Source organism: Symphodus melops, assembly GCF_947650265.1.
Source record: "Symphodus melops genome assembly, chromosome: 1".
NCBI lineage: Eukaryota > Metazoa > Chordata > Actinopteri > Labriformes > Labridae > Symphodus > Symphodus melops.
The window spans coordinates 21,062,257-21,206,435 of record NC_136691.1 but is presented as its reverse complement, the minus strand read 5'-3'; the positions used below and the strand labels follow the sequence as shown (position 1 = coordinate 21,206,435).

The window sequence follows — 144,179 nt, the reverse complement described above, 5'->3', positions numbered from 1 at the left end:
CTCAGACCTGCAGCATGCAGACCTGTTAATTGGCTGTCCTGCATGAATTTTCAGAGGGAATCAGAGTGTGAACTTGGCCCACGAAACAAAGTCTTCAAAATGACACAGCCTGTGTACACACTCTGACATGAATGAATCCTTCCTCTACCGCCTCGAGCATTGCTTTATTTTGGGAAAGCTCTCAAATCCCCACCGACAGAGCAGATTACATCCCTTTGCTGTCACACCGTGCTTATTTTAGCAGCACTTAGTGTTTACCTTGAGAAGACAATTAGCATGATTTGCAATTTTAGCTGCAGGGTTGTTGTTTTTTTTTTAGTCATATTTAATGAGGGAGTCTTTTCCCACTGTGTAGGTATATTTGTTGAAACAAAACTGCAGAGGGACAGCCAGAGCTGATCTATATTCTTAATGTTTGGATGCAGGGACTCGGGGAAACACAAACATATGCTTCCTCAGTCAGAGTCTGACATGTGTAAGTGAGGAGGGGACAGGCAGACAGGCAAAGGAATGGCGGAAATCACCTTCCACCAGATCAAGAGTATCGGGTGAGAAACATGCACACGGCTCTCAGCACAAACGGAGATTTTCGTGTTTCCTGTGGCCCGGACATGCGTGCACTCCCCCCCCCCCCTTCCAGACACGCTCAATCACAGAGCAACTCTTGAGAAAGCAGACAGAGAGTCGGCGGAGCGTGAACGATGCTGAAGTTTTCTCAATCCTCCAGTGAGAGGCTCGTGTTCGGGCTTCGGCATGCCCCACACGTCCCCAGGATGCCAGATAGACGTCGGCCTCGCTGACATGCCGCCGCACAGTTCCATCCTCTGAATATATACAAGCACCAGACGCCCGGCGAGATGTAACGTCAGAGTTCACAGACGCCAGCACGACAACACACACTCAACTTATTATCACTCAGTCAGTTTGTCCAACAATACCAGCCAACCTTAAACCCAGTCGGCCTCCGATCGCAATCATTCAGCACGCTGTCTGACTGCTGGTTACCATGGGATCCTGTTTGCAGCGTTCTGTTTGGTCTTTGCGACAGCTCGTGGGCCAGTGACCGACACGCCCGACTCTCTGCTACCAGGCTCGACTTGTCCATTAAATCCTCATCTGACCTGTCCTGCGCTTCATTATGCCAAACTATAGGAAAACACACGTCACACCAAGATGGCGCCAGCTCAGCTACACAGGGACTGGAGGCCAAGCAGTTTTTTTTTTTTTTAACAATCTACACTGTAATAATTGTTTGTGCTTTCACATCAATGTGGTGTGCAACGATAGTATAAGGACACGTGGCGTTTTTTAAATATATATATATATATATATATATATATATATATATATATATATATATGTACGATAGTTTTGAATAAGATCAGATCCATTTTAAAGGTGTTGTAGCATATTTCTGTCTTTTCCTTCTGGCAACACTCGCAGGTCTCACAGGTTTCAGGTAGTGATGGGAGCCTTAACGGGACCACCACATGTCACAGACAGAGGAAAGAACACAACACAGATTTTATCTGTACAAGAGGCAGGAGAGGACACTTCATAAAAACGTGTAGCTTCTAAAAAGCTACATCTTAACGCGGGTGCAGCCGCCACCAACTTGCTCGTAAAGTGACTAGATACAAAAATTCACCCCCATTCATTGTGTATTGCAAACTGATCTCAAGCTGTGCTGGGGTGCTTAAACATTTACCATTGTGTCTCCCTCCCTCATACATGGTGTCATATTGTTCTGTCAATAAAACATTTGGAGTTTTTTTGCTTTTGATAGAAAGACTTCAATCTTAAAGTTAACAAGTGACCAAAGGAGTCGTGTCAGTACTGTCTTAATTCTGCTTCACACTCTGTTATTGAGAGACATGCTTCATACACACAGAGTGGTGTCAGGCCACAGGAGGCAGCCCCTGAGCTGGTGGGGGTTTCGGTGCCTTGCTCAAGGGCACCTTGGCAGTGCTCGAGAAGTGGTCTGGCATCTCATACCTGACAAACGTCCATATTTTGTTCCGCATCGGGACCCAAGTCACTACGGACTGAGGTACTGTTGTGTGAGTGCACACTACAAACAGATGGTACACGAGCTGCACACGGTGGACTTTGCTATACACGATAAAAATTGTCACACAGGAAGACCTTCTTTTCCTTCTTGGGAAACCCCCCCAAAACAGGCAGCATCTTATATACTAGTGCGACTTATATTCCATATTTTATAGTGTCCATACGAAATGTTGCATCAGTGTGAGGCCTTAAAATCAAGAGTGTGTGCAGGTTTTCTCCCTGCAAACTTTGAGCACACGCTGCGTCTGTGGGTCGAATAAAGACAGTTTCAGCTGCAGTGAACATTTCCTCTCGATGTGTCTCAGTGTGCAGCTGGATGCTGCAGACCCTGCAGAGGTGACCTGCTGCCATGCTGCACAGCGTCGTGTTGGTGGGGAAGGCGAGTGCAGTGCCAGGGGCATCTCTCTGACAAACAGAGCAGATGCCTTACACTAACAAACAGCCCGGCGGGGCTCGGGCGGCCTCCCCGTCAATCCTCTGCTGCTACATCAACTCAGAGAGCTGGGACCTGCTGCTGCTGCTGCCGCCGCACCAAAGACGCCGCGTCCTTACCACAGCCGGCACGCCGACAGGTCACTTCCTTTAAGTTGGCAGTGCTGAGCGCTGCCTCCGTCACCTGCAGCTCTGGAGATACGTATGGTTTTATTCCTGGCTATAAGTGGAAGGCTGTTCAGAATATGCAGCTTGTATTTTTCCACACAAAGGGACTATTGTCAGGAGCTTATCCACACATTAAAGTTAAGCTGTTTATGCACTGTGGGCTGCGCTGGCTGTGATCTCATCTGGCTGCAGAAAACTGTGGAGAGATTGTGATGTCACTCGATGGTACTCAGTATTTCTTTCTCCTTCTATTAACATCTCTACAAACATCGACAACAAATAATGAAAGATTTTGGATCCTATAGTGAGAGACACACACACACACACACACACACAGAGATCGACATTGAACAGTATTTATACACACTCAGCAGCCAGGTGAGACCCCAATCAAAACAGAAGATGACGTCAAGGCAGGCCGGGGATCATGGGAGTCTCTCTGCTACTCCGCCCACCACGCCCATGACAACCAGCGCCACGTTGACCGTAGTCAAGACGACAGGGCGAAACCGACCTGAGGAAGAGATGAAAGAGAAGCGACCATGTAGCCAAGTGTAATTTACATGACTTTTTTTTTCATCATCATACAGAAGTTCACACTTTCCTAGGCAGTCGGTCTTTGATGCAACATCAGGTGTTACCACGGCAAAAATGGACACGTGTCTGTCATGTTACGCCGCTATCAAAGACACGTCCTGCTACAACTACAATGGAGGATTTTCTCCAAGCTTTGATAAATGTTGGAAATAATTGAGGCAATGTATGTAATCAACAAAATATATAACACTAAGGATTAGTTCATTTTTTATTTATTTAGATATTTAATTTGTTACATATTAGACTGTTAATATTTATTGTTCATTTATTAGTAAAGCCAGGCAACTCCAGCATCCTGACATGCAGATCTGAATGACACCTAAAGCTGGTCACACTTGATGATTTCAGGCCGTATTATTCTCCCCCTCCGTGTGGACGTGGTTTGTTCTATTAATTGTTGGGTCAAACCTAACTTCAAACAAGGACGCTCACCCACATATACTCACAACCCCCACACACATCCAGCGTATCAGCATCCACCCGCACAATATGGATGCCAATACAGCAGATTAAATGAAACCTCATTATGATGAATTTTGGGTTCGGCCAAAGTGCACGCGAGAGCCTTGGGCTTTAAATTAAGATACCAACAGACATTTAATTAATCCATCATGAATTTTTCACATGCAGCCCCCTCTCTAAAGTGGGATTATTATTATTATTTAGTATCTTGGGTTATGGATAAATTATGAGGAGAAACAGGCACAGCTAACATGCATATTAATTCATCTCTGACTGCAGGGGAAGTTTAAAAAAAAAAGGGCTTTTATCTGCTGCCAAGTGGTGGACCACCTACAGCAGAGGAGCGACGTCGACGCTGAGGATCGGCGCTCGAGCCAACACTGCAGATTGGATATGAACGCTTTCCAATGCAGCATCAGTATGACATTTTTCAAACGTGCAAATAACTCTCCTGATCGCTTCTAAATCCCCGGTTGTCACTTCTCACACTGAAACAGGTTATGAGCTGTAGTTGTAAGAGTACTGTAAGTACTCAAACGTGTGATTATATCAAACGTCAAAGTGCTGTCATCAGTGATGTCACTTAAAGTGAGCGATGTGCTATGACTGGAGGATATTTACTGTCATAAACTCTCGTGTTCTTCTAAAGGGCCAAAAGGATTTAATTCAGCACACGAGTCAGCAGCCATGACGGCAGGAACACTGCGTTGTTGGCTGTCTCTCTCAATACGTTTCACCTCAATGAAGCCGATAAACTGTATTTATGTTATTTAATATTTTTCTGGATATGCTGGTTTTATAAAGATTAACAGAATGTATTCTTAACAGGAAAGTGTAAAGAGCATAACCTTTAAACGTATCTGTTACTGCAGGGGGCTCATCAGCCTCCATGTTGGAAAGGAGAGAGCCGAGGCGGGTTTGAAGCCTCTTGACGAACCATGACATCACACCCGCCTGTCAATCATGTCAGCTATACGTCTAACTACAAGTGGGCTTCATCAATCAAAACAGAGCCGTTCATAAAATTTAAGAAAATGCCACCGTAAAGTTTTTGCCCATGATGACAAAACTAATCAGACCTATTTGTTGTTGTTTTTTGTACCAGGCTGTAAATATGTGTATTTATGCTGTAATAACAGCATGTGTATGTAACTTCCACTGTTCCTGGAGCCGATGTAAAGTGGGTCTCAGAACTGTGTTCAAAGTGTGCCTGGAAACAAAACGGCATCAGGGATTTTTAATGTTTGTTTCGTTCCATTTCATTGGTCAGTGTGTCGAGTATTTTTACATTCTGAGGACAAAACTGCCCAATTTGTCATTAAATAACTCCGGTTGGTTGAAATTTGGGTCGTGGTTGGTGGTCTGCTTTAAACCACACATTGGTCAGGCAGTCCAAACACACGTCATGATAAACCCACAGAACTCTCTTTAATAGAGAACAACACGTGCACAGAGCCAGCTCACCTCGCTGACCCGTCGACAAAAACAAAGAAGGTAAATCAGCCTCTTTTTAAAAAAAAAACTTTGTTCCTCAGGTCTGAAGAGGGAAAGCGCTGATGATCTACTGACGTGTTTGGCTGTGCTCGCAGCCGTATCATTACAGATTACACAGCAGAAGGATCATGACAGCTGCTCTGCAGAGGAATGCTTCCAGTATGTGACGGAGCTGAAGAAGCAGAATCCTCGCCTGGTGTCTCCTTTTGAGCCGTCTGCCCGTCGAAGACACGTCAAAACAAATCTGATCACACTCTGTAACTTTAGCTTAGCATAATGCTCTTCAGGTAATTTACCCTCTCTGGTGTTCAAACCGGTTAAACACTCTTGAGAAAATAGCTGACTGCAAGCATAATATAAGACAGGGAAGTGCACAAAGTTGCTTTTGTTATGCTAAGCTGCTCAAGCTGCAACAGCTCGCTTTCAGGGGATCATTTGTGTATTCTTATGCATATGAAACCTTGTAGTCCTCAGAAAATGGCTCCTTTTAAGCTTCCCTATACTTAACATTTTCCCTCCTTTCTGTCACTTTCTTTCAGGAAAGTCACGACCTACACATAAAGCAGGTCTTTGTCTTTTGAGTTTAGAAACAAGGAGAATACTTTTATTTCTCGACAAGTTATTGTAGATAGATAGATGATAGATAGATAGATACTTTATTAATCCCGAGGGAAATTCAGGGCATCCAGTAAGCAGTATACAGACAGGCAGGACACAAGACATTAGTTACAATACACACCCGCTGCCCCCCCCCATATACAATAATCCCCCAAACAAGATTTAGGAGCCCCTATGTGACTAAGAGTAAACATAATTACAAGTTAAGTATGTGCCCTTAGCATTAGACTTAAATTTATATAGTATAATGTACATAACCTGTGAAGGAGAGAAAAACATGTGTGCTGGTTAAAAGAGACTTGTAAACAGTTAAAGAGCGACAAAAAGTGCTGACCTTCTAGAAACTAGTTACATGTGCATGTACAGAGGTGTTTGGGGTGTAAAATGTGTTGAGGCTAGAACAGTTTTGTTCATAAAGTTTCTCTGCTCCGACTGTAAGTCAACATTTTCATCCAACAGTCCGACTCGTTCTATGCTTTCCAGCTTGACGCTTGCTCGCGTTCCTTCGAAAATGGTCACGCAGCGCGTTTGAAACGGAGCAGACGGATGGGGCGCTGCAAACGGAGGCGTAGTGCACGGCGTGGACAGATCACAAAATAGTTTTATGGTATAAAATAGAGAATTTTATACTATTTAAAAAAATGTGTCAAAAATATTGCACATTTGAGCTGTTTTAAAAGGTCTGATTGTGCAGCGTGTAAACTTCTTGAGCAGAGGACAATATAGATAGATAAATAGATGGCAGAGGGCCGGACAGATCAGTGAACTTCCAGGTATGGCTAATAATTAGGAAGAGACCCAAGCTGAACACAACTTATTGTTCATATTTGACTGTCCAAACCTCTGCATACCCAGTGACATCCTTTTTCCTTCTGAACCACGGATGAATACTTCCAGATACATGGTGTGTGCAAATGAATGACCAGGGGACAGAAAGCAGATCTGAAGGACCTTAGTGAAGAACGTCAAACATGACACAAAGGTGACGTTTCATGAAAGTGTTTTTGAAAAAATATAGACAAACACTGAAATTGTTCCTGACTCTTCAATAGGGATAAAATATAATTGACCATGTGTTATGAAAGCTTGTTTAACCGGAGGGTCGCCGGTTCAAGTCCCGGCACGGACCAAGTCCGGAAATTGGTTTGGTAACTGGAGAGGTACCAGTCCACTTCCTGAGCACTGCCAGGTGCCCCTGAGCAAGGCACCAAACCCCAAAACTGCTCTGGAGCGCTCGCTGTGGGCAGCCCCCTCACTCTGAGACCTCTCCATTAATGCATGTCACTAGAACCCTGTTTGTGCATGAGTGTGTATCTCTGCCTATGTGTGTGTTCATGTTCATTAGACAGAGTGTAAACTGAATTTCCCCTCGTGGGGTTAATAAAGTATAAATTATTATTTTCCCTGACCCGCTTTGCATTGATTCATTGGTTTTGCCACAAAAATAAACAAAACAATAATACTATTATTTGAACACAAACCACTGAAGGGCTCATTTTATGTATTTGTGATGTTCTGTTGCTAAAATAGGTCAAAGAGCCAACATGGACCCCCGTCCCCGTGCTGTTCGTCCAAAGGGTACTTGAGACTGGTTTTTATTTCTGCTTCAAATCTGCCTGCTTATCTCTGCAGTAAACCCCCCGAAAGGCTGATTTCTCTGCTTGTACAGGAAACCATGACAACTGAAACCAAGTGCATTTTAATGGGGTCTGAGATGATACATAATGAGCAGCTGTTGATTATCCTGGATTGTGCCGTCCTTCCTTCTGCACATTCTCTTAAAACAGTGGAGATTTGAAGAAAATTGAAGGAGGTGCACGTCAGGCTACACAAACATAACAAACTCCACAGTGAAGAGTCAACACAGAATCCTTGCTAGTGTTGTACTTACTCCTCAATATACATTAGTTTGGACAAAAGCATCTGCTGAAACTAATCCTACATATGTTGTAGGGGTGTGCAGACTCAGACACCTCATTCTCTGTATCTGTCTCGAGAAGTGGTTGTTGGTTATACAGGTTTCTTAAAGATCCTTATAGATGAGAACAGAAGGAATCAAATGACAAATAAACATTAGAATAAATGAATTCCTGCTAATACTGCCTACATTGATTTACTATCGTCATATAATAATTATGAAAGATGTTTCTGTCTGCTCATACTGTAATGTTTCTTTCTCTTGTGATCTTTATTTGAATTTAACACTTAAGTTTTAAGTTGACTTGCTGGATGCTTTGTCAAATTTCAGTGAAACAGCCATGGCATTTTAAATGGATGGAGATGGAATGAGATGTGAGATAAAACCATGGCTTGTATATAACTTGCTGTAACCAGTTGCCACACCATATCTAACAGCACCCGTCAACAGAAGATCCTTGTTGCCTCTTTCCTTCTCAATGTGCACGTACTCGCACTACTGTAGTTCTACCACGAGAGTCCCAGAGTGATAAAGACAAAGATTAAACTAAATGTTGGGTTTATTTATGAGGAGGAAATTAATGCAGTTAAAAAAAACTAAAGGCTCTAAATGTAAATATAATGTCAAGTTTTAAAGTTTTAACTCTACCTTCCAGACACCAGGCTTTCACGTTTGAACTCTCCGTTACGTGACAGAGAGAGAGAGACGGCCACAGTCAGACCAGGTCCACCATACCAACCACACAACCTCTGTAACGTGCACTAAATACAAAGTGGTCTTCATTTCGGGCTTTTTAAATGGAACAAAATCAACACATGAGGCTAAAATTAAAGTTTCTTAGCTGTATTTAACTCCATTATAGCTTTGTGTTGATGTATACGTTAAAAAGTCGCCTCAGTGAATGAATGAGCCAGAGTCAATGAAGCACATGTCATATTATGAATGAGCATATTCAAATGTTTAAAAACTCTTTATCCTCCTAATTTTCTGTGTAAAAACAATCAAATGTAGTACAGGAGACCTGTTCATATTTTAACTGACTGCAGGTTGATCTGAACGTGTTTTTTGTTTTTTGCACAGAAGTGTTCAGGCAACAGTACTTAAAGCTAAAGTCGTGATTTGAATGAGCAGAGACGGAGTAGTGGGAAAAAGTGTAGCTTCAGCCGATTCAGCCAGCAAACAAACTGCAGGCTGCGAGTTCAAATTGTTTGGTACTAATCTGTCCAAATGAACCCAGATGAGAAAAGGGATCCAGAGTGTGAACAAACCAAAGCTGCGGGCGAACTAACCGAGAAGATAACCAAACACCATTTGATACAGCCATTCTCTCATTTACACACTTTAGCTGTCAGCATTCCCACACGTCTGCATTACAACATGACAAAATAATCAAGTACCATGGGAACGGGGTGAGCCTGGGAGCCATCTGCAGCCGTACGGAGGGTGGGACGGAGCAAAGCTATTCTATTCTCTTCACCTCGTTCCGCCTCTAATAAGTCATCAAGTGCCGTCCTGCAGGCCTCCTGAGCTGTTAAGCTCTTGCTCAAACATGATCCTTGCCATGTTGGTGATTTGCAGGACAATTGGCTCACGAGGGATGTGAAAGGTCAGACTGAGGTGCTTGTCCAGTCCCTGACGTGAAAGCTCGTACACAAGCAGCCCTAATCTCCCCCTGACCTCGCTACTGCCCACCTTGCTGGAAAAAAAACAGAACTCTACCGCTCCACTCTTCAAGACAACGCTTTTCTCTTTGACAAAGCTGAGCTGCAAACCGGCTTTTTTACCCTGGTTTAACAGCTGAAGTCAGTCCATTCATTTAAGTCAGATCAAGTCATTTTGATTTAACCTGTGGCCTTTTGCACCAGCGAAGTGTAAGTTGTGCACAAACTAAAATCAAAGGTTGAAATTATTCAGTCATTTTTTGTTACCACAGTTAGCTAGGATCTGTAACAAACAAACTAAAATACTGTTAAAGATATGACGTCAAAGCACAACATTTTAATCACTGTTGTGGATATTATGAGTGCATTATTAACTTCCCTTTGTACAACAAGCGTACGAGCTGTTGAGAGAGTGAAGGGAACAATGGCTGTACTGCGTCACGAGCCGACAGTTCGGACACGCCAAAAGAAATTACAGAACGAGGCTGACACTCAATTCATTGCGTGCTGTCAAGACAGGCTGAGAGCTGGAAATGAACTGGGTCTTAAAAATGTTTGTTGTAAAAATGTTTATTTATGCTGTAAAAACTGCTTTTTTTCAAACATTGTATGTAAAGGACTTTAAGCCTCGACAAACTGAAGCATTTTGCTCTTCCACATTGGCTTCATTTTTAACACTGGTAGAAATCCACTGAGGGGTTATCACAAAACCTCACCTAAAGAGATGAAGTTTAACTGAGATAGAGAAAAAAAACCAATAAAAAGTAAAATATCAATACAGTAATCTTTCCAATTTAAATTACAAATAAGCTAATTAAAAAGAGTCAATGTAATTTACACTTACAGTTCTATAACCGTTTTTCACTTTTACAGTAACCACATTATATTGTAATGTGCAATACAGAACTGTTAAAAAACAATCTAGGTTTACAGTACACTTCTGTAAACCGATTTGAATAAATAAATAAAAAACTGAATGAATTAAAAAAAACAATGTTATTTAGAGAAAAAGACAAATATTACAAAATATCAAGTTATAGATTTTTTTTTGTACTTTTTGAATGCATAAAGAATGTAACATGGAAACGGGAATAAACATTTCATTTAACATTGAGAGAAATTAATTTATAATAACACACTGAGTAAAAAAAAAAATCTAAAATCATGTTATTCACAGAAATTCATTTATAAGACATTTAAGGAAAGTAATATCTGAAATTATGTTATTTACGGAGAAGTGTCTCACCAGGTTCTTTCACTCAAACTCGGAGCTGGCGAAGGAAGGATGACACTGCTGCCTTCCTTTTCACCACTCCACCAGCTTTACGGCTCATTCCTGTTCTGGCTGTGCATTTAGTGCCATCAGGATTGATTCACTATCTCAAGAAGAATCTTTGGTTGAAGAAAAAAATAACAGCACAGAGAAGGTGAAAAGGTTTTTTACTGAATCGGATAAACTAAAAATAAACTTTGAATTAACAAGCAGTTTCAGTATGTGGAGAAAAGTAGATTTACCGTTGTATGAGTTCAAGGGTGGCACATGCAGACTCCTGGTACTCTATGTGAAAAACATAGAAGCATCCAAAAAACAAAGAAAGGGCTTTCGCAAAAGCCAGGTGCTCATCCAAAATAAATGCCACCTTTTCCTCTATACTGACCATCCACTTTGTTGAAGAGAGAAATGTTTCGCCTGAAAGAACATATACAAAGTGCTAACTTAAAGCAGTATCCAGTGGGGACAAACAAACCTGTCTCAAAGTCCCTTGTCTTACCAAGCATTATCAATCATGGCGTGGCTGGCAAGGTCATCTCTTCCTCAATGGATGTCTTTGTGGCAGTTGGCTTTAAAACACAAAATAAGCCACAGATTAAAACATATTTAAAATACATACTGTATGTATGATGTAATTCACAATGCCTACATATAAATAATCACATCCTTGAACACTGCATTTGTGGTTACCAGTATGTTGACGTGCATCTTTTTGTGACACAGGAGATGTATGATTTCTGTGCATGTGGGACTTAAATGCAGAAAAAGTTCTGACACTGTCGGGACACTGTTCTATGCCACACGACAACCTGTAGTTATTCAGGTTTCTGACCATGGGCACGACAGTGTTTCAAACGTCCAGTGCGGTAGTTACAAACCTTACAGTGATACAGATTGAAAAGAGTTACTTCATAAGTAATAGTAAGAGAAAATGATGAGTGCATACGGCGTCAATAGATACCAGTCTATTCCTTTCTAACAGCCTGAGAGAGATAAAGCACGTAGCTGCGTGAAGCAGTGCGCCGAATTTGCCCCGACGCCCCGTTTACATTTTCCTCTCCCTCACGTAAAAAAACAAGGAGGGAGCTCTACAATGTATTGGCCCTCACTTACAACATACATAAATAATATCCACATCCATGACTAAATTGTTGAGCTGTGACAACACCGGAGAAAACCTTTTTTCAACTCACCGGCAGACGTTTGTGTTTACCTCTGCGTTGGATTGTAACCATTTACCAAATGACCTTACTGCTAAAACTATTCACTTAAGCAAATGAACCGCTGCTTCTAATAATAATCTAAACTCTGTAGCACTGAACTGACTGTGTACTGAACATCACGCCACTTCTGTTGAAAGTTCTGCTGACACAGCATACAATTATTCTAGAGGAGGTACCGAACTGATAACTAAATAATCGTGTGATTTCTAACATTCGTGGTCCATTCTCTGGTTTTCGGCGGCTCTGTATGTCAGCGAGGTGGACCTCTCAGCTGAGTATAACCCTTGGTATGTTCAATTTGACCCTGAGTGTCTTCTCTTCCTTTCTCCGAGAAAAAACAACACACACAAAGTGACTTAAAAACGACAGAACAGTTGTGATCAGTAGTTCCACAGTTGAAAGCACCACACATTCGAAAGTCCAGTGAAATTCAATTTAATTCACATAATTTCTGTCTACGTTAAAACTATCTCAGCTGGTGAAACACTTTAAATGTTCGGGATTTTACTTTATGAAACTCAATTAGGATTGTATTTTTTGAGACATTTACATTAAAAGCCTTGAATTTGCATGAGTAGCTATTAATGATCTTTTTCTTTCAATAAAGTAAAATAAAAGTTGATATCTGTGTACTATCCTGTATTTGGATTTATTTATTTTTTACAACGTTCTTGAAATTTCATGATGAGAAAAAGTTTTTCACTTTTCACTTGAAAAACGGATTGCAGGAACAAACAAAGAGATTTATAAAAAGTAAAAAAGGTTACTAAATAATAATCCAGACTGGAAAACATAAGACACTGAAAACACTGCGACTGACACATATAACATACAACAGGAACATATGCCAATTTACAATGAACTGACAGAGAGAGGACGAAAGACAGACTGAATACACACAGGAGTAATCAAACACAGGTTTGACCAACAAGACACAGGTGAGGACAATCAAGACAACATGGAGGACCAGAACTACAAAATAAAACAGGAAACACTTAAGATTGAACTGAGAAACATTTAAAGAAAGTCAAGGGAAACAAACAACACTGTGAAAGAGTGAGAACGAAACCAAAATACAAAATAACTGGAAAAACAACATAAACAATACAGAACTATGACAGTATTTCTTTAACAGTTTAGACTTCAGACTTAATGATTCAGCAAAAACATGGCATGGTTTAATATAATGATAGGCTAATTTTATTTTATTATCATTATTACTAATGGTCTTTTTTAACCCTGTTTGTTCAATTTAGAGTCACCAATTAACTTATGGCATGTATTTGGACAGAGGGGGTAACCGGGGCACCCGGAGAAAACCCCCTTATGCATGAGGAGATCATACAAACTCCACACAGAAAAAGGTCTGTGTCCTACTGAGGACTTTAACCAGCAACCTCCTTTCTGTAGATCAAACACTCGTACCAGAGGTTGACGGTGTTTCGTCGGCCCTGCGGAAGAAGAATCGCCAAGTGTCTGCAATCACTTTGACAACTTTTCCAAACCAGCCGACATCCTCAGTATTTCTCTCTGGCTGGATCTCAGTATCTTCAGAGTCTGCAGCCAGGGTTGCATTTCCTCTCTGAAGCCTCCTGTGGGGGATCGTGAGGAAGGATTGGAACGTCTTCTTAATCCATTCGATGGCTCCTCCGAACCAGCAGACGTTCTCTGATTTTGCAACTTGGGTTGTGTTTCCTCTCTGGACACTGCAGGTGGCTTCTTTAATGTCCGCCATATTAATGCAGACTTCAGAACAAGAGGGCTGCTGACTCTGCTCAGAAATATCCTCTTCAATGTCTGCCATGTCAATGCGGACTTCCTGACAGGCGGGCACCTGATTGGTCTCAGGGACCGCCTCTTGAGCATTGGTCAGATCGCCGCAGACGTCAACACTAGAGCTCTGAGGAAGGCTGCCAGTCAGGAATGGATGCTGCAGGACCTCCTGGGGTTTGATACGCTGGTCTGGGTCCAAATGCATCATCCTTTTGATCAGGTCTACTAACAGACCGTGATCACTGTTGGCTCCTCTTTTCTCTTCCATCAGCTTCTCAAGATCATCCAGACTACTAAGGCAAAGGTCCCTTGGGTCTGAATGTTGGATCCCTGTCTCATAACGGTACTGATCCTGAGACTTCAACCTCCAGCACTGTGAGTCATCGCGGAAATAATTAAAAAAATCTCGCGTGGCCGGTCCTTTCTCCAGCACATGGTGCGGAATCTGACCCTGAGTCGCTATGATGAAGCTCAGTACATCATAGTCCGTGTCGCCGGGGTAGAGAGGGTATCCCACAGCTATTTCTGCTGCTGTCAGACCCAGAGACCACATGTCAATGGCCTCATTAAACTGGCTGTTCAGACACACCTCTGGTGCCCTGTACCAGATGGTCTGCACACACATTTCTGGCTCAAAATCAGAGACATGATTTGCCAGACCAAAGTCAATCAGCTTCACTCTGATTGGCTTCTGGTGGCGGTCTACAACCATGATGTTGTCTGGTTTTAGGTCTGCATGAACAATCCCAATGGAGCTCAGGTGTGAAAGAGCGATGGACACCTGATACAGCACATCTTTCACCTCTGACATTGGGAGAGTCTTCTCTGGTCTGTCCATCATGTAATCAAACAGACTTTGATCCAGCAAGTCGAAGTTCAGGCAGATTCTCTGCTTATCAAAGAAAAAGCCGTTCCACTGAACAATGTTGCTTATTTCTGAATTAAGACAACGCAGCTTCTTCAAGACTCTAATTTCTTGTCTCGTCTGTTGACAAATATCAGGGCTGTTTTTATTGACCTTGATGGCCACACGCCTGTTATTGTTGATATTGCGACACTTGGCAACAACACCAAAACCGCCCTCCCCGAGGAAGGCCTCCACCCTGTCGTTCTTTCCGAGTCAGCTCCCTTTATATAGCTTAAGCTTTGAAATTCTGTCGGTGTCTATGTTGACTGATGATGGGTTATTCTGTTTGAAATCCTTTTCAAAGTAAACAAGAAAATGGTGACGGTACTTTACTTCGGTCAGGTCCAAGATCGGAAGGTCTGTGTCTGACTTCTGTCCCCTTATACATTTTAATTTGTGTGTGTTTCATCGTTGCTGTGCATGAACAAAATGGATCTACAAGACGTTGAGACTACTGATACTTGTTTGGAGGGTCAGATCCCTGTCTCTTACCGGTACTGATCCTGAGACTTCCAGCGTTGTGGGTCATTGCGGTGATGATTCTAAAAAATCTTCCATGGCCGGTCCTTTGTTCAGTGTATGGTCTCATGGCTATCCGACAGCTATTTCTGCAGCTGTCAGACCCAGAGACCACATGTCAATGGCCTCATTAAACTGGCTGTACCAGGTGGTCTGCACACACATTTCTGCCTCGAAATCAGAGACATGATTTGCCAGACCAAAGTCAATCAGCTTCACTCTGATTGGCTTCTGGTGGCGGTCTACAACCATGATGTTGTCTGGTTTTAGGTCTGCATGAACAATCCCAATGGAGCTCAGGTGTGAAAGAGCGATGGACACCTGATACAGCACATCTTTCACCTCTGACATTGGGAGAGTCTTCTCTGGTCTGTCCATCATGTAATCAACCAGACCCAGATCCAGCAGCTCAAAGTTCAGGCAGATTCTCTGCTTATCAAAGAAAAAGCCGTTCCACTGAACAATGTTGCTTGTGTCTGGATCGAGACAACGCAGCTGCCTCAGGATGTTAATCTCATGTCTTGCCTGCTTATAAATTCCAGGGCTGTTTTTATTGACCTTGATGGCCACACACTTTTTAGTGTTGATGTTGTAACACTTGGCGACAACACCAAAACCGCCCTCCCCGAGGACGGCCTCCACCATGTAGCAGTCTCCCAGCATGCTACCGCCATATAGTCGAAGCTCGGCTCTTCCTCTTGTGGTCATGTTGACAGATGATGTGGTATTCTGTTTTGAATCCTTTTCAAAGCAAACAGAATAGTTTGGTGCTGGTACTTCAGTCAGGTTGAAGATCCGAGATGATCCGTGTTTGACACCTGCCCCCCTATAAAGACTCTGACTGATACTAATACTCGTTTGGAGGGTTTGACCTTCGTCATATTGGGTCTGATGGGCTCAACCATATTTTGGATCTTTGCTTGGTTTTTATGGTCTGTGTTCACTTAACCGTCCACAGCACCTGTTTGTGTTACATTTGATATTTTATTGTTGGTGATATTGAAAACAGATGAAAAAAACTCACAATGATTTTAAAGTCCTTTATTACACTACTGTGCTGTATGGAAGTCCTTTCAGTGCTTGTCCTGTGGATGAAATCATTTCAAGTTGTTATTTAGAAGATGTTACGAGATGTGTTTGCAGATATATTTTAGATCCTCTCAGGTGACGTGAAGGGAGAAATTTTAATATGTTTTCACCCCTAGTTTTACAAATAGGATGGGGGACATTAGAAGTTACAGGCAGGACGACAGAAATAGACCTTTTTTTATTGCTCTCATCAGTAACTTTTTTAACTTTTACACAAAGCAAACACAAAATATGAGGCGTAGGAAATCTTACGTTTCCACTGTTTGAACTTAGGCATGGCTGGTGCAAGAAATTAAGTGTTGTATAATTCACATTCAGCAACACATAACATGTTTATTAGTACATGTCAATTCTACTTTTATCAACACATTCTTCTCCATTTATTCAGTCACATTGGTCCAGATTAAAATGTCGGTAAAGTTTGGATATCCAAACATTTCAGACCAGACATTCATGTTTCCAACACCACCCTGACTTTGTTTTTTCCAAGGCTGTGTTCAAGATCACTCAATCTACTGCCAGCTCCCAGCTCTTATGTTTCCTCTGTCATCGCTCCTCAGATCTTTCTTCTCGATCCTCTCTCCTCCTTTCAGCATAAGAGCTTTGGGATGAAACTTAACATGGCCAATCTGGAAGTACTTCCGGTTAGGCCGAGGAGAAAGGATTTGTATTTGCATTTGTAGTTTTACACATATTTAGGATTTTTTTTATTCACTTTTTGTCTCTCCTAAGATATTGTTCTTCTCTCCTACAGTGTTCATTCAAATTACATGCAAATTGTCAATTATTCAAATTTGGCGATGTCGTCATTTAGTACTTCCAGCGACTTTTAGGACAGCCAATAGTTACTTTCCTTACTGAGAAGTTGGCATCACTGGGTAAAACCTTCATGCTGACGGTGTCCTTGTCTATTCAGAGCAGGTTGCTGTGTAGCAACTCCATTCACGCTTCATATGTTTTCAGGATTGCCATGACTCTGACACTGATACTGACCATTTTGAAGGTGTATTTTGTTTCTCTGCTCTGCAGCAAGAACACTCAGCTGCTGTTATTGCAACCCTGCATGCCTCTGCAGCAGAAAACAGTGTGATCAGGCACCTGCAGAGCTACAGATGAGATTTCTGATATGAGGTTCCGGTTGTCCTCAAACTTCACCCGGGCACCACCCCGTGAGCCAGCTCCGGCCTCCTGTCCTGTTCTGCTATACATTTTAGCCAAAGGATTATGGGTTCATTTGGCTGGTCGTTTAGCCCCCTGACTGGAGAGGACTCCACAACATGAGCCCTGCTGCACGGGGTCTGCATGCTAACACTGAGTCTGGGATACAGGAAGCAGCCCCCCACCCCTTCTCTGTGACAGTCTCTGCCCCAGCACTTGACATGGTGTCAAGCCCAGGTGCGGCGGTGGCTCAGCTCCTCTCAGTGCTCCAGACAGGCCAGATCCAGGCTCTGACAGGCGGGGTCTGTGGGGAGAGGCTGAGTCCAGACGCTGCGCTGACCCCGCTGCCCTCCTGTATGTTGTTTACCTTCAGGTGTTGGCACCTGCTCAAAGAGAGGAAGGAGAGGAAAAAAATATTGGTGTCTGCTTCTTCCTCTCTCAGACAGGAATCAGAAATTGACAACGCCAGGGCTCAAAATACCTCAGCCAGACCTAGTGGGCCCTGAGGGGCTGCCAAGAACTGACTGGAGCTTGACCATGGCTTAAGCAGGCTCTCTAGGCCAAATGGACCTGGATTCTTGTTTTACCTCAAGAGGAAGAAATACAGTTTAATCACACGTCTGTCACTTGCTGCTTTAAGGAAAAAGACACTGAAACTTATAGTTGCATTTTTGAGTACAGTATACTTGAAGATCAAGTTTAACTCAAGGGAAAACTTTAATTAGTGGACAAATCATGGAATAAAAAACTAATTATTTAACTCTGTGTGTATCGCCAAACTGTATAGCCTCAGTCTGAGTAAAGTCTTTTTTTATCAACTTGATTTGATATCATTCACAGCATTGTGTCCAATAATGTGACATCTAAATGAGAAATTAAAGATACAATTCACATGTAAATACATTTGGCCTCCCAAGTTGGAGGTTAAAAAGACCGGACAGCAATTACAGCAAGAATACTGTCTCTCTGACACTTTACTGCACACTGCTCTATTCTTGCAGAGCATTAGTGCATGAGTAATTATGGAGAATTATTCAACAGGAGCATAATTATGCAGAGTCTTTCAAATGACGGACAAATCTGTCGCATTATATTCATTGTTTTGCAAATGTGGTTGATGGTTCTGTTATCTGTCTCAGGCTCTGCAACACCTGTTTGCTATAATTAAAACAAACTTTGACATGGGATTGTGACTGTGCCAATTAACAGCTGAATAAATGCTGTTCAAACTCAGGGAAAAGTCTGCAAATGGCCGGCGACAGGTGATGTTTTTATTTCACCAGATGGATTTCAATTTGTTTCTTTTTCGACTCCCACAAACCTACTACGCCAACTAAAGATATATTTCTCCTTAACCAGAACCTTTATATGCCATTTGTCCTGTTTTGGCTAAAAAACATTTATCATTTTATATGATGTGCCATTATTTACTCCGGAGGCTCATCGGCAGCAGCCGCCTTGCTGGATATGCTGTCTCATCCTAACTTTCAGTCAACCTAACTACAGGCTGAGAGCTGGAGCTGAGGCTGGTTCCAAGTTTGACAAATCGTTACACCAGCCCACACGGCAATCATGTCAGCTCGATGGCTAACGTATTGTTTATACAACATGATGACAATAACAAGAGCAATACAGTTTTTTGGACCGGGCTGTAAACTTGTTCATTTCTGCTGTAATGATGGGCTTTTCCTTATGTGCTGTGTGAGTGGCTTCCGGGGCTGTTGAAGCCAGCCTCTAGTGGACACTTAATGAACTGCAGGATTTAGCATTTTCCAACAAAAGATGTTCTGGGTTGAGTCCATTTGTGAGGCAAGAACGGTAAAAAAAAACCAAACAAAAACATTTGGAAATAAAGCTGTATGGAGAAATTAGCATCGTTGTGCAGGTATTCTGTATTATGAAAAGAATCAAACAAACACACTGTCTTCTCTTAGACTTAACAAATAGTTTTAGGTTATGCAATAAAAACATAACTCTAGGCCATTTCCATGAGTACATTTTGTTTACAAATTTAAAAAAAAACAACAACCTGAATTTATAAGAAAATCTTAGGTGAGTTGAAAACAAACCCTCTGCTTTGCATCAGTAGTTACAAACCTATGAATTGTTGTAAGTGGATACTATTCTGTAGAGAGAGGGTGGTGTATGTGCTTCATAGTCGAATCATTGACAGTGTATAAATGTAAAATACACTCAGCAGTTATTCAAACACTCAGCTGGTTATAGAGGCAGGAGTGATGGTTAAAATAGTTGTAGGCTGTATTTCCACCATTTAATGGGTACAAAAGACATGTAGTCCTCTCCAACAAATGGCTTATCTGCACTCGTGTCACAATCCTAAACGAATGAGAGTAAAGGTGAGAAAATAGAGGTGTAAATCCATCTGGATTGTTCTATCGCTCCAACTGTAGTGTAAGTAAAAAAGAGTCGTCCTATGTCTGCAAATATATTCCCCCTGGGGTCAAAGTCAATAACCCATTACATGGATTAAAAGAGCCTCTTCTGTCCTTCACCGCTCACTTGTGGACAGCAAATAGCTTCTGAATTTTATTCATTGGTTTCTATCACAAAGAAATAGTTGGTAAAGTATGTGTCAAAGCAATTTACTCTCTAACATATACTCCCACACGGAGCGAGAGTCATGCTGTTCGCCTAAGCTTTGGACTTCCTGATTCACAAAGACACAGAAAGCAGAGAAAAATCCAATCTTGACGGAAATCTTAAGCAGATGCATAGAGGCAGGAAAATCCCTGGATAAGCCGTTATGGTGTGAAAAACCTCTCTCTGGTTATGAGCTGACAACACACTGCCTTTATTAAACACCGGTTTCATCTGTGACAGATCTAGAAGGTATTTCAGAGATGCACCTCAGGTTGTGTCTAACCCGAGCACCGGATCTGCCGGTGCGGGCAATTCACACGCTTTAAAACCACTGCAGCAGAGAAATGGGACAAGATTCGTTCCTCCAATCCGTGCACTTTGATTTCCAGATTCAAGCCTGACATCCTATTTACCATTTGATATTTACTCAGTGCACACCTGGAATCTAACAGCTGTACTTTTGTTGCCATTGTTACGTCCTGGGGATCAAAGGACCCTTTCAGAGCTCAGCTGAGGTATAATCACATCAAGCGACAGTAATCCTCTGCATGTGCAACAGAAAGGGTGTGAACGCTGCTCCTTTACTAAGACCCTACTTAAAGGATCAGTCTAGTACAACCTCAGTCTTATTTGCATATGATCATTTCCATTCATAATAATTAGACTGTGTTCACCAGAAACAATGGTGGAGATCAAGGAACGTGGCAACGACAACATAAATACAACAAGGGCAAAAAACGGAAAACATAAAAGCAGGTCGATGATGAGACAGATTGTATACACCCAGGGAAGGTACATGTGTTTCAGGCTGGAGAAGAACATTAATTAACACCAGTAGCTTGGTGTACTTTTTTCCAGGGTGGGAACAATTTCACACAGCTATACACCGGACATAGCCTATTTAACCTAGTTTGTTAGCTTGGTGCTAACACATACTGGAAAATACCTTTTACTGGTGAACAACATTTGGATCATTTTAACTTGTGAAATGACATTCAATTTAACACACTGCACAAACAACACCATATGCACTCATACACACAGGCATGTTTTATAAATTATGTGGAGATTAATTTTAAAAAACTGCTGACTCATGCTAACTTGGTCTGCAGCTCTTAGCCATCTAAATCAACAGTCAAAGCTCTGATCCAGTGATCCTTTTTGAGTAATGGTGTGTAATGCGTTCTGGAACACATTTGTCCTGCACTCATCAATGCTCTTTTGAAAGAGGAGCAAATGTGCAACTTATAATGAGTCAGTGAAGGCCTATGAGCCTTGGAGTTCAGCACCCAAACCGTAAACATGTCACCAATGAGTACCTTAAGATAAGTAGAACTTTTTAAATCCACATTTATTGCAGATTACACATTTAACTCAGTAATGTTTCCGTTTTAGAGTAGTTCATGTATGTAGTCTATAAAACTAATTCAAAAAACCTTTTCTCGTGGGGCGCCAGGGGCCCTATATGAGCACAAGCTGTGGCCCTTGAAGCCATGTAGAAGCCTTTCATGGATCGCCAACCTCCGTTATCACCATGTTTTCCAACTTTATTCTGCCCAGTTGTGTTCTTTATATCTTCAGATCCAATTTACAATCACCCAGGTTATTCTCTAAAACCCTGTCACAGCACTATAAGTTCATTAGCAGCAGAGCAGAACTGGACTTCAGTGAAGGGAATTCTCCATTGGTCCAAACACCACCTCAGCACGCACTGATTTGGCTTTTTTGCAAGTTAGACAGGGACTCTGGGACTGGGGATTCATAGCTGTGGGACCTAAAAGGCAGAACTACAGTATACTAACCCAGCTAACCCCGCTGTTTCTCCAATTTGTCCACATGACCTCAAGATTCAATATCCTTATTTGCCTATTTAGTTCCAGACATGCACCCCACACCAAAGACGTTATGGCAAAGCAGTGATTTATTTAGCCAATTAAACTGGGAGATAATTAGGTGCAGACAATGAGGGAGCCGGGCGGGGAATTTGTCCAGTATGCAGAGGTTAATGATAATCCTCTTTGAGATAAGTGCCATGTGACCAATGGGAGTTCAGACTGGAGAGCCTTATCCAGCAGACATCACTGAGGCCTCTCAGGAGCATAAATTAGGAGCAGGCGAGCCCCCATCTGATTGACTATAACTCCCCAGTGTCACACTCTCTAATGTCATGTCTTCTCAACACTAAAAGACACTCTTCCACTTAATTGATCAGGTTTATTACATCCAGTCAAGAATTTCCCCGAACACAAAATGATGATTAATGGAAGATGAAAACAACAATTCTCAGAGTTAATTGATTGAAGTGAGGCCTTAGTGTTGTACAGTCAACTTTAAATATCACTGGATGTCTTTTGCTAATTTAAGCAATATTCAAATTATCATCGTATAATCAGACGGGTGAAGTGCTATTTTCCCTGATTTACTAATTTGATTGACATTTAAAACTGTAACACTTGAGGAGGGACAGATGTGTTGCTCTCCCTTTAATTTTGTGCATCAAAATCTGTGATAAATGATAGTAAATGTAAATAAGCAGGCATTTTCAGAGATTAGATCATCGTTTAACGTACGTTAAAATGTTCGAGATGAAAAAGCTAGTTATGTTGTTTAAATGGAAAGTTGTTTTTTTTCCTTTTTCTTTTCAATTAGGTTGTATGCCGTTAGACAAATTGGCAGTGTATTGACAGTTATCAATATACCGTTAGGTAGAGACCTATAATTCTACTACGTAAATACGTAGAAGTAAGCCGGAGAGAAAAAAAGAGCGAAGGTAATTCAACCTGACGATCGCCAATACACACAGTTTGTATTTCTTCGACTAAATGAAGCTTAGCGAAAGTTCAGTAAGGAAGACTTTAAGTGATCCACAATCAGGTTTCTCAGTCACCCTTTTTCACGCTATCTCATTTCCGCTGTCATTCTCGAGCTGTCAGTTTGGGCTGTCCGCAGGTTAATCAGCTGTCTGTCACCGGACCTCATCTAACCAATAGCGCAGCGTTCCTCCTTCGTTTTCGGCCTATCATCGTTCAGCTCTCCTTTTAAATATGATCCTTTTTCTTCCCTAGTTCTTTCAAGCTGGCTTCGTGCGCCCCTCCACCTCCCCATCACCGCCATCTTCAGGAGCAGAGGCAACTCCCATCAATCTTTCCCCATCCGGTCTCATCAAATCATCAGTCCTCCACCACCAGGGTCTGGACTCCATGGGGGGGATCTATCCTAATGACGAGCAGGACTTCATCACAAAAATCGCATCTCCACCCCATAGAGTCCAAGCGCCAAAACATTCTGTCAATCTTATTCTGTCAATCACTTTTTCATTGTAATAAATTCATTCTTAATATCACTTGTCTCTCCTGATTGAAATGGAGTTAGACATGTTTAAATACATGAATGAAAGCAAAGCGTATTTTCAAATGTATGAAATATAACCACGTTTGATGCTTGCTAACTTTTCAATTTTTAACTTTTCATTTCAGTTGTTCGATATGTGAAACAAGGTCTGTCAAAAGAGAGTCAATTTATCAGCAGAGTCGGACATACTTCTGTCATCAAATCAATTCTCTCTCTGGGCTCATTTTTTATCTGTTATCAATCACTCTGTCACAGGTTTCGGGCAGAAAACAGGGAGGAAGGACCCACTTGCAAGTAAAAGAGGATAGTTTGATTAAACAAAAGGCAACAAACAAAACTCACTCAAAATAAATCCAAAATGTCCAAAAACCAAGTGGAGCAAAAACAAAGTACATCCAAAGGAGCAGGGAACAAATGACGGGCTCAGACTGACAACAAACTGCACTTTATTTTCTCTGTTCAGCGCTTTGTGCATCTATATAAATGTAAAGCATTATTATTATTATTATTATTATTATTGAACCGACAAGTGGGTAAGAAAACAGAGACTAAAGTTGTAATCAGACACAGGTGAGACGAATGAGACAGGTGAGGACAATCAGGGTCATCAAGACAGGAGAGAAACGCAGAGAGGCAGGAAACCAGACAACACTGAAGACTAGAAGTTACTCATGGTTATGTTTGGCTAAGGGATGTCAAAGTATGTTGTGCTCAAGTGACAACCTCCTGTGTGGAAAGATGAAGCTGATGCTGGAGCGTAAAATCCTGCAGTTCCTCGGGTTTCCACTTGAGGTTGACTGCAGAACACAGGGACATAACACAGATTCAAAAAAAGCCTTTTTTTTTTTCAGCAGAAATGAACATGTTTACAGTGTGGATCACAAAATACAATCGGTCTGATTAGCTCATGCCTTTATCACGTGTCTGACCTGATTGACAGGCGGGTACGATGTAACGGTTTGTCAACAGGCTTAAAACCCGCCTTAGCTCCAGCCCTCAGCCTGTCATGAGAAGTCCCCCGCAGTATCAGATGGGTTACCTCACTCAGACTTCGTCCATTAATACTCCCAGCTTATTGTCAGCGTGTGATCCAAAAATGATCACATGAAGAAGACCTCTGGTCCAAACGTTGTGATGAATTCAAACTTTTTACGACATCTGAGCCAGTGTGCTGCCTACAGTGTCTTCTGCTCTGCTTTCTCACTTCCCTGCACCTACCTGATGTGTGTACTAAGAGACAGTCATTGGGTGTGCGAGACGTCCAGCAGAAATTGGCCTCTTGCTCTTGCCATCCAAAAATGAATCTTTAGTTAAATCTATTAGGTGTAGCCTATAGTATCATGACAAGACAACCAACCTGTAATCAACCTAATGTCCTTATTGTTAAACTGAAGTGTGCATGCAAATACACCGAGAGAAATTACATGTGGGCTTTTCAAAGTCTGTTTGGGGATCATCATCATTTAAATTTTCTGTTTTGGCAACGAAAAAAATAATCATTTGCTCATATCTCTGCAAACATGTGAATACTTGTTTTGATATGGAGCATGCCTCATCACAGCTGTTAGCGCATGTATTAGCATTGCATCAACACAACCAGTGAGTCACAGCCACAGCCAAATGAAGGGAACACACCTTACTTTTTCTCTTACACACTGTCATTCCCATGGCTTTCCAGCCACAGATGGGTTTGACTCAGAGCAGACATGTGAGTAATGAAAGGATCATACAGCAGAGACACATGTAGAGCAGGAGAATTAGCTACTGTGCAGTAACAATTGCAGGTCTAGACGGGAGTAAAAGAGCTGGATTTCACACATTGGGAAAGCTGAAATCACGTGCTTCGTGTTACTCAGATGAAGGGTGCCAACAGGGCGCAGCAGTGTGCTTGTGATGACAGGTTGTATGATGCACTACAGTTCTTAAAACACACACTCAACATGCAGAAAGCGCCTCACAAAGAGACAATGAATAAGTGGGGGAGGGGGTGAGAGCCACAGGTGGACAGAGCAGCACACTGGGCGGTTAGTGTATCCATTTGTACCTGCTGGGAGAACTGGGGAGGGGAGTCCTGTGAGTATTCAACCCCACCCCCCCACCTGGTGTGTTGCAGGCCTGTAGCCATGTTCAATACGCAGCTCTCGTCCTTCAGGCAGCCAGCTCGCTTCCATAGGTGAACCTGCAGCAGCTCAAACAAACAAAGGAAACGCCGTGGGAGGAGGGAGGCCTATTCTCAGACACATACAGCTGAGCTCAGTACTGTACCACATCCTGAACGCCTCGCAGCAACACCGGCACAGACTGAGAGCTTCAACAAGCAGAACGAGTCAGATTCCATTTTTTATCAAAGTGAAGAGTAATGATAAGTAATGCATTTGGAGGTGAATGAAGAGCATAGTGAATCGTGTGATTTTTCACATCCTGGTGCACTTTAGTGAAAAATGATCTGAAAGTGGTTACAGAAATGATTTGTTCTGCTGGCAGCAGTAATGGAAATGCAGGTTTTGCTAATGATTTATGCATTTTATTTTAATCTATGAATAAAACGGTAGAAGTTGTTATGAATACGGTACAGAATAATGAATATATTACCACAGGGAGTTCAGTCAGTGTTCGTACATGTACTTAAGTTAAGTATTGGATATGAATTCCTATGTGATAGATGTCCTTTTCTGCCAATCTGACGGTTTATCTGAGTTGGATGGTAGTGACTTACGAAAATGATTAATTAAGTCCGATTTGGTTGGAGGTCGGAGATGCAACCACAAATGAGCAGATAGAAGAAGAACAGCATACATCCTCATTCTGTTTAGCTCAAGACTACCCGCCAAGTCTGCCTTAGAACCTGGCTTGATTGATGGCCAACCTTTAAGGTTCACGTGACCTTGATTGCCCAGTTGTGTGGATTTGCCTTGTACAACATCAAGAAGACCAGACCCTCTCTCCAGGCTCTTTTAATACCAAGCAACTCCCAACAACTGCAACTCCCTACTGGCATTCAGCACGTTTACATGCAGTTAGATTATGTTAGCCTGACTAAAACTGGGCTTTTTAAATGTATGTAAACATGTTAGTCCGACTAAATTGGATTTCTCAAAGCCGGATTAACACAATGATGCTGAAGATCAGCATGGACACAATTAGACCCAAACTGGACTAACGGTTCCACTCATGCTCCCCACAAATGGTTTTGCCCCAAAAGTCAAACAGCATAATGTGGAAATAGCCAAAAGAAAAGCATATAGCATGTTGGTCATGTAAAGAGCTGTAAAGGTGTCCATGTTCTCACTGTTTGATACACAACCATTGCTAACAAGGTCAACCTGATAAAGGTCCAATAGTAATTAGCTGAAAGGGAGCATATTACATCTATCAACACACGTGCATCTGACACACGTGCATCAATACATTGATCCTCCCTCGGTGCATGTATACTGGGACAAGGACAGTATTCCAGTTAAATGGCCTAATTGAGCTGTAACTGTGGCTTGACTTCACTGTGCATGCAAACTGCTAAGTGATACTGCAAATCCTTACGGGCTCGTCTGCAGATGATCCAGAACCAAGCAGCAGACTGGTCTTAAACCCACATACCCAAAATAACACTCATGTATCCAGTGTTCATTTCTTTGTTGAGCCTGGTGTTCCCATTGGTGTAATGAATAATCAAAACTACATTTGATTCCATCTTTGAGAAAATGCCCAGGATCCTCTGTTATGAACACCTTTGCACTTTATGATGTGATAGAGAGGATGTAGACATCTTTGGTCAGTCTAAAAATACCAACCCTCAGCAAGAAATTGAATTATCAGTAGGTAATGATCCATCCATTCTAATGGTGCGTTCTTATTGCACAGCTTTATCCAATTTTGGGGCTTTCCCTCCATTTTCTCACAATATAGGAGGCTCAAAGTACAAGTAGTGTTAAGTCGCTGGTGTTGCCTGGGGGTTTCCAGTGATGGACCACCAAGGCTCCAACTCTGACACCAGACACTGCTTTGTCCCTCCAAAACAGTGTTTGTGCACCATCTTTCTTTAGCTTAACCAAATACTGGTCAGCAATACCTCTACAAAAAGCAGAAGCAATTCTAAAAAATCTAGTGCTTTCGGTACAGTCGGGCATCATCAATAAACTTCAGATACGGTAAAGTAGTTTTGAAATCAAAAACAAAGAATCAACTTCCTCGGCTTGAAGACTGAAACAGCCATGTGTGTCATTTTGAGTCAGCGGGTTTATATATTTTAGGTTAAACATTCAGAGTTCATTCTCCAGGGAGCATTAATGTGCCCAGTAATGTCATTTCGATCAACCTATTAGACTTTGAAACTTAAGCCTGATAGTTATGCTGTGGAGAAGGTCGCAGGGGGTCACCGCTGTCTTTGAGAATTGTCCTCTGGGGACCATTAAAACCCAGATCATCTTTCGGGGCAATCTGGCCTGGAGATTTTGAGATTTCTTGCTCATGAACAAAGTGTCAGATGGACAGGCTTTCTCTCCTCTGAGGGGGGCGTCACATCTCAATGACCTGCTCGGACTATTGGGGATTTGAAGGATAATTTAATCGCATTTTGACCTGAATGGACGATTCCTGTTGGTTGATTCATATAGGAAAATGGAAAGTCAGGAACCAACGTCTAAAGCTGAATTTGTTCTGGAGAAGTCACTTTACCTGCCTGAAACTTTACCAAGTGGAGTGTGGCTCCTGCTGCTTTTGAGTTTTTGTTTGCCAATACAGTAGGTGCCTCTTTTCTGGGTTGAACACTTGCTCAGCACGAGAGTGGGTTTTTGGTATTTGCCAACACAACATGACCTGGATTGAAACCCAAAGGGAGAGTAGGAAAGCTCCAGCGTCTATATCAGTGCATGTGCTCTAATTCTTGCCATGACAAACTGCAGGTAGAAATAAAGTTGACAGGAATCTGATGGGATGTCTGAGCTGCTTAGTACTGGCAGATATCACGAAGACAGATGATTGTGTGTGACAGACGTCAGTGTGGGATGTGTGGTATTCTAACACATTGATTATGAGTTTCAGTGAGAGACAAGTGGGGACAGAGGGATGATGGAAACTCATCTATGTGTGTAGATTCTGCGGTTTGGACACACAAAAAGCGGAGACACAGCCACTCCCACAGCTCACACTTTGAGTCACAGTGACAGGGCATGAATGGAAAGAATGCTGAGGGAGACATTTATCAGGATCAGAAAGATGAGGAACGATAACAACAATCAGGACAGGGTGAAAAGAAGAAGACGGTAACAACAGGTTTGGTTTCAGGGAAATTACTCTGAGGAAAGAAGACAATAACACCAGGAATTCATGAAACAAGAGAACAGGTTAAATTCATTCTTTTATAAGGCAACAGAAACACGCTTCGAGCACGATTACAACAGGTCAGGGAATTGTTGTCAAAAACTTAATTTGTGTTTTTGTTTACATTTACTTTGGTGCTTTATTAAAGAGATAGGACAGAAATCTGAGCGAGCGAGTGGGGAATGCATGCAGGAAAGCATCTACATGTCAGATTTGAACCCAGGCCGCCAGCCTGGACCACTAGACTACGAGTGCCCAAGGAGCCCAAGGTGTGCTCAAGCTCATCAAACGTTGTTGTGATCACATTCAAAGTCAGTGGAAATTCACAGATCTACATCGACGGGCTTAACTTGACAACATTTTGAGAAGCTGAGTTGTAAATACCAATCAGCATGTAGATTCTCCTGACGATGCATCAGCATTGATTGGTTCAACCTCGATGGAAATAAAATCCTTCCTATTTATAATTCCTTTTTTTTTTTCAGAGAGAAATCTGGGTCCTTATGGGCCAAGTACTTTTTGAACATGAAATCACATAATATGCAGATTAACTTTAACTATTTATTATCTTCATGCTTGAAACTCAATGGAAGAGGTTATTTAAGGTTAATGTATAACACCAGACCAGTTTAAGTATTTTTATGTGGACAATTTTTATCTGGACTGTGAGTGTATGCTGTGACAGTGTGTATGATCCCCTGTAATAAGGATAAATGAGGTAAGTATCTATCTGAAAGGCATGGTGAATGTTTTGTTTGCACTAGCCTCCTGGCTAACGTTAGCTCCCTCAGTCTTTGGAGCCGACTGAAATAAGTTTCATTAACAAATTCTCATTTGGGTCAACCCCCCGAGCCAGCTACCTCCATCTTCTTCTTCCTTCTTTCTTTTCTAGCGACCTAACTTTGAACAGCTATAAGCTACTCATTTTGACCTAATATCAGTAAAGTTCACTGTAGGCTTGCTTACGTCGCAAAAAAAATCCAAAATAAAAGCCTCATATCATTTTATGAGGAGGAGTGGGGTTATATTTTTTTTTAAATAGGCTCAAATTAAGTAACAGTGAATAAAATGTGTCATTGTTGCTTTGAGAAGTCCTGGTGAGTAAAATTAGATGTGGTCACGTTTATTTAGCTAACCTCTGTGGGCCCTCCCCCATGTGCCTGGGCCCCCGAAAGCTTTCCCCTTTAACACCCTTTGATCTTCAGCCTTGACCCATCGTAACTGGAACATGTTTTATTGCCTACATTTGCAGGAGATACTAAACCAAAATTAAAGACAGTTGAAATGTGTTTTTTTTTTTTCCTGTTTCAGCAAAATGAATTTAATGAAAGCCTTAACACGAAGCAATCAGTGTTACTATAAAGTCAAACATTCCCTCCAGCCGTGGTCAGTGCTGACCCTTGTGCTGCAGTAATAACAAACCTCAGCACTGTTTCCACTCGTACCTCAATTAGTCTGACTGTATACGAGGGCAACACATTTCCTCCACCATAAAGTGTATATAGGATAAAATCAGCCCCTCTGCTGTATACATGAGGCACAGTGGGCGGCTCTGTTCGACCGCTGAGAGCCATGTTGGAAAGATGTGACCTGCATACAGATATTTTGAAAACATGTCTCCACCACAGAGGGACGAGGAGGAGGAGGAGCGCTGCGATCAGCATGCCTGTACACGACTCGGATTCATGCTCACTCCACTGCTGCCTTAAGTCATCAGATCCAGAAAAAAAAAAAAAACAAGCTGTAATTTTCGGCGGATCACCAGGCCCTGACAAGAAACCAAAGAGGCAATCAACACATTTAAAAACACTTTTATTCCACTGTAACACATTCTGCATAAAAGTTTGGGGGCCGAGAGACTAATGGGATTATCATGAATATCATGTGGTGATGTGGCAGTTCCACTGATGACTAGCCCAAGGGTGTGGAAAAACAATTATTGTGCACAACCACCAAGGGGAAAAAGAGCGAGCCGTTTTTTAAAAAGCAATGCATTTTTCCGCTCCTTCATCTTCATAAACCTGCATGCAGAGCGATGCTTCAGAGTCCGTTGTGTTTGAATAGCTGTCGCAGGATGTCACTCATGTTTTGGCAGATATGACAGGTCCCCCCCCCCCCCCCCCCCCCCCCCCCCCCCCCCACAAAAAAAAAAAAAAAAAAAAAAAACGTCAGGCAGCTATGCACGCTGATGGCTACTGTAAAACTGATGAGCTGTTAAAGTGACTTATTATGATTTCAGGTGCCTACTCTATTATGTCTGGATTTCAATTTAACGGCAAATATAACTTTACAACAGCTCCGGTCCATAAAGTGCGTTTTTCACACTTCCTTTGTTATACGGCGTCTGTTATTAAGCAAAGCTCTTGAAATGAGAAATAAGTGCTCCTCTTGCTCTCTGTAATCCTCCGATGCTGCGATACGTCCAGAAATAAAGCGTCTGTGTCTCCTCTTTCCCCTTTTGTGTGTCAGAGTGGCAGTTTCCATTTCACATGTTGAATCCGACATGTACGAAGATGTGAGGCACAATTGTTTCCAGATTCAATTATCTGATAACATTGTATGAAGTATTGCTTCTCCAATTATTGTAAACTCGTGTGCTGACCTGTCTTGTCAATCGCAGCTTGGGGGGGGGGGGGGGGGGGGGGGGGTCAAGCTTTCTCTTCCTTCTCTGAGCATCTTCGGATCCTAAACTGATCCCTATCATTATCTCACCTCGCGTCTGTCGTCTCGTATTTATCCTCTCAGTCACAAATCAAACTGTCACTTTTTTATTGTTTTTTTTTTTCTTCTTCTTCTGATTCCTCATCCTCTGCTCCCCTCAGGTCATTCTTTGAAATAAGACAAACAGTATGATTTGTGATCTCAGAGGAACACACGGAGGATATTGTCGTGTAATTTAGACAGAAGCAAACTCTGACCCACTTTAGACACGGACAATAAGTTTTCTCTGAAAGCTACTGATCTGCTGTTTTTGTGTTTGCATGTCTTGCAAGCATTTTAAAAGTAGTTTTTTTTTTTGCGGCAAACCAGAGCCATTCTCGGCCACCAGCCTTTAAACGTTTAAGTCAAGATCAACAATAAACAGTGGAGAATAAACCGCCATTCCCTGCTTTGCACATTTATTTCCTACTAAACAACTACCATCTTACAGTTTGGGAATTATGCAGAAAACTAGAATATACCTGCTACATTATTCACATGATAGCATGACATACAGACGACATCGTTTGCAGGGCAGGTTTTTATGTTTGTTTTGTTGATGTTGTCCAAATGTGTACTTGATGTGAACCTACTGTGCTGCTTTCTTGGCCAGGACCCCCTTGCAAAAGAGATTCTGAATCTGAATGGGATTATTCCTGGTTAAATAAAGGTTAATAAATAAACAGCTTGAGCTCCTTTCACATATGCACAGCACTCCTGAAAATTCCCTGGCATTGTCGGTTGTAAATGTGTGAATGCAAATTATCAAATCTTTTCAGCCCAACTGGACGAAGCAGATATTTTCCTCCCAGCTGAGCTGATGAATGAAAAACAGAAAGTGGTGCATTCTTGGCGAGTGAGTAGGCGGGGCAATGACATTCACATTTACTGTCGTTTTCATGCTTTGAACTGTTCTGGCAGCTATGATCAATTTATCTTTATTTGTAGGGCGTAAATTCCCAACAACTCTTTTCTCAAGACACTTGACAAAGAAATCCGATAACAGACCTTCCTCTTTGTTATGTTACCTACAAAGACTCGACATTAATCCGTCATGAGCACCAAGAAACTGGAAACAAAGATCTCCATCAGGAGGATCAGTGTTAACAATTACAAGTTTGGGTCTAATAATTGAGAGTGATTTTTTTGGACTACCTACAATTTACCTACAACATGTTGGAAACTCTCGACCAACATAGATTTGATATACAGTAGGTTGATTAAAGAAAACACAAAATTGTGTTTCATCACACATCTGTTCCAGATGACTGTGTCATACTGAATGAAATGCTGAGTCACATGTGCATCACTATCGATGTGATGAACTAAAGATGTTGAAGAGTGGAAGCAGCAGGTTTGACGATAAAATCACTTCAGGCTAAAGCAGACTGATTGACTGATTGTAATTTTCCAACAAATCTGCAGTGAGTGAAATGGTCAGAAAACTAAAATATGCATCGTGGTCACAGAAACGAGTCCATGGGAGGGCAGTCGACAGATGAAGAATCCTATAAAACGAAGCAGAACTGTCATTGAAGCTTCTTGGTAGAAATAAAATGCCCCAAATGAGTTATTATTTTAATGTGTGTGTCCGAACCAAACAGATGTGTGTTTCACATGTTTCACATGAAGGCTGACTCCAAACACGCTGGGGGTGTTTAGCCTTGTTCACACACGCACAAAACTCCTGAATAAACTGCTGAAGTTTTCAGGGTGAGCTGCACGTGTGAACGCAAACAGCCTGATTTTCTCCCTTCCAGCCCCCGACTGCTTCCCCCCCTCCCGCCTGAAAAGGATAAACTCCTGCTGTTAGGAGCATGTGTGAACGACAAGCAGGAGTGCGAATGTGAAAAACAGCTTATGACAAAAAGTCGGCTCGTGACGAATGAATGTGTTGGATACTACAGGACGAGATCACCTCGATTATTTGTTGTTCAGATAATTTGAGTATAAATGTGTTTTTTTCTGTCTCTGTCATGAGATAAAGTTTTTTGATGTTTGTGATTAAGCAGCCACATATCTACTCTGGATTAAACAGTGAGATGCGATGTTGAGCGAGTGACTTTCATAAAGCACATTTCTCACTTTCGAAGTCAGAGTCTCAGTGGGATATATTTCCTACATTGCACTGTTGTTTCAAACTGTCTTTTCCTTTTCCACATCTCATAACAGCCTTTAATAAACCTATTACTGCCTCCTCTCAGAAAGCCTCATTGGCGTATAGTGGAGGGATTTATGCACGAAACATGGGGGGTTACAGGCTTCACACTATTTCACACTGGATATGTTTGGTGACAGCGAGCTGTAATGGATTGAAAGGTGTGAATCCGTATGGATTTACTGTAAGGAAGTAATAAAACATGCAGGCTGGCTCGTTCAGACGGGGGTGGAAGGGGGTGTGACCCAGCTGCAGACCCCCGAGGATGAACAGGCTTTCATAGCTTAGCAGGAACGCAGACAGATTTCTCATCATCACATATGTGCCGTTTCAATCCCTACCTTCTTTCAAAGGTTTGACACCTTCACTTCATTATTCATCAAAAAGTTACAACTGAGTCTTTTTTTCAACTGGCGTGAACTTTTTTGTCATTCAAAATGAATACATAATTAAGACTTTGTTGTTAATCTTTAATATCATTTTATTGATGGTTTAATCCAGCCTCCCCTTCCCTGTCGTATATTGCTTTTTCAATTATCTCTATCTCCGTTTAATCTCTCTGTAATCCTTAATTTGTGCTTTACTGCTTATTAAACTTTTCTCTCTTTGGTTTCTTGTCTTCACTCTTTTTATTTTGAGGTGAAACTTGAGCTACACATTTATATACATCTCTTTTAATTGGACAGTTTTTGCTCTACATGAAAACTGAAGAGAGAAAGGAAAGCTAGGAGTAGAGATTGGGACACGACACGCAGCAGAGGACAGAACCTAAGAACACGGCCATGATGATCACCTCCTCTATACATGATGTGTGCGACACAACCACCAAGGCTCATAGACCACTATCGCATCCAGAAACGTTTTCTAAACCGCTGTCGTGGTTTGTGTCTGTCACCCACACTGAGTTCAACACTTGTGACCAGGTCACTGGTCTTTAGTTTACTGCTGTTTGTCTGTCTGTGTGTCCTGGCTGTGTTCACCAGCAGGATCGGATGCACCTGGACCTGGTGCACCCTGGCCAAACAAAGATACACTGTTTTTCTCAATCATTCTCCTCTGATCTCTCAACATAAATAAAACATTAAAGTAGTTAAAAGGCAGAATTTGCCATATTAGATAGACAGATAGATAGATAGATAGATAGATACTTTATTGATCCCGAGGGAAATTCAAGTATTTTACACGTAAATAGCAGAAATCAAGTATATCCTGTAAATGTCCCTCTGAGTCGTGACTGTCTGCAATGACTGAGAAGCTCGAGTCCCCCCAGCTGTGCTGTTGACGGCACCTTGTTCACATCATGACAACATGGGCGATGAGCTAACCAAAGTGTGCTAACATTAGCTCCTCAGGCAACGCTCGAGCAGAGGACTATTTTGTTTGCCTGTTAATGGTGCTTAATTATGGTGCGTCTAATTCATGATTCCTCGTCGTGAACGTGAGTGGAAAGAGGAGACTTCGGACATGTAGTCGCAGCATGTCCAAAGTTTGTTTTGGTTTAGTGCTGGTGCTCAAGGGCGACATCTACTGGATCACAAAGTTTTTCAGAACAGCCTGGGGAATCGGATTACCCATCCCCCAAGGATGTCACATGAGGTCTCAAATTGTTTTTGCACCACATGACGTGACCTTTTTATTCTGGCACTGTACCTCTCTAAAAGACGCATCCATGTGGGCAAACAGAAAGAAAAAATATCAATGGAGTGGGCTTTTCTGACTCAAACCATTTTTACACTACATGTCACACCTACAGTACACACTGATGGCAGAGGCTGCTGTGCAAAGTGACCATTAGCATTAGCTCATTCCTTTCAAACGTAACTTGGTTTTAAGTGTCTTGCCCAAGGACACATGACTGCAGGAAATGGGAATCAAACCTCAGACCTTCCAGTTGAGAGACGACCAACTCAACCACAGATCCTCAGCCGCCCTCAGACTAATGAGGAAGCATCTGGCTGAGTTCTGCTGGTACATGAGCAGTGAGCTTCTCGCAGTCAACACTAAACATGCAGCTGATTGAAAATCACTCAGGTTCTGATAGTTTAGATTGTAGATAAACTGAAACAGCATCATGCAAACAATGACCTCTTGTAAGGTGCTTTCATGTCAGCAGAGGACACGGTTTTCTTTCTATTCTCACATCTTTGCTTGTGTTGTTCAATATTTGAACAACATCGTGAACTTTCTGAACTTTTCTGAAAGCAAACAGATTTTCAGACGATGTGAACATCCCCCTCACATGCCCCCAGCCTCTTCTTCTCCCATCTTTATCTGCATTACAGTACAACAAACAGAGTCTTGCTTCTGTGGTTGTGACAGCAGCGTGAAACCCAAAGTCACACAAGTTAACAAGCGGCATATTTCCACATGCTAATTCAAGCCGCTCTGGGAAGTGGGCACGCTACAGTGACCTCTCTGAGTCGAAGAACGCCGCCGGCATATTAATGTCAATGTAAACATAGACAAGGGCCAAATTACTACTGCATCCCGTACATTTTAAAGCAAATGATACACTGTTAGTACTTGATATTTGTTTTCAGAGGAGCGCTGTCTTAATCTCAAAGGTCAGCGTGGTCAATCCACACTATAATTGAGCAAGACACTTAAGGGCACATCTCACATAGCTGACAAAAGAGAGAACCTCAACTGAATCTCAACGTGATCAACACCGTCAAAACAGGACCCATTCGAATTATTCAATCAAGAAACATAAAGAACAATAAGAGACGCATTGATTTAAATGTGATGGTCGTGTTCAAGTGAGATCCAGACACGCTGCAATCTAACAGAGCTCCCAACAACTCCACAGCACATGCAGCATTTATAAAACACACTCAATGCAACTCTCAGGACCACCACTCACATTGCCCCAACAAGTTTGAGAACCACTGGCCTCACTACTGTCAGAGTGCTGTGAGGATCCACAGACTAAGGCTGGTTTCACATTAGGTACCCGGATCCAATACACTCGACCACGAAGTCTGGTTCATTTCATAAGTTTATATACACAAACATACCATACTCGTACTATACTCAGGTAATATGTCCGAGTCCTCTTAAAGAGGTGGTCTTGGGCAGGTTTCATTTGTACACCAGTACATTTGGAAGTGAACGCATTCATAATTAATCAAGGAAGTGGACTGCTTTATGTCTTCATTCTAAATGGCTCCTGTCACTTACAAAACCCTCTTATCTCTGCAGCACGGCGTGGAAGAAGGAAGAGGGTCGATGATGGTTTCTCAGAAATAATACAAAATCCACAGTAAGCAGGATGGTCTGTGGGGGGTTGCCACGGTTTCTTGTTCTTCTTTCTGCTTTTAGGCGCTTTGATAACCAACTATGTGCATACTGCCACCTGTTGTATTGGACTTGCTGAGCACGTGTACATGCTGTACTCGGGTCACTGTTCCTGATGAGAACGCAGACCAGCTGGGGAGGGGGAGAGGGGAGGGGGTACGGTACAAAACAATCGTGCCTCATATGAAAACAAGATAAGCCTTAAACCAGCGACGGTGCTGCCTGCTGATAACTGATCTTCAGTTAAGCCTTTAAATCAAACCAGCACTCCACATGGTTTATCTCCTTATTAGTAAACCAGCGTTTTCTTTTAACGCAGGATTATGACCTAATGACGGAGAAAAGCCTGGTCCATGTTGTTATGTATTCCAGCATGCTTTGTGCAGCGAAGCGTCTGCCCGCAATAGACTGGAATAGTGATGTATTTTTGTAGGCCAACCCGGAAGTAACTACACCGGTGGTTCCTACAAGAATTCGCCTCATTGGATTTTGGATCATTGCAGAAAATAAGCTCTGTGTCAAACACACGTTTCTGATGTGTAGCTGTTTTGTTTAGCGGGATAATCTTTACAGATGAACATCATTTATATGAAGTTTGAAGAGTTGATGCAGCCGAGAGAAGTAAAAAGCTAACGTTATGCTCTAGCAAACTACACCACAGTCGGTTTATGATGACATCACAACCGTTGAGCTTCATCGATCTAATCAGCGGTTTTGACAAGCTAGCTAAACGTTAGCTTAATAAGTTGTTTATTAACCTAATATTTACAAGAGTTCTGAAAAACATGACTAGAGGCTGTAAGGAGGATTAGGGAGAGAGTTCCCTAATGTCTCCATGACAACCACTGTAGTTTCAGTGAACTACTCGTTCGTAACCGCCGTTTAAAACCGCCGCGTAAAAACTTTAAAATTCACAAGTGGGGTCTTAGCGAATGTTGTTTTTCTCGTCTAACAAAACGTCAACATCTCTTCAGCTTGTGTTAACCACAGACCTTATTTCAGGCGTCTAAACACAAACACATTCAACATCCCCATTGACTGTTAGAGTTAGGAACCCGTGGTGCTAAAATGCTAACTCACTTCCTGGTTTTAGGACTCATTCCTCTGTCAGTCTATACAACAAATCACTCAGTCAGGTGTGCGTGCGTGCAGTGGTACTTCACGCACGTTAGTTGCACTAGTATATAGGACTACATTTTCGGCTTTTTTCAGGCTTCTTGGTGTGTCATTAATAAAACAAAACAGTGGATAAGAGATCAGGCTCAGGATCAGACTTAAGTACTGCAGGCCTTAAATCTTTTCTCACACTCATTGGACTGCTACATAAAGAATTAAGCGCTGAATAATGTCTTCTTCTGTCGAGTCAAAGAAAACGTGTAGAATCCTCATCAGGCCATCGGCTCTCCAGCAGCACGGCCTTGGGAGAAACCCGCGATCATTATAACATCAATCGCCACCCGCCTCCCTTAAACTCTGTCCTCATCAGCGCTGCTTTCAGCTGCCGTACATCAGCACTGACTGAGGTGGAATATGTGAGCAGGTAGTCATCCTTTAACACCGGCTCCAGCCTCCGTGTATGTATTAATGAGACGCCACTGGCAAGCTCCAAACTTTTGGGCTCCTCTGTCATTAAAACATCCCATGTGCACTTTTGACTCCACATTCAGTTCTTTCTGCCCTTTAGGGAAACAAAAGAGATTATGTAAGATTTATAGAGATCCGCCTACTTCTAGCCCGGGCCCGCTCCTTTTTATCTTTTGATTGGGATAATCATTGGTCAGAGGACGGAGCGCCGAGGAATGCTGAGTGAAGCATGGCTTTGAAGGCGGAGATGGACAGATTCTCATGACTCCTGCCACTTCCTAAATAGTACCTCTCCTGCATTAATTTCTACCTTTTGCTAAGCATGACATTAAGTGATTGACATGTATTATGTTTGAGTTCTGTCAGCATGGAATTACTTTAAGAAGCGTGGCTAACACTTCAAATATGTGCAGGCCAATCAGAGAAACAAGAGCAATGAAAAATACCTGCCCTCTCTGGAATTGATGCAAACAATTGTTTTACAATCTTTCCAATACAACATACATTTTTAGAATTACTACAAGTGCATTCACACGTAGCAAGTGAGGTCTTGCACCCTCATCCTCAGATGAGCTGACTTTCATTTTGGTGATGGCTGGAAGGTTATCTGGCATTATGGCAGAGTACAGAGAGGAAAAAAAAGCCTGCATACTTATCTGTGCACACTGGTAAATTACATTGGGATATTTTAACTCACCGAACAAGCGTTATAAATTCCTTTTTGTCCTCAACCAAAGAACTACTATAATACAGCTCTCAAAAGGAAGGTCACTGGTTCCATCCTCAGCTCCTGCACCTCTGTGTCAAAATGTCCTTGAGCAAGACACTTAACCCCAATTTACAGACCATTTTGCAAATACGTCTGTGTGGATTTTGGTCTTTATTCCATGTTTAAAGCTCATTTTTAAATGAGTTGAAGTAATTCTCAGAGCTCCCCAAAACGTGTGAAGTTTCTTGTTGTAAATCCACTCTGATCCTGTATTTGATCATGTCTCTATTTCAGCCCTGCTCAAAACAGGCTGTTTCTGTGTCTGTAGCTTTAAATATGTACATTTGTTTTTATACACAACATTCAAACTGGGATCCTCCTCCTGGGCACCCAGAAGAGCAGTTCACATTTACTGCTTGTAGGCTCCCTACACTGCAAGCTAACGCACGCTAGCACAAGCTAACGACTGATGTTTGTCACGCGCCTCTCCAACAGAAAGCAGAACAACTGCATCCGCAAGGTGAAAGTTCACCCTAGTTTTGGAACAAGCTTTATTTGCGTGTTGTTTTGTGTTGTATGATTATATTTTCTCTTATTTGCTGTTGTGTCCACGTCCGTCATACTGCCGCTTTGAAATCGTTGAATTGTATCCTCACCTCACCTGTGCTGTCATTTGGGCTGGGAGAGACACAGCTCCCTGCCCAGAAATGTCCCAGGTCGACCAAAACATGAAAACAGTCAGAGGACAGACTCTTTGCAGACACAGTCACCACCACACATGCTCGGAACGGATGACTGAGCAGAACTGTTTCTTTATAATATATTTATCTATATTTTATTCTCTTAGTAAAACGCTACTGACTCAGTCTTTAACTCCAACACCGGTCAAGATATGACAGTATTTATAGTTAAAAAGATCCAATTCATGAATTATACTTTTCTCTGAACTTTGCAGGCTCATTCATACATATGCACCACATTACGTTTGTTAATCTTTGTGTATGCTGTTGTATCGAAATAACCTTTTTTTCCATTTGGACATTTTTACAAAACAGTCAAAAAGCATTTTATGTCACTTTTTTCCCCTCACAGGTGGAATACAGCAGCACACCTGCGACAGCTTCCGCTGTATGTTAAAACTGACGACCCTTTGTGTGGGCAGCTGATTAAAGAGCGATTGGTTTTTTTTTGTCTTTTTAAAGAAGACATCTTTCCTCAGGGGTCTCAAGTGCCAGACAGGCAGCGAGGCTGGTGGCTGTATCTGGGCGGAGAACAGCCGTTGGACACTCTGCCTGGAGGAGACGCAGGCCAAACATCACCAAACTGGAGGCTGTCGCAGCACAGGCAGCTGGAGAAACAGTGAAATAAAACACCTTTCTGCAGAGCATCATCATGTAGATTCAGTGGTGGGTGGGTGGGGTGGGGGGCACCTTCTTCTCTTTCAAGCTGAGGAGACGCTAAGTGACTCCTTCACCCCGAGTGGTGAGCACTTCGCGGACGAGGTTCATTTATAGGAGAGTTGAGTAACAGGACACTGCTGCTACATTTGGATCTGGGTGATAAACAGTGTACCTTACAGTCTGATGTGTTGGGTACCTGAGCAGGGCGAGACGAGCCCAGTGGAGCCCGGTTAATCCTGTTGCACTCCATAAAGAGAGATTTATAGCTGAAGGAGCAGCTGAACAATCTTGTCACTGAAGTGTGGATCCAGTTGTGCTTTGGCATCTTTCGGGGAGCTCACAAATATATAAATCATTACACTTAGAAAACCATAGATTCCTGAGAACGCAAAGGTTTCTGTGGTCACAGAGAATAAGAAAAAAAATAACCAAATTAACCTTTCAAAACAGCATCTGGAAGCTGAAAGCATAATTCAAAATGTGCATTTTTCATACATTAACAACGTTTTTTGATGCTAACTAAAGGGTAACATCACTGATTTATGACGATCTGGTTAGGTTGAGGCAATTAAAAGGATTTGGTTTTGTCAAGGTGAAGTGGTCTGTTTAAAAGTACACTGCCGACATCAGTCAGTTTTCACACAAGGTTTGTGTTGCTTTAAAGAGCATATTGCAGGTTAAAAACAAGTTTAAATTAACACTTCATGTTGTCTGATAAGGGCTGTAGAATAAGTACATCAATTTTCTGTATATTCTTCAACACATAAGTGCTCTAATTCTAGCTAAATCTAGCTAAATCTAGCTTGGTTGCGCTGCAGGCAGAGGAGCACAGTGCTGTTCGACGTGACTGTGCTGCTTGAGGTTTGTGCCACTTTAAGGTGAATGGATTTGATCTGGTAAAGCGCATCCATTCAAACACATTTACACGCCGCCAACAAAGCAGCAGGAGCAACTTGGGGTTCAGTGTTTTACCCAGGGACACGTCGGATATGTGGCTGCAGGAGCTGGGGATCGAACCCTCGACCTTCAGGTTGAGGGACGACCAAAAATCTACCAAATGAGTCACAGACGGCCTCAAGGCAATCTTTCTTTGAAAAAGCTATTTAACTAATTGTTGCTTAGTGCTGTGCTCATGATGGATTCAGTTTGGGTCTTTGTAAATTATAACACAATACACTTTACATCCAAAGACAGTTCCATTTCTTTAAAGATTTATTTTAGAGATAGGGCCGTGGAGAGAGTTGCAAATCTGGAAGAGAGAAAAGAGGATGGGTGGTGGGATTTAAACGACGAGAGCTACAGCCTCCATACATGGAGCGCGTGCGTTGACTGCTAGACTGCTAGGCTAACCTTATTTTATATGCACGTCCCTTAAAAGAAGTTAATGTCGACTGTTGGTTAAACATTTGACTCTTACTTCAGTCCCCAGGAAGAACTCCGCGCTGGTTTTGATCCATCCATCCAACATGACTTTAGCTGTTCCTTCTGTGACTCGGCAGAATAAAGGACAGAGCATGAATATACATCCTAATAACCTGCTGCACACATGTCAGGAGTTCTTGACTTCCTCTGCTTCTCACGTTTCGCTTCAAGTTTATTTATGGCCGTTTTGATTCCTTTGTCGATGCCGTTTCAATCACGCCACCGTAAACAAACAACACAATGACGTTGGAGGAGCGAGTGAAGTCGCCATGCTCGGTTGATGTGGAGCGAAACTGACCACATGTTTCCTTTTGAGGCAGGACGTCTGGCTATCTTCATATGTCAATAATGATTTAAACAAGCCCACGGTTGGCATCGGATGGAGCAGCAACGGAGGCAGGGCGGCATCAGAGCGACTCTCTGCAGCACTGCAGCATTTCACTAACTCAAAGTGATTTCTTTGTGTGTGTTAGTTTAAAGCGAATGAAGAGCCGTGATCCTGGACTAATTTGAAATTGGACTATAAAAACAGAGTCTTATTTGAGCAAGGCCCATTAATTAGTGCTTTAATTACTTTTCATTAGCATGGAAATATCAAACTGGAATTAAAAGGATTGTCTTTACATATTGTCGTCTTTCATGTGGATTCATCAGCTCCGCACAGCTGTGTTTTATGAGCACAGTGTTGAGTCATGTGAGGCTCCTCTTAGTCCTGTTTGTCTCATTTTCCATTCAAGCTGCACTTCTTCCTGTTTTTTTTTTTAAACTTTACAACAGCTAAAAAACAACAACAACAGTAAGTTATAATTTCTTGTTCACTAACTTTGCAATATCACCCTTCCTGTGACCCATTAAATAAGACACAACACACCAATCCTCTGCTGTACCTACACGACTCAAAAACTAGAACAACATGGCAGACAGAAATATTCTCATAAATACAACAGCATAACTTCCCTCTTTGAATCTCCTAATTGGATCACAAAGAAATGTGGATTTGTGCTGCACTTCCTTGTCTCCTGATGAACCAATTTTCATAATTGCGACCCAAGGCACATGTGAGTTTAAACACAGGGGAAATTTTGTGTGGAATGATTACTCCTTCTCCGGTGCTTTTGCATTTTAAAACTCGACTGCGAGTCGCAGACAGACTCCGGCAGGAATGTGATTATATCAACAAAACGGTGTCAGGTGCAAATGGCTTTGAGCTGCCCCACAACAATACCAGTCGAGTTTTCAACACTTGAGATTTCCTCTGGGACGGCCATTCCATATTACCAATCTATAAAAAGAAGCAAATTGCCTGCTTGCACAACCAAACCTCCATTTGACGGGGCCTCTGGGCTGCTTCTCGTGGTCTCTTTTAAAGCTCTGGGTGGCGTTCTACTCCAGGGGCCTGACAGGCAGACGGCAGACTGCCCCCACCCTGCTGACTGGATCCAGGATCAGTCTGCACACGGCTCCACAGGCTGAGGACGGCTTGTTCGCTACTTACTGTCACAGCCTGAGAGGTGCACGGGAACAAGATACAAGTGTGTACATAAGTATTTCCAACTTCTTTACACATCTCAGCAGTCTGTGGGACTGTGTCTAAGAAGTGTAATTGAAGCCTGCAGGGAGGAAACTCTGGAGAGGAGTTAAGTGCTGCCCTGCTGATGAGGACACTCCATGAATGTTTAACAGATCTCTCTGGGAAATAGTACATATTGTAAATATTGGTCACTTGACTGTTTTGCATTTCTCTAGAGAATCTTTTGAAGAGATTTTTGAACCTGTGTTTTATTTATTTGAACATCTTTGACTTGAATCAGTAGCTGGTTCTGATTTTTTTTTTCAGGCTTAACCCTTTGTCGGGCAAGTGACTATTTTTGGTCATTTCCACAAACATCACATATGGCCAGCCTTCTGCACCTCAGTAAGGTCGAGAAGCATGTGATCCTCACTCAGCCAATCAGAAGAGATCACCCTACGTCACTGATCCTGCTATTGTGGCATTTGAACCAAATATGGTAACTTCGTTAATGTTTATTATTTTTGAAAAATGTTATAACAGAAATAAAGTTCTGTTATGTCCCTAAATAACACTAAGAGGTTGAATTTTTGAATTTCAAAGTATTTCAATGAGTGTGTGTGTGTGTGTGGGGGGGGGGGGTAAAGTCTGTGTGCACAAACAAGCTAATGAAAAGAATCTCTGCAATCATTTCCTAGCGACACAAGTCTTCTTAGCTTAAATATTTTCTTAACAAGCCAATTCAACTCTGTCCGCCCTCTTTACCAGTAGGAGGAAATTCACAATGGTGTTGTTTGCTAACTGCCATAAAACCTTACAGAATAAGATGGTTGAGTTTGCTTGAATTTCTTGAACTGTTTGTCTTTCGAGTGAATCGGTTCCATAAAATGAATCTTGAATGAATCTGTGTATGTTTGAGGTCCCTTTCACATAGAATGTCTGGTGCAGCAGGGGTGAAGTTGCATGATTTTAAGTGGGGTCTCTATGGACACAATGTAGAGAGACACTGAAGAGAACAAATGTTTGTATTCACATGAACAACATTAAAAACTTGTAGAAGCTTTTACCTTGGTTAAAAACAGACAGAAACACTGCAGACGATGGAGCGGACATGGTCATCAAATGTTCTAAAGTGTCTGGTAGTTATGTTGTCTAAACTCCCTTTGTGTCCCTTTGCACCTTTAAGAAAAAGCTAAAGACGCAGATCTTTATGATCACCTAAGAACGTAATGATGGTGATGATAATATTCAGGATGGTTTTGATTCTGATTAGTACTCTCTGGTCACTTCCTGTTGTTCCTACTCTCTCATGTACGTCCCTACTTCAGCATGCGGCTCGTCTTTGTCAGACTGTAAAAATCCCAAATATCTTCAAACTTCAAAGTTGTGTGGTCTTTCGTGTCGTCCATGTTTTCTCCTGCTTTGAGCCGGGAGACTTAAAAATCATTGTTTTATCTCCCAGGCCAACAAACACGGACCACACACAAAGAAGAAACTAAAAAGTGAGTTTCAGACACCACAAAGGAAAACAGAGGAACAATTAAGATGCTTGTTGTGGACTGTATCTCCAGGTTCAGACTGGATTGTCAGTAAAAATACTTGAAATGTCCAACCCGATAAAGGACGTAGCCTACAGTTGGATCGGTTCTTTGCGGTCATAATTGAAGTTAAGCTCACTGTCAGTGATATCAACACGACTGGGGGGTCCGATGCCGAACGCTGGTTCCATTAGCTGCGTGTCACTTCACAGTTTGCAGGAACAGCTGCGTCGTCTAGCAGCCACTCCCTCGTCATTGTTGCCTGTTATGACAGAGATCCCATTGAAGCTAATGTGCTTGAAAAGGCTCCTCTGGCAGAGAGCTGGTACGCACTGACACACAATCTTTCTCAGCCCTGACTGTCTGTGACCTTTATGACACGCCGCACACTTTCACTTTTCCCCGTTAGCGGATCAATTTGGCAACAACAAGGCAAGGCGATAGCAGCTTCATTACTGTCAGTGCTGAACATAATACCTTTAATGCTTAGTGTCACTTCCATATGAGGATAACAGGAAAGCTCTAATTAGGGGACGCCATGGCAACAGTGAGCATGTTTAGGTTAGGTACACTGAGGGGGAAAAAACAGACAGCCTACAATTTACAGAGACACCTCCCATTAGTCGAGTGGTTAGAGCTTTTGTTGAGACACTCGACACTTTGGTGAAGCGACAACATGACAAACAAGGAGGATAAACGAGGATTTAGACGTCTGCTGGGACTCCATTGGTCCAAAACTTTTAGAAAATATACTCTAAAGAGGGTAAGGAGCGTGTGGACTTGCTGTAAAAAGCCACAGCCATTACAGTCTGTTTCACTACCAAAGAAGTTTTTCTCATGTTTGAACCATTAGTCACTTAGACCAGTGGTTCTCAACTGGTAGGTGTGGACCCAAGAGTGGGTCACGGAGTCAGAAAGTCTGTGACGCGCTCTGTGAGCTTGTTGGTTTTGTACCGTTTTTTAAATCACTCTGATTGGTTGAAAAATATCAGAAATTTGGGCTGCAGTTTTTCTTGAAGGAGTTGGTGGTGTGACCTCAAATAGTTCCTAAGGTTTTGAAAAATCGCCAGGGACAGGGCTATTGTCCTGCTGTGAGGGAACTGTGAACAAGTAACTGAGGCAGATTCAGGATCAGTCTGCATCACATGGTCAGGGCTGCATATGAGAACACGGCTTTTAGTGATTTAATTGCATAGATCTTATTTGCAAAAAAAGATAACTCTGTTTTCACAAAAATGATTTTATTTCAGATGATGATGTAACTCAGACTGAAGGTGTGTGGCTTTGACCGAGTTCCCCGGAGACTGATTTTGGATCTCATAACAGCTCTATGTAAAGTGCTAATCAAAGCTCCGGGGCTCTGTTATTCAGAACGGCTTTTATCTGTTTTTGCATATGAACTCTTCATTTATATATCTATATATGTGTATTTATTGACACATTTATATATCTATATATACAATAAATGTTCAATGTTTTATAAGTTTTATTAATGCTGATTCCTTTTGATCGTGTTGTTTAGGCAACAACGGTTGTTAACGTTCATGCCAATAAAGCATCTCGAACTTCAACTCGAAACCTTTTTTACCACTCTATGAGTCAGGCTGTCCAAACCCTGGTGTCCTGACTCCAGATAGGGTCCCCTGAAATGTCTAATAATTGATTAAAATAAAATATGTTGAATCATTCTGCCTTTAATAAGCAACAAGATGTTATCCAATTCAGCTCCTTGGGGTTAAACACAGCGGTGTGTCTCTCATCCGTACACCATGTGTCCAGAATTAAACTTGTCTTGTAAATCCACGCTCGCCTGGCTGGACTCTGAGACATATAAAATCCTCCCTATGTGCACAGATCTCATTCGAGCCTCTCTGCCTCTGTCCACAGTCATGTACCTGAAAGAGACTTAAAGGAGTCTGATGTCTTGCAACACGGTAAAATACATCACATGGTTGTAATCTGAATCGTTTTAGTAAAAAGCTGGATGTGTTTTGGATGTTTGGGGTCCCAGAGTGGGGGAACCAGAACAGGTTGGGAACCAGTGGTCTACATCGAATATTCAGTGTTCAGAGTTGTACTTCATCTTGTTCTATCATTCAAAGAGGAGCTGATGGAGACAAACACACGTATGAATATTCAGTTGTTGCTGATTGAAAACCAGTTTAAACAGTTTAACCAACCTGTGTGTGTGTGTGTGTGTGTGTGTGTGTGTGCGTGTGCGTGTGTGTGTGCGTGCGTGCGTGCGTGTGTGTGTGTGTGGCGATGTCCCTCACACTGACAGACACCGGCCGCAGTGACGGTGTCAGACAGACACTTTACGATAAAGGTAACATTAATCCAGATTAATTCAGCAGTCATCAGTTATACACTACGATGCAGGACTCGACTGTGTACCAAGGGCAAAAAGGATTAGCTCTCATTTGCATAATAAACAGGCCAAACAAATAAACAGAGAGAGAGAGAGAAAAAAGCAGAGGTAAATAAACCTTGAAGTGAGTCCTTGTCTGCTTCTGTCCAGTCATATGTACTGCGTTTATTAATCAATATTTGTCTGCCATAATTACAGCTGTTTTGCTTGTTGGGAGGTAATGGAGATTAATTAGTGACCTGCGACAAAAGCTGCATGTATGAAGGGATAATGAGCTCCGCTTTGTGCTTTAATTTTTAAGTGATATGCCAAGTCATCCAAGAAAGTGAGGGAATTAACTTTATGTTTTTTAATTGTGTTGTTTTTTTACTTTGTGTTTATCTTTGCCTGTTTGCTGTCTCTTTTCTTTTCGACCCCCCCCGGTGGTTCCGTCTTTACATTAAGAGCCTCTGGAGCAGCCGTGCATTAATGCGTCATATCTGTCGTGTCCGAGCCCGTCTCTGTGGGACTTTCCCCTCACTTAAAGTGACCTTCGTCAGATTAAAAAAAACAACCGTTTAATGTCTCGCCATCCGATACTATATTTGTCTCCGACATGAAAGATGCTGTCACAAATTAGATTCCAGGAGTCGGATGGAAACACTCTGTCTGAAACACTTTTACTGCTTCATCTGTCTTTGGGCTTTGGGCTTTGATTGGCTGAGATATTCAGCTTCAGTTTCCCTCTGCTTTGTGTTTTTCTGCTCGGTTTAAATCCTCCCTTAATATTTGGATAGGTGGAGGAGAAAGTGTCAACTTTTCAGATCATGTGTTTAGGCTGTACGAAGGCTGCATGTTTTTTTTGTGTGTTTTTTTACATCACACTACATCAGAGTGTGGAGCATCTTTAGTCCCAAATATAAAACAAAAGTGGATAGTCTCTTATTGATAGTATCTTATTGATCTTATTGTATGGTGCTCCAGCTCTGAGCCTGTCGTTAGGTTGACTTAAACTTAGGCTGAGTCAGAGTTTCCAGCATGGAGGCTGCTGCTGACGAGCGCCTGGAGCCCCCTGCAGGAACAGATGGGTGACATCACTTAGGCTTGGTCCATTCATATTTACAGTCTATAACTCATTGTATTAGGTTGCATCAATTCATATGATCAATACAGTATCTTGTCGCATTGTGTTATATAACACCATATTGTACCTTATTGTTACCTTATAGGAGTTTTTCATGAGTCAGTAAAAATAAGTGAAGAGATAAAGAGGGTGAAAATTAAAAGAAGAGAAAATGTCTCTAATCCTTACAAGAGACAGAAATGTGTCTGGACCCGGACACCTCCGGGACCCTACGGGCAGATAAGATTATGCCGTCTCATCCCGTCCAGAACAAACACTTTTAGAGGCCCCGCAGGACTGAAAACATCACGACACAAGAAGAGTTTGTTCACGTCTGCTGCCAGCCTCATCACTAAGCCTCCTTCTGTGACACCGGCTACAATCCACTCACTTCATGTCCCTTTAAGACACGCTGGATCCTTGTCTATACTTAGGAGGTACTGCGTGAGGAAAACATCTTCTCTGAACATACCTTTCATAAAAATATACAAAAACAGATGTTTGTGACATATGGAAGAAGAACAGCTGTGTTACTCCTGCACATGTTTGCTTTGTAACACTGGGTGGATGTCAGGACTGTGAATACTCTGAGGTTGTTCTTTATCTCAAGAAGCAAACAAACTGGGGAGAAGTTTGTATTATTGTGAATAACTGTTGGAAAACACTAATAGAAGAAAAGCCAGAAAGATGGAGTAGTGATATATTTGCTCCTGTTTGGACACTGTAACTTTATATTTTATTATCTCATTTAAATTTTTGGCTTGAAAAAAAAAAAGTATTTTCATTCTTTACCAAATTCTACGAATGCGCTGAATGTTTTGTGATCACGTCTTTTATGACACTATTCATTTAATAAAAGTTCAACATTTGTTTTGGGATCAACCAATGGTGTGACCCCCCCAAATAATGTAATATTAATAATTTACAGCATTTTAAAATGGATTATAGAAGTTGTTTATGGACACCACTGAAAAGTGAGTTCTGACTTTTTACAACCCTGACATCTCCAAATATTACGATATTGTCTTTTCTTTTTTCTAAATGCAATTACTACACATTTGAATTATAACATTGAAGGCAAGATTATGAGTGAATTTTTGAATTTGCATTTTTTTTTCTTGTTCAGTAAGTCTATCTACTGAGTGAGTAGATGGAAATCCAGAACTTTATTTTTTATTAATTTGGCTCCTTTTCCTTCCTTGATGTTTATTTTATTTGGTAGGATAGGAAACAGTAAGATAATACATTTTAAAGTGTGTGTGTGTGTGTGTGTGTGTGTGTGTCAATAACGTTCTAAAAAAATAGAGCTTTTTTTTTCATGGATTCTTGTGTTAAAAAATAAAAACACAAGAATGAGGGTGTTCGAGCAAAAACAAAATGGTATAGCTTGTCATTTAAAAAGTTTAAGTCAAAATGATTTTTGATTTTTTTTTAAAATTGTTTTTAGAAAAGCTTTTTTTTCTTTTTTTTTATCACCCAGAATCCTCTCGGTGTCAAAGTCACACATTTGCGCTGTGTGTGTGTGTTTGTGGAGCATCAGTTACCCATTTTCGAGGAGATGACCAAAAATATCTTTTAACCAAGTTGTGACAACATTTCCTCCGCCGTGCATTCCCTCAAACCCTCGCCCTCCTCCGCGCGCCTATTGGCCCTGCTTCTTCTCCACGCTTCTTCCTCCGCCCCACGATTGGACGATCCCTCCGCCCGTCTGCTTGACTGACATCCCCGCAGCCACAGTCTCCTCCCAGCGGCAGCAGACGCTATTTGAGTGGTGGACCAGAGGATAGTTGTACATAGAGCCGGTTTAGCGTCGTCAATGGGAAGCACGCGAGACGGTGGCAAAGCGAGTTACGGTCTACAGTGAAATCCGCGGCTGCTACCATGCTCTCCAGGTGTCTCTCGTGTCTGTGGATTACATTTTGCCTTCATTTATGCTGTTATGTAGACAGCGGGGAAGCACAGAATGCGAAGGAAGGTAAGTTCCTAAAGTTTGGACTGCTCCATCCCGTCGCATTTGGAAGACATTCTCCAGAATAAATGGAGAGGTGTCCAAACCCAGCGCCAAGCTCCTGTGCGCTCTGCGATATTCTGGTTATATACAATTTACTTAAAAGGTGGATGTTTTGGTGTATCCTCACCGCGGTAACTCAGGGCTGGTGTGCCCGGACTGACAGCGCTGCTCCCGGGCTGTGTGCGAGCGACCTCTCGGCGTTTTTACGCACGGCAGTTAAAGGCGACAGAACGCGGATTAGACTCAGGAGCTGTTTTTTTTATTTTTTATTGAACTCCGCTGCCAATCCACTATCCGCGGAACTAACCAGCTCGGTAAAGAATAACAATGTGTCACGACAAACTAGGTAATGTCAGCGGATCGATCGTCCCAGCAGGCGGGCTCGCCTCGCTGGAAGTGAGGGAGCCGTGTATGTGGACGCAGTTTCGGAGGTTATTTCCTCCGATAAGTGGCCTCAGCGGCTCCAACAGTCCTGTCTGCTGCTGTTTCTTTGATGGAAAATCCGACAGATCGATGCGGATCTGTAATCCGCAGCAGACGCTCAAGTTGGCAACAGCCAAATTAAAGGAGAATTTAAAAAAAGTCCCAGTGGCTGAAAAAAATAACACTTTTAATTAAGGAGATTGTGAATTAATTAAAGACATGATGCGATGCGTAAAACAGACACATATGTGGATTTTTCTCGCCACCTAAACTACAGTGTAATAACGGAGCGCTGTCCGGGTGTCAGAGCTTCTGAGAAATGTAAAATCCTCGGGTTTGATATGTGGGGTTTTGCAGACCTCCATATCTCTCGGACATAACCTGAGCATATTTTATATTTCACGTTGGCGCGTCTCCCCCACCTCCCTCCCTCTCATACCAAACGAGCTGTCTAATATTAAATAGGCCTACACTATTGAAACCACTTCATTTTTATGAAAGCCGCCGCGGTGCCGCTTTGCGCTCATCCCGCACACCTCCAGGACATAAAGCACGCAGCTTTGACCAAATCCTCCTCCTCAGATTAAATCTGCTAACAAGCCGCTTGTTAGCTTGGATTGGCTGTTGGGCCGTTTTTTTTTAAGCTGTAAATATGTCTTTAGTTTCAGCGCACGTTTGGTACAGTAATACGTGCGCGCGTGCGGATGAAAAGCAGCCGCAGCGTTGACCTTAACCGAACAACTTCCATTTCAAAGACGAGTTTTCATCAACTCAGCTGTAAAATAAAGCCACATGTTTTTGTACACATGTCTGAATGAATGAATCTAATGCGTAATGATCCCTTGATTCCCTCTCTGTGCGCACTGTCAGTGTCTTCACTGCTCTCCCTGAAAGTTCCCCGCAGGCACCAGGACCTGTCTGCTGCAGTGTGTATATTCTTATTGAATGTTTTTCTGCTTTAGCTGCTGCTGCTAGAAAAATTAGGTCACGGGTGTATGCGCTATAGATATCAATGTGTGGCCTATCAGAAATACCCTGCTGCCTGCACCCGGTGAGATTTAACCACCTGCCTCTCGGTTTCCTGTCACTAGTGATTCTGCTGGACTCCAAGGCACAGCAGACAGAACTGGAGTGGATCTCCTATCCTCCCAATGGGGTAAGTCTGCACAATCTCTGCATCGCCCTGCACGCCACCTTATTCTAAATATGTTGCAGCCTTCTCTGCTGTGTGACAGGAATAACTTCATTTAAAGGAGGAGGAATAAAACATACACAAGGACACCACCGGCTTCCATGCTGCCCCGCTCATGATCGGAATAAAGATGGTTGGAAGTTGTTTTTTTTAATGCTGCCAGACTCCCCAAGCTTTTGACATTCAGAGCACAAAGGCCTTAAAGCAAACCTCTTCCAACTTGCTGCTCTGATTAAAAAAGAAAAAAAATAAGCAGGCAAACTTTTTAAATAAATAATGTGAGCAGGAGCAGATAAACTGAGCACGCTCCGTCTTTTAAAGATTTGTGATAAAAATGCCTCCGCTAATCTGCCTTCACTCACGCACCATATTTCATACACCTTTTGTCGTTTTCACTGCGGCGTAATCACCTCGGCTTTTATTACCAATCATTACGTTTCTGTGCGATGGCTCCGAGGTGTAAATCCAACGTGCTGCCGCTCTCTAATGGATGCACTCTGTACCAACCTCCTTCTTTCAGTGGGAAGAGATCAGCGGCCTGGACGAGAACTACACACCCATTCGCACGTACCAGGTGTGCCAAGTCATGGAGCCCAATCAGAATAACTGGCTTCGGACTAACTGGATAGAGAAGGGCAATGCCCAGAGAATTTTTGTGGAACTGAAGTTCACGCTGAGGGATTGTAACAGCCTACCCGGAGTGGTGGGCACGTGCAAGGAGACGTTCAACTTGTATTACCAGGAAACGGATTCAGAGATGGGCAGGAGCTTACGGGAGAACCAGTATGTGAAAATTGACACGATAGCGGCGGATGAAAGCTTCACTCAGGGCGACCTGGGCGAGAGGAAGATGAAGCTGAATACTGAAGTGCGTATAATCGGCCCGCTGTCCAGGCGGGGCTTCTACCTGGCCTTCCAGGACGTCGGGGCGTGCATCGCGCTGGTCTCTGTCAAAGTCTATTACAAAAAGTGCTGGTCTATCATCGAGAACCTGGCCACCTTCCCAGACACGGTGACGGGATCGGAGTTCTCCTCGCTGGTGGAGGTCGAGGGCATGTGCGTGAGCGACGCAGAGGAGGAGGCCGACAACTCCCCCAAGATGCACTGCAGCGCCGAAGGGGAGTGGCTGGTGCCCATTGGGAAATGTATATGCAGAGCTGGATTCCATCAGAAAGGAGACGCCTGTGAACGTGAGTCCCTTTTTTATTTTCTCCTTTTTTTTTTTCTTCATAATTCTGTCTGATACGATCAGGGGTGCCGCACGTTAGAAGTCATTCCCAGAGACTCAGAAATCAATCGGGGCATCCTCCAATAAACATGACAAAAAGTGTGCCAGAGAAAGGAAAAGAAGGTAATAAATGGGGGACGATTTGTGATTTGATTATGCAAAGTGGGTGAAGGATAATTTAGGCATCTCTGGCTTGAGTTCTGTTGGCAAATGGGCTTAAAGCAGCCGATCTGACGGCAGTAAAAAAGGATAAAGTATTGAGGCCAAACATCCCCAGAGTAATAATTGGATTCCGCGTTAATTGATTACAAGGCTCTTAATTTACAGCCGTGATTGTGTTGACACTGGGATTAAATAATAACTCGAGTTTAGCTCCTCAGCTTGATTTCACTTCTCGTTCAGGCTGGCGGGGAGCCAACACAATCAGCAGCAGAAGACTCGGGTTTTAGAGGAAGTCCGGGCCGTCTTTCAGTATCTCTCTCTCTCTCTCTCTCTCTCTCTCCCCCTGGCCGAGTGACCCTGACGGGGAGGGAAAACAAATAGCTGCCGCGCTGTGGCATTTAGGCCTCAGGATATTTATGAAGGAGCCCTAACAGGAAGGGCAAACACACCCTCGCTGTGGCACTTTCTTCTCTCTCTCTCTCTCCTTTTTTAATGCCGGATCGTGCCGCTACACTTAACAATAACCTGCTTTCTGTCACTGCCACCATCAGAGGATTACTTTCAGTGGCTGCCTGACTTGAAAGATAAAAATCAGTATGGATTAAAAGGGTTTGACTCAGGTCACAGAACTTAAGTGGCCTGGCCCGTCAGCCAAACCTTTTTTTTCTTCTTCTTCTCGGGGTAACCTCATTGTAAGAAGCTTATGAGGAGCAGCAGCCGGTAAAAACTAAAAAGAATGTATCTAAAGAGGAGTGAGCGTCGCTGGCAGACGAGCCGTCCTCCATCAGAGAGCCCACAGAGGGAGCTGTGTTAATGAAGTCATTTAGAGCAGCTCACTTCTGCTACATGTCGAACATTAGCGGGCGATCGCTCCCTCTTATTGTCTTTGTGCTTTTAATATGCAGAGATGTGAGATTCCAGTTGTGCCCCGTGGTGAAAAGGAAACTCTCCGTTTATTTCCACTGGGAGAGCGGAGCAACACGTCAACACGCCTCCTTTTTTCTTATTATGTGCCACACTGTTGCATCCCTCTATTAATTACTTCAGGTGTTGTCACAAAAAAAAAAAAAAGCCCATCCAGTCAGCAGCAGAGCAACGCGACCCTCAGGTTGTTTGAAGCCCGAGGAAGAAGAAGAAGAAGAAGAAGGAGCAGCCCTCTTTAATGTGTATGTGGATCAAACTCCAGCCCTGACACGGCACCTTTATGAGCTTTATCTCCACCGAGCCATGAGAAGCCTTTGTATTAAGGGGTAGTTAATCTAAATAAAAAGAGAATCACGGTGCACCATCAGCACTTCTTCCAGCAGCTCCTCTGACATTAAATTGTCCATTCAGTAGTTTCCCCCCTCAGCACAATCTAAAAGCTATTCAAAGTATTTCTATCAGCTGAACAGCAGAGCAATGAGTCCAAGCGGCTGTGACCGGTATAAATGTGAAGCTCTGGCATTTGGACCTCAGAGGATCCCGTGTTGGTGGAAAAGGAGGTCTTTCTAAAGGGGTCTGGTGGCGACGCTGCAACTCAAGAAGAACGGCTTCTTTACTGTTCAAACAAAACCGCAGATGACCTTGTGGCGCCCTGTTTCTCTAAGTCATTCCCCGCTGTCGTCCATTTCCTACTCCATCCACTTTACTGTCAAAGAGATAATAATAATAGTTATTCAATAAGCTCCGTGTCCGAAGAGAAGCGTGCTCTTGTGGAGTTTGTCCACAGTCTCACCACGTAAGAGCGGCGTTCGGACGCTAACAGAAACCCGTTAGCTGACGTCGTGTTGATTGGTTGGTGGTCGGCTTGTAGCCACTCCATTGTTAAGACGTTGTTCCCATTTTTATGAATTCATTTCCTGATGAAGTTGTAGAACCAAAACGTCGCCATTAAATGTTTGTCTGTTAGACAGTGAGCGTGAGTTTACCTTTCGGTTTCTTTTTTTTTAATTTAATCTTTTTTTTAAATTTCATTCTTTAGAGAAAGAAATGAAAGGGAGCAGAAAAAAGATCAACTTATAATGTCTGCCCCTTGTCAGCATGACATAAATAATAACAATTCCAACGAGCTGCGCTTACAACACAACTTTGCAGAACAAGTACAAAATCAAAAATATTTTTTTCTGCTGAATAGCGGCATCATATTTTTCTATTAATAGCGCGTTTACACATTTGGGTTTGGGAAATTTCCCGTAAGTCCTGCAAACATGTGGGCACACAAACATGTTGATCTGTAACCAGTGAAGGACTTATACTATAATCTGCATGAGTCTAAATATGTAAATAAAATCAGATCTATGAAGAAAACAGTTAATTATGAACTGATACTATTTTTTTTTTTTTATGAATGATAAAGTACAATAAAAACACTGATTTTGATAGTCGACACCTTGCAAAAATCGGATTTTTTTTTAAGTAAAAAATAAAGCGGTGCCGTTGCTGTTGGAACCGGTTTTATGACTCCTCCTGTGTTGAAATAGAAAAACAGTTCATCGGCGGGACTCGCCGTCCCACATTCTGACATCGGAAAGTTGTGGAGGCAGAAGGGTCACAGGCCGTTGAGTGATCAGACATACTGCTCCTTAACACAAGTCTTCACTGGCCTATTTTAGCATGTGCAGCGTGCTACAGTTACAACATGGCCGCCGAGTAAAACACGCAGCCGGAGGGCGGGTGCAGGTGGAGCGAGTGAGCCGAGCTGTCAGTCATGTCATTTGAGGAGCCCCCTCTGTGGATGTGAAGGCCTCCTCCCAAATGTGTTGTGATCCACTCATTCATCACCGTCAGCAAAGAGGGACCCCTTGTCTCTCACCCCTACACCCCCCCCCCCCCCCTCCCTCCTCCCCCGTCTCTCTTTAACTCTTTGTGTGGCAATCTGTGGCAGTAAATGTCACTCTTCTTCTCCGCCCGCTGCGTTCACTGCTCTCAGTGTAATGGGTGTTGAAAAAGGCCAGTTGAAGTGTCCCCGCAGCCTGCGCGGGGCCTTCATTTTAGCGAGCAGTGCGTGTTGTGAAAATAGCGCCCATTCATCCGCTGGTCTTGTTCGGCGCTGGCTGCTGGCTGCAGCGGAGCCACGGAGTCGTTTGGACAGAGAGAGGGCCCTTGTGGGAGGACACTGCCGTCTTTGTTTGACTCAATCCAGGGAATGTATGTTGTCCCATTTTGACACATCACATCATTGTGGCACTAAGTAACCAAGTCTGAGAAATGATTAACTGTTGACCCTCGCCCAGAGACGGGACGAGGCGCCCCGATCTGCTGGATAAAAACCGTCCCTATCTGGCTGCTATCGCTGCTTGCTAACAAGAGAATTAATGAGAGGATACGGCATCCTGTAGACGCCCGCTCCATCCATCTCCTCTGTCAGGGAGTTGGACAGAAGTTAGTTGGAGACTGATTGATGATTGAACTCCCCGGGGGAAACATTCAGGCCCCGACAGCTAACGTGTATGGAAGCCACCAGGCGGCCCAGGCAGCCCGGCCTGCAGGGAAAGCTGCACTTAGCATTTCAAATGAAGCCAGCAGTCAGGAGGTCCTCATTCGTCGTGATGCTCCTGTGATTGATAAGGTGTGAATCTAATGCACCAAATGGCTGTCTCTACCACCGCTGCAGAGCTTAATTATGCAAATGACAGGTGTGTGCCGAATCCACAGGAGACCCAAATGGACCTAAATCACTCAAGATTGAAATAAATTGCTGATGGATGGGAGCGCGTCCTGTCAGTCGGCTTCCTGTGACTGGTAGCATTCTTCCACAGCTCGGGGCTTTTCCTGTTTGTTGTGTTGGCCTGGCAGGTCGCTGCACACTCACAGATGTTCAGGATGGTTCCATCAATACATATAAAGGTGTTATTCAGACAACACGACGAGGCATTAGATAGATGATGGAGTGGATCAGCTTTTACTAACGGACATTTCGGAGAATGAAAACCAAGCAACGTAACAATTTCTATCTTTACTGAATTATTCAACTTTTTCCCGTTGTTGCTAAAAATGTTGTGTACAAAAAAACACAAATGCAGTAACCGAGAAAATAAAAGTAACAAAATGCAGACGTCTAATAATTTGCACCGAATGTACCGTGACGCTCTAAAACACCAGTCTGTTAACTTTAGAGGAAACAAACAACCTGTTCGTCTATCGAGCTATTAAACAAAGCTCCAGGCTTCCCACACACACTCTTTTGTTATCTATATTTATGTGACCTTAACACTTACATAATGTATGACTGTGGCTTCACGCTGCTCGAGAAGAAAAGGTTATTCTCCCCTGAACTAAATAATGTAAATCATCTTTAACTGTGACTCAAAAAATGAGTTCAGAACTGGCAAAAATAATGTTCCCTTTTTTTTCTGTGTACGTAGGTTGAGTACGCTCTTAAAGTGTAGAAATGTAAAAATGTGACATGGACAGGCCCGGTCGTCATGAGCAGCACTGAGAATATTATCTAAATGATCTGTTGTGATTTTATTTCATTTTAAAGTTTACTCGTTGATGTATTCTGAGCGGATTGTCCCTTTAAATAGCTCTGGAAATAGCTCCTCTGCTCCGTGTTTGCTGTAAGTAGGTGGATAAAACAAATAGTATTTTTATAGTATGTTTTTGCAGACAAAAGAACAATAGTTGTTCAGATAACCAAAAAAAAATGAAAAAAGAAAGAAAAAAGAAAAAGGAAAGCCAAGAGAGAGATTAGATTTCAGTGGAAGCTGTCGTCACGAACAAAAGATATGGCTGTATGTTTCTGCAGCGCTCCCCTCTAATTCCCTCTCATTTGTAGGGACTGAAGCGCTGTCATGTCCTCAGTGGATAAAAAAAAGGCAGAATGTTGAACATTTGGCAAGCTGTAATAAAGTCTTTTTTTATTTTTTCCTCCACATGCAGTGCCCCCTCTTAAATATACCCGTCTAAATGAGACGTAAGAGTAAGAGCGAGGAGGAGGAGGAGGAAGTAGTTTCCTGGGATACACTGGCTCGAGCTGGTGCAGCAGCTCTTTCTGTGGGATCCGGCCGCCCTGTCAACACGTCACATTAAATACAAATGGCTTTTTTTACAGACTCAAACACCGTGGGGGGGGGAGGGGGGGGCTCATTCACAAGAGTAAATATTTGTTTCAACGTTACATTCGTATGAACTGCTGCACCAGCTCTCGCACCCAAACTGAAGTGACTACAAATTAAAAAAAAGAAGAAGAAGAAGAAAAAAAAGGTCCTTTGTGGCTTCTTTTCTGCCCCAGATTCAGAGGTAACACAGTGACGGGAAGACGGCTGTAAAAGTCAAAGACAAAACAAGTCAAAGTGCTTCACACAAGACATCAGAAGAGGTTTCTTGTTCTTCTGTAAAAACTCTTATTTTAGCCTTTGTTTACGAACGGTTAGTTTCATCCATTTATTAAACTTAGCACCAAAAAGAGGCTCATATATAAAAACACTTTTTCGAGTCTTTAGAGATGAGAGTCTTAGAACAATAGAGGGAACGTTGAAGTGGAATATATTAAAATGGTCTGTTCTGGGGCTTTAGTACAGTGGAGTCAGGACTCAGAGAGAGCGAGTTAGAGAGGCGTACTAACTGCTAGACGTCCGTCTCCTGGAGAACAATACAAAATGAAACGCTAAATACAAAGTCAACCTCCGCACGCTGCACGGACACGAGGCTGCCACTGTCTGCTCTCTAATAGGTTGGTGTCTCACCTCTGCTGATAAGCTTCACACATACATGAATATCGAGCAGCTGATGGAAAGGCTCCGTCCGCTCCGGTACTGAAAGCTCGCAAACACTTTTTGGACCATTGAACACAAACTTCACAGGCAATATTTTACAATGATGAGTAACCATAGATAATTTAACTCTTCACTCTCCAGCATCAGTCTTGTTTTGGATCCATTTCTGCTTCACACCCAGGCGCTCTGGTTTCATCTGATTAATTTCCAGACTAACTGAGACAACCGTCTCTTCTCAGTTTAAAATGTTACGTTTATCTCCCACTTTTTTAAATGGTGAAGTAACTTTACTTGAAGCTCACAAAGTCAGGCTCATGATAAAAATCCACAACATACATTCTCATTCAGATCCTTTGAATTTATAATCTGATGCGTCAAAAAAACAGTTTTCATTAAGGTTTCCTGACCTGCTGATGTCCCGATGGTGAAAACGTCCTGTGTCATTCAGGACTCACAATGTCAACCTGTAACTTCCACAGTGCATGTCCACCTTTCAATGCTGCTTAATGAAACACCATATAAGGGCATCTTCCTGCCTATACTGGTTATAGACGTGACCTATAAACAGAGTGTTTTTCATTCATTCCTTGTTTGACCTTAAAGCTGAGTTATTGACCAGCGATACTGATATTTATCAGCAGAGTACATTGATTGCATTTCAGGAAATTAGCTTATTGTTTGTAGGTTTTGCTTAAGTTAAGACTCTGAGGAGAAAAATGTGAATCAAAGAAAGGAACTGCTATTTCAAGTCAGCAAGAAAAAAAAAAACACACGGAGTGATGACATACCAGTATCCAAGACTTGGAATTTGACCTGCCAGTCCAATTTTGAGACTCTGCGTTGCGTCCCATGAATAGACCGAATGGGAGTAAACAGTCTCATTCTCACGCAAACAAAGACATACTGAGGAGTGTGTCCTTTAAAGAGGGAGACCTCCACGACTCTGTGTCAGATAGCGTTATTTCCAAGGTGATACCAGGGTCCGCTTTTGGCCGCGCACGAGGTCAGTGAATATTAACTTCATTTACACATGGCTGCAGAGGAGCGCAGCGCCACAATGGAGGCCGGCCTGTTGTGTTTAGTAACATGAGCGACCCGGCTGACAGGACACTGTCAAGACAGAAGATGGATGATCGCAGCAGTTGACCCCTGATCGCCAGCAGAGTCACCTCTCCGGCCCCCTCTCGCTGCATGACAAAAGAGCCCTCCCTGCGGTGCAGCGGCCCTCATCTCCACTTGCACTAACAGGTTCAGACATCTCCATCGATCCCCCACTTCCATGCCGTTTGCAACTTGAAGCTTTTGCCCTTTTTAGTTATCCAAACTGTGGCACAGATGTCTTTTTTGTAATTGCTTGCCTGCTGACTGCGTGAGAGGGATGTGATCAGACAGGCGAACGCCACGTCTCCAGACAATGTCTCTTGCGTTCTCTGTTGTGTCCCTGTGGCGGGAGGGTGAAAGTGATACGTGACCGAGCTCGGGGTCTCGGGGCCCTGTTGAAGCTGCTCCTCCGGGAGGCTTCGAACCCCTGCCTCTGCTCCTCAATCTTTCTCTAAGAGGAGAATCAATAACTGATTACATAACTTTGCGCTTTTGTTCCCAACAGAACAGAGGAAGCAAAGGCTACTGTTCGGATGGTATGTCGGAGGAAATTCAGCTGTAGCTTTTTCGAAGATTTTTTAAAAAACTTTCTGACACATTATTTGAGGCAGTTTTTCTGAGTATATCGTCTGTAAACTGGACAAAAAAGTGAACAAAGCAGTTTTATGTTTAAGTCAGGGTTTTTCTGGTGCTCTTTAGTGAACAGGACATCAAGAGGGGCTGAGAGCTGAGCTGCCACAACAGCATGAGCTGACTTTTTAGGCTTTGTTCTTAAATCTCTAGGTTTCTATCGGGAGCTGTGTGATCCTCAGCAGCTGCCCTCTCTTTAAAAACAAATGGAGCAAATGATGAAACAGTTAAAAAAAACCCAGAATAAAGTAGTTTCACGCTAAAAGTCTCAGATGGGCTTCAGGGGCTGAGAGCTGAGCTGACACTTAAAGGCTTGGAGTTCTTCAGTATTTATGGTTTCTGTGAGTTTTCACCTGCAGATGAATTATCTTCAGACGTCTCCTCTTTAAAATAAAAAAAACAATTATTGAACCAGTGTATCGTTAAAAAAAAACAAACAAAGTGCTTCAGAGGCTGCGAGCTGAGCTGCACTTCACTTCAGCTCGGCTTGAGTCTCTCACGGCCTTCGCATGACGGGTGACCTAATGTGTGACCAAAATCACTAAGATGCGTATAAACAACAACGATCGGAAATTGGATGATTATAGGAAGCAAAACCTACAAAAAGTTGAAGTGTTAGCCAAGTTTGAGTTGTAGTAACTTTTTTTTGGTGTCTTGTTCGTTTGTGCAAGCTGATAAATGTTGAGATCTGTCAAATCAAGAGAGAAGCTTCAGTTTGAAGGTGATTTCATCACACAGCACTAGCATGTATCCGAGCTTTGAACAACCAGAGTGGGAGAACAAACAGCTCAGTGAGTTGTATTATGCTAATTCCAATGATCAAAATCATGTGATTGTTTTCCAGACGTCTTTAAAAAGTCAGAAAATTGCAAAAAATGCCGAATACAAGTCCCCAAAAGCAGCATGCAGTTGAAAGACCGGATGCTTTTAGAGTATAGCTTAGATCTGCACAGTCACTCATGGCCATCTGAACGCTGGTCTGTTTGTGTCAGGGGAGGCTGCTTCGACATTGTTCCTGTTCCCTATGTTCTGCCAGGGGACTGTTTGGTGGGGGGGTGGACTGAGACAGACGGGGGCTGGGCTGGGCTGGGTCAGGAGGGTTGGCAGGCATTGGCACAATTCAGAGATAATGCTGTGCTGCTGACTGGGGACATTTTCAGTGCGGATTTTGCTCGGGCCGCAGGGGGCTTTGGGTCGCTCAGACCTTTGGACCCTGTGCTTTCATCCCCAGAATGCAGAGTCCTCCCCTCGTCTGCAGCCTCTTTCAGCAGCAGCTCCCCATTCAGAGCTGACCACTTCAACCATTAAAGGTAGCCGCCTGGCTGGCCTTAAGGGCCTTCTCTCCTGTTTCCATGTGAGTTAAATGAACTAAACAAAAGGCGATTAGGTAGGGACATTTTCCATGTCACTGAGAATCCATTTCAAAAAGCTCACTCCCCATGATAGCTTAAGGAAGCAGGGACCTCTGAGGAGGACTGTGTGCACGCTCCACATCCAGCTCCGGCTCAGGCAGAGTGAGAGGCTGTAAATTCACTCATGTAATGGATTCAATCTTAAAATGTCCTTCATTTTAACCCTCCAAGTCGACGCAGTTAATCAGCGAGAGAGCTGAAAAAGAAGCAGGTGTTCCAGTTTGTTGTGTGAGATTTGTTTCTCCGTTTCTCTGTCAGCAGTGACTCCACTGACGCTGTCGTCTTCAGTAAGATTATAGTGCTCCTCTGTGCTTCTTTGAATAATACTACATATTGATGAAACAGACATGCTGAATTATAACTCATATATTTGACGTTAACCTTAAAGAGGGTTTTCAAACTTTATACAGCATCCATAAACAAAAACAGCTCTTTTACAGCTTTGGATCTTTTGGCTCGATCGCTGAGCTTTGGTGTATTTTTTATTATTAAAGAGACAGCAGCTGAAATGAACCGTTTCAGGCAGAGACACCAGCATCAGATGAAGGGGGTTTTTGAGCTTCAGATCATGGAAAGCTGCTTCATAGGTCTCACAGACTGACTCCATGAGAGGTGAACATAAGGAGCATCTCTCTCTTCCTTTAATGCTGGCAGACATAAAGAACAACAATCGCAGTGTCAGTGACAAAACCAAGGACATCAAGGATAAAGACTGCAGGTACCCATAAGTCTATTTAGACCCTTAAATATGAGGGTAAAAAAAAAACAACGGAATGCACCTTTAACTTGATAAGTATTCATTAGTTTGCTGTTTTTTCCCAAACTGCTGCACTCTAAGGTTGCACTTTGAGGCCTGGCTGCAGCCTCACTTTCAGCTCGGCAGTGAGGATGTTAGCTTTAAATTTTTCATATATCTTAATCAGTGTCTGGCTTTGATCTTTGCTGTGAACAACCGAGCAGGCGCTTCCTTTGGGTTTTCACTGCGCTCAGAGGGCAAAGCCGCGTGCCCTCCAACACAGTGTAAGGGAATGCTAATCTTCTCTTTGTTTCTCGTGGAAAGCTACTTATCTCCCGCTAAGCACAGGTACCTCGGATGAATGGCTGGGTTGTCTGCATGTGTGGAGTTCAGCAGCAGCCAGACTGAGCCCTTCGGAGTAAGTGAGGGGTGAAGGGAGGATCCGGCACAGTTTGACATCGGCTTCTTTAACTGTGTTAAACTTTTGTATCAGTAGCTTATTTTAAACTGACTTCTTGCAGCGATGTCCTCGAGTCCCTCCGTCTTTCAAAGCCCACGGGACGAGTGGCGCCTTCCAAATGAACTTGTTTGAAAGGGAATGACATTGAAACTCTACCTCTGTCCCATGAAGAGATTTTCTGCGGCTCTTTTCCTTTTCTTTGTGCGATGTGCCGCTGTTTCCCGGAGCTGGTTTGGCGCCTCGCCTCTCATAGGTGGTAGATTAACATGTCTGCAGGCAAAAACAAAAAACAAACCCCTCGCTGCTGAGCATCTCTTTCTTTATTGATGGAAAAAAAACAAAAAAACGATTTAGAGCGCTGCAACGGTCTTTTCGGGGAGCGAAATCGAAAAACACCTGCTGCCGACTTTCTTGCTCCTGTGATCAGATAAGGAAGCACGTTTAAACCCAAACAAAAGACGACGCCACGAGAAGTCTTTGCATAATTTTACAATAGGCGATGCAAAGTGGAGAACCAAACGTTGGCATTCTCTGCAGGGAGCTTCAGACATAACTCCCATCTGTCTTCAAGGTTCTCTTCATTTCTGTCAAAGCATCACCTGTGAGATCAATCGAGCCGTCCTTTAGCTCGTCAAGTAGAGGAACCACGCTCGGCTCCGACTTTTTTTTTTTTTCCCCCAGCCTGTGTTGCTCTTGGAATAACTCACAAGATGTACTGCCTCGTATATTGCAGAGGAAAACACCACAGGCTTGAGTCCATAAAAGAGATGCAGCCACAGTTCAGTATGCATAAAATGGCGGTAAACAGAGGCTGATGAATGTCCACACCGAGGCCGACTATTTATTGAGGCAAAGAACATAAGTCACATCTAATCAGAGCAGCACACACAGAGGCTGCGGGCTACATTAATGCATAAGAAATAAGCTCTGTGTGAGCTATTGACATCCTTCTCGACAGTCGTAACGCACGGTCATGGTCCTAATCGTGTGCCCTGAAAGTAAAAACTGAAACGCATAAAGCAGGAGTTAAAAAAAATAAATAAAAAAAAAAGCATTTCATGGTTGTCTGAGCATCCAGCTCGACACGGGGCATTTCTGAAACAGCTGACAGGGAATGTTTAAGGCGGTATGAACTGCGAGTTGCAGCGTGAACGAAACAATCAGATGCATTTGAGGGAGAAATTTCCATTGTTTTTTTTTTGTTGTTGTTTTTTTTAAAGGTAGAACCGGTTTAGCACGATTTGACGTGTGTCCATACAGCGGCACAAGGTGTCCAATCGTTTGTAAGTGCCAAATCCTCGGCCACATTATACGATCTTTAAACAGCGTCGTTATAAATCAGGTCCATGGCTGCTTTTTAGCGTGGGTAGACTCACCTGCCAAGGAGAGCGAGCGTGCATCATCTCCACCCACTCTTCTCTGGGTATTGTGTCTGATTATTCCAATGCCTGGTCACAGGTTATATACACGTGAAAACCTGATGATGTTTGTCTTTATTGGATGGGACGAATAAAGAGAGATAGGAGATCTTACAGGGAGAGGGGGGGGACACATCCTCTGCACATCAGGTGCTGATACTTGTTGTTGTGGGTGTTCTTTCAAACATCACCCGTGGACACACAGTTAACCCAGAGCGTCTGGGGGCCCTCGTTCCTGGGGGGGGCCCCTTCTCTGCATGGTTGGTAATCCAGCCTCCCATTGGAGGCAGTTTGGCCTCTTTGTGTGTTATGACAAAAAAAAAAAAACATTTGTAGAAAAACATGAGAGATAAAATATTCTGAAGTCAAGGTTCAGCACACAGCTTTTGTCTGTAGCTTTGGACCACTTGCCACGGGGCCTCTTCAGGAAATTAGTCGGAGGGAAAAACATGTTTGTGTAGCAAAGCGAGGTTCTCTGTAATCTCTGTGTGTAATCTGAATACAGAAAAGGATGATTTCTGGGGTTATCCGCGGCCGATCAGAGGCTGGCTTGTATGTGAGCGTCGGATGTGAGGTGCGTGCAGACAAAGGCAGAGACACACTCGTGTAAACCACAGGGACAGGCTCCCCATTGTAGCAGGCCTGTGTTTACAGCTGATATTTATAAAGACATTTTCCTATCAGAAAGGCCGGACCGTGGCTGGTGTTTTACAGAAAGCTATGGTGTTTTTTTTTAAATAAGAAAAATAAACTGTTTCCTTTATCGCGCTTGACCTGTTCCACCTGGCATTCATCAGCGGCAGGGCCTGCATGTTGGTCCTGTCGGCTGCTCTCCTCCCTCTGCCTCTTTATCACTCTAATGGGGTGCTATCTCCAGGCTGCTCTCTCCGGGTCTCCACAGCCACGCTCGGCTCCGCTCAGCACGCATTCTTTCCACATCTATCCTGACACGCGGGCGGATTTAACACATAATCAGGCTGGACGGGAGGGCAGTCAGAGAAAGGGGGGGGGGACTGGGGAAGCGGCCCTGACAGGACTCATCATGCTACGACCATGGAGACAGAAAGGCCCGCTAGTCATTCTCACTCCAGCTCTGCTAGTTTGCAAAAACCCCCCCAAAAAACAGGGATCTCTCAACATATTGAGACAGATGGGGAGAATCTACGGCCCTCCGTGCCGTTAGGATTGTAACCTAGATTAAAATTGTGGATTGTAAACAAGAACGGACACCTGAGTCCAACTCTTACTCACCTCAGAGCTTCTTCTGCCCCTGAGGATCACACAGCTCAAAGTCGACGACCACACGCTGGCGTTAACGCACGTCGTGCAGACGAGGGTTGTGCGAGTGTGAAACGTAAAGATGCCGAGATGATAAATGATGTGAGTTTAATCCTGCTAATGTTAGCTTCTCGACCAGGCTGTATCCTCATCCTCTGATTGCCCCCCCCGTGATGATCCCAACTCTCCTCTCTTCCCACTCTCCTTTCCCTGTAATAATCTGAATCTTTTTGTCCAGCTCTCTGCCTGTTATCACGTTACTTCTTCATGAAGTGAAGACGGTATGTGATTGGACCTGTGACGGCAACATTTGTTTTCTACACGTCGTGTTTTACATGGTCAAAGGTTAAACTAGCAGTGATGTACTTCGGGGATATATATATATATATCTAACTCCTCACACCTAAAATACCCACGACGCATTTGTCAGGCAAATATAACCACTGTCCTCTTCATTTTCCTCAGTTGTAGTCTTCGCTGCTTGTTCTTCGGTTTTGTGGCTCGGCACAGATTTTAATTCTCGAGGCCGTCGATGTATTTTGGCACTTTCCTAAGCAGCCCCAGCAACTGCACAGAGACCCAGAAAAGTACACAGAAAACTTAAAGGGCAAACTTGGAATCCGATCTGTCAGCAAAGGCACAAGATTAACTGAGAGAAGAAAAAAAAAAAAAAACATCAAGTGCCACGGCGTCACCCCCAGACAGGGGAAATAATTATTTTCTATTTTGGCCGGGGAAGGGATATGTCAGGCTGTGGCGTAAGGAGTCATCGCCGCTCTCCCACCCTCCCCTCTCTGTCGCTCACCCCGAGTGTCATGACACTGCCAAAGCGTGTGAGAAACTGGATGTAATCCAAGAATGTTAAGAAGCTCAGCTCGGAGGAAAAAAGAAATAAACGCAGATCTTAGAAAAATACAGAAATCCACTTCCCCCTCTTTTTTTTTTTTTTTTTTGTTGTATATGTGTGTGTCTGCATAAGATAAGGACACTTTGTTTGATTCTGTGGGACAGTGTGAGAGTTTGATTATCTCAATCCCAGCACTCTGAGGACGGCTCCTTTCTCAGGCTCCTCGTCTTCTTTCTGTAAAAAAAAAAAAATGCTGACTGCTGCTGCCCCCCCCCCCCCCCCCCCCCCTCACACGTCACTGAATGAAAGAGCTTGACCACTGGAAGGGGAAATTACAGATGCTGGCTCTGTGTGCTGCTGAGGAGCGAGCTGGAATGTAAGACTTGTATTTTTCTTCTCTCTCTCTGCCTAACCTCAGCCCGCTTCTCAGAGGACTGACTAATTTCTCAGTGTTGTAAATAAGCCCGCTGTTGTTGTGCGTCGCAGAGTTTTTTTTAACGGGTCCGTCTCCACAAACGGAAGCCATTAGTCCGTGTTTTTCTCTGCCAAAAGGAGGCTTACAAACACTGTCCTTTCACTCAAGGACACTTTTCATCCTTACAAAAGTAATTACACGTGGAGCTGTTAGTTCTCTCATGGAGGCAGACGGAGAAGAGTCTCGACTTTTGTGCGGTGCGTTAACCGTTTGAAAATGTGTTTTTGAAACACATTTTTGTTTTCGGTTCACCACAAGAGAAACACTCTTCATCCTTTTACCAGCTGAGCTGAACTTCCCATCGCACCATTTTGATATGTTTATTTGCCAGGTAGTTTCAAATGTGCGAAAACTCACACTCGACATTGGGCTGTAACAATCTGCCTGCAGGAGTTTGCACGATCCTCTTCGACTTCATTGAAGTAAAAACACAAACACAGCTGGAGCGGTGATTCTATCCACCATGTGACGCAAAAATGAGAGAATAAAATAAATATAATAAAAAAGAATAGAAAAAATTAGAACGTTTGAATTTGACTGAGTGTGACAGAATCAGAATATCAACGAGAAAAGGGTGAAAACATAATGCAGCATGTCGATGGGAATTAAACATCCTGATCACATCCTGCTGCATTCTCAGCTCATTAAGATGTCAAAAGTCAGAAAAAAAAACACGAGGAGGAAGTCTGAGCGAGTGTTCGTCTGTTTGCGTTCACACATGCAGCTTACCCCCAAAACTTTGCAGAGCTATCGACGTGACCGAACACAGGGTTAAACGTGTCGACGTGTTCGTGTGCCAGTTGCTCGTTGTGTCACTTAAGAAAGCTACTTAGTAAACAGACTTGTGTAGATATTTCCTCTCAGAAGGAAAGTGTCGCTGCAGGGACGCTCTCTCTCTCTCACTATCATCCCGTCTCGCTGTCTGCGACTAAGAGAGCGTCTCTCCAGCAGCTGCTGCCAGGAACGGAAACTCACAAGCGTCAAGTCAGTGTGCACTCTGCTGCTGCTGCTGCTGCTGCTGGGACAGGAATGCCGAGCCTGGACGCCTGTGTTTGTATTTGTCACTCAATGAGCTTCCAGTGTGGGGTAGAGCTGCAGAAACACTTACTTGCTTGTGTGATGTAGGCATTCGCTTTTTTTCCTTCTTTTTTTTTTTTTGAGGCCTCATTTGCCGCCTTGTTGCTTCTGTAAACATTTCCGGGTGCCAAACCCAGCGGACGCACCGACAAACACGAAGGCCGAGTCTGGAAAAACACAAAGAAATACCATGAAAGAGGCCTCGGCGTCGGTCATGTGACTGAGACCTGTGCATGCTGGGAGTTAACAACCCCTAGGAGAGCATGAACTGTACTGTGTCCCTTGGACATCTTTGTGTTTGAATTCACTCTTACACACATATGCATACATTACCCAGCTGCCTTTGAGTGAAAGGCTCGACCTGTCACAGTACAGACGGTCAGTAAATAGTGCAGATAAGCTGATAACAGACAAGGTGCAGCTTTGTAGACATGACTTGTAGAGTTAAAAAGGGCAAACGAGGGCAGCGTGATAATCAGTCAGGCTGTGAACACAAAGGATTCTTAAAGGTAAAGTCAGTAGAAGTGTTCTTTGCCATGTACATTTACTGCCTGAACCTACAATGCAAGCTAGCTCATGGAAACGCTCATTATTTAGCAAGCTAGCAAAAGCTAACTGCTGGTGTTTGGCACCTGCCTTTCCAGCAGAAAGCTTGGCCACCTCCAGGTTCACCCTCGTGTTGGAACGAGCTTCATCTGCTTGGCGTTTTCACCTCACCACGTTGATATTTTTCTCTTCTTTACCGCTACGTCTGCTTCCACAGTGTTAGCCAGCAGGCTAAACGCTGAGTTGTGTCAACGACTAAAGTCACCAGCACACATGTACGGAGGCCGAGAGGTGGTGGAGCAGATTTACTTCAGTATAAGTTTATACTTTATGTTTTTAGTAAAAGCCACTGACGCCCTCTGTGATGTTGGGTGTTGGTTGGAGTCTGTCAGCGAGGTAACTTGATGTGTAATGCTGCGTTTCATACTTTCAGAGGTCTAGAGCAGAAGTGGATTTAAACTTACACATAAACTATCTTATTATTTCAACACAGGCAGATTTACAGCAGTGTGGTTTGAGGGGAAAGAGAGTTGAAATTGGATCAGTGTCGAGTTTTATGAACTGGTCCTGTTTGTTAAAAAAAAAAAAAAAAAAAAAAGTCATCCAACGGAGACAAAAACTGTAAAAGCTGAGTGAAGCTGCAGTAAATTACAGTTTTCCAGAAGACTTGTGTTTATTTTCCGCTGCAGGCTCTCTCGCTCTCGTCCTAATCTGGGCTCTGGATCCTGTTGTCTGCTGGAGTGCTGGTCTCGATGGGAGATAGCCTCGGTCCCTGCCGGGCTCGCTCCCCCTCAGCACACCGGCCAGCCAGCAGACGAGATCTCACAAACCCCAAGGCAAACAGACACGCTGGCTTATCAGAATGTTTAAACAGCGCAGCGTGGTGGGAGAAAGTGCGGCCTTAGACGGGATCTAGGCGATCTTTAACATGCTGGAGAAAGCCCTTCAGTGTCATTATCAACATCTGGGGGGGGGGATGTTTACACTTTGTATCAGATACTGCGACTAGAGATGGTTTCCTTGTCTGCCTCCCAAGTGTTATCGCTCATCAGAGCTCTATAGAAGGTAAAAAAAAAAGCGCAGAATGATGAGTGAGCACTAGTACACTCTGTACGTGTGTGTGTGTGTGTGTTTCGCTGGTCAGCATTCATGACCTACAGCTTGCATCCTCCTCATGGCTCTGTTTTCAATTACCGACTTGAAAAGGTAAAGAAAGATTAGAGATAAAATCACGTCTTTTTTCCTCTTTGAGTCTTGTTTCATGAAGCTGTGGCAGAGCGATAAATGGAGACTGACAGGGCTTTCATGTCGCTGAAATGGGGATACCCCGAGCCCCGGTCTCTCTCTTCAGGCTGCGCTCTGGAAGTGTTAAAATAAGAAAACTCAGATGCCTCGATCCTTCTTATCCCGTACCTGTGACAGGAGGAGGTGGCGGCCAATTTATTCCCCCCGCAAAACGGATATAAAGAAGAAGCAGAGCTGAGATGTGAAATGGCAGGTCTGAGAATCATTGCTCATTTCCACCCAGTGGCTCATGCAAGATGCATTCTGGGTGTAATTTCATAGTTTGAATGCAGAGATATTCACAGAAGTATCGATTTCTCTCAGATTGTTTGGCACGTCATGTGCCTTAGATTTCGTTTTCCCAACAGGCTCAGACTTGTTTTGCACAAAGATGTTCACCAAGGATTTGTCGTCTTTGAAACCACATTAAACAGAGCCAGTATTTTTACTCTTTACTGGTATTTAAACATTAAATGGGAATTTTAGTGTCCTCATTTTTGCATGTTTGGGTCTCACTGAATAACAGACAATGTACACAAGGTGAAGATTTTTCAATGATACTTATGCTCTCAGCCTCGTGTTGTGGCCTTGACTACAACACTAATACACTGTGCTGAGCAAGTGTTGTTAAATCGGATAAAGTGAGCAACACAAACCAAACACAGGATTCTGCCATTGTTGTTGTCGTCGCCCATCGACTCGTGTGTGGCTATCGACTTGGACTGTTCATTTGCATGTGTTTTCCAGTATTTCCAGTGTCCATGTCGAAGAACACCGGATCATTTCCAAACATTTGCACTCTGGAACTGGTTTCTAAAACATTTGTTTCAGTCATCCAAAACGCAGACGTCACGTAAACAAAGAGCCAAAACACAACAAGACCGCGCTTTCGCCCGTTTGCATCTGAAGACGTTTTCCTGTTAACCCCCTAAAATAGGTAAAACAAGATCCCGGGTTTCAAAAGTGCCCAGCCTCTTCTTTGTTTCTGAATGCCTGTGATTCCCGGTCAGTTGGTGGATGAGTCATTATATTTTGTTTGTTGTTTCCATTTAGTCCTCGTCACCACTTGCTAAAGGCTCTCTTGAGTCCTGAGGATCTTTGGGGAGGTTTGTGTTTGAGTTATCGGAGTTTCCGTGTGCATTTCTTTGACGACTTTCTCTGCACACAGGCAGCGCAGACTCCGTCCTGATTACACATATCAGTCTGAGTTTGTTTGTTTACTGTCCTGGTCAAAGGTACGATGTTGAAACGATCCGAGTCCTTGTGCTCTCTTATCTCTCTGCTGAGGAATGTTTCCTCTCAGAGATAGGACCAGTTATAAACAAGCCGGACCTCTTTGCTGACCCGGCGATCCATCCAAACAAAAAATAGCGTAGTTATTTTCCTTTCAAAGTGAGCGGCTGTGCTTCATCCCTGGGCTGATGTTTCCACATGATGCTGTTTCCTGGCTCGGGCTGCCGTGATGAAGCCTGAGGCGGCATGTTCATTCAGACAGCGGCTGCTTGAATTAGTGAACTCAGGTATTTGTTCTGTCATGTCTCACTCATGATGGGAACTCAGGTGTGAAGTGAGGACTCTTTCAGGCTGTGTTTGCACAGGACTAATATCACCTGGAGACATTCAGTGATTTGTAATGACGGCTGAGATCATCAGTGAATGTCTGCCTGTGTGAACCCGGCTTAGCTGGCTTTACTAAATAAAAAAAAAAACCCTGTGAGAACTTGAGCAGTGTGTGCACTTTCTGGTGAAAGAGGCTTTATTTTGATTTTTTTTTTTGATACCATCATGGCCGTGTTTACATCTGAGGGGACCCTGGGTCATTGACACATTTCAATCCAGCATCACTGCTAGTCAGCAAGTAGTTTGAACAATAATCAGGTGTTGTTGGAAAACCAATGAGGAGAGAGTCTTCTCTGCAGCTACCCAGTTTCCCCTGAAAACTGAACTCATTAGTGCTGCTGCGACAAGGTGTTGCTTGCATATTTTTTATGAACCTTTAAGAAATGAACAATGCGAGAGCCGTCAACAGTTTGCAAAAGAGAAAAAAATTGTGACTTCTGTCTTTCATCCTGAAGTAGTGTTTCTTAGCAGATGGTGAAAATGCGCGGGGGATGGGGCAGTGGTTGTTGTTTGCAGACTACTTTTTTATACTAAGAGTCGTTTTTGTAAGTTGTAGTTGGGGCACAACTTACATGAGGTATATAACTTCAAGGTTGTTCAGATTTTGAGGATACTGAATGTCAATTTGAGATTACTCAGAGAAATGACATGACTGAAGCTAAATTTACTAACCGGACATTTGTTCTCAGTGAACATGCTACCACAACTCTCTCTTCCAATCAGGGATCACACAATAAACCAAAAAAATGGATCTGCTCCAACAGCTATGATAAATCTGCTCCTGGCCCTGGCTCTCTGTCTCTGTTCTGTTTTTGTGCCTTGACATCATTCTCTCTTTCTTTACAGCGTGCGGCCGTGGTTTCTACAAGTCTTCCTCCCAGGACCTTCAGTGCTCTCGTTGTCCGGCGCACAGCTTCAACGACCGCGAGGGCTCGTGGCGCTGTGACTGCGAGGACGGCTACTACCGAGCACTCTCTGACCCTCCGTCTGTGGCTTGCACAAGTAAGTGTGCCCCGCCGTTGCTAAGTAAACACAGAACGGATCGCTTTCCAGGATCTGAATTTAAACAGCCGCTCATGCGAGGGGGAAAAAAAGCCACTTGTGACCTGTTGAGCCAGTCAGCAGTGGGCTCAGGAAAGCCCCAGATGTGTTCCCAGTGCTGCTCCCACTGTGTCATTATAATTATGTTTGCAGGCTTGCATGTCTGTTTTCTGTCTTAGCTGCTTGCTAATGATGAGAGGAGCAATTTGCCATTTCCCGTCTGAAAGATTGCAATTACAGTCGGCGGTGGCGGCGGCAGGCCAGGCAGCACCCTGCGTCTTCATTTGTCCTGGTCAGTGTAACAGTCGTGTGACAGTCTCTGATGGCTTATTTACACAGGCTCAGGGAGTTGGAGTGAAGGGTGGGGCTCGTTGGCTTTCAAATCCCTTTTCAAACATGTTTATTTCACAGTGCTGCTGAATGTTTTACCCGCAGCTACTGTGCACGAGGGGGGGGGGGGGGGGGGGGGGGGCAAATGTTAGCTCTCTGCTTTATCTCAGGAGGTAAACAGCGCCCCTAAACATAATCTTTGCCCCTTTATCTGTGTGCCTTCATTCTACTGATAATGTATCACAAAACCCGGACAGGCCTTCAAGCTGCTGACTGCAGCTTCTACAACTCTGACGTGTCTTCAAATGCATTCATTCATTTGTTCTCGATGTTCAGGCTAACCTTTTATTACACGTGCAATCTGTCGAAACTTGTTCACTCTCTTGTGCAGACTGACTTGCTGCAGCAGTGTCACAGTTCATTCTGGCTTTGGCCGATACATTGATGTCAGCTGGGTGAGCTGACAAGGAACTTCAGCAGAACATGAATCAACTTAGGAAAATGCAATTCAAAGATGTCTGCTCTTTTACAACAGGCCCTCTAAATGATTCAGGTAAAAGTTCAAAAGAATCTTCTGAACAGAGGAGGATTGCAGTAACACAAGAAAATAAACGTGTGCTCTGTTTTTTTCTGAATTAAAGATTTAATCCTCTTCAGTTATGCATGTGTGATGCCAGCACCTTTCTGACACTCGGCAGGGATCCTGTACTTTCAGGCGTTTGCCTTTTTACCTCTTGAGTAAACACGTAGCCACCCTGAATGTGTGTCCGATGCATTATCAAATATCAGTAAAACACATGGCTCAGTGGCGCCCCCTTGAAATGCCTCTCCATAGAGGTATTTTTGTCCTACCTGCATGACAATTTCTTGGCAGCCATCGTTTCTTTTCACACGTTTCCATCATGAAGAGGAGAGGGGGAATCATTCTCAGATTTATTTTGTAGCTTTTTCTGATTACAAACAGCTAAAACAGACACTGCATGAACAATCAGCCTTCTGCTGTGCTTTTCACCTCAACACCCAAAGTAGGCCACGTATGAATCTGTAACGTGTGTGTGTGTGTGTGTGTGTGTGTGTGTGTGTGTGTGTGTGTGTGTGTGTGTGTGTGTGTGTGTGTGTGTGTGTGTGTGTGTGTGTGTGTGTGTGTGTGTGTGTGAATCTGTAAAGTGTGTGTGTGTGTGTGTTTGAGTAGAGACTGCTGCTGAGATATCATAACTCTGCATTGACTTGTCTTTGCATTAAATCAGAGCTCCAAAGAGAGGATTATATGGCTTAGAGTTAAGATTTCTTGTCGTAAATATCATATGAAAATGATTGCTTGTCTTTAATGGGAGTTTTTAGAGCAGCTTGCCGAGCAGCATCTCTGTCTCTACCTGCCCTGATATCCGTGCACTGATTTGTTTATTTCATGTGCCCAACAGTGATTTCTTCTCTAATAAATAATTTATAGCAGCCCTCAAAAGTTTTCACCTCATCTCAGACTTTTCAGCTTTACTTCTGTGTTGACACTGCTGCCGCTTCTAGGTCTCTTATATAAGTGAAAATATATCATCAGGCAGCATTTTTAATTAAAACAGCTGGTGAGATAAAGGGATCCAAAAACATCTTAAACTTGTAAAAGATAAATTATCACTCTCATTTATGAGCTATTCCCAGAAGCATAATCCATCCTTAAATATCAGCCCCTCTTGTTAAGCTTAGCTTGCTGTTAAAGAATTTGCGTTAGTTAGCGGACTCTCTGATTGAGTGTTATTTTCCACCAAATGTTGAAATGGCGCAGGCTGTGTCCGAAATCACTCATTACTTTATAGTGCACGATATAGTCTACCAAAGAGAGCTCCCTATGTAGGGAAGAAGGAATGAGTGCACTATATAGTCTACTACAGAAAGCTCCCTATGTAGGGAAGAAGGAATGAGTGCACTATATAGTCTACTAAAGAGCTCCCTATGTAGGGAAGAAGGAATGAGTGCACTATAAAGTCAACTACTGACTTTAATGTACTCCCAATGTTGCTACATAGGGAGTTCTTTGTCTGATTTGTAGAATGGACTTTTTAGTGCACTCCTACCCTACACCCTTTTCAAAAGAGGTAGTAGTACACCAAAAGCTGTTGTGTGTTACAAGCTTAAATCCCTATTGTTGTCACAGAGTCTGGCGGCTTTATAGTGGGTGATGTCACCATTACCATTGTACAGAAAGTCTATCTCTGTCGAAGGATCCTTTCTGGTAGGACAGGTAGAGTCTGTCAGTAGCTAAAACATTAAAGACGTGGTTTAAGTGATTACATCCTGCTCCTCCCTCTGAGCCTTTACTGAAGCAACCCCCAAACTTTCTGTACCTATTACTTTTATAGGGGCCTAGTTTGCAGGAGTTCCCTGTTAATCCCAAAAACAAGGACAGAACTCAGGCTATAAGAAGATTTGAGGCCGTCCAACAACCACAAAGTAGCAAGGAGCTTGTCTTGTCTGTGCAGCACAGAGGCAGCAATAGACATCCTGTCCTAGAAGACAGGTCCATTACTCACTTCTCCAACCATCCTAATCTGAAGTTAACGCTTCCCTCTGACATCTCCGGCTGATCAAGGGCAGGAGAAAGTTCCCACTTCTTTGTCCTCTGGCCGTTCCCTTCGGGATAATCACCTTGGCCGAGTAGCACAGTAATTACTGAAGTTGCCTAATGCACACTTTCCATTATTCATTTTCATTAACTCGGGGTCTACACTTGATGACCCCATACCATTATATGTAAATATGTATTTTTAACTCGTATGAAAAGCTTCGCCCTTCTCATTCACCCGACACAATTTCTGCACGGCGCTCTGTACGTGCATTTCCCCATTCATCGTCGGATTAAGTCCCTGTGACCAATAGTCACTGTGATTTCCTTTTTTCAGGCCTTATCCGGACCAGGAGTGAATAGTAATTGAAAATGAATTTGCACTGCCTGAGTAAATAGCTTGATTGACAGATTTTTTTAAATAGGGGTTTGTAAAGCGACCATATCGTAGGCCTTAACAAAACAGTGAGATGGATCTCTGGCACACAGAGATTAAGAATGTGTCGATGAGGATTTGAGGGGAAATGAGATGAAGATGTAATGTGGGGACATAAAGAAAAAAAAATCCACACTGAATAAAGATGAGGGAAGAAGTACCAAAAACAACACATAGCTTAAAATACATTGTAAGTGTTGAGAGGGGGTGGAAGAGGATGGAAGACATGCTTTTGTTTGTTGAGCGTTTGTCCATTCATATGCAAAGTTGTGAACAAAATGAGATATATATGGGCCGCAATGGGAAGGAATTTGTCTCCGCAGACGAGGCTGCAGGGAGAGGAGCTGCTGACAAGTTAGGGAGTGGGCATCAATCATGCAACAGCTGTGAGCGGCGAGGGTGCAGGCAAGGGGCTGAAAAGGGCAGTTGTGTGCAGGCGTCTCCTCCTCCCTCCCCCTCTAAAAATGTGCCATCTCAACAAGTTGACATCCATCAGAGGGTCTGTCCTGCCTCGAGTTGCTAGGGGACTGTGTGCAAGGCCTGCAGACTGCAGAGGCGAGTGTTGCTACCAGGTTTCAGATCAATATCTGAACGCATTACAGTGTGTCTTCTTCTTCTACTGTCACCAGAAGCTGCGGATTAAATTCACTTCGGCAGGACTTGAAGTTTGAAGCAACAGAGTCCGATTTTCAGAAGCATTCAGTTTTAGTTTTAAAGTCTTGCCATATTTCAAACCTGTCTAAATGTGCGTCTACACCTTTCTTAACTCAGACTTGTTAAAGCAAGTTTTTGTTCCGCTCTCTAATTAAGGGAGGTTTTTAATATTTGTCATTCAGTCTGTTCGTGTGTTTTAAAGGGTTAGGTGAAAACCATGACGATTTCTCTACAACAAACAACAACAGACCACATGAACACCAATCTGTGCCGGTGTCCTTTAATAACAGGTCATGTGGGGCTGTTGCCTCGCGGTGAGGAGGTTCCTGCTTCAAATCAAACAGGAGCTTGTCTGTGAGGGGTTTGCATGTTCTCCCTGGTTCTCTCCGGGTACTCTGACTTCCACACACAGTCCAAAGACATGCTCGTTACGTCCGTAGGTGACTCTACATTGCCCATAGGTGTGAATGAAGGTGTGATTGGTTGGCTGTAAGCCCTGTGACTGACTGGCGTTCTCGCCCAGTGACAGCTGGAATCGGCTCCAGCCCCCGCCACACCACATTGGGAGAAGTGGTTTAGATGATAGATAACAGCTAATGTAGGATGTGCCATGGGCCTGTGCACTATGTCACCACTGCAGGAAGCTGTTCTTATGTGATGATGTTGTGTTTGCTCTTATTGATTTTTATTTGTTCTCTTGTAACTGCAGACAAAAGAATGTATCTTACCTCATATCATGTTAACTAACAAACCGGTGGAGTTAAGAAGCTTCTGTTCACGTTGAATTCAAATGTGTATTATTTTCTGTGGCGTTTGGCAGCATTGAAGAGAAAGGTGTTGTGTCAGCGTCTTACTCTTCAAAGAAAATGTCTGTCTCTGTAGGGACCTTTTCTGTGATGCTGTCAGACACTGAGAACAACAAACTCAGCCTGTGAGGGGTAAAAACAGGAAGTGTCGGTTCTTTGATTCTCTTATTTTGGGGGGGTATTTCCCCCTGAAGGATTGTGCTGCAGCAATGACATCCTGATTTAATGTCCGAATGTTTCAAACACCAACACTTCCCCCTTGATGGGTCTGCGACTTCTGTGTGGTTACTCAGATTTATAAGTCAATCAATCTGCAGTCTTACACACACAATACATGTACCCTAATCAAAGGTGCTCAGCGAAGCCCCCCTCTGATGGAACCTGCCTTATGGGCTATGTTTGACAACTACAAACAACGTCTCCACCTTCAACAGACCAGATTTAGGCGAGCGACAGATAGACTTTGTGACTTTTGCAAACATGCACCCTTTAACGTGAGAGCTGCTCATGCTATGAACCCTCTCCATCCCTTCAACTCGACAAACCCAGAGCTCTCTCCCGCCAGGCTGTGCAGCTTCCGCTCAGATATCTGCATGGGCTCAGATTAAAATGTACTAAAGTTAGATTCAAGGTGTTTTATTTGTCACGTGCTCATACAGGTGTGCAGTGACATGTAAGGACTGTTCCGCAGGCCATGCAATAACAATCCATAACAATAAACACTCAGTTTAGCCATAATAGAATCAAATTTAAAAAAATAAAAGGAGTTATTTGGATGTACAAAATAATAAATGTAGAATAGAAAACTGTAAACAGTGTAAAGTGTCAGTGTGTAAAGTGTAAAAGTGACCAGGGTCCAGTAAAAATGTAATGTTCAAGATTTAAGAAAAGGATATTGAATTTACAAAAAAATCATAAAAATACAGAAAAATGTAAACAATTATTTAAACAAGTTATACTATGATCAAATGATTAGAAATAAATCAAGCAGCTGCGTCTCTGTCCTGGTCATGCACACGTAAACTCAAAATGCTGCATGTTACCTGCGTCCACTTGATAAATTCAAGAGTCCTGCAAATATGAATTGGAACCAGTTCGCTCACAGATTCAGGAATCCCAGGACTGCGAAGATAAAAAAAATAAAAAATAAAATAAAAAAGCCTGATTACAGAAATCTCTTCCCCGAGCTCTCCTCTTCTTCTGCATGGCTTCCCTCACAGGTTTTTCTGCCACATCATTAGGAGCTGGGTCACGGGGTCACAACACACATTTGTAGAGTGAGGATTACCTCATGGGTGATTTGAATACCACTCACCCCTGCCGCCCCTCTCCCCACAGCTCCCCAATTAGAGCCCAGTCAGCTAATAGGCTGTGCAGGGTTAAGGCAGCCCCGAGCACCTCTCAGGGCCGATAAGCGCCGGATTCTTCTCTCCTAAGCTCGGATTTACTCAGGTCTCAGAGCCATGCACGGAGTGGAGACGAGCTTTAGAACATGACCTAAAAATTATCAGCTTCTGGGCTATTTTCTGTTCGGTCAATTATCGAATACATCTGTGCATTAAAGACAGTTTTTCACTTCTTTCACACGTTGGACTTCTTTGTTTATGACACAAAATCACAGTTTCTGCTCTGAAATCTGCTTCATGTTAGGATGCAAATGATGTAGCAGAAAACGGTGCATGCACATTTTCCATGTTTATGCTCAACAACCACATATACACATGCTCAGCCTTGCTTTTTCACAGTAGCAGCAGCAGCGGAGGGAAGCTAGCGAGTTGATTGAGACATTTCAGGCTGAGGGGGCTGTGGCAGGCTAATCCGTGAAATGAAACTTGACTGGGAGGAGGGGTGAGAGGAGAGAACAGGAAGAGATAAGACGGAGTGGGGGAGTGAGAGACAGAAAAAAGAGAAGAGGCAGAGCGACAAGCCCTTGAGCTATAAGGATGAGCCAGACAGACAGACAGGGCTCAGGATGAGGTGCAGATCTGTGCTGCAGGTGACGTTGGGGCAGACGAGTTTCACATTCCCCGAGTCCAGGCCGGGCATATTCAGAGACACAAAGCGACGCCGAGGCAGGAGGAGAAGAAAAGGTAGAGCAGTTCAGAGTGCCTCAAACAATCTGGGTCATGTTACGTGTCCCGGTCCCGTGTCCAAAATGAAACGTACCTGTTAGAAGTGGCCACACTTAAAAGCTTGGCAAAAGTCTCTGGAACGTTTTTGCCCCTAGCTTCCCACAAGCTCAGTCTTGTGTGTCGTTTTGGTCTTGATGCGTCATATTGTTCTCTTTAGAAAGTCTCTCCTCAAAAACGTTGATGATCAAGCTCTCTCTCTGCTAACCTCTTGGCGGCCTCGTCATTGTATGCATAAACGTATAACAATCCAGATAACCCTCTGGTTTTTAGACACGGGGCTAGCATGGTCAAGCTAGCAATAGTGACTTTATGGTGCCATCAGAAATATGCACTTACTTTTTATGTAGCATTTCTCACCTTATGACGAGCGTGCGATGATGGTATGCGTGGCTAACGCTGCAGCCCGATAACGTTACACCGCTAACCACGCAGACTCTGGTGTGAACGAGCGCCACAAACCCCCTCTAGTGAGAGATCTGCGTTACACACGGCAGTCAGCAAGCGACCGGGCGCTCGGTGGACATGACATGACAATGGACATTTCAATAACTACTAATGAACATGAGTCATGTAACTTGGTAACTTCAAAAAGAATAAATTGACATTTTTGACCGAAGGGGACTTTTATTCAGTATTGACAAAGATTGTATTTTTAATGATTGGACTCCATACAAACTACAGCAATAAAAGGCTAATAATTAAGTATGGTTTTTTTTCCTGTTGTTGTCTGCATGGCAGTTTACATTTGAAGTATTACAAATGATACAAAGAGCTTAACAGAGAAGGTACAAGCCCTTCTCAATAAGCTCTTTTCTCACATTGGATCGTCTGTGAGGAAAAGTTAGAAAACTGGTCAGACGCTGTTCCAGTCCTGCAGCAGGAAAGTGAGTTTGAGAGAGTCGACGTTATGCGATCCGACATGCACTTCGTGTGAAGCATGCCGAGGTCTCTTGAGGAAGAAGGGCAGTGATTGCAGGGTAGCATGCAAGAAAAAGCAAGACCCAAGACAAAAGGTCAGACTGATCCCGAGTCAGTCTAATCTCATTTCCCTTTGTTTGAGAAATCACCGCTTTGATGTGCGGCACCTGAGACCAAACTGAGAGAGGCGCGAGCAAAATGAGATGTTATCGGGATCGCTAACTGTGGCCATGGACATGCTGGAAGGGAAACAACGAACCTGAGGTGGAGGGTGTGTGTGTGTGCGTGGGCGTGCACAGCCTCTCCTTGTCCAAGAGGAAGATTGAGAGCGAGGGTCGAGTGTCAGTGCCAAGGCTGCGCGGTGGAGTGGCGCTATCAGCAGTCACTCGTCTCCACTTCACCTGCCACAGGTGGCTCTTTCATCTTCCCGTCCACAGTCCGTCTCTTATCTCCCTCGATAATCATGAATATGGATGTTTCAGCCTGACGAGCCCTCACTCGTAAAGAGAGGAACAGGAAAAAAAAAACACAACAACAACTAAGTGCTGTGTTAATGAGCCTGGATATTGTCATAGCTGTTTTACCACTTTGCATATGCATGACCTGTTTTTTTTTGTTGTGACAGATTTAATGATGGGAAAGGTTCCTCCCCAAGATTAACTGCAAAAACATTTCCTATGGAAACAGAACAGTTTAAAAATCTTCCACAAAACAAAGTGGAGATGTTCGGTGGTCCTATAATCTTTACTGCGATGTCGGGAATTTATTTATTTCCAACATCTGGACCGTAAAAACCAACAGTCTGGAATTTGAAAGATGAAAGCAGCAATTTGTTATTCATTGTTTTATGGGATGAGATAATCTCTTTGCCATTATAAGAACATTTACAGGCACGTTATTTGTGGTGCTGTGCGCCTCTGATGCCGCGGAGCTCGATGTTGTTGGATGTCATTTCAAATTGTATATGGCAGTTAGAGATCGGTGATAATCCAGGTTTATATCTAGTCCATAAATTCTGAGTGAGTCAGAGTCTTTTTTTTTTTTGGAAGCATGAACCTTAAGTGTCCTGCTGTCTGTATGATATACCTTCCCGAGGAAGCCCAGAGAAGCTGCTGTCTCCAGCTGGGATGCCGTATATCAGGACGACTCTCAGAGTGTCGCCGCTCTCTCTCGTCTGTAGCGTTCTCTCTTGATTGCCGGCTAAGCATTTTGTCCGACCGTGTAACCATGTCTCAATCATTTCCATACCAGCTGCAGATTTTATGCTGTTAACAATCGTTGTGTAAACAAAGCCCTCGGTCCATCTGGATGAATCATCAGCTATTTCTGCATGCATGAGTGCACTGTAAAAAAGCTCCTTTAAAGATTTAAAACATCAGGCTGCCTTAAAAGGGGGGGATTCCTGTTTTTGTGCTTTTACATATTTAGCCATCAAATTGAATAATGCCTACTTTAAATTATGGAACTGACTTTGTATATTTCTTCAACCTGCAGGATCACAGTCTTTACATAATGTGCTGTGACAGCAGTACGTTTGATTCGTGTGCACTACAAGCTGTAGTGTTCAACAGTGACAGGCTCGCGTTGTTGCTCTGCAGTCGCCGGTTCCACATCAGAGCAACAGACCAACTCCTGCACGCGTTGTAAAGTGCACACAAAGTTAGCAGCAGGCCTGTGAGGCAAGTGTGTGGCCATTTACTGACACAGTACATGAATGTTCACAGAGAGAGACACGCACTAAAGTGATGTGAATGCACAGGGAAAGAGAGAGAGGGAGGGAGCGATCAAGGTAGTCTGAGCTGAAAGCAGCGTAACTAGGAGCTGGTCTACGTGTTAAACCTGTTCTTATAAGTACAGAGTATTGTGTCATTTTATATCCTATAACATCAAGATAAGCTCGAGGACTCACTCGAGGTGATAAATTGCACGTTTGTCTTCTGTTGTTTGTTCTAAAGTGCTAATGGTCGTGAACATACTGCGGTCAGACTGTAATCAGAAACAGAACTTGCTTCATATCTACATGTCGTCCTGAGGTCTTACAGCGTGCAGGATGGTGAACTGGGGGAAATAAAAGGCCTTTGGTTCGGGTGGGTGTGCTGTTGTGTTAAAAAGTAAGACATAAAAACAGTGCTGCATGAACTCTGACTGTGAAAATGATTTTCCCTTTGAAACTCGGGGCTGCACTCTTTGATTTCACAGCCCTCTAACACTGACCTTGGTGCCTGCCAGAGCTCACTTCCTCTCAGTGTACCTGTGCTCCTTTCTTTTTTTTTTCTCGATCTGAGTCTTATTATAATTGAGTGTGAGACTTTGGCTCCAGGGCTGGAGCTGGCATGTCCAATACTGTGTTTTTTTCTCTCTCTCTCTCAGAGAACAGTGAAAGCACAGATCCAGTCAATGCACATTCTTGGCTGTCACTTTCCTTAGCACCCAGTTATTTAATTCAGGCTTCCTCTGTGTCCACCTCTGACAGGACCTCCCTCAGCGCCACAGAACCTGGTCTACAACATCAACCAGACCACCGTCAGCCTGGAGTGGAGCCCGCCGGCCGACACCGGCGGCCGCAACGACGTCACATACAGGGTTATCTGCCGGCGTTGCAGCTGGGAACCCGAGGAGTGTGTCCCATGTGGGCCTAATGTGGGATTCTCCCCCGCTCAGTCAGGATTAGTGGACACTTATGTGACCATCCTGGACCTGCTGGCCCACGCTAACTACACTTTCGAGGTGGAGGCCGTCAACGGGGTGTCAGACTTGAGCCGCACGCAGAGGCTGTTTGCAGCGGTTAGCATCGCCACCGGACAAGCAGGTAAGAACACGAAGCTGTGTCTTCACGTTGTTGCTTTTGTTTGTCGTGAAGGCTCCTCCTTTCAAAAAGTCACGTGGCGGAAACGAAGCTTCTCGTCATTGATTACACTTTGAGTTTGACATGATGACTCAGCGTTTTAGAAGAGCCACCACGGTGGGAGTCTTTGTTTAAGCGTCTCGATTGTAAGACATGTCCCTACGTTGGACAAACGTCCTGACCTCAGTCTGATACTTAACACACAGTCATGGGTTTAGTATTGATCTTCAAACAGAACGTGAACCACCAGCGTTGATCCTTTAAGCTTATGTTGCAAAATGTTTGGCTCACACCAGTCTGTGCACAGCTCACACTTTCCTCCTGCTGACGGCTTCATAACATGACCACTGACACTTTAATTTTTTGAAAGCTCTCAGTAATGATTCCCCATTAGCATTAATGACCACAATCTGATATGATCCATAATATAACCAGATTAATTTAACGTGCATAGCACTGCAGTTGGCAGACGTTATTAGCTTAGCAATGGTGCAGACTCCCAGCGGTGCCTAAAGAGCAACGCCTGTGTGTGCAGCTCGCTCTCAGGGGAATCTAACGTAATTAAAATGCTGTATTTCACAGTGACAAACTCCAAAGCCGTTTTTATTCATTATTTCTATGGATCCACCCAACAAGATTCCCTCTTTCATGCTTGAGCATCCATGAAACACAGTTGGCCCGAGCGACTGTTCTGACTGCGGTGATTAAAAAGAAGGAAAGTGCAACGGGAGCACTGTAGTTTAAGCAGGATATATAACCCTTATCCTAAACGTCAAATAAAGCCGCTCACCTGCTATTTTTTCTCATCAAAACATGCGTCTCTGCAGGCCGACGTTTGCCACTAAAACCAGTCTATTACGCAGTCATTATCTTTGTTTGTGTCTGAACGGGGGGAGAGGAGGCGTTGAGTGGAATGGATGTGTGTGGGATGTTGTGTTTGGGGGATGATGTATTTCGTGGCGCTCCGTTCGTGACAGAGACACGCGCTGGAATGCGCCGAGGGGTTGCCTGGCCAAGGACACGAGGATGCTGGGAAGAGGACGACCTGCAGGAAAGAAGCCAGAAAAGAACAATTAACACATGCTCTTTCTGACTCACTCATAATTACACGTGGCATGCTGACAACAGACGATTACTCAGTTAACCCTGGGTGGAGTGTTCAGCCATTAGCTATCGTGAAAAGCGGGGCGTGCTTGGCCAGGATGGTGTCACGTTTATTATTTTGAGTGAGTGGCCACCATTAAAGCGCTATAACACTGTAATCAGTGTAATTGGCCAGAGAAGGTCAGGTTTGTAATCATTCTGTTTGTTCAGTTTGATATCCAATAGTTCCAAAAATTAGCTCATTTTTATTTTAAAACGACAAAGACGCCTTGATCTCCCAGAGTCCTTCATTGTGGTGGGTGGGACTTATCTCTCTGAAGCGCAATTTTGACCATGATGCAATACCAAACCCCACTTTGAAACCCAGACTAATCAAATTCCTTCAGGGTTAGCCGCTCCTCAGTGCAGGGTGACCCGCTCCATCTGTTCATGTGCCGCGTCTGGGACATGATAATACCTCTAAATGAAGGCTGGAATTACAGAAGACGGCAGTGAAAAGAATAAATCAAATGTGCAGAAGAATAGACGCACTGGTTTATTAGAGTTGTTTCACGCATTGGCATATGTGAGTTATATAAGAGAGCCATTGTTTGGATGAAGGTTCATCCATTCCTCGGTGAATCTCGACTTATTTTATCAGACCAGGACGATTCATGGTAGATTTCTGTCAAAGAAAATCTCATTTCTAATTTCCTCTACAGATTTGGCTCGAAGGTTTGTTAACAGAAACACCTTCAATAAATTTAGAAAAAGACTTTATTGTTAATTCAAATGAACCAATAAACGTCAGGAGCTTTTCTTATGCATATATATTTTTTGATTGGTGGTGGACTACAAAAATATGCTGCACATATAATATGAGACAACCTTAGCTGAAAACTCAGGTGTTGGAAAATAAAGCCGATGAGCAAGTGTAAAATCCTGCAGTTCATCGAGTGTCCACTAGAGGCCGTTTTCAAAAACACCAGAAGTCACACACACCAATTCAAAGAGTTCAGCTTTTACGGCAGAAACATAATTTCTTTACTGTCTGGTTCAATAAAGGAATAGCTATGATTAGCAGAAACTGTATTACTGTATTAGCTCAATCTGCGCACTGTACACTGTACATTTATTGATGACTCATCGGTTTTGATTGATTCACAATAGGTTGTGTAGCTGACCTGATTGACAGGCTGTAACAGGGTGGCTTGTAAAGTTTTGACAGGAGCTTAAAACCCGCCTCAGCTCCAGATCTCAGCCTGTCGTTAGATTGACTGATAGTTAGACTGAGTCAGCATTTCCAGCATGGAGGCTGCCATTGATGGGACTCCAGCGCCCCCTGCAGGAACAGATGGGTGATAGGGAGCCTTCGCCCTGCTTCAATCGTCCTTGTTGTGAATTAACCTTTGTCTTGATCTCTATGAAGAGATTTCTGTAAGAGCTTGACATGTGGTGATTTAAGTGCCTGGTGCCTGATTTTCAGAGGAACAGCATTTTGACAGTTTGCACCCAGTGACCAATTTTCCGTTGCCGTGAAGAGTATATGAACACAAAAAAAAAAAGAAAAGTGAAGTAAAGTTTTGAAGATTGAACTTGACTACGAAAAAAAAGAGCTGCTGACCAACATGGCTGAACTACATTCAAAACCGCTCCAGGCTTCTTCTGTGGTTTGAGTCAATAATCGGCATTAGGTTGATTGGATGGCCGTGTGACGGGTCTCTCTTGTTTCCCGCGTGGAGCAGACATTAGCTGCATGCTGCAGGGCTCATTGTCCTGCTCACTGGACCCTCGCTGAGTCCAGAGCTCTCCGGGCAGTTAGGGAATGCTTGAGCGCTTTGTAATTGCACCATCGGAGCTTCCTAAAACAATCGGTCGTTCCTGAGCAAGCATGCAGGACCACTCATTAGAGAATGACTGCATTATTAAAGCTTTTATGGCTCATCATTCAGAATTGATTAACCTTTTACTTGGCGAGGTGCTGGAGCCCGTAGCACTGAAAGAAATGTGGAAAAGAAGAGGCTTTCTCGTCCATCCCTCCTCCTCCTCCTCCTTCATGATACTCAGCATGAACGTGGGCTCGGAGCAGGGTGCTGGGGGAATGAACACGGAGTGTGTGAATGCAGATGGTGATCCATCTGATGAGGAATTCACACCTCTCCTAATTACACCAAAGGAAATGTCTGGAGCTGCACAAGGTGCTGAGTGCTTATTGTTCCCAGAAACTTAATTACCTCTCAGCTCTGTCTTAAAACGAGTTGAAGTAGAGGCGGCTAGTTCATGAGCTTGATTTCTACCGGCTCTCGTCGTCGCCTTCGCAGCATCTGAATAGAAATCCGTCATGTTCCGGATTTTCTGCCGTCTTCGCCGTCGTCACACGCTGGAAGTTCAGAGTGTGTTTCAATCAGCACTCCATTGTGAGTCAATAGTGGCACAGAGACGCCCTCGGAGGCTCTCTGTGCCTTCGCTCTCCTCAAGCGTACTTGTAAACAAGGCCTTTTGTTCTTCCAGCACACTTGTGAGTGGCCACTGCTCGTAGAATAACCATTAATATTTATTCAAGCCGCTGTTCACATCTCTGAGCCAGAAAAAAAGAGAAACACACTGTGGAGAAGGGCACGGAAATAGGATTTAAAATTAGTTATGGGAAAGGCATCAGGACCTGTGTGTGTGTGTGTGTGTGTGTGTGTGTGTGTGTAGAGTTTGTGCCCGAATACACATTCTGCTCCAACCATCGAAATGGGGTTTAGCATGTAAGAAGTATAATGAGTGAAAAGAAGAGCTGGTGGAAATTGATTTGAATGTTGACTGTGTGTGTTAGCCAGCAGCGCAGAGCAGCTACACTCAGGGGGGGTGGGGTGGGGGGGGGCAGCCAGATGCATTATTTAGGCTGTGAAGAGACTCTGGCTGGAGTTGTCTCAGAGTGCCTTCAAGGTCATCGTCTTTATTCGACAACATCTGATGAGACAGAGACATTCTTAGTCTTCGTTCAAAACCACGTACAAACGTGGAATACGTGGAATATTTGACTATTTTTTAGATAAATATTGTAAACTTCTGTCTACCACAAGTCCCTTTTCCTTCTTTCAAAATAAAAGCATATTTATATCCAAACATGAAGAAAAGTATCTTTGTACAAAAATACAAAATAAAAGCGTGACAAAAATGTTTTCAAATACAAAATAACAGAATTTTAAACATGTGGTTGTTAATGTGATTAAGGCTGTTGCTTAGTGGTACAGGTGTGCGTCTCTAAATCGGAAGGTCAGGGGTTCGATCCTCATCTCCTGCAGCTACATGTCTGATGTGGCTCCTCTGGCGTCAGTGTGTGAATGTGTTGGTGTGACCTGCGGTGTAAAACAAGTTTAACAAGCTCTATATTGTATCTATATTAGACTAGATATTTAGATCTGAAGGTATTAACTCATGAAACACTCACTTCTTTAATAAAGTCCGCTCCGGCAAGTGTTCCTGGTGTTTCTCGTGAACTTGACTCTCTGTGAAAGTTTCATGTCTAAAAGGAGCTTCAGACGAGCTTGTCTTTGAATGTTAAAAACGTCTTGGCCTACATTGAGAAATTAAAACAAAAATGATGAAATAGAGTCATAATATTCAGCTTTGACTGGGTTTGTGAGTGAGATTAAATCCTTTCATTACGTCAGGGAATTAAGAAAAACAAACAGCCAACAGTTATCTTTGGTGTTTATTTTTAGCCGTTCCTCTTCGTCTTCGTTTGTTGTGCGTCGCTGTGTGAATGTTGCATGATGTTAAAGTCCCCCTCAGCCTACTTAAACATTCAAAGAGAACAACGGGCTATTCCCTTCAGTACAATCTCTCATTGCGAGGAGGGGGGGAGAAAAAAAAAAAGCCATTGAGGCGCACAAGAATGTGAGTTAAGTATTTGACTTTGATCTGAAAGCCTCTGTGCCTTCGCCTTGCGTGTGAAGCAAATATTTCACTTTTGTTTTGCTGCCTCAGTCGGACAGTCCGCTCCTCTTGGCGTCTTGGAGGACGCCACAGTCTGTTGCATGACGGGAGGGTTATTTACCTCAAAGATCCTTCACGTCTTCAGATGTTTACGTGTGAAAAGTGATACCCCAGCTCCTCCGTCGTAATCCACACCACCACTTTATTGACACTTTATCATCACTAAATGGATATTGTTGAGTGCATTTGTGAAAGTAACACTTGGGGAACAATGAGGCCCTTGATTTATCCCTTTCTGTGTTCTAATCTGCCATGGTGGCCTTAAACAGAAGGATTGATTGATTCTGAGCGCTCCCCAGTGACCAGTGCCAGCCAGTGTAATTTTCTAGTTAAGCGGATCCTCCTTTGTAGCATTTGTCCCCGGTTTTACGTTACCTGGGAGTCCTTTCTTTTCACCACCACAGCCCCCTCCGCCCCCTCCCCTTCCCCTCGCCCGCTCCACATGCTCTCAGTAATTTGATGAGAGTTGGGCAAAGCAGTAAGATTCAACAGCTGCAATAAAACTGTGGTGGTCTCAGTGCAGCCGCTCGGAGCACTTAACCTGTAGCTTTTCTGTAAATGCCTCCTGATTTGTCTGTCACCCAATCCGTCAGCAATGAATAATTTTCATGGAAGGTGCACTTTAATTACTTTCCCATTTAAATGGCATTATCGTGGCCTATCTAGGTAATTAATCTCACCAAGTATCCTGTTTCAGCCTTTTATTGCTGGCAGACGAGCTCCCTAAATCCCCCCCCCCCCCCCCTCTTACCCCTGAAGCCGCCGTGCTTGAGCGAGCCCTCCCTCATAGAAGCTGGCGTCGCCTCTTTCCCCTTCACTCGGTCCCTATCGCAGCCGTTGGACGGCTCCTTTCTCTCGGTGCAGGAAGCCTGTCGGAGCAACGAGCTGTTTCAGTGCGTTGGAGAGAACACAGAGAGACACGTCCACGCAGCGCTGCAGGACAGGATCTGCCCCCCAGCTGCTCACAGATGCAGATATGTTTCTGCTGATGTTCAGCGTCTACAGTTTCATCTTATCGACAGACTGCATGAACAGACTTAACAACAACTGATTCCTGCTAACAACTACTGTAGAGTAGCATGGCCAGACATTTATTTTCCTCTGTGGCTAGATCAGTCATTGTGCACTATTTCATGTACAGTGTCGAGAAAGATATGCGTTATTGATCCCCTGAGGAGAAATTCAATTTTTACACTCTGTTGTTGAACATGCTACACACACACACGGACTGAAATACACACAGACAGGTCTTCCCCTATGAGGCTGGCTATTATGGATGTTTTACATCCATGATGACACAGCCACACCTACTGTTCCCTGAAACACAAAACAAGAAGCCAGTGGGGTCATCACGAACCACCAACCCTCCAGTTCTACAATCAAGCTAACATGAATTTACCACAATTTTGAACATTATTAAAATTAAAAAATACATTTTGTATGAAATGCACTCCGAATATTGATTGAAAACTCTCCTAAATGAGATGTCTGATCGACATGTTCACTCACTGGAAAGAGTCAGGACTCTCTCTCTCTGTCCGCGTGCACGTTTGAGGACATCTGCTGCCTGTCCTGCTCTCTCAGTCTGTTCCCTTTTTGAAGACTATATCTTGCCCTTAGGATAATTCTCTGGATCACAGAGATGTCGATCTGCAGAAGCTCTGTGCTGCAAACTGGAACATGCAGCTCCATATTCTGGAGAGTAAGACACTAAAGGCAGGCAGCACGTGCTTAGTGACCAAATAAAAACCACAATAATGATCGATAGATAGATAGATAGATAGATAGATAGATAGATAGATAGATAGATAGATAGATAGATAGATAGATAGATAGATAGATAGATAGATAGATAGATAGATAGATAGATAGATAGATAGATAGATAGATAGATAGATGAGCATTTCCAATATGGCTACCACCATCTTTGGGTTTCATCCAAACCACAGGGTGATGTCAGACTTTTTTGTATTTTCTATAACTCAGACAGCAGATGAATCTTCTGAATTGACTTGTCCCAGGACCGCTCTGTTAATCATTGGATGGGTCGACTGTGTGGGAGCTCAGTGTTCAAGCAGTTTCACTCCATAATTCTCATCAAATAACCAGATAAATTCATATTAGATAACAGCCCGGATTTATTTATTACTTTCCTGTTTACCTCTTCCTGTGCTCTTTTTCTTAATGTTTGTTTATTTCCACATTAAGGCGGTCTCCAGCTCGGCTTGTTGTTTTTGAATGCAGTTATTAATTTGAAGCATTTGCAGAGAGAGAGAGAGAGAGAGAGAGAGAGAGAGAGAGAGAGAGATGATTTTATTCTGAAAGTCTGTGTGAGAAGTTGCACCATTGTGATGTTTGAGGCTCAGCTTTGGGGAAATGTGTGGAAGTTAAAAGAGAGAGAGAGAGAGAGAGAGAGAGTGCGCGCCGATTCACATTCTGCTTCATCCTATAGGCTGTGTTCCCCAGCAGCAGACACAGACATGCCTTTAATTATTCACACCTCTGCGCTCCAGCAGAAAGAGATTGAGGCAACATTTTTCTTTTCTTTCTGGCAGTCAATCTGCTGTTTACCTTCCCCATAGAGGCTTGGTCAGACCTCACCTTCCTGGAGTCTTTTCTTTCCCTCTCATTTATCAGCCCAGACTTTTGACAACTCTTTATTTTTTTGCAGAGGTTGGCAACTGAACAACTTTCCTCCGAGCATTGTTGCCCTTATCAGTGTTTATGGGATATTAAATGTATGTATGTGTTTGGAGATATTCTGCAAACAAATAAGGATGTCTCTGCAGACATGAAGCAGGAAGTTCTGATGCTAAAATGTTTGCCTGGACTCGGCAGCGTGTTTACACGTTGGCGACAGGATGGCTGAGTGATTTGATTGACGGGTGACTAGTTCACCTCACACAGCGGGCTGTTGAAGGGACTTTAAGCGAGAGAAATATCGGTCTGGATGAAATGATCAGCTAAATGCCTTCAGTCTGAAAAAAATATGTCATTATATTGTAAGAGCTTTTTGTATCCATGTAAGTGTTACAGGGGGTTTTATCTGGGGTTACCTAAGCCCCGTTTCCACACAGCAGTCTGGTACGGATCGGTATGGTTTGGTTCGCCAAAGTCTGATCCCGTTTGTGTTTCCACAGCCACCCTTGCCCTATTTGGTAGGTGGTGTGTAAGCCGGATGACGATAGCCGCGACGTAAATAGCGTCATATGATAGCAGCTAACAGCTAACTAAAAAATTCAACAAAGGAGAAAAACGCTACACAAACAAAACCAACGCTGAAAGACATCCAGCAGTTCATCCACTCTGTCACTGACATGTGACTCTTTATTACAAGAACTCAATCAAGCTTTGTTTCAGAGAAGGCTGTGAGCGGCGAGGGGAAATACAGATGTAAACAATCGGCTGTGTGTTAGTCATTGGTTTAAACACGGCAGGGTTTTGTTTAGTGTTGTCAACGGGAAGTGACTGTTTAGCTCCACCTTTTAGAGTCGGTTCGATATTCTTGGCACCCCAACAGAAGGGTCCCAAAAAGTAGGACGGTACGGATCGGTTATTTGGGAATATTTCCCGGGATTATTGTATGGAAACACCTAAACACATAAATGTTAGCCATAGTTCGGCTTGTCGCTGACGTGATTGACAGGTGGGCGTGATGTAACGGTTCGTCAAGAGGCTTCTTCTTCATAACTTGTCGCTAGGTTGCATTTCCAACATGGCGGCTGCTGCTGATGAGCCTCCGGAGCCCCCTGCAGGAACAGATGGGTGACATCACTAAGACTTTGTCCATTAATTTTTACAGCCTATTGGTAAACTAGATATCAATAAGACTCATGAGTATTTATACAAGATCCTGCACTGGTCAGCTTCATGCTTCTGTGTGAGTTGGGATCATATTTCCACGGCCATGTAAGAGAACATGAGCAGATTAAGAGCGACTGACTCCTCTGCCTGCTGCCACCACAGGGTGACAGATCACGAGCAGGGACCATTCAGTCAGTGAAATTACAGACCTGAGGGGTAGTTGATGAGAAATGTCACTGTCGACCAAAATGGAACTCTAATATATTCCATCTCAGGTTTGTTGGACACTTATTAATGTCTGTCGGTGAGTGTGGCTAATTAAGGTAGTCAGTCTGCGGCGGCGGATGAAGCGTGGGCCAAATAACAGTGTGACCTGAGAGCGAAAGAGAAAAACAGACGTTTAGCAGTGAAATGAAGGCCCTCAAGTTGAACAACAAAGACTCTGTGTCAGCGGAGAGATACACCTGATCGTTCCCTTTAAGGTGCTGCTGGAGAAAGTTTTATACCTCTAAACCATCATTAATTAGAAAAGATGATACTATTTGTAATAAAGGAGTTGAAAAGACAACTGGTTAAACAGTGAGTATTGTATCCATCGCTGCTCGGCATGAGAACATTTTATCAAAAAAGCAGCTTTAATAAGAAATAAGAAACAATTTGCTCAATTATTTAACGCAGGGCTTCGAATGTTGTAGTTTGACATGAAACTGACCTAAAGCAACCATTTTGATTAGTTCAAGATCAGCACACACACACACACACACACACACACGCACACACACACACACACACACACACACACACACACACACACGCACACACATAGTTCCCTCGTCGTCCTGTTTTTAATCTAAACCACCATCTTGTTTCTAAGCCTACTGAAAGTAGTTTTAGTTGTTTGGTATGCAGCTCTTCTATGTCCTGTATAATGTATGTATGGATTGAATATTTTAGATGATTTGCGGTCGACCATTTATACGTTTTTGCATCATTTTTTTTTCCAAGTAATGTGAAAAAAATCAACAGGTGAATAATGAACCGCAGAACCTCGTCGGTCGACATGCCTGCAGTCTGACTGAAAAGTGAACTCGCTGCTCCGTATTTAAAGTTGCCCTGTGTGTTGTCAAGCGTTGGCCGGTCGGCGATGGCAGCTGGCTCGGGCTGTGGAATGCAGCAGCTCTGCGTTTACTGCCCACGGGTTACTGTAAGGCCTCAGTAAACACCAAAATACTTTCTTTCCTTCTCTCGCTCTATCTGCTCACTCCCTCTGCACTCTCATATACATTCAATCAAACACACACACACACACACACACACACACCCTGCCAGCATGCACCTGTGACTCCCAGAGCCTCGCTTTATATGGAACACATGCTCGGGAATGTCACGGCTCTGGCTGCAAATGGCTCCAGCACTTTGCAATAGAGCCATTCGAGTGTTTCATTTCCTGCCGAAGGAGTTAAAAGGACTTCCAAGGGTAATAAAAAAGCCGAGCGGGGCAGGATACCGTAGGAGCCCAATAGCAAAGAATTCCCCCTACTGGACAAAACACACACACAAGCGCACACACACACACACACACACACACACACACACACACACACACACACACACACACACACAGACACACACACCAGCTATCCCCAGTCAATAGCTAAACTGTGATGGTTGTTTCCTGTAGGCGGTGGTGTTTTGTCTGCTGGTGCACGGGGAATGTTTGGAGCCTACAGAGTGTTAGCATGTTAGCTGGAGAGAAAAACCATTTCATCTACCACACACGGGAAAACTCTAACATCTCTCTGAGTCGGTATTTTTGCTGTAAAAAAACCATCACACTTTTAATAATTAATATGAAGACAATACTACAATTTGAAGCTTTGCTAACAACATTTTAGCATTTTAACATTTATAGCTTTGAGTTTTCAGCCTCTCTTAACTTGTTGTTTGGGTTTATAAGACATAGGATCTCCTATAAACAATGATTATCTCCTTAAAATGAATTTTCATTTTTTATAACAAATATTTAATAAAACCAAATTATACCTAAGAGCACAACATGCAAAGTTAGCAACAAGCTAAGGCAAAAAACAGAAGCAATTAGCAGATTAAAAAACATATATTTGGAATAGTAGACAGTAAAAACCTGTACAAAGGAAGTGATTATTCACATACATTGGTCATGGAGCCACATCACTTAGGTATGATGCTAACGTCTCAGAGTGATTTCATGAGGCGATAATATGTGAAATGTTCTGCAGCTTGTCCCAGTGTCTATAAAACACTTAATCAAGCCTGTTGTAAGGTGTAGAAGTTATTAGCAGCCAAACATGATCATAGACTGAAGGTGCAAAATGAAGCTGTGAGTCCATAAACGTGTTGCAGTGGAAAGTGTAGTACGCATTCTGGGAAGATCCAGGAAAGATGCACTTTCAGTGTGAAGCCAAAGCTCGACTGCGATGTTGGAACTTGGAGGAAGTGTCTGCCGAGCAGGAGAACAAAAGAGGCTGAAGCGCTCATTGCTAATTGTGAATACCACAGGGTTGGGTGGGAGGATGATTCTCGGGAGCCTCATTTGGCCCCACCTATATCCAACATATTCTGTGTGTTTATGTGTGTACTGGTACTCCAATCTGTTGGTGAAGTTTAACTTGTTTTTATTGTTTTGTAACTCTCAGACTCAACATGACCTGGATAGTGATTTCTAGAAAGCATCCTGTTGTAAACAATGGTTTTGCTTCCTTCCTGTGGTCGGTGAAAATGGTTCTGTGTAGTAGAGAGGTTTGTGTTGCGTAACCGAATGGTGCGCTGCCGTTTCAGGGTGTGTGTGTGTGGGGGGAGTTTTTTTGGGGTCTGTGAGCATTACTCACTGGTGCTTTTGTAAGATGAAAGAATCGTGGAAGATTGACAGCTCGGCTTTCATTGTCTCATCAGCATACTGTCTCCTGCAGTGAGGAAAACTAATTATGTCTTCAACCCCCCGCCTCACCCCCCCCTCCCCTTTTATTCAGATCATCACACTTGGAAATCATAATGAGTTTGTGGCAGACCACTTTGGCTTTGGAGAAAGGAAGGGGGAGAGAAATTCAGAAAGTCCATTTGCCTCCTCTCAAACAGGCTGCTGGCAATTACACACGACCTTTTGACCCCGGAAAGCTGTCGCCTTCGGATTCTTTCAGGGCCTGACCAAACTGGGTTTAGTCCTGCACACCTGCTCGCCTCCTCAGCTGTAGAGCTTCTGCTTTAAACCTTTTTGTTATCAAAGCAAGAGGGAGTGTGTGACAGCCATCTGGTAGGCTGCTTTTCATTATTTGGTATAAAACGTGCGGCACAAAGATTACAGCAGCCGAGGATCTGAAAGGACGTGGGGCGTTTTGGCTGCAGAGCAGATGGGCTCCACATCTGGGCTGGATGAAGTGACCGAGGGCGAGCGGGATGCTGTGACAAGGTAACGCGGCCAAGCGGCTTCTGCAGAGACTCGCAGTCCCTTTTAATCAGCTGATTTCCTTCAGCGAGCCGTCCTCTCCGCTCACTCTGCTGCACCCTCAGACATCTGGAACAAAGAGTTAGTAGGCAATGTGCTGCCGGTCTGACTGAGAGAACACGATTACCTGTTTAACCTGATTTTAACTTGCTGATCTTAGAAAGCGGTGACATAAAAAGGGGGGCTACCTTTCAAAGACACATTCTGAAACAGAGCAGTAAGACTGTTATTCTTTGGACAACAGATTATTTTACTGATTTACTTTGAGGAGGAAAAATATTTTCGACACTTTAAACATAGCGTGCCTCCAGTTTGAAATAAGATTCTCAAAATGTATAACACTTGTTGATACCACAGAGGTCAAAACTGCAGGTGAAATAATCTTCAGAAGTACCAGAAACTTTGACTCTACAATGTGCACGTCGTTTACCGTTACACCCTGAACGAATTCACGTTTTCTCTCCCCGTATTTCCACGCTGGCTGTGAGTCGTTGTGCTCTTTGGAACTAAGCCGTCAGTGTCTGCTGAATGTCGTGAGCTGTAATGTATTCTCTGAAGAAAGATTACATCTAAATGAAAGTTGGAAGAGCTTGCATCCTTAGAGACCCAGCTAATTAAATTTGTAAATTCCTCTCAAATCATCTCCCGATCACGTGGACGACTCGCCGCCAACTGCTGCCAAAAAGTATGTCACAATGTGTTAAGAGCAGTACACTTTGGCTCTGGATGTCTGGATAAGAGAGGCCTGAAGAGACCTGTGTGTGTGTGTGTTTTGTAAAAACGCTCCTCCAGCGTGCAGGAAGAGAGATTATCACTTATTAATATCGTGACGTTATTTGATTTCGTCTACTATGCAAAATTAAATTTCGTCTCTATTGCTCGACTCTGTGACTAAATGCATTGACTGGCTGTATTTCAGTTGCTAATCTGACATATTGCAGATAACATCCTCGGCTTTTTTCTGCCTGAAATTAAATCGCAGTTGATAACAGAAGATGAATTCAGTCTGTGAGTGTGCAGCATGTGACAGCCGAGTGCATGAAGTCACTCACTGAGAGCGTGTGCATGGCGTTCTGCAGGAGGGCCGGCTGCTCCCCCCACATTGCCAACACCATTTTCTGTTATTTTGTCACCTCGAGCTGACTGAAGGCGTCTCGCTTTACATTGTGTGAACATGTCTTTGCATTTGCATCAAAATAAAACGCCACTCTCCAATTAACTGCTGACAAAGTGGATTGCAGATACGCCAAGTAAACATACCGGACGTCTGACACAAAGAGGCAAAAGCCACCGTCTGTCATTGTTCCCGGGGTAATTGGGGCGAGGTTTGGGAGAAGCACAGCACCCTGAAAAGCAAACTCTCACCCCGGCCCTCCCACTTAGTCTTAAGCCTTCGTCTCCCTCGCTGCCTATCAGACAGAAATCACCAATTACAGTAATGGCAAATCCTGCGGCCAATACACAACGGCTGGCAATGATGTGGCACCTCGCCTGCCTTAATCAGGATGTCGGGCTTTATCTCTCAATTTGCGGGCCCGCTGTCACTCGCTTTGGTACGCAACTTTAAGCCGCTTTGGCCCAATTTCATATGCTGCTGTTCTCCTGTCTGCACTTTGTTAGCAGACAAACGGTTTGTCTTTGTCAACAGTTTGACTTATGAAAAATAACTCAGCACAAGTTTCTACTTCGGTCAGATGACAGCGTGACATGCAGCCGCTAGAAGTAGCTTCATTCTGGTTTTCTTAATGTCTTAATGTTTAGTTAGTGTCCTACAGAGAGTTTGATGTTTTTGTTCTGAAAGCAGAAGCAACCTTTAATCTCTAAAGCGTCTCCACTGAGTGTCTTGTTGGGATGTGTGTGTAAAGTCGACTTAATTGGTTCAACATCATCCCCCTCGCTGGTCGGCACCTGAGTTACGAATCAGTTCAGATCTTGGCCTTTGACGCCGGTCGTATGTAAAGCTCAAACTGCAGCGCAGCCCTGGCTGTGGTCCTGGTTAATGGGCCTGCTCTCTCCGCCCTACAACCCGGACGTTAACAAGCAAAGGGAACAGTTTGGGAGTAGTTTGATGTTGAAAACCGTGATAAAGTTGCAGGTAGTTCACGTCAGCTAAATCTGGCCTATCAAGCAGAACAATGTGTAACTACTTTTAGCACAGGTATGTTGAAAATAAGCTACAGAGAAGACTGAAGGTGCTAGCGCTGCTAAAGTTAGCCATGTTCAGAAAACCAACACATTACATTTCTTGTTACCTGTAGACAAGTTGCTTAAATACATTCCCAGACTGTTTCATCGACGATGGAAACAAGTCAGCTGGAAACATCACAAGGTTGTTGCCTCGAACTAATAATTTTTTTGTGTTGAAAAATATTCTGTGTGATCCAAACTGACCTTAACATAAACCTTCGTCAAGCAATGAAATGTGTCAGATGGAGGCAGCGTTAGACCGGTAGCTCTCGGGATGTGCATGGTAAAATCACTGTTTGTTTGTTTCCAGTGGAGTCTGGTGCAGCGATTGAACAGCTGCTTCCTGTTAGGACAAGCTCTCTACTTCTGTAAGGGTTTATTCTGTAATGATGGCAGACTCTTAAACTCTGTCTGCCAGCTGAAACAATCTCCATGTAGCTGTGAGTTGTTCAGACCCCGGTATACGTCAGGTACCAAAAAGCATTACGACCTGAGACAGATCCCTCATGAACTCCCGATATGAATTCAGCTCTGTCCCGAGCATCTTCATCCCGATTGACAGGTCTGCAGACAAATCCTCAAGCTCCCTGCGTCACATCAGCGGGGAACATCACAGATACATGACTTCTACCACAAGGCCAGGCTCAGGCTGGTAAACCAACAAACTAACACACTGTATGTGTGTGTGTGTGTGTGTTTGTGCTCCACACTGCTGGTGGTCCTCCACTCGTCGGGGATCTGCATCACAAACAGCCAGACCCCCCTCCTTGCTTCTCTCTCGGACCCCCTGCTGCTGCTTTCTGAGGCTGAATCCACACAGCTCGGCTGGGCTGCAGCACGGAGAAGAGCCGAGTGGAGTTGCCGTCTCCATCAACATGAATGGTCCCAGCAACTATTCTGCAGTCTAATAGTGAAGGATTAAGGCAGTTCAGACAGATTTACAAAGGACAGACTGGGGCAGCTTTTTTAATTGTCCCCGTGTGACTAATGGCAGTTGCATTTCAGGAGCAAACACAATGTGTGCCAGGCCCTGACAGCTGATTATTTCCATGTGGAGGCTGAGAATTTATTCGACCAGAGTGAAGTATTCAGTGCAAGGAGAGATTAACAAATAGCTTCTTTTCATATTGGAGAAGCACTCTGACGGCTTCGTACCTGCTGCCTTGCAGAAAACAGAAATGTGATTCGCTGCCAACGTAGAAGATTTTAAGTTCATATTTTTTTTTTTCGTCTTCGTCTGGCCGGTCTCCAGACTTTAATCATTCCTCGGACTTGGAGGAGCGGCAGAACTTTCCGCAGACTTCTCTCTTTACCAGCAGGGAGAGTGATTCATCTGCTCCGCCCGCAGTTTTATGTGACTGTTCCCTGCTTCTGTCGTTTTAAGCAGCTCTCCATAAGCTCGCCACAAAGGCGTGAAACAGCCAAAATGAGAAAACATTATACAGCTAATAGAGCTGTTCAGAAAAAAAAAAAACTACCTTTCTGGATTGCTTAATGCCACGAGGTGCCACCTTGAGCGCGCCCGGGTGTATTATGTTGCTCGGCTCGTGGTAGTCCTTCTCAATATCCCCGTTATTCTCTCCCCGGCTCCACTGATGATCTCTGACATCTCATTAGAGTGTCTCTTATTCGTATTACACCGCACTAAGGCAAAGTGATCACGCTGGATATTGTGGGGAAAATTTCTGTAACCAGCCAAAAGAAGAAAAGAGTCATTATCAAGTCCAATATCCAGTTGGCAGCAACACAGAGATACTTTGCTGGATGGAGAAAGTACAAGCTATGAGATTGTTTCCCGAGATACATTTTCAAGGCTAATTATCTCGCAATAATGACATCATTATAATGATAGTGAGCCAGCACTCAGGCTGGTAAGAATGGAGCTCTATTCCCACACACTGTGCGCAAAATAAGTCAAACATCCAAAGACTCTGCAGGTGTGTTTTTTTTAAATAAAGGTTTCTGTTCAGATTTTAAAACCTGAGATTACAAAGAAGTGGGTCAGACAAAGAACGTTAGTCAGTCCAATCGTTGTTTGTTGTTCCTGAACACACTCTCACCAGGCGATAGAGTTTAATTTATTTACAGGGACACATCAAACCACTTTATACCCGACCATTTTTACTTGTTTCTGTAAGGTCCCGCTCTTCACAGGAAGTGAACATTTCTGACGGACTCTTCCTTCTTGGTGTAATACTCTGATGAGCCGCGGCACGCGTCGCAGAGGTTTGCTTCCTCACAACAGTTCATGCACGAGCACGAGCAAAATCAAACAACATGGAGCGCCTTCGTTTTCGAGAAATGTTTTTTTTCTTTTGGTTCATGCCCAACCCGTCTTGTCAGCGTGTTTGACTATGAGACAGAGCCACGCGTGGGTTGTATCAGGACGTCACAGTGTTCAGACCTGGTTCGTCCAGCGGGGGAATGGAGAGGTTCGGGGGCGGGACAAGTTAGCGTCTTTTGACTCTACTGATCAGCTGGTTAAAGGATTCTAAACGGTGAACGGACTTGAGCTTGTATCATTATTTTCTAGTCTTCTGACGTGTCAAAGCTTTGAGCAGCAGTCACAGCCTGGTGGTAGAGGCTGCTGTGTCAAGTGTCCTCTTGTCCTTCTCTGATGTCCACCGTGAATAAATGATGAAATATTGTTACTCATATATGTTGGATTGTTTTTTGGGTTTTTTTCTCAGCCTGTGCCCTGAGTTCTTCACACACTTCTGACAGCTCTCTGAGAGCTGCTGTGAACTTGTTGCTGTCAGCTCTGAGTTTTTTCTGCTCAGGTGGAGAAAAAAAAAAAAAACAGTCAGGAAAAAGTTAAAATAGTCACGACCAGCACCGAAATCTTTTTTTTTTTTTTTTTTTTTTCATGGCTGAGGAGGAAAACTTCTGTTTCTGTTACTGTAACTACTTAAATATAGATTTGACTTTTAGAGGGGGGGAATAAACCGTAGATCATTAGCTTCTCTTCTCTGCGCCAGTTAAAAGGTCAAACTCTTTCCTGAACTCGGCCTTCATGAGATTGTGCTTCTCCAGTAAACAAAAGAGGGAGAGGATTGGTGTCCCGCTTTCTGTGGGAGCCCTCTTGTTTTTCTGGCAGGTGTTCTCCGTGCACTGAATATGACTCTGTGCCCGCTGATGTGGGCCGGTGGGGGGGCGTAGGTGAGACAAAGGACAGTGGACGAGCTTTTGTAGGGCACAGTGAGCAGAGCCGATCTGCGCCGAGTTCAGCCGGAGGAACCTGAGAGCTGGCTTTGTCTCCGTAAGCCGGCGATCACTCAGCGCAGGTCGGGGCTGAATGCGGCGCGGAGGCTGCGAGGGCGGGCAGAGCCGTTTGAGTCTGGGAATAATCAGCTCCTGTTAGACTCTGCTGCTTTTTAGCACCGCAAACAGCTTCTACACGACACCCGGCCATAAATCACACTTATGAATTTGATCCGAACAGATTGTTACAAGCACTGAGTTGTGGCAAACCGACTCAAAGCAAAGCAGGAGATATTTCTCTTTAATCACACGTCCATACGCCGCACGCTGCAAGAAGTCACGTCTCAGAAACAAAAGAGGGAAGTGATCCAATGAGGGAAAAGGTCTGATGCAAAGACTCAGCGTATATGAGTTTTCAAACTGTGGCTAGCAGCACAGTCTTTAAAGGAGTTTTAAAGTCTGTATGCACTCATACATTTTATTATTCTCCATTTTCCCACAAAAAAAAACAAGACTTGAGTCCATTTGTTTCCTGTGTGAAGGCAGACTCAGAGGATCTGTCATCATCGTCTCTTTGGATCCTTCCAGTCTGATCTTAAACCTCTCATCCCACAGAGCCGAGTCAGCTTCATTAAACTTTCTGGACTTTCAAATCAGTAAATGCACCCTGCTCACGAGCAAAAAAAAATCCCCCAAAAAATCCAATGATTATTTCAGCTTCTTATTGCACACATTATCTCCCAAAACTTCTACGTGTATCGTGGATCTCACAGACAAGTCCAAAAACATACAGCCTTACATTTAGAGATGTGTATACACAGATACAGAGGAGACCTGGTCTGTTCTTTGTGAGGGTCTCAAGACATGAGCACGTGTTGCCTTGATTTGAGATACGTCGTCCTCGGCTCACATTTTACAGTGTTTGTGCGTCTGTGCTGAGCAGCCATTAATCATAATCAGCTGCTTCCAGAAATGAGCAGAACACAAAGAAGACAACAATGTGGCTCAGGAGGTCGATCATTTAAAGGATCAACACTTCGAGCTCTTCGTCACTGCAAAGTATTCGTCCTGTGTGTGTGTGTGTGTGTGTGTGTGTGTGTGTGCGTGAAGCGACACACCCAGTCCTGAGTGTTTGTGCGCTCGCTGCCGTCTGGTTCCCATCACGTCCTGTCATTGGGTTTTTGTCCCGCACATAAAGAAGACATCAAGCGAGCTCATAGCAGACAGATGAGTGATAGAAGAGCTCAGCGTTGATGACAGACGCAGAAAAGAGCCAATCCCCAAAACTACAGTCAGCCACTAAATGGGCTTTTGTGCAATCTGTCTTTTTTTTCTCTCTCTCTCTCTCTCTTGCCGTCTGGCTGGAGGCCTGTCTGGAGTGTCTGGCCTGGGGGGTTACTCATCATGAGCGCGGCCTGCCAGCGTCAGCTCGTCCTCGTGATTACAGGCCTGGCTGCTGAGTCGGTCGGCCCCTTCCAGCCTCGTATGCCTTATCACCAGGTGCATTTTCTCCGGCCATGCAGCGCTCCATTTCCTGCAGATGCTCTCTGTTGACTCAGACCGAGTGTGCAGTCAGATGAGGTCTCTACTTTTTGTTTCAGGTCATAATAACCGTCTCTTTCGTGGTTTAGTCCGGCCTGGATTCGGTGGAGCTGCACGCCTCTGTGGGAGTGTGACTGAAGCGTCGATACGATTATGAATGAGGTGTTTTTTTAATATAAAGAATCACAAGGACACGAGGAGACGCCGCCTTATTAGAGACGCTCCCTTCTCTTCATTCTACATCATTTAAAACTGACTTTTATTTCCCCCTGAAGTCTCCTGATTGCATCCTGACACATTCAGGAGGATCATTAGGGTGCATGTTTCCAGTATGGGTGAACAGTTTTCATTGGATCCAAACCTTGTATAAAGATTTATGAGCCTCCTTGATATTAGCCCATGGTTTTTGGACTGTACTTTTTTATATGTTTTTGTGTGTGATTGGTCCTCTGGGTAGCATCGGCTTTCTTTATTAACAACATATTGGTATGGCCGCCATTTCCAATAATTTGCTGAAGGTCGATCGGCTCCAGATCCAACAGAACACTCAGATCCCGTTGCCATGGTTTCCTGTGTAAGCAGATGTGGGGGGAATCAGAACCAGTCAATATGACTAGTGATCAAACTTCCAACTAGTGTTTGTAGGAGAGTACTGCAGAGCTGCAACGACAAACCAACACACCAGTATGAAGTGTTCATGACGCTGTGCAGGCCACGACGACGTGGCTCCCAGGCTTTAACAAGGCTGTGTTTGGTTTCCCACTTTGCCTCGTTTTCTTAAAAGGTGATAACGCTCAGACTGAATTGTTGCGTATGTGCAGGTCTGAACAAATTCTGAGCGGTCAGAATTTGCTGCTCCCGTTTGACATTTATTTTCACTTTTGAGTGCGCGGGTCCAATTAGAACCAGGTGTGTTTGCACTACCTCACATCTGTCCCCACTTGCTGTGCCGTGAATAGATTTGTAGTCGACTGGCGAAAAAATAAGAATATGAGAGCTTGAAAGCGAAGTGGAGATGCGCGGCTGTCTCTCGGCGTGGGCAGTGGGCTGCTGGGTCCAGGTGCTCAGCAGTCAGGGGAGCGCGTCCTGCACCTCGCACTGCGGCGTGAGCGGGGGTCCTTCTCAGGGCTTGTCGGACGTGTCTCGGGCTCTGATCTGATTTAACTGTGTGTTGTTTTTGGAGAGCTGCAGCCTGGCCTAGATCTGCTGGCAGTCATCAGCGCGCGTTGGACGAGACTGCTTCTTGCTAAAAACGACGGCGGCGGCTGGAGGATGGAGTCGGTCCAAGGGTGTGATTAAAGAGCATATGAACACTGATTAATAAGCTCATCCTGATGACAGAAGTATTTTAGTCATAAATAGATGTTTATGATGCCAGCTCTTGGCGATCATATGTCCACACATTCTGCAAACGACGGCCGGCTTTAATTTAAATATTTCTCCTGCCCGATGCCAAACATGAGATGTATTCACTGCTAATAAGGGACTGAGAGCAGCTGCCTCGGTGTGAAGCCGCAGATTAGTGTGAATACAGGGGTTGGAGCCTCAAAATAATAGCAGTGCCTCAGGATTCCCGACCCAGTGTGCAGCATCAGTGCGTTTTTGGTGAATTATCTCACTTATCAATCCCCGTCGAGCTCAGATGTCCAATGGGGGTTTCAGATTGGAGCTGGGGGCCCTCAGGCTGCGCTTTGACATTTAAAGGGAAGCCGAGAGGTGGAAGGCGCTCTGGCTTTTTAGCCGCTCCCGTAAACATCTACAGCCGGTTCGCCGTAATCTGCTCGGTGCCTTTTCTCTCTCTGCAGCCTTTGTTTTATGAAGATAAATGATAAAGCCATGCGCGTATGCAAACACGTATCGCTGCTTAGCCCGGTCGCGGATTTGAAACGACGTGCCTCGCAGCTGCTCGTAGCGGAAAGGTCAGCGAGGCAGCGGTTATAAGCAAAGCCAAGCGTGTACATTATAACAAGTACCAGTGCTTTCATTCCTCATCTGGCCTGCTCCTGTTTGTTTCACAGCTTGTTCCCCGTGACAGTGTGCAGCGAGATAGCATCATTACGACACAGCGCGACAGGAAGAGGTCTTACGGACAGACGCGGCATATTTTTATGACTTCCTCAGGCTTTCTAGGCGACGAATTCTGTGGATCTCAGGAAATTCAGCAATTAGGAGAGAGGATATCGGGCTGTACATCACGCAGCCGAGCACTTCTGGGGGATTTACTCTGATTAAGTGGCTTCAGATGGAAGCGCTCTGTGAAAGGAGCCGAGGTTTATTTACAAACTCTGCGAGTTTTTTCCTCCGTCTTTGACCCTGTCATTTGTTTCCTGCGACCTCCCTGAAACTACCTCCCTCACCTCCCCTTCCATCCAGCGCCCCACATGCCGGCCTGCTGTGGATTGTCACTTTAATTATGATTGCCAGGAGAAGTAAACAAACGTTTCATGTTTGGCAGCCTGGGACGTTTATCACAAACAACTGGGATCCGTTTTTATTTTCTTACGCGAGCCGTCGAGGGTTTTAAATGGAGAGGCTGCGGTGAATGTGAGGCTTTGGCACAATCAAGCTGCAGAACACATTCAGTTTATGTTCCATGTCATCGTCCTTTGAGTCAGATTGCTGCTTCCCATCTGTGCTGCTATTCATTACAACCTTCTAAAACATGACCTGCTTTCCATGAGACAGAGGAGGAAATATCAGATCACACCTGGCGCTATTGAAATACGTCTTAGCTGATTCTCTTCACTGCACGTACATTTATTTGATCTGTGGAAAAAAAAAAAAAAACACGTGAAAGGAGGAAATACATGTTTGCTGTTTAAAATGTAATAAATGTGTTTACATGTGCGTGAGTCAAATACAGGAAAGGAGAATGACAATAACTAAAAAAACAACACAAGACAATCTCCTATGTAGAAGTTAATCACCCAGATCACAGCCCAGACAGTCTGTCCTCGTCATCATACTTTGTCATCTGACTGTCAGCAGGACAAAACAGTAAGCCAAAGGACATGTGGAGGACTGAGCACGTCTTTTAATCTCTTCTTTATCAAGTATCTGCGTTAGACTGCTCGTTTGAAAAACGTTGATTAAAACCATTCACTTCTGGTAAATGTGTTTTCTGTTAACGTCCAAACCTCTAACATGTAGGGCTGGGAATATTTGGCTGTCTCACGATTTGATTGGATTTTCATTCTTGGGGTCTTGATTTAATTCAGGATCCATTTTTGATTCAAAACGATTCTGGATTCACCGAGTCTATTTTTGAATGAGTCCAGAGTTCAGGATCTACTCCAGTCATCTGGGAGACTGGCTGGATTTCTTGCTGCTCCATTTGGCATCTTACTGAGTCAAAGAGCTCGCCTGAGGAGTCGACAGGGAGTGACTGAATCTTCTCCTCAAAAAAAAAAAATCATTTTTTGAAAGTTATAAAAATCTCAGAAGACAAAAATCTTGATATTTTACAGAAAAAAATGTAAATAGATTTTTTAGCCCACCTTTACTTCTAACAGACGTGTTTCTGCCCCGGGCGCTTTTATTGTGAAAAGCTGCTTGGCCTGAATAATGTAAAGACAGCGGTGATATATGTCATAGGAAGGTTTCTGTTAAATACATATTTTTAATAATGTGAGTGTGTGTGTGTGTGTGTGTGTCATCATGGCCTCTTTCGAACTCAAATCCATGATGTAGCAAAAACCTGAAGCTGTTGATTTTTCTTGATGATACCGGTTCTACGGGTTTAAAAGCGACCGTGTTCACAGGTGATCTTTTACTGAATGGGTGTTTGGTTGATGTTGAAGGTGGATAATGTGATGTAACAAATACCGATCATATATGGGTCGAACCACGACAACCGCACACACATTCATCTGAGAGTCACCAGTTAACACTGTCACTCTTTAATCTGTTACACCTGTTAACGTTATGCTAACTTAAACTAGTTACTAATTTACACACTTCTTGTAATAACTAGGAGGGACAGCGCGTCACTGACGGTTTGGAGTGTTTGACCTCTGAGTAAGCTGCCTGACACATGGCCCAGGATTTGTGTAGAAACATGTGAATGCCGAAAGCCTAAATCCTGTCGCTGTGTTCTGGATACACTCATGCCTAAGTATAACCCTGTCCATTTGTGAAAGGTGCACCCCCGCACGCTTTCAGTGCCTGGCGTGAACAGGCCCATCATTTCACCATTACTGCTATGTGATTATGTAAATTTTGGTTACGGTACCATGGAGTGGAGATGACTCTATTCTTGCTCTACATGGGGGAGAATAAATATGGCGATTGCAGAGCCTGTTCTCGCTGACTTGAAGGATTCAGGGAGTGTGCTAAGAGCTGCTGATGATAGGCTGCCAGCCCTGCTCCCTAATTTGGACACTGACACAGGAAAGCAGAGTGCTCCTGCAGTAAGAGGGGTCCCTGCTGGCTTAACAATTATGTAACAAAGCTGACCAATGATTTCTGCATCTGTTACACTTCTGAATGACATTTTGATGTTATACAAGAGTGTGCAGCAGGTTAAAATGAACTCCCCTGTCAGGAGGCATTGGAGGGGGAATCATGCACAGTGTGCCTCATGTGTGCATGTCAGTGTTGCATGAATGCAATTTCCCCCAGTGACCTTCCACTGCGATTCTGATTCTGGAGCTTCACGGCAGCTCACAGGGCTGTACTTAAGCTGTTAGGTATGGGTGATGCACTCAGCGAATCACACTCCCTCCCAAAAAAACATTTACTTGCTTGAGCGCGGGGAGAACTCAAGGGGGGATTCTATTAACTGAAGACATTGACATCTAATGTCCTGCCTTTATGGCCAAACACATCTCAGCATAGCGGGATACGGCACGTCTCTATCACACCTCACTGCAGGGCCGGGGGATAAAATCCTCCCCATACAGAATTGCATTTAAGTTTATGCCATAAACAATAAAAAATAAATAAACTTTGGACAATGTAACTTGCTATGAATGGATTGAGCATCCTTTAGTACAATAAAAATCACAGTAACATTTGGTCATGTCGGGAGCTTTTTGCTTAAAGGACACGTCTGATTCGTGCTCACTTCCCATTGCAATCATGTATGTGCTATTATATGGCTCCACATATAAGGCAGAATACTACAAATTAAATAAATCCACATTCAAAAATCATCATCAATTTCAACAAGATCCCGGCAGTTAAAGATGTACATAGTTTTAAAGAATGGTTACAAAATTCCCATTTAAACTTTGTGGGCAGCTCGGCTGGCAGCCCACTCAGAGGAACTCATGTCAGTCAAACTAAACAATGATCTTACACCTGAAACAGCTTTATTTAATGTTTTAAATCATAGAGTCTGGACTCTTCCGGAGAGGAGAAGACCTGCAAAGTGTAAATATCCTGACATTAAAAAAAACAAATGAAGCTGTTAGACACTTGCTAGCAGGCTAATGCAGGTCCTGAGCCTCGTCTCATATCTTATTTTTACTTAAGTGCCAAAAAGACACAGACATTTTTGTCGTCTATCTCCTATCGTTTGACTTAAACAAACATTAAAGGGATCCTTACCTTTAACAGCTATCTTGGCTCATGTTAGCTGCAACTCAGCACACAGACTTAGTTAGCATGATTTCTTCACGCGTGTAGCCACTTCAGGGCGTAGCCCGCCTCTCGCCCATTGACTGCTTGGATCAACTCCAGCCTCCCCACAATCATCAACTAGCTTAAAGTATAGATAAGGAATAGATGCATTGATAATGTCCTTTCCCCTAAAGAGATAAATATGAAGTTTTTACAGCCTTAAAGATGTTTAATACACAACTAATGTTAATAATTAGACCCTAAATGAAACTAATGGCCAACCAGCTTGCCTCATGCCTGAGCCATTACTACGATGTGCCTCAAACCTCAATCACCAAATACTATGATACATACATCAATATTGGCCCATATTCCTCTTCACTGTTGACTGTTTCAGATTAGAGAAGAAGCTCTGAGACAAAGAGAATCAGTTTGATGCCTCTTTGTCGATCCACTGAGTGGATGATCTCGGGGTCCTTGAACTGGGAAATAATGAGGTGAGGTCTGATGGCTGTGTTGAGCTGTCAGTGGGGAAACCATCAGACATGTATTAATAATCATCTCATCACCTCTGGAGCTGTCAGCCCTATAGAACATGAAAGCCCTCAGCCCAGGTCTCCTTCAAATCTGGCCCAGCTAATTGCTTTCAAACAGAGCCGCCTTTGACCTCCCTGCATGGTCACTAAAGGTGTCCCTGCCTCGAAACCGCCATTGTTATGCAGCGAGCACTGCGTCCTCTGCCCGGCTCTTTTAAAACTCTATTTTCAAACACTCCTGGTTCAAGGGTATTTCATGCACCGGCACCTGAAGTGGTCACAGTGAATAGGAATCATCAGGCTATCAGAATGTCCCAGAGACGATACTGTCAGCCTGTTGATGGGATGACATTGCTGGCTGAAGCAATCTACGGGAACATTTTTAAAACTTTGTGTACCTGTTGGTTATTTAGAACCCAACATGTTTGAAACAGGACCCAGGTTTAAAAACACTTGCACAGTTCAGTTGAGTGTCGGCTAGATGAAGCTGTTTCATTGGAATACTGTCCTTCCAGGATTCAAGCACAGAGGGGGAGAATCAATTTATTGACGGAGACATGTCCTTCTCACTAGTCGCTGATATGGCTTCTTTTAGTTAGTTACTATTGGACCCTCTTCCTGTTGACATTGCAAACAAGTTAGCAAGGTCAAAGTTGTAGTTCTGTATACAAGTGAAGTTTGTGTGTTCATGGATCTCCTCGTCCATTATCTGGTCATATTAGTAGGACTTTAAACAATTCAATTCAGAACCATTTCAGCTAAACTAACATGAATTTGGAGCTGTACTTTAAATGTGTTTTATATAGTCATGTTTTGGGGAGTTATGTAGTCACTGTCTTTATCAGACTATGGGATTGATTTAGTCAAGGTTTTCTTGTGTTTAACAAGTGTGAACTGGATATCACCAACAAACAAATGTGCAAACGGATCTACTAACACACGCGTCACAGTTTACTATGTTCACCTTAATGAATAAGCAATAAGGGACGTTTCTACTCTGGTACACACATTGCGATTTTCTAAGCCCAAACAAAATGGCGATGAATGTGACGGTCCTTTTGAATTCCTTCGAACCGACCAAAACGTGCAATTTGTTTAAGTGAACACACGGTTTTGTTCCATTGAAGTGGGATAAATCAGGGCCTAAGTCATCGTTCGTCAGCCAGGCTTTCTGCCTATGAATGGACGTTTCCAAATCTAAACCAAGTTTAACCCTGAAGACTTCAGCAGAATCATTTCTTGGACTTGATAAAAAAAAGAGGTGTGTGTGTGTGTGTGTGTGTGTGTGTGTGTGTGTGTGTGTGTGTGTGTGTAAAATTGGTGCATTACAATGTCCATGCATGGCAGACTGGTCGAGTTCTGCTCCAGGTTAAATGAAAACCATTTCGTCTGAAAATGAAATTGTCACTCCGGCTCTGAGACATTTCTTTGCATGAGTTGAGAATTGTACGTGGGTCGCTGAATTCAAAGGCAAATGTATGGGAGCATTCAGAACCCCTCTGACCTCCACACCCTCTCTTTCCAGCACTCCGGTTCACCATCAAACTGCTGCCTGCTTCGATCAGCTCATCCCCTCAGCTGTGGGACCATTTGTCTCCTTATATTTAAAGGATGCATCTGTATTTAAGACAGCGTGATCATTTCCACAGATTTCATGCTACCAAAGCTTTTTTTTTCTACAGCGTGCGGCTGATCGTGCGTGGGTGTTTGCCTGCCTGTGTGAACCTGTCAAGAAAGTGTGTGTGTGTGTGTGTGTGTGTGTGTGTGTGTGTGTGTTGGCGGGTGGGTGGATGTTTGCTCCCCCAGCTGCTCTCCACCTGTCAATGAAGCTGGTTGGAGTGAAATGAGCTTGCAGCGAAACTCTGAGGGCCATTTATCCACGGATCGTACCTTGAGCCATCCTGAATTAAAAAGCAAATTAAAAGAGTTTCTCTTTAGTGACTGTGTGAACTTGGAGCGTGCTCACTAAGTCACAGAGCACAGACTCTAGAGGACGGAGGACATGAATAGACTCTGGCTCTGATGGATGTGACGGGGACTGTCAGAGTTGGCCCTCTGGGGCTACAGAGCCGTTGTGCTGTTGATGGTGTTGAGACTCCATGTTGTGTCACAAGCAGCCCGGTGCCATGTCACCTCTGCTTAACCCCAAACACCTCGCAGTGTTATGTGTAGGGATGTTATTATATACTGGAGCATTGCTCACATCACCGTTAAAATGAACAGATTTTAGACTCAGGTTGGCAAGTTTTAGAGTGTCACATGTTTCGATCCAGCACAAACTCTTAGTTTCTAAATGAGAAACGCTGCAGTACATTCAGTTGTTGCCACTGTTTAAAAAACCATTTCCCCTCTTTGAAGTGTATAAAATCTGTGCTTTATGATTGTTTTTAAGCCCATACTGAGCCCTAAGTATCTTTCTTTTGTGATTATATTTTCAAGGAGTTATCGTAATCTTCTGTTCAAATTAAAAAGCTCTTACAATCCTTAAAACCACTGGTAAATGGCAGCGATCTTCAGCAGAGATGGTACCCGAGGCGTGAAGAAACACAAGCGCATCTTGGAAAACAGCAGCAAATTAATATATGAGTTTACAGCATTGGTACGGTCCATGAAGCGAGCACAGGCAGAGGAAGACGCTTATGTAATGAACTACCTCCGCTCTGCTTCTCCGCCTTGGCTGAGTGAAAGAAGAGGATATTAAAACGCAGCGACTAATGTATTCAGAACATATTCAGATGCAGAGCACGACGGCGGCTTGCTTTTGGATCAGTTAGCTTTACAGGAGAAGGTGTTCGGGGTCACTAACACATTTTCTAATATTGCAAAATGAATGCACAAATGCCTTCCCAAACAGTCTCTTTTAAGGGCGGCATGGCAATTATACAATTTTCTGCCATGCTGAGCCCCACAGGTCTGTTAAAAGTCTGAGCAAGGCCGACTGCTTCTGGTCTGCATGATATCAGGTCACTCGTTAATGGCTGTCAAAGAGAGAGAGAGAGATGAGGAGGAGGAGATTTTTTTCCCAGAATGAACGCAGGTTTTTATTCACAACCCAGAGGAATCCAGAGGTGGAGGGGGGGTAAAGGGAGAATAGGATATGACCAGACCAGGCTGAATCATTGCTGCTACAGCCGGGGGCCAAAGGGGAAGAAATGGGGCAGATCTGATGCTGAAGCCTGCATCACACTCTGGGGGAGAAGACGCTGTGTAGGAAGATGTACTCATCATGCTGTGCTGCTTCAGAAGCATGTAAATCAACAACACGCATCTCTGGGTGGGCATTGATTTGTTTTTTGTTTTTGTTAGATGTACAATCATTTCAATGTTATTCTTTAACAGAGTGAAGTCGAACTCCCTCTGGGTTTGATGTTCTCAGCTCTGTGTTCATGCAGGACAGGACGGCCATTCTATCTGTTTATGTTCAATCAGAAGCTCAAATAAAGATGGTTCATTCACATGAAAACCTTCCTCTGCCACCGCGTGGGGGAAGAGAGACGGGCCAGCCCACATAAGGACGCTGTTAGTGGAGGCGTAAAGGTGGAGTTCTGTCGCAAGAGTACAAATAAAGGAGAACCGACAGACTCTAATAAGTCTTGTGTTGTGATTGTCCTGGGCCCTGTATGATAAATAATGTGTGGTTACAGCACAAAGCTGTGTTCGGCTTGTATCATCATGCAGCAGCGTCTGGGTGAATCAATGACTTGTTTTTGTATTCCTGTCTCACGAACAGCATGTGGGTCATTTTTTTTGTATTGATTTTGATTTTCATAAGAGAACTGAAAAATAAGAAGGCATCTCAAAAAGCATGTCACACAGAAAATAAAAACCTCTTCAGTGGGTTTACCTGCAGGAAACTTCTCTTTGATGCAGTGAGTTATATAACCTTCAGCCACGAGTGTCTGAAAATTCACCCTTTTCACATTTTACCCCCATTACAGCACAGAACACAGAATGGCAATTATAATGGTTTCATTTTGTCAACACTATCATAACTGCCACAGTTTCTTTATCAATACAATACAATCACCCGTGGGTGTGTGAAACAGATTAAGTTGGGATTAAGATTACGTTTTTTACATTTTTAATTAATTAAAAAAAAAAAATTATGGAGGTTAACATGAACACATGTTCCTCAAATTTAAAGGTCACATATTCTCTCCCTCTTAAACCAGAGTAAATAAGTCTCGGAGCTCCCCAAAACCTGTGTAAAGTTTCTAAATCCACTCTGATCCTGTTTTTGATCATGTCTATAAACCCCTCTATTTCAGCCCTGATCAGAACAGGCTGTTTCTGTGTCTGTAGCTTTAAATATGTAAATGAGCTGTGTCTGACCACGCCCCCTCTCTGGAAGGGCTTGGATGACTCGGTCTTTCTCACTCCATGTCCTATTGTTTACGGTGAGAAGGCAGACTCAGAGAACAAACACCTAGCTGTGGGAGTGTCACCCACCTGGGGGAAGGGCTACTGCCCTTTGTGATGTCATTAAGGGAAAATCTCCAAACTGCCTGTTCAACCCCCTTTAATTGACAAGTGGAGCAGCATCTTATAATTGTGAGGTTTGTCGACAGACTGGGACATATTAGTGTTAGAAACATGGTAAAGTTTATTTTTTGATATATGACTTTCAAGACATTGGTGGGGAGCCATTTAAGTGGGCAGTGTGACGTCCCATATACAAAGGCTAAAACTGACCTGCGGCTCCATTCCTGCATGTGATGAAGTAAGACATTGTTGAAATGACTCGAGTCCTGATAAGGAATGATCACCGATAAAAGAGCAAAGAAAACAATCCTGGGTCTAAAATGTATTTATAAAGTTCAAAAAATGTTTTCCCACTCTGTAAAAAATCTGCTGAAGGGGGGGTTCCTCTGAACAGATACATGTTAAAAATAAAGGCCTCTGCAGGGGCTGACAGCGAACGTCAGATTAAAGCAGTAAACACAGACATAAGCATCATTTAGTGCCCATAAACCCGGAGCAGATTCAGGCTGCAGAAGAGAAAGGTCCATATTTCAAGGACGCCGTCTGGATGGAGGCCGAGAAAGCAGCCAAATTGGATGAAGTTAAGCTGCACTAACTGTTTGTTGTGACTCTGGAGAGCAAACTCAATCGTCCCTTTGACCGGCCGCCTTGCGCTGAGAAGGGAAACATTGTTCCTGTGTTTTGGGTGGATTATGAGAGGACATGTCACAACAGCAGGTTTTTGACAAGGTCTTGGGTGTCCGCTGTCGTGAACATTACTGTCAGGAATGCCGATGAGGCCTAATGAGGTTTTAATCCAGTCTGAGTCATTAGTGGCAGGTCATCTTAAAACAATCTTGGGTCAGGCTGCATTAAGGGCCGCTCCCACTGGGTCACTGAGCATGACACAGACACTTCAGCACCTCGGCAGCCTCTGCAAGGCCGGGGCACCAGGGGTCTGTCTCTGGTTGGTCAGTTTATTGTGTCCAAAAATGTTGAATTTGTCGGTATAATTTGTAGTTTCCGGAACATTTTTCACCACCAAAGAGCATTGCAATCCATCCCCACAGGCTTCTGTTTCATCTCTCGTAAATTACTCAAAATAAGACGATCAACTTAATCTCTATCATCACGCTGCCGATGAAAAATTCACATCTTTTTTTTTTTTTTTTTTTTTTCGGGTGCAACTTCCTCATTCACGAGCTCTGCTGTCACTTGAAAAGCACTTCTCTGATCCATGAAAGACCCAGGAAACAGAAAATCAAAGCACGGCTCCTGACAAGTGGCTTTTACTCCGAGAGCGAGTTCATGATGTCCCCAGGACGCCTTTTCAAACTTGCTAAGACGTGTTAATTAATAAGTTTTGCCCCCCAGAGCAACGCGATTCATCAAGATTTCACGGTATGTTTACCAAAAGGATTTTTTTTTGGCTGTTTAAAGTGCAGATTTGCAGTAAGCGTATATTTTGAAAGCATCATCTCCTCGGGGAACCAAAGAGATTGGCCTTTTGTTGTCTCACCAGGGTTTTAAAGAAAGTGCTGTAAATATGACGGTGATTATAATCAACATGATTATGAGAGTGATGTAAAGGTAATGGAGGCTGTTAAAGACACAGAGGGCACAGCTGTGGAACGACAAGCAATACAAGTACACTGCAAAAAACATCTCTGACCTGTCAAAACATTCAGTCTGATACACCTGAGCTTCTTAACCGCAACAGACGTCAAAGCTTCATAGATTAGGAGTTTATCGTCCTACTGGACAAAGTGAATGTGCGTCAAACTCTGAAACACCCCCCAATCTGTATCGGTTTAGTCCAACCGCCCTCATGGACTGGATCTCCAAACATTAAACAAAGTTAGCGGTTAGCTTGATTTTAGAGGGTTTTTAATCAGCACGAGAATGCACCGCGAGTGATTGGGAGGGGGGGTGGTGACCTTTCTTCCCTGCGCTTGGTGCGTAACTATACGGGCTGACTGCACTCGACTGTGCACAGAGTCAAACGGCTGCCAGTCTTTTCTTCTCCTCTTCATGATATTCTGATTCTGTTGAACTACACATGGCGTTGTTATAAAGACAAATTCCCGGGTCATATATTGTCATATAGTGTTGCTACCTCTGTGTAGTTCTTCCTACGCCATGATTTGACTCAGGAGACCCCCGACCCCCCCTCCTGTCCGACAGAAACAGTCTCCGGATTTCAGCAGCATTCCTGATATTTTCGAGACACTTTCTCTATGTGTTTGTGCTAATAGCTGTACGTGTAACAGCTTAACACAATATTTAGACTGGCAGTGCTGGTTTTGCTATCAGCAGAAGCAGCATGAGTAGCCGTTGCTGTATTATTGATTACATTCAGAAGGGCAGCACAGAAGCAGCCGCTGTAGATGCTACATCAGTGATGGACGTAGTGACAGCAGAAGTAGAATCTGACGTCATGTTTCCAGGTTCTTTAAAGCCCGCTCACAGTTGTGTTGAAACACTTCCTCCAGAGGTTGCTCGTCGTTTGAGAGGTTCCTGCAGTGGGAGCTCCACTACAGCACTTGTTTTTTTTTACAGCAGCAGCGTTAGTTATTACAGCAGTTACGTAAGTCATAGTTAAAGCAAAAGACGGAGCTTTGTGCCGAGGCATTACATGGCCCCGCTGCAGGATAAAACTCCCTGGATGTGAGGTGTTTAAGTTCAGTAGCATCGTTTACCTCTGGCCTCTGACAAGCAGAAATATCACTGTGTATGTGCACTGTTTTGCAAATTTTTGCTGCACTTAATCCAGGCAGCCTGACACTTGGGATGAGTCATGCAAAGAGCCGGAGATAATTTGTGTGCATAAGACTGATGTCAGGAGGTTACAGGTAACAGCCTCGCTCTCTTTAAGAGGTTTTCTCAATACTTCTGTCATGAGGGAGACAAAGTGGCTGCTCGTTCCGCTGGAAATGTTGGAATTAATTGAACTGAATTGTTATTCATAATCTACATATGGCTGTTTTTCTCCCTCGCCGGATGGCTTGACGCTATCTTCTGCTGTTTGCGCAGTAATTGAAATTTTGATCATGAGCTGTAAACATTTAGAAGCGCCCCTGTGAATATCCGTCAGCACGACAGGGCCGCCGCGGAGGAGTCATTGAGGCTGATTAGCAGCTGGCTGTATGCATCTGCGTGCGTTGAGGGTTTGCCCTCCACTTATCGACGTTTTCTTGTCTAAACAGCTCCGTCCCAGGTCAGCGAGGTCATCAAGGAGAAAGTGCAGCAGCGCAGCATCCAGCTCTCCTGGCAGGAGCCGCACCAGCCCAACGGAGTCATCACCGAATACGAGATCAAGTACTACGAAAAAGTGAGTTTTCTTTGTTTGTGTCTTGTCTCTCTCTCTCTTTTTTTTTTTTTTTTTTTTCTGAAATCACTTTTCTGAAGTCACCCTTCTCCACAGCCCAAGACTCAGGAAAGTCTTTTGAACGTAGACTCAGCATCTCTAGCACAAACTGTCATTTTAAGGATTGCTCTGCTGAAACCTAAAGAGGCGCACGACCAAAAACAGCCAGTGCTCTATTCTAAGTCTACATGTTCACCCTGTAGGTTTAAAGACAGCAGAATCGCTTACATCACTTACTCTTTTTTTTCATCCTCCTGCTTAAACGTATGTCTTTGTTTGTTCCAAACTTTGTTCATGATTAAAAACAAACAAAAATGAATCATAAAAACAGGAGACCGAAATAATTAGCTTGAACTTTTGTGTTTCTGATTTCCCTGTCAGAGATTCTGTATTTTGTTTCAGCATGGGTTCAACAATTAGAAACGATTTGGGGCGCAGGTGGCCTAGAGGTTAGTATGTGCGCCCCGTGCACAGAGGCTGTGGTCCTCTAGGTGGGTAGGCCGATTTTTGAGTCCGACCTGTGCCACCTTTCAGACGTCATTCTCTTCATGACGCCTTTTTTTTTCTACCAATCAGAAAAGTCACCAAGAAAAATGCAACAGAATGCAATAAAAAGCCTCCATACTGCAGATGATTCTCACATGAGGATTTTTATACACCTGTTCATGAGTCAACAGCACAGGAAAGAGAACAATCTAGATCAAACTCAGATAAGATATGGACTTGTTCCTCCTTTTCCTCGCTTGTTTTTCACCGCGTACGGGTGAAACAATAACCAAAAACAAAAAAAAGAAAGTGACTTTGAAGGAGACTTGTTTGTGTCCTTGTCTCGTCGTGAACACCCCCCTCTCCATCCTCGTTCCCCATCTCTCACATCACTCTCACTTCTGCCGACTCTTCATTTTGTATTCTATCTGCATGCTGCTGTGAGAGGAATTCACAAGATTCTGCAAGTACCTTCTTTGTCTCATAATTGCAATAATGAATGAGATGCTCATAAGATTTTAATCAGGCTGTAGTCCTTCACTGCCACCCAGCACACATGTTAGCACACACACTCATAATCAGGCCTGCTGCACTGTCAGAATTAGCAATCTGTTACTGTTATCTCCTTTCCCCTCCTTCCACATACATTTCTCCCTGTGCTTCGAGTGTGAACACATCAGCTTTTTACAGCGAGGTTTAATGGAGGGAATTTAACCCAGCAAATCAAAGAGCTGCGATGCCAGTCCTGCTGGCCGCAGCCTCTCACAAACACGGACCAATCAGTCTCCTGCGTCACGTACTGTGGCTGCTGTGCTCAGCCTAGCTGTAAAAGTGGGAAATTGGAAACAACAACTGCAGCCCTAACGGACCCTGGCATTCCATTTGGGCTTCTGCCGAGCACAACATTTACAGATCAACACCAAAATACACCATAAGTGCAGCCGGTGCATCTCAATAGAGTCCATTGTTGAGGAGATATTTAAGGTTTTATATATTGATTGTAAATCAATCTTTTTATTTAGTGTTACAGATGTTTCTCTTCAGCATTAAAAAAAAACATGTAGATGTAGAAATGTAAACTAATGATGGCCGTATGGTACTTTTAGCTTAACATCATTTAGCGCAGCAAAGTACTTTAAACGTTTCATTGCCTTCGTCTCCGCCTCCTTTTTAAACACTGTCAATAAAATGAACACATATTTTCTTTTCCATTTAAACCTGGGAATAGATATTTTTGGGACTCTTTTTTGGGAACTGTTTTACCGAGGTAAAATATGTTTTCTTCGACACACAGTGTGTAGATTACGCCACCAGGGGGCTCTCAATCAAAAAAACAAACAAACAAAAGATAACATTGATGCTAACAGGGAATCATGGGAGTGATTCTCTCTCCTACTCCACCCCCAATGAAAACAAACTCAGAGTTCACCAAACGGATGAAACCGACCTGAGGAGGAGAACATGTTTACATACGAGCTGATGTATCCAGAAATAATTTACATAAGTACGTTTTTTTTCACAGAAGCACGTACAGCAACAGTACGGCAGATTTCAGTAGCAATTCACACTTCTGTATGCAGCGGTCTTTGACCTAACATCCGATGTTTCCACGGCAATAATAAACATGTCATGTCTGTCATGGCGACCTTGTCATGACGGCGACCACGACAAGACATGCAGACATACTTTGTGTTCTTAATCCGTAAAGATAGAAGACAAACAGTCAAATCAACGAATGAAATTATAATCTTTAAAATCTGGGAAAACAAAAAATGAAAGCTCTGTTTCCCTTGACGACCAGTTTAGATGTAGACCCTGACCTCTCCTCCGCTGAGAAGAAGTCTATATGAGCTGTGCATGGCTTCAGCACTTCTCTTAACACTGACTGCAAAGTGTGAGCGGTTTCATCCTAAATTGCTTCCCTGTTTATCTTAATGACTGAGTCATTGTTCAGTCACATTCGTCCCATTCTCAAAGAGTAGGTAATTACATCTTCTCAAGTGTGTCTGAACTTTTTTCAAGCTTAGACATTATCATAAAAACACTTTGTGTCCTTTTTGACCCAAACGATGAAGGTCGTCTCTGAATCAAACAATGATTTTGTCCTGGTGCAGGATCAGAAGGACCGGATCTATTCCACGGTGAGGTCAAAGTCCACATCCGCCACGGTGAACAACCTGAAGCCCAGCACGGCCTACGTGTTCCAGATCAGGGCCTTCACAGAGGCCGGGTACGGCACCTTCGGCCCCCGGCTGGAGATAACCACCAAGGAGGAGACCACAGGTACGGATAATACTGACAACGTGCAGAACTCACTTTTTCAGTCACCGCTGCTTTTGCCATGTAAAATATGCCCCTCCCCTTTGTTTACACCTGGCCTTTGAATACAAAGCTCACAGAAAGCATTAGTATGGGCTCCAGATGCACCGCTAACGGAGCGAGAGTTTGACCACAGCGGCATGTCTCAACAGCGTTTTGAACACAGGCTTTCAGCTCCAAATTTATGCACAACCTGTTAATGTCTCCAGCTCCTGGAGCAATGGCCCAGGGAAATTATTCGCTTTCAAGCAAAGCAAACAGAAATTGCTTCGACTTTAATGCTGACGAAACGTCATGGGAAAAATGAATAAGCACAAGGACAAGCAACTGTAGCGTCATGAGGATGAACTCAATTTAAATCTAATCACTAACATTAGCTCTGCCTGGAGTGATGCCGCGGCGTGTTTGGGTGAGGGGTCTCTCTGTGGGGTATTTGTAGGATGGATCATGACGCCAACAGTTGAAGCTGAGTTCATGTCAAACTTCAGACATCCGTAAATAAAGTCAAAAGTCTTTATTTGTTAAGGTTATCAAATACAGATTCCTGTATGAAATGTTTTGGTAATGGCGTGGCGTGCTCAACATAATTAGCACATTAGCATTGGTGGAATCAGAAGGTTGTGATCGTGTCCGTGCACTTATGTCAGTCAGGACATGGTAAACCTCACTATCATGTTGTTAAAACTCTTATTTTGAAATACGCAGAAATCCATATGAACTCCTTTTTTAATGTAGGTTATGCAACGATTTCAGCTACGCTAGCCTTGGCTGTTCATTTGTAAGCGAACAGAGGTTTGGTTGCCTGAAAACGCAACGTCTTGAAAACAAGTTCTAAACCGGGCACCGTCTCCATCAGCGTGTTAACTCGCAATCTGCAGCTCTTCTGGAAACAGAGACCTCTGCACATGTGCATCACATTTCCAGACAAGAGCAACTCACTACAACAACAATGGCGTGTAGTTTCATTAATGAGTCACATCGCCAACAGCTTTCATGGTATCTACAGCAGCGTTTTTTAGGGTTGTTGTTTTTTTGTTTTTTTTTTCTAGTTTTTTAACATATTTGTTAAAATCATTATATATCACACTGTATTAGAGCAAGTGTATGTTTGGATTTTATCAACAAAAACAATTAATTGGTGTGAAATTTTAACACCAATGCATAACTTATTTTAGTGGGGTCAGATATGGGCTCAGCTCGTCTGATACTCAAGTGGTGGAGGGGGTTTAAGGGGAAAAGGTCTTTTTTTTTAATAAGGTTAAAATGCTGAAGTGTTTGCTATTGTAATACTCATTTCGGCCACAAGACGCAGTAGTGATAGACTTACTTGTGTTCCCAAATTGGCCTGAAAAAATTCAATTAATTTTTTTTCCTCCGAAAAAACGTCTTCTTGCGCCGGTTTTCCCAGAGAAAAGATTGAAGAGGTTATTTTGAAAAACCACTTTGCCAAACGTGTCTATCAAATATTTTTTAGATAGAATAAAAAAAATGTGAAGGAACCTTTTTTATTGGTCAGATCTGAAATCATGAGACAGGACAGAAAACACACCTCTCAGGGCTTCCATATTTTGTTTCAAAAGTTAACCAAATATGTTGGAAATATATATTTTCTTTTTTTTCATATTTGCTGAGCTCAAAGTCCTGCTAGCGTTGAAGAGTTGGGGACATTTCATTTTTGTTTTTGGACCGAACGTCCAACCTGCCCTCCCACCAACTCACACAGTGACCCACCTTACATGCAGCATTCCTGCATTAAAGGACACATTAATTACTCATACCACATGCCGAGTGTGTCCTGAAACAAGGTTACAAGTTTGCACTCCAGTCAAATTGTCCTTGGCCAAAATGGTGAACCACGAGCCTTCCTCCGTGACGGCCCCATGAGTGGGAAAATGTTCAATAAGTCAAAGGAGTCGTCCTCTTTTCTCACATAATAACAAGACAACAGTTGAGATATTCCGATATAAAGTGTTGAAGCATTTTCCGACCTTCCCTTCCCCCCTCAGCCAGATCCCCCAAAGAAATCATTTATATAGCTCAGAGCCACTTGATTTAAAATGCATGAATTTCCTCCTCATACACCACTCACGTTGACTTTATACGACGCTACGAGAAGTCATTCTTCGGAGCAATCGGCAGTTTGTCAACGCAAACAGTTTTGAGAACGAGGAGAGCTCCGAATGGGAAACAATCCAACCTGAATGTGTCTTTGTTTGAGATGAAGGGCATCGCCGTCGCCGTCTGGGACTATTAAGCCCACTTTCTGAAACAGTAGAGCCGTGTGTATAAGGACGGCTCAAAAATAGAAGCGGCTCCCTCCTTCGCTCCCTCTGAGGGAAGGAGAAGAAGGGGGGTTATCAATCTCCACGCCTCTCATTGGGCTCAATTATGTCCTGCAGATTGTTCTCTTTGATGCGCTGAGGTTCACTCTGAGTGTTTCTGTCTTTCTGCGTGTTTGTCCGTGTGTGTGTGTGTGTGTGTGTCCGTCTCATCAGCTGCCATTGTGTCCAGCGAGCAGAACCCGGTCATCATCATCGCAGTGGTGGCCGTGGCGGGGACCATCATCCTGGTGTTCATGGTGTTCGGCTTCATCATCGGGAGAAGGTACGCTCTCGCGGGCCCCATTGACTCTCCGCTCCTGTGAGTCTGCGCTTGTCAATTAGCCTTTCTGTCACTCACAGGCCCTCCACGTCTGTCTGTGGACCCGTCACACGCACACACACGTGCACCCATCATCTCGTGGCATGCTGTGCTAATGCGTTGTGATGCATCATTATTTTTGTTTTTTCTCTCTCCAGCCCCGACAAAAATTTTAAGCTATTTTTTGCAGAGCCATTATGAGACGAGCACCCCAGAGCGAGACAGCTTCGGCTCTGCCTTCCTGTGTGTGTGTGTGTGTGTGTGTGTGTGTGTGTGTGAGTGTGTGAGTGCGAGTGTGTGAGAGAGAGATCCTGGGGGCAGGATGAAGTATGACACACAAAGCACCCTGCGCATTGTCATTATCACTGTTTCCTCACACACTTCATCAGTGTTTTCATCTGCACGGATGGCATTTCACCAGAGCTTGCTTTTTATGGTGTATTCATCAGAAGTTACCCCCCCCCCCCCCCCCCCCCCCGCCCCTTTTCTGAGTTGCATTTTTAAAGAGACATTTCTGGTATTTTAAACCTCCTCTTTATAGTTTGGGGTCTAAATGAATAGCCTATCGATATCGGCGCCAAAAAATAAAAAATAAAAAGAGCTCATCGGTCAGCTCCTAATTCTAAGCGTCTGAATTGTGTCTAAAATCCACCAGACTCCTTTTTTTTAACGCACAGCAGAGGAGCAGCTGAACTATGTCGACTTTAATGATTGAGTTTGAATTTTTGACTTTCTTGATTGAGATGGTTTGATCAGAAATATCATTATATGTATTATAAAAACTATATAAAGATGTTAGTGAATTGGGTCTGGATGCTACTAGTGTTTCCTAATTGTTTTATTTTGCTAAAATCTCTTTTTTTTTTAAAAAAGGGAGAGGGGTTTCGGTAGGGATCCTTTTCTGATGCTGTGGGAAACTTTTAGAATAACAGTGACAGAAACGACTTTTAATGGACGTTCGTGCTTCTTGCAGACCTGAGCGATAAAGACCAAAAATAACATGGCAGCACTTTTTAGACGATGTAGATCCAAATATTCCTTCAGTAAAGAAGTAAGACAAACATTCAAATCCAAATGGGCCAGATGTCAACTGTCACACAGGCTCCTTCATCAGCAGCCTGCTGCACGACGTCAACATGAACATGACAAAAAGGACATCAAATGAACGGCGAGTTTGTGAAACATGTAAAAATGCTCCTCACGTGAAGTTGAATAAAGAAATGTTCCTTTCCTGCAGAACAAACCTCTCACAGCTGTGTGATCTGGTTGTTCACTAGAGCGAGGGAGCGAGGACGAGCAGAGTGAAGAGAGTCAGACGTCTTTACGGAAGAAACATACAACTTCATGTTAATGCAGCCTGAACTATATGGATAAAAAAAAACATCAATGTCTTTCCCTGAATCAAGTTACAAAATGTATCGTTCCGTCTTAATATCTGCAGATATTTCCCAGCCCTGCTGCATGCCTGTGGGCTCTGGCTGCAGACTGAAGCAATCTGCTGCAGCATTTCTCAAAGTTTTTGCACCTTTTTTGTCATTTAGACCTCAAATATGTAAAAGGGAGGAGGATCCAGGGTGGAAACATTGAGTTTCCCTCACAGTCAAGGTCCACTGACTAACTTTTTCCTTGTTAAGGATAGACATAGTGACTATTGGCATAGTGACTATTGGCTTGTTACATAAAAAAAGACTTTTTATTAGAAGAAACTGAATATCTGTTTTTTTTTCTCCTTGAAAAGTCATTATTATTTTATTTTGTGCTCAATGATCGACTTTGCATTGCATGTCTCCTTCTTTGAAGACCTTCAACATGTTAATATTACAAACTGATATTATGAGACGTGTTGAACAGTCCTGCACAGTGCATGCATTATTTGATCCTTTACATGATTTGCTACTTTCTCAGCCTGAAGGCTGGTGTGTTCCCGGCTCCTGCTGCTCAGATGGACAGATTTATCACGCGCTGCATTAGCTGCCGCATTAGAAAATCTTGTAATTTAGGGAATTTATTTCCTGCGTGCAATCAGTTGATTCTTACGCTCTCTTCCTCTCCTCCCCCGTGCAGACACTGCGGGTACAGCAAAGCCGATCAGGAGGGAGACGAGGAGCTGTACTTTCAGTGTAAGTGCTCAAATCCACACACACACACACACACACACACACACAGAAAGAGACATCTCAATCACCGCATACCAAACAGGAAGGGGTGCCTTAAAGCCCATTAGCACCCACAGCCATGACTGTTTAATCCCAGTTCATTTCATTTGAGTCAAAGCTGGAACAATCAGGCTAGCATCTGCTGCTGATTGGCTAGCTCAGACTGTGTGATGAAGTTAGGAAGCTGCAGATGCTTGAATGTGACAGCTGTCAGGGAGGGAGCAGAGGTTGACCCCAGAGGAAGGAGTGTTTTCAGAAAAACCTGATTTAGAGAGCGACAAAGTGTGCACACAGTCTGCTCCGTCGTAGGAGCTGCATCTTTCAGTGAGGGTTTTTACACCACCCCCTAATGATGCCCCTGGAGATCCAGCTGCAGACAGCTTCCCCAAGTGGAGTCGTAATGATCCGCGCTGTAGGCAAACTGCTGATTTGGAAACAAAGGGTCAGGGGTGTCACGGAGTGCAGGGCTAAAGCAGAGGCGGTGCGGCGAGCACAGGTCGGCGACTGCTAAGTATCTGACAAACCTGCTGAGGAAGACGAAAATACAAGGAGCAAACACCAACAAGGCCAGTGTCGGGCTTATTGGAAGGATCCGCCGAGCAATATCAAATGACGGGGAAAAAAAAAAAGGCTGCAGGGCCGACAGAAGCCAGATAGCGCGAGAATTCGACATGCAGAGCCAATTTGTCTGCCATGTAGCAGCGAGGAAGTGGCGATAAGACATCTCCTATCAGATCTGCTGACATCTCGGATGGACGAAGCAATTATGGGAGCAAGTGGAGGGAAATCTGTGCTGCCGGCGTCCCCTCACTGGAGCACAATGCATTTGTTGTATTTACACAGTCGGATTGGCCACCGGGCTGCTTCCTCCATGTGGGGAATAAGTGTCTCTCCAGCTTGGACGAGCTCACACTTCTGCGACGTTGTTGTGTTTATCCAGCGTTTTAGAGCCGAACCATCTCATTAAATTTTAAAAGTTGACAGGTTATGTTGTTATCAGTGGAATTTAAACTGCACATAATCGCCCCCCCTGAGTCGTCTCTTCCCTAATATTGTAATTTGCGGTTAATTTGGAGCTCTGTGCGATACAGTAACCCCCCCTACCCCATCGCTGGCCTTCCTTTAACCTTCTCTTTTCTTTGTTTTCTTCAAACCGCTTCCTCTCTCACTTCATTGAGATTCATGAACTTTTCTCATATCGGTGTTTTGGAGAATCACAGTGACGTTGTTTTTTTCCGGGCGGTGTGGGGATCCAGCTGTCTTGCTTGGGGCTTTTCGTCAAACGAAATAATTAATTTTCCCACCTCTGTACGTTTTCAGTGAGTTGTTTGTGCAGGCTGGAAGGCAGGAGTCAGGAGTGTGGGCTCTGATCATGTAAGGTGCTTCATTGTCCCTTAGCTGGAAATAATTTGACTAAAGCGTGTCGGACATTATCTGCACATCATCATTGTCATTGTCATTTCAGCCATGTACTAAGAACACAGTGAGATTTTGTTACGCTACTTAATACTATTATCAAGAAGTAAGAGATCGTACTAGAAGGTGGCTAACGAAGGTTCAAAAAGTAAATAAATGAAAGTGGACGAAAAACAGTTAAAGTAGAACTATTTAAAGTGACTAAATCCTAGTTTACGCTTCCGCGTTGCGTCAACACCGTAGTTACGCCATCGATGTGGACCCCTACGGTCACAACGATCACAACTCAACAACACCGCCATTTTTTAAAGTTGTGGGAGAATATGACCATCCCTACAACTCATCGTCAAAACACTGTAAAATGGTGTGTATCAAAAAACATGGGGCCGAAGGTCGCTGAATGCATGATGCATGCTGAATGACAGAATCAGAGCAACACGTTCCCTCGACGCAGAACTACGAACGCTCAACGATGGCATCGACGCGACACAGAAGCATAAACTACGCTTAACACGTTTAAGGTTATTTTTTTATCAAAAAATGAATAATGTCTAATATAAGGTCCAGAAACAAGTCCAAAATGTTTCAAATAAAGTCTCAAAGTCAGACACTACAGTTCAGCTTCAGTCAAATGTTTTTACTCTTAAAAGATCAGAACTCACGTCATTCAAGAAATCTGCTTTGAACTAATGTGATTGGTCCAGCTCAGAGCCTCAGAATGAGACAATGCTGCTCATTAGATATCAAACATCAGGGCTCTCTGGGCGTTGGTAGCCCAGTGGTTTGTGTGCACGCACCTTGTACAGAGGCTCCTCGAAGCGTTGAAATCCAACCTGTGGCTCCTAACCTGCCTGACACTCCCCCCCCCCCCCCTCTCTCTCTCTCTCTCTCTCTCTCTCTCTCTCTCTGATTTCGGACTCTATCCACTCATAAAGGAACAAAAAGCTCAGAACTAAATCTTTAAAAAAAAAACTTGAGTGCTTTATAAATCAGAAGACTGATCTGTCATATAACCAGTGAAAGACATGAAAAATGACTGAAGGTCAAGGAAGGTTTCAAAGCGCTTCTGTTCAGATGGTTTCTGAAGTGAAGTTATATTCAAGGTCATGAAGTTGAGTAAGGATCTCTTCATGAAATGAAATAATGACTCGAAGTGTATGAGCCAGCACATGTTGATTGTTCTCCAGTAACTGAGTCTGAGCTGCAGGCAGGTGAAAGGTCACCGGCAGCTTTATGAAAGCATTATGTGCACAGGCCACTCAAACTTCTTGAGATGAAAAACACTTTTCTGACACCGGCGGCCGACTCATTCCCTCTGAATCGCTGCTCTTTGTGATCGTTTGCCTGTCAAGCGGCTGTCGCTGCGCAGTGTGCATATTAAATCGTAACAGTAATCCTCTTACCTTTCTACAGTTAAATTTCCAGGCACCAAAACCTACATCGACCCTGAAACCTACGAGGACCCCAACAGAGCCGTCCATCAATTTGCCAAGGAACTGGACGCCTCGTGCATTAAAATCGAGCGGGTTATCGGAGCAGGTGAGCCCCGTCTCGTGTCTCTTTAGTGACTCCTGCTATCATATATCACGCTGACAGGCAAATATTTACACCTTGTGCAGGGACACAGCTCCATGCCTTGTTTATTGATGGTGCATTTGTGAAGAGGGGAAAAAGTTCATTGCAATTAATGTGTGGGCTCCGTCTGAAGAGGCAGACGCTGAGATTCCTGCAGCAGAAAAATTGCTGCCACATGGGTTTTTACACAGGCGGTCAATGACAGTATCTATGCATCTCTAGCATGTCTTATTATAGGTCTCGGTTACACTCCCCTGAGTATAACAAGATGTCGCACTCCAATTTGTATTCCACACCGCACAGCTGCTTCGTCTCAAAATACACTAATAAATTTGTCATTGTGAAGCGGCTTGATGTTTTTTCCCCCCCCTTCACTGCCATCTCCCCTCACTCATGAATGGTTCTTCATCTCTCCTCAGGAGAGTTCGGGGAGGTGTGCAGCGGCCGGCTCAAGCTGCCTGGTAAGCGTGACGTGTCTGTGGCCATCAAGACGTTAAAAGTGGGCTACACGGAGAAGCAGAGGCGGGACTTCCTGTGCGAGGCCAGCATCATGGGACAGTTCGACCATCCTAACGTGGTTCACCTGGAGGGAGTCGTGACGAGAGGTAGTCCCATTTAGATTAGATAGTCAATTAAAATGTCTACAGTCAACAACAAAAAAATGTCTTGGTCTGAAGAGCTGAAGAAAAGCCGTCTGAGACAAACAAAGCGCTGCAGCTGAAGAGTGCTTTGTCCCTCGTCCTGTTTCAAAAAACGTAAAACATAGAGTATGAGAGATCGAGCACTCAATGATTATTTAGGGGAAAGCACAGCTTCTGTCTTTGCTTTATCCTGGTGTGTGTGTGTGTGTGTGTGTGTGTGTGTGTGTGTGTGTGTGTGTGTGTGTGTGTGTGTGTGTGTGTGTGTGTGTGTGTGTGTGTGTGTGTGTGTGTGTGTGTGTGTGTTAATGACATCATGTCATGACACTGTGTGTGGTCCCAAAATGAAAAGAAAAACACAGCAGGAGTAGCACCAGTCCCTGGAATTGTTTTTTTTCCTTTCAATGAAAAGTCAATGAAAGTGTATAATCCTGAATGTAGCTAATGTAACCTACATAACCTTCAAGCTTCTTGTGAGGAAATGAACACAGACAAGACAATCAAAAAGCAGAAGTTGGGGCGCCGGTAGCACAGTGGCAGCGTGAGCGTCACCATGTATGGAGGCTACAGTCCTCACGGGGGGCGGCCCGGGTTCTACTCCGGCCTGTCGCCCATTTCCCGCATGTCAATCCCCTCTCTCTCGCCCCGTGTCCGACACTGTCCACTTTCTCTCTCTCTCTCCAATAAAGGCCAAAAAAGCCCTGACATTTTATACTCATTGTTTAGTACTGCAGGGCGGCTGAACAGGCTGTTACTGTGTCTGTAGCTTTAAATATGTAAATGAGCTGTGTCTGACCACGCCCCCTCTCTGGAAGGACTCGGGTGTCTCGTGCTTTCTCGCTCCATGTCCTATTGTTTACTGAGAAGGCAGACTCAGAGGGCAGAACAAACACCTAGCTGTGGGAGTGTCACCCACCTGGGGGAGGGGCTACTGCCCTTTGTGATGTCATGAAGGGAACATTTTCCAAACGGCCTGTTTGAGCACACATTTTCTGAAAAGTGGAGCAGGCTGAAGACAGACGATGGACTTTTCTCATCACTGGGGGGGTTTGTAGACAGACAGGGAAACACATACTAGTGTCAGAGAAAGATGGTGAAGTGTATTTTACTTAATTTGTGACCTTTAATAAAACCCTCTGAGTTTTGCCTACGATGAAAAGAATGAGCAGTGCGAGTGCAGTGAGACGGTTCAAATATCCTGCGTGATGGACTGCATCAGAGTGCATGAAGCTTTGGGAGGTTAAAAGAAGTTAGAGTGACATTATATCTGATGAAATTAGCCAAACTCCCTGTTTGTTTCCCCATTTAGACGCACTAATAAAAGCAGCAGATGGTAACTTTTAATTAAAAGCCAATGAAACGCGCGGCTAAAAATAACTTGGGAACTATTGTTGTTCATTATATAAGCAAACCAAATTAAGGTATCAGTGAATCATCTTCTTTATTTCATGTTCGTGTCTTTGTTCTGTGCAGGAAAGCCGGTGATGATTGTCATCGAGTACATGGAGAACGGCTCATTAGACGCTTTCCTCAGGGTGAGTATCACCTTCGAACGAGCTGGAGGCTCAAAGCAGTATCTTTTCAAACTTAACTTGTGCATTTGCTGGAAAGAGTCCCAGACAGCAGGCAGTCTGCAGCAGGATCTGTGCATCGCATAAATATCATAAATCTTTGTGCTGGAGCTGCTGCAGTGCTGTGACCTACATTTCCCTCCTGGTCAGTGAAGATAGCTGACCTGTCTGTGTTTTCCCCGTGCCGTGCAGAAACACGACGGTCAGTTCACAGTCATCCAGCTGGTGGGCATGCTGCGGGGCATCGCGGCGGGGATGAGGTATCTCTCCGATATGGGATACGTCCATCGAGATCTGGCTGCGCGGAACATCCTTGTCAACAGCAATCTCGTATGTAAAGTGTCTGACTTCGGCCTGTCAAGGGTGATCGACGACGATCCCGAGGCTGTCTACACAACAACTGTGAGTCAATTAAAGCTCTCCCGCCTTCTCTCTCTCTCTCTCTCTCTCTCTCTCTCTCTCTCTCCTCGAGCCTCCTGTCTGAATTCTCTAATCAAGTCTCAGCCAGGGCATGAAAATAGAGCAGGAGCACCGGTGCACGTCCAAGTAGTCTGCACCATTTTAACATGCAAAACAAGCTACATTAGAGTGCCACTCCCTGACTAGACAGCCTTTTATAAAAGGCTTATTAGTTGTGACCGAGTCTGTTTTATGTGAGCAGCAGAGTAGTGTGTTCCGATACGACTTCACCAGGATTATCCAGACCTTGATGAAGCACACACGCCCAAACATGTCAGTCAAACAAAGTTTTGACAAAGTGTGACTGGAGCTATGTCACCTCTTTAAACTCTATTAAACAGGGTGCCGGTGGCTGAGTTGTTAGAGCGCGTGCCCCATGTACTGAGGCTGTAGTCCTTGAGGCGGGCGGTCCGGGTTTAATTCCAATCTGTGGCTCTTTACCCCGCACATCTTCACCCACTCTCTCTCTCTCTCTCTCTCTGTGTCCCTGCTTATCAATTCTACTGCCCTGTCTCTACAATTAAGGCATAAAAAGCCCAAAAATAAATCTTAAACTGAAAAACCTCCAAGCTTTAAGGCATCAGTCTTAGCCATTGATCACTTTTGAGTCATCTTCTGTTTTCATGTGACTAAGTCCTTCAGAGAAAGAGAGGTTTCCCACAACAATTTAAGAACACTTGTATATCATGTAAATAGCTTCCACTATGTGAAGACAGAAAGGGTCACCCTTTGACTTTGGAGACGCCTGATCTTTAAAAGCTCAATGTGTATTGAAGTTTGACGCACACTCCGTGTGCAGAGGAGCGCAGCCTCCCGACATGTCCCGTGTCTCTTCTGCTGCCCCAGAAAGAAGAAAACGTAACATGTCATAAAGTATTTGGTTGATGTGTGTGAAACAGTTGTAATGAATGTGAGCCACTGACCTTTGTTTTACCGAACAGGGCGGCAAAATACCCGTGAGATGGACGTCGCCAGAAGCCATACAGTACCGTAAATTCACCTCTGCGAGTGACGTGTGGAGCTACGGCATCGTCATGTGGGAGGTCATGTCGTACGGGGAGCGGCCTTACTGGGACATGTCCAATCAAGATGTAAGTTACTACCTGACGTGGAGATGTTGTTCAGCTTCTGACACACATTGTGCTGATGTGGCAGGTCCCAACAGAGCGTCACAAAGCTGTAGAAGTGAACATGACTTCAACACTGAAGACGGCGTCTAAAGTAGTGCGTTCATTACGAAGTTCATCGTGTTTCCCCTAGATTCCTCTCTAATTATCCCTGATGAAGTCATCTCACTTAGACTGACATACAAAAAGAAAAAAAAAAAGGAGTTTGTGCTTCTTCAAAGCCTTCTTGGAGGACTCTCGTGAGAAAAGCTTGGCGGGGAGGGTAACCTTGGGCTTAATTAGTTCAAGAAGTCTCGCTGTATTCATGTACTTTGAATACATCTGAAGGAGAAACAGTCCTGAAATGGGACACGCATAAAGATGAAGTCCTGAGAACATGGATTCGACGCCAAGGCACTAACATGAACAACAGGAGTGGAAAACAGTCGTCATGCAGGATGCTTTAGCCTTAAACGTCTTTAAAAGTTTATAATGACTTATGCTAATGGAAACTATTGTGAGTAGCAGCGTTGAACCAATTACACAGTGAGCAAGTCATGCATATTTTGTAGTTTGCATTATTACACCGGCTGTGTTATACAAGTCAAGGATGTAATGAATTAGATGTACTCTGGTTTTAAAGGTCTTCAGCCTGTCGTGATGCTTCTTAGCATGTGAGAAAAGCTTCAGTCTGCCTTCTGATGAGCAATGAGCCCTGCTTTGATTGGTTTGGTAATTTTTTTTTTTTCGTCCCGAAATCTGTAGAGCTGATCCGAGATGAAATGTGCACATCCCTCCGACACAGGAACTCTGTGAAAGCACGCAATGGGGGAAAACTGTCCGACTGTGAGGAGCAGGGTGATCTAACTAAGAACATGTCAAAAAACTCAAATTAAAAAAAATCTTCATCTGAAGTGAAACTAAAATCAAAACGAGGCTTCACCAAAAACACACTACTAAGGGAAACTGTATAGTCTGTTTCCAAAAGTAACGAAAATAAAATGATCAAAAAAATTGTCCTCAGTTTTAACCCAAGCAGACTCACCGTCTGTCCTTCATCTCTGACACCTCGGTCTCAGTGTTAGATGAGCTTTCTGACTGCAGGAGTAAAAAATGTAACTACATTCGTTGGAGGTATTTTTGTTGATGTTGCACAAGATCTTTCTCTAAACAATTTACAGAGACAAAAAAACGGAAGCTGGAGCGTCGGCATGCAAAACAAGTGCAGGCTTATCATTACAAGTAGTAGAAAAATCTCAAAACGAGTAGGGACTGTTTTTAAGAAGGAGGGCTGAAGTGAAAGTGCAGAATTGACCATTATGTAGGAGTAAAAGTTTACATCATGAGCACCAGCAGAGTGAATACGAGCAGGGACCGTTTGACCAAGTGCAAACAAACAGCAAAGTGTGCTCTTAAACTGAAGGACTGTTTCTGTCTCGTCCATAAGCATAGGGCATGTACGTATCATAACCAAACAGAAGATTAAAAACAGGAACTCAATTTAAAGCTGAAACACAAAGTGGGACTTTGAGGTCTAAAAAAAAACAAGAAGACGTAACTAAATGTGAGAGTGAATTTCAAAGTTCGACATTAATCTTCTTTGATTTGTAAAACTCCGAAGAATAATCTCGACTCATGATCAATATGATTTTTTTTCTTTTTGCGCCATTCATACTTTTCCATCAAGTAAATTGTAAGAGCCATCTCCTGACACGGCCTCCACTTTTCATCTTCAAAGAACACGTCTCGCCGCACTTCTTTTCACAAATGTCACAAATTGCTTTAATGATTGACTCTCCTGCAGCTCTCTGAGTGCTGCTGCCTGCTTTTCTGCCAGCTCCCACTGAGAGAGTCCAGCCGTGCCAGACCACTTGAAGCCGTTCCTTATTGTGGGACACTTGACACATTTTGATTGATGGAGGAAGGCGGGCGAGCTCTGGCCTCTAGGATTCCTATATGGCGCCCGCCCGATGTTTAGCATCCACAGCATCGGGGGCTAAACATGATTAAGATTCTCCAGCGGCCCGAGGCAGACGCCTGCTGATTGAACAGTCCAGTGTTAGAAATGCTAAACAAGTTTCCAGAGTGTTAAAGCTGCGTCTGTGGTGTTTTGACGCCGTGCTACTTGACAGACATCAATGTCAGATATTTTTGTGCTTTGTCAAGATGTCAGCAAACATCCTCTGGGGATGGAGGAAGAACATTATCTGCATTTTTCCCAGCGGTTTCATTGTTTTGACACCTGTTCCCTCCATGACTCAGTCTGGTCTGAGCGGAGCTGATGGGAATAAGTGATGAACGCACGCAGACGTAGACAGCTCCACACAATGAAGGAAGAGGAACCAGGGGCTCGAATCAACAGTGCCCGCTGGTCTCAGGACTTGGAATGAACTCAGTGTTGAACTGCACGCGTGATGTGGAGTGACGAGAGATTACGTGGGGAAGCTCAGTGGAGGCATCGTAGTTCTTTGTTAAAAACATCAACAATGTGGGACATTCGTATCAGGACAACAAACACTCAGTGAGCACTTCCTGACGATGAAATAAAACACGGAGACTTTCTGCCTGCCATTCACTATCAGGGTGCAGTCACACGTACACGACATGTGACTTCATCTCCATTTATAGAGCAAATGAGTGACAAACATCCCCACACTAAGGGATGCTTTTTCTTCTTCGGTTTACTTCCGGGTCATGGTTCAGCATTAGGGTCGGATGGCAGCAGGCAAATGTACGCTGACACCAGTGAAGTCTGAGGGAAAAAACAACCAAATGAAAAATGCAAAAAATGGGACTATACTTCTAAATAGTTCACCAGACTTCACGTGTGAAAGAGACCTAAGACTGAAAGAGACAACTTATTAACACATTAACCTGTGATATAGATCATCTCTGCTGCCTGCCTCCATGTTCTGTCTTGTGTTTGAAATGTGGCCTCTGTTCTCATGTCTCCTCTGTGCTGTCTTCGTTGCACTTGTTCAAACTGTGCTTGCTCCAGTTGTGTGTGATGTGTTTCTCCGTCTGTATGCCTCTCTCCCCTTTGCCTGGGTATGCTGTTATCACAAATGTCATGTCATTTATTGTATTTTAATTTTTTAATGCACTTCAGGCTGCCGATTCACAATTGGCCGGGGACTACAGCTGGAAATTAGCCGCAAAGGCTAAAGCTGCTCCTTTTATTGTAAAAGAAGTACTAAGCTAAACTGAAAGGACTTTAAAGTCAAGATGAGAGGACGACTGTTTAAAACCGCTCTGAGTGAGGTTAACGACCACCTGAAGCCTTTACGTCAGCATGACAAACCTCTTACATAGAGTCACTGCAGAGCCTGGCAGCCCTGCAGCGTTCTGTCCCCCTGAAGGCTTTCAGAGAGCTGGCCAATCAGAATAAAGGGTGCACCATGGGGGAGGGGGGGGGGCTTAAATGAGCTCCTTTTTAGGTTTCAGCGACATGGCGACATGAGAGTAATGTAGCCGATATCTTTCCATTCAGTGTGTTGTTGTCTGCACTGTGTCGTACCATATACAAGATACCTTCAATTCACGGTTAACATGGAGTTAAATCTTCAGCTTGTCAGTACAATCATAAAAAGCCATTCTGCAAACTTTAAAGTCGTCCAGAAACAGAGACGATGGTGAATAATGAGCCAGTCCTCTAAAGAGTTTGTTAAAAGCCTCCCTGCTGTGCTCAGCACTTACGAGCAGCAGGTGATGACTGTGATCAAACCACGGCTAAATAAAAACTCCGCATCTTGTGAGAATCAGTAAATGTGAGCTGATTTCAGTAATGTGTCTAAAGGCTTCCTGTCGGAGGCTTCTTATTCATGATACTAACCACTCCTTCTGTTTGGGACTGTCCAGGTCATAAAGGCGATCGAGGAGGGCTACCGTCTTCCCGCCCCCATGGACTGTCCTCCAGGCCTGCATCAGCTCATGCTCGACTGCTGGCAGAAAGACCGAGCCGAACGACCCAAATTCGATCAGATAGTGGGCATCCTCGATAAGATGATCCGCAACCCGAACACTCTGAAAACCCCGGTGGGAACGTGTACAAGGTGAGGACATTAAACCCCCATATGAGTCATTTTGAGACGTGGCTTCATACAATAAAGAATCTCAACTTTAACTTGAGCCCATTAGCGGATGATTTAGCCGCCGTAGTTCACAGATGAGAGATAAATCCCGGGGGATCGATCCCCTAAAGCAGCTTCCACGGCTTTATGGTCAATCGCAGGGCGTTTAAATCAATCTGTGGAATGAGTTCCTGGTACTTGAAAGTGCAGAGGGAACTCCAGCCCTTACTCTGACGTTTGTCAGATGAATTCGTTGGCAGTCAGAACATACTTTCACGAGGTGAGATTTGACTCAGAGGTTACAGCTGGTTAAAAAGCACTTTATCACACAGAGCCTGCACGGGGCCGATGCATCCACATTGTAAAGATATTGCCAAAAATTTCAGAAGCAGAAAACTGACATGCTGCATCTGTTTATGAAATTCGTATTGATTGAAGCCTCCAATCAGATCCTCTTTTTTTTTCCACCCGCAACTTCTCGCTATTTACCGCCCCGCTGGAAGCCTTTGGTTATTGCTTTGTCTCTCTCTCCTGCTTGATTGTGTTTTCAGCCGAACGTTTCCCTTTCACACGAGACATAAACATCTTTTCTGTGCTCATCCCGCAGACCAATTAGTCCGCTGTTAGATCAGAGCACACCAGACTTCACCGCTTTCCGCTCAGTGGGAGAGTGGCTGGAAGCCATCAAGATGGAGCGATACAGAGACAACTTCACAGCGGCTGGCTACAGTTCCCTGGAATCTGTGGCCAGGATGTCAATCGAGTAAGTAGATATCAAGTGGTTCGGCATCAGTGGAACGTTAACACCAGCCAAATCTCAACCACACTGCACCATCTTATGTCACCACTTGATTCAACAAATCTACTCCTTTGCATTTTGCTTCCATGTGGAGTTTTTATCGACTACTTCTGAGGTTTGCCTGCTTTCTGTAACACTTCCAAACAGCAGCCCGTCCCTTTAATAAACCCTGACTTACTTAAAGCTGCGCATTTGAACCATGCATTCCCACGTTACTTGACTGTGAAATGTGAAACTATTGCCGCTAGTTTGAGTCTTTAAATGATGAAAAACAAGGTACAAAAAGGTTTGTATCCCTTTATATCTCATCAGTAGTGACGTCAAAGACTAAGACCTTCTTCATAACAGATTTATCTTTAAAGCTACCAAACTCCAAACTCTGTACGTTTCTGTGACAGGATGAGGGAAAGGTGATCTGGCACAGTCTTGATGTTAACGTCCAGCGCTCATCTTGTTTAATCAGCAGACGCTCAGTGGTGTTGTCAGCTGGCTCGCAAAAAAAAAAAAACGACTGTGGAACGTCTTAAACTTGGTCTTAAGTCACAAAGTCTCTGGCAAAGTGTCTTTCTGCTGTTTAGAGGACGCATAACACTTTTTGTTCCTGTTTGATCCTGTCCCGTCACATTTTAATAGTTCATGAGGAGACACTTTTGTGCCTCTGTGAGGGAAATATGAAATATTCACAGCATCTTTTTTGATTGTTTCTGATGTTGTAGGAGGGCTTCTGCGATATATAACTTCACCATCAACACGTTTCATACCATGTCCTGTGTGTTCAGGGTGAAAGTCAAAGGAGAGAGATTGAATGGGGCCGCCCACGCTCAGTCTATCTCAGAGGAAAGACTAAAATCAGACGTGTAAATAGCAACGTGCCAGCCTGCATGCATATGGTATGCTTTAAACACACCTACGTTCATGCATGCGACTTACTCCAACCTTCATAACCTATGAACCGTTCGTCTGCCTTCGTGCCCAGAATGTGCAGCGAGTAAAGTGTAGCAGGACACGTCCCAAAACACTCCTAAACATGACCCTTAGAGTTTGTCAAAGGAGACTTGTGGGTTTGAAGAGAAGGACATAAAAACTGCCCCTCGCTTCAAAAAAGCATCACGCTCTCAGAAATAACAAGTCTATTCTTCTAGCTAGTTTCTGTGCAGCAAACTCTACTGTAGCACGCTCAAATGGTTTCAAGCTAATAGTTACTGACTAAAGCCAAGATTTAGAAGCAGAAAGATGCTGCACAGATTAAACCCCCCCCCCCTTGATAAATCAGGTTTGATGCTCTGTAATCATTCGTTTGTTGGGCTCAAGAACTTTAAAACGAGAGATGTGAAATATAAGGTATTCACGGCCCGTCCACCAAACTCCAATCTTGAATGTCTGGACATTTCCGGTGTCGTGAACTCGACACTGTTTGTTACATTCTTAGCGGGTGAGCGCAGCAGAACATGAACATCAGCCCAGACTGTGGTGTGCTTGGAAGTTGCTGCTCAAGAACTTCCAGCGACCAAAAACATTTCAACATCCGTCTCCACATTCCCGTTTAAAAGCACGAGGGTTACAATCGTTCCAAACGGGCTTCCGAAGAAAATGACGCGGCTTTCGACCATTCAGACAAGTGTGTCAGTGACATCCAAGGAGATCATTCAGGCCTCATTTATCTGATCCAGGTTTTGACTTGTTGCGGTTTCTAATTTACTGAATGAGACCAAATTTTGGGATGACTCAACTTTCGCCACCAAAATCGTAACGTGATTGCGGAAATGCACATTTTGTGGGCCAGTGTGTCAGATCAAATGATGTCCCCTGAAAGTGCTTCCCATGTACAGAGCAGATAGGAAATGACAGAATGGTGGGTGGGTGGAGGGTCTCTCTTCAAACCTAGCAGAATCCAAAAACAACAACGTTTTACCTCGTGGAGATAAAGGATGTCCTTTCCTCTTCTGCCTTGGACATTTAGGTTTCTGTCTCTGTGTTTGACTTTGTGTTTTTGAAATGGTTTTGATCCAACACATTGTATGTCACAGTGAAAAGAATATTTAAGGGTCCGTAGAGCTTTATCTCATGGCCTGCAGGTGGACATGGCGTTTTTTTTTCTTTTTCAATGGAGTCTGTGATTAAAAGATATGTTCCTCCTGCTTGTGGGTTTCAAAAGAACTTCACTCTTTAAAAGGTCAAAGTGATTCTAGAGATTCCTAAAAAGACACATAAACAAGCGGGCCGTGTTTATCTGCCTTTCTTCAGCCCCCTTACTCTCAATAACGGAAAGAATCAGAGGCAGCAAATCTCACTTCTTCTCTCTCTCTGTGGTCCGCTGCATTGATTGATGTGTATTGTCCTGTTTTCCAGGGACGTGATGAGTTTGGGGATCACGCTGGTGGGCCATCAGAAAAAGATCATGAGCAGCATACAGACTATGAGAGCCCAGATGCTGCATCTCCACGGGACGGGTGTGCAGGTGTGACGCACTGCCACGCGCCGCATCGGATGGGCAGAACTTTAAACAATCTGGAGCCGTGCCCGGGACGTATCCTGGGATAATCGTCAAAGTTAAACGGACATCTGTCGTGTCTGACTCCTCCAGCCGTGTCTGGAGTGAAATCATTCCTTTGTTCCTCAGTGAAAGATTTTGAGCCTCCTCTGCAAAGGGCACTAAAGGGAGGAGAAGGGCAAAAAAAAAAAACGGCGACAAAAAAAAGAAACTACCTGGACGAGAAGACTTCCTGTTTGGTTGCTTATTTTTCCTCTCATGTGCGCTTATGAACTCTACCACATATCAAGAGGCGCTTAAGAGAGGAGATTGATGCTTACATTTCTTTCACTCAATGAATGACTTGAGTGCACACCACGGCTTTGGATTCCTTTTACAAGAACAAAAAGATGTCTAGCCGTGGTTTTCACTTGTTCTTTTTTTCTCCTCCGGTTTGTTAGTTTCGTGTGTCGTGTGACACAGAGACACGCTGTGGCCCAAACAGCGTTTTCTTTCGTTTTTTTTCTTCTCTTTGGACTTGACAACAGGGTAAACTCTTTTATCCAAACAAACACAGAGGAACTTTATGGCGCTGATTCAGAGGTACTTTTTGTTTTGGTGTGTGACGACACATGCTGGACTGTTTGCAGTGACTTGTGTTTCCCTACGTGTGCTGTTGAAGTGAAAATGGTGACCTCACGTGCTCGTTTAAAGCCGACGTAAGTGGGCTTTTTAAAAGTGGTTTCCTTTTTCTTTTTTTTTCCTTTTAATTAATGAAATGTCTGAAGAGTGCAACACTGAGGAGACACAGGAGTGCAAATTCTTCTTCGGATCACCAGACTTTTCTATTCTAAGAGTAGCAATATCCTTTTGTCTCGTGTTCACGACAGGAAACGCAGAGAAGAATGTTACAGCACTGTTGACAGATTGTACTGAAAGCGAAGCTAACGCAAATTGTTTTGCCATCATTTTGCCTAAAATGTTGCACACGGTGTATATTTGGGCGCATTTTTTTAGCTGCAGATACAATTTTTTTAAAAGGGGATCCCGGAAGAGTTTAGACGTTATACTGCCTTAAATGTGTTAGATTAAGTATTGCCTCTATTCTAGGCACTTCTATGGCAATGCTTTCTGTGGTTCATTCAACGGGTGGACCAGCTCCCTGTTTTTTCTTGTAGTGCGATGTCTTTTTATCTGGAACTTGAACTGGCGTGATCCGACGCACGGATACATACGGTTTAAATGCCACGAGTGACACAGTCGGAGAGGAAGAGGTGGACTTATCAGAGCAATAATTACCAGGTAGAAAATGGCCCCTCACCTGAGGTTTTAAAGGTGCTAGGTTCTATCGCATGTGTGTGCTGTGCTGAGACAAAATCTTTGGAAAGATTCAGTCACCGCTTGAAACAGGAAAGTGAAAAAGGAAATGTACCTCTTTGCCCGAGAAAAAAAAAAAAAAAAAAAAAAGGGTTTGGAAAGTGCTCAGAAAACTGCCGTGCAAAGTCATCAAATGAAATAATCGTGTCGTGTTTTTGCCGCTATGATATGCTAAACGTTTGATGGAAATCTAACACGGCGTGGAAGTGTTTAATAGAGTGGCTGTAGAGATGAAAGAGGCGCCGCTCCAAACGCTATAAAAGGTGCCAATTAGCCATGCTGACATCATCTTCTGACATTTGTGCGCCGCCCAAAAAATCAAAGAGCCCCTTCAGGGTTCGGGGTCTGAAAAATGCAGGACCAAACGACAGAACCGAGTCAGACATGCTGTTAAGTCCCAGCGTCCCGGCTTTGCAGGCAGCCACGCTGCTCGCCTTGTTTATTCATGCAACGCCGGCGCTCATCCCTCACAGGCGTTGATGTGACTGAACATGCATTAAAGTGTCTCTTAAGATTGCTGCTCTTTTCTTCCATACGGCTTTGTGCGGAGAACTGAGATGAGAGGGGGCTTTGCAGAAGATGTGCTAAAAGCCAATCAACCTATTCGGTGCCATCTGTCTCTCCAACTCAAACACAAGAAGAAGAAAGTTTCCACATTGAGTAGTGCATAGCTCATTGATAAAAAGACTTCTGTTATTCAGCTGTCATAGAAAGACGAGTGCTGTTCACAAAAGGAAAACCATTATAGTCTGCTCCGCTATAATAATCTATGTGTTCAATGTCAAGTCTTTCAACGTTCATTTTCAGATGCACAAGACATCATAACCACTGACGAGCGCTGACACCATTAGTCTCTGCCTCCACATTAGGCCAGCTGCATTTGTCCATTATGGCCCTGTGTCCACTCTACGCCTGTGTAGACAACGCCGTGTGAGAGGATTTATCTTTTAAGCAAGCAGGAAGATGTTCGGCCTGCCAGGAGTCTATTGAGTAAAGCCTGCCCCCTCTGAAAGCGTTTCCTCAGTATGTGTTTGGACAGTAGACGTGCACCACTGGATCGACGGAGATCTTCCTGGATGTTTGACAGCACACGCTTTTTGGACATGTGGTTGAAGAGAGTAATATTTGATATTTGGTTTCACCAAAATCATTTCCCGACACCCTCCATTAGATTGTGGTGGCACATAATGTGTTAAAATTAAGTTTGGGAACGTCAGATGTGTCGCTTCTGTGAAGAAGCACCTGGAACTGGCTTCTTCACAGTCGCGAAGAATCCAGTTCCGGGTGCGGCCCTATTTGAAGCTAAAAGAATGGAGACAAGTCTTCATGCACTTAGCATCAAAAGATTTAGACCATGTAAACAACATACCATGGAGTCTGGATGTTCTCTCACTGCCTTCAGTATGTTTTACTTGTGTGGCCTAAACATAATCAAGTAGTTTCCATCACACATTAAGAGTTTAGTCTTGTCACATACTTAATGTCATGTACTTTACATAGATTTTCAACACAAATGTGGAACACATCTTCAACGAGCCAAGTCGAAATGGTTGCATGCAGACATGCACAGGTCGTAAACGCCACCACCCCCTTTAAATCCTCCTGATTCTATCCTGCTGCGCCGTCACGTCAGAAGTTCAGCTGTTGTGCGTTCACACATGCAGATCACACCAGAAACGTGGAGTTTTGTGCAAGTGTGAAAGCAGCTATAGCAAAGTAACATACAGTACCTGAACGAATCAAACTGAACCGATAGAATCATTTCAACACAAGCCAAGCCCCTCTTAGTCTCATTTTAACCCTTTCATAAAGACATGTGACCTCACCAATCGTTGAGCACATTTTAAACACTTCCTCATGTGCATCGGCTTCGTTTCTCGGGTGATGATCACTTTGACACGTTACATGCCACCCATTGTCATGCTGAAGTGTTCTTTTCTGTATTTCTATGGGATGAGGTTGGAAGGAAGAGAACATGTAGTGGTTGTGCTGCCGTCCATGAGATTACTAAGGGCAAAGATCTGAAGGAAAATATGAAGTGAATCATTAAGATGCATGTCTTTGTAGACGCGTACAGTGCTGCAGGTTTATCCAGATTAGTGTGGCTGTGGATCCACTTTCAGTGTGGGACTCACCTTTGTGAGGAGACACCAGGAATTAGCCCTGATCAGCTCTGAGCCCCCGTGTCACCCCCCCCCCCCCCCCCCCCCCCCCTTTATCTATACAGCAGAGCTCAGCAGTTGGGCCTTGGCCAGACCTTTGAATTGAATACAGGCATAAAAGTCATTCAGTCAGCACAAAACTCCCCCCCGTTCACAGGCAGCACTCGCACTCGCCCTCGCTCCCTGCTCTGATTTTAAAACTGGGCCTCTGGAGGCCCCTCACACGCCGGGGCAGAAAGCCTCCGTCCCAATTTCTTTTTCTGCGCTGGACTAACAGCAGTTTGAGCCGAATTGAGATTAAGGCCAGGATACAATCGATTCCACGTCCGACTCACCTCTAACCTTCAGCAACAAAAAACTCACTTTACTGTCTGTCTGCATCCACATCTTAAACTTCAGGTTGCTCAACTCTGGAAACGAAACTTTTTGTTGTGACTATTTCAGCAAAAACACAAAAAAGAACAAAAAAATGTAATAAATAAAAAAATAAATAAAAATAAAGACACAAAAAACAGAAGTGTGCAGGATGTAGAGGGTCAGTTGGAATCAGGATTAGCAGATAGAGTATGAAGTTATTTTTCAAATCTTGTGGTTCAGCTGTTGGAAGTTCGCGTCACCGCTTTGGGCGAGGTGGTGGATAATTCCAAAGAGCGCAGCACCGTTGATTGTGTCCGAAGGAGCCGAGATTTGAGGGAATCTTTGTATATGTTCTAATTGTAAAACTTGTACATTTTATTTATATTGTTTTTTTACACATATTACTCAGTAGAGAGCTCTGGATACATTGAAAATGCACTATATTTTTCTATCTTGCAGATGAATTATTGTCACCCACAAGATTTCAGTTGTACATAATGTTTTCATTTAGGACCAAAGACAGCTGATAGGATTTCCATCTTTACCTTTACCGTGTTTTTAATTTGCCTTTTAGTTCGTTGTACAGTGATACAAATTGTCAATTTATTATTTATTTTTCTGTGATGAAAGTATTGAGATTCACTGGTATTTTCCCCAACAGCAGAACTGTAAGATCATTTAATTAGACGATTTCTTGTTACATAGACAATTCTTTTTGCTTTGTAACCTTTGTAATAGACTGTACATATATTTTTGGAAATATAATACAATCTCTATAGAACTTCTTGTTGTCCGTTGCATTGTTTTGGCACCCACCATTCACAGTTGTGTGTTTATTTATCAGCTACTCTTTTTATATATAACTTTGAGATCAATCCTTTTAAGGTTTCTTTTTATGTGAGGTTTACTGTGCGCCTCTCAGAGCTGATTTTCCTACCAAAACAAACAAACTACCTCTCTTCATCGCTCAGCTCCTACCTCCACGTCTGTCTCCACACTTCCCCCTCACCCTCCCTTCCCGTTTCACCAGCGAGACTGAGAGTGGAGAAAAGTACTGAAAAACATCTGGAAACAAGATGCTGCGTACAATCTGAAGCAACTGGTATCCTCCATGAAGCTGACGCAGAAGAGCAAAATCCTGCAGTTCCTTGAGTGTCCACTAGAGGCTGTCTGCAGAAGCTGCAGAACTTACATACACTTACATCCATTTAAAAATGCCCATTTTACAGCAGAAATTATGGTTTCCGGCCTGGTTCAAAAACAAAATAAGTGTGATGAGCTCAGGTATAAATCAGCACACGCTGTACTGGCGGAACATGTTTTAATAATTCATTAAGATTTTCAAAGGACATCAGTTATTCACAATAAGGCATGTCGCTGACCTGACTGATCGCAGTGCTGTCACTTGAAAATATTTTCAGTCTTATAACTCCAAGTGACCAATCAAAACAGTTTACTCGAAATATAACTGGTCAGACAGGGAAACTTTTGCACCAGTATTATATAAAGTTTAAATAAAATACACCTAAACAATACACAAGCCGGAAGAATTGACGCATGTCAATGTCACTTCTCTCTCACCAACCAGTGAAAATCAAGAAGGGGCGGGACTTCTGGTATCAGCTTTGACG

The 144,179-nt window shown here is 43.6% G+C and overlaps 1 protein-coding gene across 4 annotated transcripts; it reads left to right on the top strand.

Annotated features, from left to right (window-relative positions):
* The first annotated feature begins 50,201 nt into the window (after positions 1 to 50,201).
* On the top strand, positions 50,202 to 143,329 carry epha7 (eph receptor A7). 4 transcript variants are annotated; one of them, XM_079352858.1, is made up of 17 exons: positions 50,202 to 50,393; positions 51,944 to 52,008; positions 52,565 to 53,234; positions 72,864 to 73,019; positions 83,365 to 83,700; positions 116,787 to 116,911; positions 119,548 to 119,716; positions 122,248 to 122,356; positions 124,457 to 124,512; positions 127,390 to 127,503; positions 127,959 to 128,144; positions 129,651 to 129,712; positions 129,941 to 130,150; positions 131,149 to 131,298; positions 135,172 to 135,365; positions 135,991 to 136,146; positions 138,532 to 143,329. In XM_079352858.1, exons 1-17 carry the CDS (start codon positions 50,300 to 50,302, stop codon positions 138,644 to 138,646), a joined length of 2,967 nt encoding a protein of 988 aa, XP_079208984.1. In that variant the 5' UTR covers positions 50,202 to 50,299; the 3' UTR covers positions 138,647 to 143,329. The 4 variants fall into 4 exon arrangements, with proteins under 4 accessions (XP_079208984.1, XP_079208983.1, XP_079208982.1 ...); XM_079352857.1 differs by having other exon boundaries at positions 127,378 to 127,503; XM_079352856.1 differs by having other exon boundaries at positions 122,248 to 122,392.
* The last annotated feature ends 850 nt before the right edge of the window (positions 143,330 to 144,179 follow it).

Excerpts from the sequence above, each read along its gene's own strand:
- epha7 (XM_079352855.1), top strand. The coding sequence starts at position 50,300 with ATGCTCTCCAGGTGTCTCTCGTGTCTGTGGATTACATTTTGCCTTCAT. Across the intron at positions 83,701-116,786 it reads CATCGCCACCGGACAAGCAG|CTCCGTCCCAGGTCAGCGAG; the intron begins GTAAGAACACGA and ends TTGTCTAAACAG. Across the intron at positions 119,717-122,247 it reads CACCAAGGAGGAGACCACAG|CTGCCATTGTGTCCAGCGAG; the intron begins GTACGGATAATA and ends CCGTCTCATCAG.